The following is a 125,753-nucleotide window of genomic DNA, read 5'->3' as shown; positions in this document are numbered from 1 at the left end:
GCTCTCTCTTTTTTTTTTAACCTAAGATCTTTCATGATATTGTTGGATGAATCAACACCTTAATTAGGTAGAAAACCTTTGATCGGCATTAAACAAGTCAGACAGCACAGACACAGCAGTGTCTCCTGAAACATCCTGAAAGTTTGAAAGGTTGTAGTTAGGATGTCTAAGTCAGAGAGAGAATGAACACCAAAAATATTCATGTCTACCTAAGCTAACTCATGTGTTCCTAATATTTCTAATTGGAGAACCTGCTTTTTGTTTCAAAACAGATTCACAAAATACTAATTCAGTTTCCCATTATTGCCCAGTACCAGACAAAACTGGCAAACGATATCACACACACACACACACACACACACACACACACACACACACACACATCTGTGGTAAAAATGTAATGTTAAGACATTCAATATTTGCTATGTATGTATGATCAGTTCAGAATTTCCCTGAAAAGAGTAACTAGATGTGTATCATTTCTCAGGTGATAACATTGTATTTGAAAGAATGTACTAATAAAGTTCTGTTTTCACTTTGAATTAACTTAGTTCACCAGCATTACTAAAGACCCTAACTGTAATAGGATTACAATAACTTTTGTTTTTAATTTTAGGAATATACACATTTAGTTACATAATATCATAATTTCATTTTAGAGAAATTAAAGTGATCTTTCTCCAGAATGTTTGGCAGTTTTGGTATGTTTCTTTCTTTCTTTCTTTCTTTTTTTTTTTTTTTTTTTTTTTTTTTTTTTTTGAGACAGGGTAGCCCTGGCTGTCCTGGAACTCTTTGTAGACCAGGCTGTCCTTGAACTCAGAGAGATCTGCCTGTCTCTGCCTCCTGAGTGCTGGGATTAAAGGCGTGCACCAGCACTGCCTAGCTAGTTTCAGTATGTTTCTCAATACTCTGTGCATTTTATGTGGTGGCAGATACCTGTAAATTCCATCTACTGGGGTAAACTGAAGACAGGAGTTTAAGGCTACATCAAATACTAGAGTTGGGGGCAGAATTAGATTCTGAAGATAAGAGAGCTCAGAGTAAGACCACCTGCCTAGTTTGCATGAAATCCTGCACTTAGTACCTAGCACCTTAAAACAAACAAACAAACAAACAAACAAATTATTCTTCTTTTAAAGACCAGGTGTAATGTAATTGAGAATCAGTTTTCAACCTGCTATAGTGTCTGACACCTTAGTACTTATGGAGTTGACTGAAAAAAAATCACAAATTTGGGGCTAGCCTGATCTACATAGCAAGGTCCAGGCAAGAAGCAGCTATTTATAAAAAATGTAACTAAAAAAAAAAAAAAAAAAAAGAATCTCACTCTGTAGGCCTGGCTTGGAACTCCCTATGTAGATCAGACAGACCATAAACTCATAAATCCACTTGCCTCTGCCTCCTAAATTCTGAAATAAAAGGTGTGTATCACTGTGCCCAGTTGTAACTAATTCTTAAAATATGAACTGAAATTCACCTACAAATTAATAGTTTGAAAGTGAAAATGGGCAGTCATCTTGAAATTATGACTAGCTTCTCTGGAAGACAACACATTTGAGATTAGGGGAAATCTTGAACTGAATATAAGCAATTCTGAAGCAGTTCCTCATCAAAGTTGACTAGAATCTGAAGCTCTGTATTGTGTATATATATAAAAAATTCTATAGTCATTTCAAACTTACATTACTCATTGAGAATAAGCCTGGTGTGATATATTAGTTTGCTATTGGTGCTGTTAACAATATGCTACAGAAATTTAAGTAAAGGGTTGAGGAGGTGGCTTGCTGCTTACATATAAGGACCAGAAGAGTTCAGATCTCCAGAGATTCACTTAAATGTAGGTTAGATATGGTGGCCTGCATCTAATTCCAACCTCAGGAGGCTGAGGTAGTATCTCCAGAGCAAGCTGGCTAACAAGACTATCTTATCTAATCAGCCAGTTCTGGGTTTGACTGAGACAGCCTGCATCAATGATTAAGACGGAAGAGTGATCAAGAATGATTCCTGCCATTGACCTTGGGCCTCCACAAGTACAAAAATTCACATATACACACCACACACACATGAAAATTGTCAGCTGTGGGGTGGGGGAGCAGCAGTATATCGACTCATCTGGAAGCTAGAAGTGTGAAATCAGTGTTGGTAGTCACTTCCTTTTCAGACTATGAGGAATGACGTGTTCCATGCCACTCACTGACTTGGTCTGGTAGGTGCCCATTACTATACCATACGGTATTTTTCTACACTTCCCAAATATTCCTAACCCTAACCCTTTTCCCTTTGTGTAAGAACCCTGGCTGTCCTGGAACTCACTTTGTAGACCAGTTGTAGATCCAGCTATCTCTACCTCCCATTAAAGGCATGTGCCAACACCACCTGGCCCAAATAGTCCATTTACAAAAACATTAATTATATCATGTGAAAGTTCATCACAATCACAAAATAAACCTAATTACGTAAAGGCCCCCTTTATGAAAGTCACATGACTTACTAGGGATTAGGAGTTCAAAAGTTGGATTCATAATAGATCTATAAAAAAGCAAACAGTTGCTCTTTTGATACATTTCTTTCTTTGTTCCTTACCTGGAGACTTTTAGTGTCTATAATCAAACCCACATAGACTTTAATACAAATAGGGAAAAAATTAATACTTATGAGTATGATTGTTTTTTTCTGCAGATTTTTTTATTTGAATTAGAAGTAAGATTGTTTTACATGACAATCTCAGTTCCCTCTCCCTCCCCTCCTCCCCTGCCACCCTCCCCCCAACTAAAACCCTATCACATATCCTTTCTGCTCCTCCTGGATGGTGAGGCCTTCCATAGGGTGTCATCAGAGTCTATCATATCCTTTGGGACAGGGCCTAGGCCCACCCCCAACCAGTATGATTATTAATGTACTATACCAACTCACCACATAAAACTGGCATACTCTTTTCCAAAGTTGACCTAGAACCTGTATCTTTAAAACTTCAAATACATATAGATATATGTATGCATATATCTATATATGACCTATAGCATCAGTAGCAACAATGGCTTTTCTTGGTTCTATATTCACCTGAATAAAATGTAAAAACATCCAGCATATTCCATTAAAAAATAAAAAACAACGAATTTTGTTACTGTTGTGATACCTGGAACTTTTTGAAAGTGGCTGCCCACCACCTTTACAGCCATAGATCATTTCAGTTCATAAAAGTAAGTTATTATCAGATAAAATAAGCATAGACAAGCCAAGTATAGTGGTGCCCGCCTTTAATCCCAGCACTTGGGAGGCAGAAGGAGGTGGATCTCTGTGTTGGAGACCACCCTGGCCGAGTTGTAGGACAGACAGAGCTACATACTGATACCCTATCTGTGCCTATGCAAATTGACAGAAATACCTTTATTTTCAGCATGTCATGGACTTCCTAATGAAGTAAAAGTATTCCTTTCATGATATGTGACTTCGTGTTTACTAGATTCTAATAGAAGATTTTCCATCTTATCTTTTACAGCTCTCAATGTAATCAAAACACTGAAATGTTTAAGTAGATGACTATACAATTCACAAAATGATGATGTAAACTAACCTCATATGACACAATAAAGGATTAGATATTTTAGGGTTTTTTTTGTTTGTTTGAGACAGGGTTTCTCTGTGTAGCCAGGCTGGCCTCGAACTCACAGAGATCCGCCTGACTCTACCTCCTGATTGCTGGGATTAAAGACATGGGCCAACATCACTTGGCTAAAAGAAAAAACTTTTAGTAAAAAACAAAAATTCTATGAAGAATAAATTCCCGAAGGGCAGTGGTGGCATATTCCTTTAATCTCAGCACTCAGGAAGCAGAGGTAGGCAGATCTCTGTGAGTTTGGGGCCAATGTCTACAAAGCAAATCCCAGGGCATACTCTTAAAAAGCTATACAAAGAAACACTATCTCCCCTCAGAAAGATAAATTAATTCCCACCAGTAGGAGGAAAAAAGAGCCAAATAAGAAAGTCAAGTGTGATGCTAAAATGCAACTTTTCATGCAAGAGATAGAGGTCTCAGTGGTCAAGACCATATATTATGGACCCAAGATTAGATCCCAGCCCAGACACTGAGTTGCTCAGAACTGCCTTTAACAACAGCTCCAGGGAACCCAATATCCTCTTCTGGCCTCTACAGGTACTGTATTCTGTATGCATATCTTTCATGACACAACTAAAAAAATGCCTTGCCATTGGCCAATGAGCTTTTTTATTAGCAATGAGAGGAACACATCTTCAGAGTGTACAGAAGGATTATTCCATAGCAAAGGAGTTTTATATTTCTACTTGACTAAAATCTCTTGGGCCCTTTTTCTGGATAAACACTTTTAAGTATTAAAGTGACTACAAATGAGAAAAAAGCCACTAAAGTACTTACTAACCTCAAGGCTTTGAACCAGTTGGGATAATGTGGCAAGAGGAAAATTTCATTATGTAATGCTATCCCTAAACCCATTATTACTGTGACTATGGCTTCAGTGAGTCTTTCAGAAAAGAGGATGGCTACCCATGAAAATAGAACAGGACTCATACTGCTAGCTAAATTAATGTAGTCTGGTTTGGCTGGACTACTTTCTGGCAGAGCAAAACCCCATCTGACCCCTCCCAAGAAAGCTAGGAAACCAGCTCCATAAGCCATCTGAGTAAAAGCTAGTATGGGGATGTAAGACTTTGTTATGACCATAGTGAGTGGTGGAGCAATAAAGGGGATTAACCCCACCAAGCTTATATATAATGCTGGCTTTGGGCTATCAGGTAGGTAAGTGATGGTGCTTGGTGGCTTGGAGGGAAGGAATGCTTCCTTCTGATGTCTTTTAAAGTTGCACGGTGATGCATGGTAGCATTGTATATTCTTCATACACACTTGAAATGATGTGGGAAGCCAACTCCTTGGAGACAAAGGGGAAAGGTTCTGCTGAACAGATGTCTTGGAAGAAAATACATCTATTCTGTTGGCTCTGGGTCTCACTATAGAAGGGTACTTCAGCATCTATAAAGGAAATAGAACCAGGAAACGAAGTTTAAAAATAACATGTGGTACACAAATATACACACAGGCAAAACCTCTTACACATATAATCTTGGGGTTGGAGAGATGATGGCTCAGTGATTGTTGCTCCAGAGGATCCAGGCTTGATCATTCCCCCACCTCCATGGTGGCTCACAACCAGCTGTAATTCTAGTTCCAAGGAGGTTGGACACCCTTTTCTAGCCTCTACATGCACTGCAGGCAGTGGTACACAGACATATATGTGGGCAAAACATCCAAACGCCAAGTAAGAAAAATAAATAAATAAAATAAAATTATTTCAAAATTAAAAAGGAACAGCTATTTAACAATCTTTGTTTGTTTTTGTTTTTCGAGACAGGGTTTCTCTGTGGCTTTGGAGGCTGTCCTGGAACTAGCTCTTGTAGGCCAGGCTGATCTCCAACTCACAGAGATCCGCCTGCCTCTGCCTCCAGAGTGATGGGATTAAAGGCGTGCGCCACCAACGCCCGGCTATTTAAGAATCTTGATAAGCCCTCAAAAACATGCTAAGAATGATCTCACGTTGACCTTTACTCCTTTTGTCTCCAGTTAGAATGTTTTACTTTCAGCTACCTACATGGCCATTCCTTCATTTCTGACCCTTCTTATGTTATAAAAATCCTGTCTTATTATTTTCTGGTAGGATTTATTCTTAGTCGTGTGTGTGCTAGCCCTCAGGGGAAGCATCAGGTCTTTTAGACCTGGAGTAACACTAGTTGTGAGCCACCCAACATGGATGCTGGGATCAAACTAAGGCCCCAGCAGTATGTGCAAGGCTGAGTTACCTCTTCTGGTCCTGTCTGTTCTGGATATTCCCTGTCCTCCTTCCCTAATATATGATTCTCCAAAGCTGTTACTACTTGACATAGTAAATATTTTACTTATTCATAATTTATTCATTGTTCTCTTTCCTTACTAGAATACATGAGGAACACAAACACACACACACACACACACACACACACACACACACACACACACACACACACACTAACCTTTGAAGAGGCTGCAGAAAATTTCTGGATGAAGTGAAGCATATTGGTCTCTATTCAGAGTCTTGTTCCAGAAGATGAAGTTCTGATTAATATATTTTTCCAACTAATTGGACTAGCTGAATTTGAAGCAAAGGTGCTATACAGAAAACAACATATCACTTAGTTGTCCTCATTTTATACATTAATTTTACAAAAGTAATAGATCACGAGAATTTCTTTGACTGAACACGATTTCTTTGGAAAAAAAAAATTTCCCAAAGAGTAACACATTAAGTAAATAAGATTTTTTTCCTGATTATTTTTTAGTTTTGGCTGTCCAAAGAGAGCACTGTGCAGAAACTGAACATTTGGATTCAGTAAACATCTCTAACACTTCCTTAGATGCTAGTCGTCTCATCTTTAAAATTAATGGTCATACATAACATTTGTTCCCTTTAAGTATCTATCCTCTTTAGTTATTGTCTACTTCGGAGCGTTGCAATTTTTACACTTACAATAATGATAGCAGCCACAAATATAGCTTAGTTGTGAACCAGGCAAGATTAACTACGTTTCCCATATATTAACTGTACACCTTTTGGAACTTCGTAACCACTATAGCACGTGGTTTTGAATTTGGGATTATTTAAAGAAAGTGTTAGGCTTAAGCCCAGAGACGGCAAGTGCTGAGGAGAATAAGGATAGAACGCCCACGCTCAATTCGTCCAATCTACATGAAAACGATCAAATGTTTTCCTGTCCCTAATACAAACAACACGCACACTGACAGCCTCAAGCCGACATTTTATATAGGAGCAGAATTTAGACCAACGGATCCTTGAGACATCTAGGCTAACAAGTCATCTATTTACCTGTCCCTAGTGACACCCCACCACCTCCTGCCCGAAGTGTACCCTTTACAGCCCTTAAACATACTTGCTACCATCGCGCGGAGGCAAACAAACTCAACCAGGAACACAGAAACAGCACTTCCGGCGACTGGAATCACACAGCCCCCACTTCCTGAGGCTTGAAAATTGAGTCCGGGTGGGAACTTACTATACCAAGTTCCGACTCTCCTCCCTCCGTTATTTTATATTATTTTTATTTATGTGTGTGATCGTGCACTTGAGGTGCGGATCCCCTACAACATAGGTACTGGGAGCTGACCCAAGAGCAACCTCTGCAGCCCCAGGGGCTACTCTAAATTTAATTCTAATTGAAGTCGACTTCAAGGTACCTTACTAGCCTCTATTCCAGGATTTGTAACCAACAGAATGTATCTAGCAGTTCCGGAAGGTAGAGTACAATTTCTGAAACACTCCCATGAACTGCAGTGAAAGCACTTAGACTTGGAGTTAGACTGGTGTTATTTGGACGAATTTGTATCTACGGAACTTTAAAAAAAAAAAAAAAGACAAGATATCACTTCAGTGTGTTACTCTGATGGGCTGGAACGCTTAACTTTGCAAAAAACAACGGGGTTGAGTCGACTGGACCCGTCTTCCTTTTTTTGCATTTGGCTCCTGCTACTGGGCAGGCGTGGAGGGGACGATTCTGTTTTTACTTCCATTCTCTTTACTAGTACCTAGAAATTACATTGAGAAACACAGAGGCCTGGGATGAAATAAGCTTGCGGCGTTAAGGTCCTCGAGCTTGGAGGTCATCCAGGAAGTAATTTTTTAAAAAAAAAACTTATCCACTGTGTGATTTAGTGTAAGTGCCTCCCATCTGCTATTAGCCGGCCAAAGGAACAGGCAGCAAGCAATTTGAGCATTCCTGGGTCTTTGAGCTTTTAAAAAGCTGAAAACAAACAGGGGCTCACTTACATAGGGGCCCACTGCGGCCAGTTCCTCACTCCCCTAGGCAGTACAACGAGCAGATGCATTCGCTTCTAGTAATGAGAGACTCGGGCAGCTTCCGAGGGTTTCACCTTTATTCCGGTCTCTGCTCTGGTTGTGCCGCCTCTTCCTTTAGGTGCAATACCCAATGGAATGCTAATAGAGCCAGAAGTCTATTAGCAAAGACCAGGCGGGACCAGAATTCCAACCTGCGCCTGGGCGGCTCCAGTAAGCCTGCAATGCCCAAGAACTACAACTCCCGGCAGGTAGCGCGCCCGACACCGCTGCGCATGCTTCTAGTGCTGAGGTCTATGGCACGCCGAAGGCTGGAGTCTTAACGACGCGTGCACGTGGAGGAGGAGCGAAAGGTGTGCAGGGGTCGGAAAACACGCTCTTCCGTAACTGGTTTGCTAATTCTGGTAGTTGGCGAAACATCTGGCTTACAAGTGAGGTGTGAGGAGGTGAAGAAAGAATGGGCGGGGAAGAACTGGTACAAATATACCCACCCACATTCACACTCTCGAGCTCCCAGGCCGGAGTCCCGGCAGGAGCTTTAAGGGGAAGCTGAATTCGGCCGGCTCCTGCCTCACGAGCGGCGCGAGGAAAGGCCAAAGGCTTTGCGGAAGGGAGAGCCGGCCAGTCTGGTGTCGCGCTAAGGGGCGCCGGCGCCGGGGGCGGGGCGGGAATAACCGCGGTTGGAGCGGCCCAACGTTTACAGAGCGAGCCGCGGGCGCCCGTGCGGTGCCCGCCCCCGAAGCATGGTCGTGCGCATGCGCGGGCGCCTTTGCTAGTGGGCGTGTGGGAGGCGGGCCGGAGCGGCAGGGGGCGGGCCCAGCCGGTCGTCGCTCCTCCTCCGCCCGCTCTGCCCCCTCCTGGGCCTTGTGGGCCGGGCAGCCATTTTGGGAAGAGCTTTGTTATGGTTGTGGGCTCGTCACCTCTGCTGGTCGGAGAAGCCGGGGACGCGTTCTCAGACGCCGCGACTCGTCCTTGACCGTAGCCCCGCCGCTGCCGGGTGAGTGCGGGTGCGGGACACCGAGCAGGAGTACACCTCGAGTGGTCCCGGCACGGGCGCTGCCGGCTGCCTGGCTGGCCGTCTATGAAAACTAGTTGGAAGAAGGTCGCGCACAGGTGGTTGGGTGTGGGTCCGCCTCGGGTGGACGGCAGGAACCGGGAGTTGTCCAGGTGGAACGTCCCCCCCTCCCCCCAGCGGGAGGAGCCTTGCACAGCAGCGTCGCCGCGGCGGTTCCAGAGCGCTCCGACTTCAACTTCGGTTCTGGGTCGGAAACGCTCACCTGCGGCTCCGGCTCCGACTCCGGCTCCGGCTCCGGCTCCGGCTCATTTCCGAGAGTTCCCGCTTGGCGGTGGTGGAGTGACTTGGTTTACTCGGTTCTCTCTCTTTCCTTAAAGTAAGCGCCGAAGGCTTCTGTTTCCCAGTTGAGAGAAACTTTGCGAGGAAAAAGTCGTGTAAGTCAAATGTGGTGTATCTGGGGGAAAGGGAACTTTCAACGCCCGGAGTCCGGGTTCTCCGGGGTAGTGAGACCTTTTCTTACCGGTTACCTACCACAGTCCGTCCCATTGGGAAGGAGGGTTGGTCTTGAAGTGGTTTAACTAGTGCTTTTTTTATTCCGTGCTAAATGTCCCCAAACCATAAAGTTTAAAGTAATAATAATAATGAATCTAAAATGGCTGTAGCCTGGGGAAGTACCCTGTTGAAATGCTTGAATACTGTAACATTTCGGTCGTTTTCCCTATGGGACATTAGTTGGCCCTTTTTGCCGTTGGCCTCTTTGGAGAGGGTAGGTGAAAACAAAGGTGAGTGAGCCTGGGGAAGTTTACTTCAGAAGTTTACATAAGAATGGGCGCGGTTTTTTTGTTTTTGTTTTTTTGGTAGTGTCTAGTAGTACTGAAATTTCTGCTGTGGTACCAGTTTTGTCTGCCGCTTTTGTGCTCTGAGGTTGGCTTGTATAATCTGTTGAATAGTTTTACTTTGATATTTCTTGCTTACTAGGAAAACCTGAGGTTAGTGGCTGTTGATGTTTTGTTTACTAATAATCAGCTTTTCTCTGTAAATCTCATAAAAAACCGTGTTAGAACTCAGGAGAGCATAATTTGTAGTTTCTGGAGATCTCATGTGTTTTAAGATCGTTTTCACTTCAGGTTCCACGAAGTTTAGGTATTTATAAAATAACAATTCTGCAAGTGAAATAAATTAAAAAAGAAAAACCATTTTGCAAGTGAAAATATCTTCAGAAGTGTAATGCCCGGTGGTTGTGCCTTTAGGGGAAAAAAAAAGCAATCTTGCTGTTTGTTGCTCAAAACAAGCAAACAGAAACCCACACAGCCAGAAGTTAACAAAAACAACAGAAAATTTTAGTTTTTGGAAAGATGTGATTGAGTTGAAGTTATTTTCTATTCAAAAATTAAGATAGAATGCTAATTGTGAATGGAGCTTTAAAATCCATTCACAAGATAAACTGATCTTTTAGAGAGTTGGTTTCAATTGCTCTCATACATTCTTTTAAACTGGAAGATTTTTGTCTGTTCTTGTAGGAATTTTATTTTTTATGTGTATGGGTATTGTGCCTGAGTTATAGTGAACATGTACTCCTCTAGAACTGGAGTCAGACATTTGTGAGTTTCCATGTGGGTGCTGGGAGTCAAACCTGAGTACTCTGGAAGAGCAGCTGTCTCTTCCATCCCAGGATTCTTTATTTATTTTATTGATCTTCGAAAAAAAAATGATGTAAAGTTCTTCATGAATTACAAGCTAATTGCTTTCTGTTTTGACATTATTACTTACAGTATTTGGGAGAGACCTTACTATAAATTCACTTTTGCTTTTTTTTCTGAGGGTTCTCAAAATGGCTTGTGTTTGTTCACCCAAACATTCTTTCAGTTTATTATGGACATTATGCTTTCCGGGTTCTTGAAATTGGGAAGGAGAGATGGGAAGCCTTTATTTTGAATTTAACATTTTTTAAAATACTTATTTATTATGTGTAGAGCATGTATGACCAGCATGCCAGAAGAGGGCACCAGATCTCATTATAGATGTTTGTAAGCCACCACGGGTTACAGGGAATTGAACTCAGGACCTCTGGAAGAGCAGCCCTTACCTTTGAGCCATCTCTCGAGGCCTTAATTTAACAATTATTATCTTTGATAGTTTAAAATCCTAGTTGAAGAGGAGGGTGAATTCAACCACTCCAATAATTTGCACAGGGTGAGAAATTAAAAAAAAAAAAAAAGAAACTTTGGATTGGTGTGTGTGTGTGTGTGTGTGTGTGTGTGTGTGTGTGTGTGTGCGCGCGTGCGCGCGCGCGCGCATTCAAACATACATGCCTTTTTTTTTTCAGCCTCACTTTGTAGATTGGTGATTCTCAACCTTCCTAATGCTTCAGTAATTACTAATTGCTAATTAGTACTTCCTAATAAAGTTCCTCATGTCGTGGTGGCCCCAACCATAAAATTATTTTTTTGCTTCTGTTATGAATCACAGTGCAAATATGCTGGAATTAAAGGTATGTACCACCATACCTGACTACTTTTTATTTTCAAATGTGGGGAATTGAATCCAGAGTCTAGTGCTATGCTGAAAGCATACTATCACTGTGGTGTATACCACCAGTCTATAATTTATTTGTTTTTATTAGTTTAGTTTATTATTTAATGTGTATAGTGTTTTGCATGTATGTATGTATGTATGTATGTATGTATGTATGTATATGCATCACATGTATGTCTGGTCCCTTCAGAGGTCTGAGGAGAGGGCCTTGGATTGCCTAGGACTGGAGTTCCAGTTGATTGTGAGCTATCATGTGGATTCTTTGTATTGAACCCAGGTTATCTTTGAGTGCTTTAACCACTGAGCTAAATCTCTAACATTTATTTATTTATTTATTTATTTATTTATTTATTTCAAGGCTGGCTTCTCTATATAGTTCTGGAACTTACTCTTTCAGAACACTGACCTGGAACTCAGAGATCTGCCTGCCTCTGCCTTCCAAGTGCTGGTATTTGGGTCAAGTGCCACTGCCCAGCTCTGTATATTTTTAAGTCCTCATTTAAAGATAAAATACAATTCTCAATCTTCTTTCAGAAGATAACATATCTTAATTTTGTGGTTTAAGACTAATGTGCCAGGGAGAGGCTGTTGCCCAAACTTTTTTTTTTTCCTTGAGGCAAGGTCTCTGGCTGCCCCGAAACTCTGTGTAGACTAGGCTGACCTCACAAAGATATACCTGCCTCTGCCTCCCAAGGTCTGGGATCAAAGGTGTGTACCACCAGGCCCAGCTCAAAGTGCTTTCTATTTATTAACTTAATTACTTTGTGATGGTATTTCGAGGTGGTTTTTTTTTTTTTTTTTTACCTTCCTGTTATTGTAGATTGATTGAATTGAGTGTCTTGTGGATGTTAAGCAAGCACTCTTTTTTGGGGGGTGGGATTCTCTGTGGCTTTGGAGTCTGTCTGGGAACTCACTCTGTAGACCAGGCTGGCTTAAACGTGTGCGCCACCACTGAGCAAGCATTCTTATACTTAATTGTATCCCTAATGTTATTGAGACTAGGTCTCGCTAAGTTACCATTGCAGGCCTTGGACTGTGAACCTCCTGCTCTGCCGCCTCCTCCCAAGTAGCTATATTGTGTACAACATCGCGCCTTGCTGAGCAAATGTTTATTCCTTACTTTGTAGTTGAGAAAAATGAGGCTAAGACCTATTTGGCTAAATAAACAATTGAGGCCACAAAAGCCTAAGTGGACTGTCATTGTGGTTGACTTGCTGCCTTTAACTGTAGTGTGCATGTGTGTTTGTTGTGATCTTGTTGGTTGGTTGTGGGTTTTTGTTGTTGTGTTTTGTTTTGAGACTAGTCTCACTCTGTAGCCCTGGTTGGCCTGCAGTTTGCTGTGCAGGCATAGTTGGCATCAAATTCAACAGAGATCTGCCTGCTTCTGCCTCTCTAGTACATCTGACTTTAGTTTTGTTGTTGTTCTTGTTGTTTGGTTAGTTTTTGCAGTAATGAAAGTTGAACTGCCTGCCTTTAAACATGAAAGTTAAACTGTTGTAGCATTAAGGGGCAAGAGCCATTTTAAAGCATCCTAACCCCCACCCTCAAAAAAAAAAAAATGGTTCACAGAAAAGGGAAGTTTAGGGTGGACAAGATAACTCAGGTAGCTGCTAAGCCTGATAGGACCTGAGCTTGATCCCTGGGATCTTGTGTGATTGTTAGAGAACCAACTCCAGTAAATTGTCCTTTGACCTCCACACACATGCTGTGTAATAAAAAAAAGAAAAAGTTAAGGCAAATTTGAGCTGGGGCAATGGCTCAGGGCATAAAGTACTTGCTTTACATGCATGAGGACTTGCATTTGTAACACCAGAACTCATGTGAAAGCATTTCTAGTCTGTTGTTCAGTGTTCATACAGGGAAATGGAAAACAGGAGAATCCCAGGAATCACTTGGACCTACTAGCCTGCATATGCAGCAAATGAGACTGTCTCACACAGTCAGAAGACATGACTGCCGTTGTGGATTGTCCTTGTAATGTCTAGTGCAGTGGCACCTGCTCACCTGCATTCACACACCACCACCACCACCACCACCACACACACACACACACACACACACACACACACACACACACACACACACAGAGAGAGAGAGAGAGAGAGAGAGAGAGAGAGAGATAGATATTTATTTGTAAAAGGGCACATTTGGGTTTGTGTCTTTTCATACAAATGGGAAGGAGGTTCTTGGTACACAGATAACAATAATTTTATAAGTCATTGTAATTTGGAATTTAGCATGTGGTTGTTTGTGCTGGAGATCTAACACTCCAGGTTAGTTTTAAATCAAACTGCTTGCTATTGAAGTCCGCCTCAAACAAAACTACCCACAGCCAAAGAATTAAAAAAAAAAAAAAAAAAAAAAAAGGTTCTATAAGAGAAGCTGACAAAAAAAAAAAATTGAAAAACCCAGCACTCGGGAGGCAGAGGCTCAAGGCTAGCCTGGTTTACAAGAGCTGGTTCCAGGACCGCCTCCAAAGCCACAGAGAAACCCGGTCTCAAAAAACCAGAGAGAGAGAGAGAGAGAAGCTGAACTTCTTTAACTTTAATTGTAAGGTCCTTTACCTAATATAAACTGAGTTTTATGAGTGATTTCAAATATACCGAAAGCTATAGGAAGGGGATCATTACATTATTTTCCTTTACTAGAGCAGTCAATCAACCCTTTACTGATTTACTTGGCAAACTAATTTTTCAGCAAAACATACATCGGAGTCAGTACTGTAAGTGCTGGATTCAGTGTATTGGTGGCTGGGGGGTATCAGGTAGACCATAAAGCATCATTCCCACAACCAAAGAGCTTCACAATTTGCCAGCTGAAGTATAAAAATACAGGATAACAGCATAGTTACATTTTCCTTTTCTTTCTGTTTTGGGGAAGGTGGGTTGACAGAGCATAGTGGTGGTTCTGGGGATCAGGCCTAGGACTTTGTACATGACATACTATCAGTGTGGTATACACCAGCAGCTCAGTAGTCTTTGTTTGTATGTTTTTTGAGACAGGGTTTCTCTGTGTAGCTCTGTAGACCAGGCTGTCCTTGAACTCACAGAGATCCACCTGCCTCTGCCTCCCAAGTGCTGAGGTTAAAGGCATGTGCCACTCATTGGACTCTTAAATTTTTTTCATATTTATTTGTGTGGGTATATGCCTGCCTTGGCACATACATTGAGGCCAGAGAACAACTTGTTTTGTTTTGTTTTTTTGGGACAGGGTTTCCTCTGTGTAGCTTTGTAGACCAGGCTGGCCTCAACTCACTGAGATCGCCTGCGTCTCCCTCCCTAGTGCTGGGACTAAAGGCTTGCACCACCGCCGCCGCCAAGCTCAGAGAACAATTTTTGAGAGTCAGTTCTTTCCTTCTAGCATGTGGGCCCAAGTGGAGCTCAGATTATTGGGTTTGCCTTTATCCACTGAGCCATCTTCCTGGCTCAGCACCTGACTCTTAAAGCACATAAAACGTTATGATGGGGTGGAGAGTTGGCTCAGCAGTTAAAAGCACTTACTGCTCTTGAAGAGGACCCAGTTTCAGTTCCTAGAACTCTTGTAGTAGCTCACAATCTTCTCCAGTCTAGGAGCCTAGTGTGGGATAGACAAGCACTCTGTGAACTGAGCCACATCTCTTCTTGAGAAGAGATTTTTGTTTGTTTAGTATTTCAAGTCAGGGTATCTCTTGTGTAGTCCGGACTATTCTAATGCCTCTGCCTCCCGAGTGCTGGGAGCACCAGCAAGCCCAGTGAGGTAGGTGTGGGTGTGTGTGGGTGTTTGTACACACTTTATTTTGTATGTGTTACAGTCAGGTCAGAGGACTTTTCAGGAGTTGGTTGCTTGAGAATAGATTTTTTAGAAATAATTCTTAGAAAAATTCACATGAGGTAAAAATGTCTTTTATATAAATATGCCCCTTCAAGGTCAGTGCTGTTTGAAATTATTGATAAGTTATCTCTTTTTGTTTACTTGCTTGTTTGAGTCGAGACACAGGGTCTCATTTTGTAATCTAGGCTGGCCAGGGACTCTTTAATCCTTTTACCTCAACTGCTTTAGTGCTAGAACTACAGGCATGAGTCACCAAGTTTTGAGGGGAGGGGGAGGTGATCTTTACTGAATACCTTGCTTGTTTGTGTTTAGTGACTTTTGGAGCAGACAAAAAAAAAAAAAAAAAAAAACAGCAACAGAAAAAATTTTCTTTTTTCCTGGCTTTAAAATCTTGGAATTTTAGGCTTGGCAGTGGTGAGCCCACCTTTAAATCCCAGCACTCAGGAAGCAGAGGCATGTGTGTCTATGTGAGATCTAGGCCAGCCTGATCCGACAGACAGAGCAAGGGCTACACAGAGAAATCCTGTCTCAAAAAACAAAACAACAAATTGGGGTTGCTGGGCAGTGGTGATAACACACCTTTAGTCCCTGCACTCTGGAGGCAGAGGTGGGTGGATCTCTGTGAGTTTGAGGCCAGCCTGATCTACCGATCGAGTTCCAGAACAGCCTCCAAAACTACAGAGAAATCCTGCCTTGAAAAACAAACAAAAAAAAAAAATTGGGGTTTTAATATTTAAATGTTGAGAATTTACCACAGTATTATATAGTTCCTGGGTTAATTTTCCAGCATGGTAGGTAATTCACACCTATAATCCTATCTCTTGAAATGAGGAGGCAGGAGGATAGAGTTCACATCTTCCTCTGACATATGTTTAGTGAGTTAGTTGGAGGCCAGCCTGGACTAAAAAACAAACAGGGCTGGGATTCAGCTGTGAAGAGCACATGTTGCTTTTGCATAGTGCCCAAGTTTGGTTCCCAGTGGAGAAAGTGGCTTGCAACTGTCTGTAACTCTAGTTCTAAGGATCTAATGCCCACTTCTGACCTCCATGGGTACCACACACCCACGTAGTTCATATATACACAAATACACATAAAATAAAAATAGGATTAAAAAAGCAGTTGCCACCAAGAAAATGTTTCATGATCCTACATGAATATAGCCATATTAATTAGCTGAATCTTAAAATCTTAAAAGCTAGAAGTAATGATCAGTTGCATCTGGTATATAAATATGCTTCTTTATTTTGCATTCTGGGTTCTGCTAGTTCTGGGTTCTGGGTTTTTATCTTGATTTTATTTAAATATATTATTATTTGGAACTGTTTGACTTTTAGTGGATTTAGTTTTTTTAAAGTTTGATAGTTTATTAGGTTTGATTGCATTAAACGTTTGTGTTCTTGGAATAGAACAAAGTATTAGAAAGAAAAGATTAACTACATGAAAAAGGTTACAAATATTACTATTATTTTCTGAAAATTTCAGGAAAGTTTTGGAGCAGAGATGCGAAAGGTTCAATGATAGAGTTTATCACTAATTTATTTTTGTTTTCTATGTGTTGATGTTTTGCCTGTGTGTGTGTGTGGGGGGGGAATCCTAGGAACTGGAGTTACAGACAGTTTTGACCTGCCAAGTGGTTGCTGGGAAATGAACCAGGGTCCTCTGGAGTAGCAGCCACTGCTCTTAACAACTGAGCCACCTCTCCAACCCCCACTAATTGATTTTTAAGATGATCTTTTATTGCATTTTTAAAAATTCTTTATATTGTGTGTGGTGGTCAGAGGACAACTTTCAGCAGTCTATTTTCTTTTTTCACTTTATGTGTTCTGGGCATCACATTCAGGTAATCAGGTTTGGTGTCAGACTCTACCCTTTGGGCCATCTCACTAACACATAGTGTTTGTTTTGTCTCTGCCATTTTAGCCCCTTTTATATTGTTTTTTCATGAATCTTGCTGGGAGAGAACGCTGAAGAGGCTGCGTACATGAATATGCATACCCAGCCTGTATCAGTGAACTACAAAGAAGTAAAGACAATTTAAAATTCATTCCTTTGGCAGTTGGTTGGATTGCTAGCAGGCAGTTTCCTAAGCCAGCTCTTCCTGTGTTGTGACCATGGCATTGGTTTCAACTGCTTACCCTCTGTTGTTGTTTTATGTTTGCCAAATCAAAGTCTCTTAATTCTCTGAACTCCAGTGGTGTTTTTATAAATTCCGTTTTCTGACTAAGTTACCTAAATGTGGTTTTGTTTTCAGCTAAAGAGTTTGATTTGTACAATTTGCTTTCTCTAGTATATTTTATTACTTCTATTTATGGTAGTCTCAATGCAACATGAAGTTGAAAGCTTTTGTGTATGTTTTCTTTGTTTATTGTTTTTTGAAACAGGGTTTCTGTAGCCTTGGCTGTTTTGGAGCTCCCAAAGATCTGTCTCCTGAGTACTAGGATCAGAGGCATGCACCACCACCCCTGAGAGGTTTTTTGTTGTTTGTTTAGAGACAGGGTTTCTCTGTAGAGCCAGGCTGGCTGGAACTCAGATCTGCCTGCTTCTGTCTTCTGGGTGCTGGGATTAAAGGTATGTGCCAGCAATGCCTGGTAGGTTATTTTCTTAAAAACAGGTAAAAGGAGTTTATGATGACATTTTCATATGCTTATCATTGTACGTTGGTTACATTTGACCTTACTAACCTCTCTTTACCCCCTCCTACTAATCTTCCCTTCCCAAATAGTCCTCTTTTGTATTTATGTCCCCATATGAGTGAAAACATGCAATATTTATCTCTCTTCAACTTTCTGGATTAGTTACTTTTTGGTGCTATGATAAAATACCACATTCAAAAGCAACTTACAGGCCAGGTGGTGGTGGTGCACACCTTTGGGGAGCAGAGGCAGGCAAATCTCTGCGAGTTTGAGGCCAGCCTGGTCTACAGAGTTCTAGAACAGCCAGGGCTGTTATACAGAGAAACCCTGTCTCGAGAAAACAACACACACACACACACACACACACACACACACACACACACACACACACACACACACACACACGAAGCAGCTTACAGGGGAAAGAATTGTTTGGGTTTATTTTTCTAGAAGGAAAGAGTCCATAATGACCTGGAAGGACAGGAAGCTGAGAGCCAGTCAGCACTGGAAGCAAGGCCCGTCTATAAGACTTCAAAGATCACACCTCAACACCCTTACCTCACTGTACCCTACCCCAGTACGTGCTTTTTCCAGTAAGGGTCTACCTCCTAAAGCTTCCATAATTTCTAAATAACACCGCTAACTGGGACTAAACGTTCAAATATATGAGCCTCCATTCAAACCCCTTACCCCTCCCATGTAGAATATTTATAGGTGGTCCAATACTGTCACTCCATTGCAAAGGAAGAAAAACAGTAACAACACCCATGAGTTTGAGGTGTTGTTACCACCACTAGGCTACGTGATGAATTCCAGGTCATCCGTGGCTGTATAATGAAATTGTCTCAAGAAACCAAAACCAAAAAATAAGACAAAAAATACTGTATCTTAAAGTAAATGGTCTACAACTTTGACTGAAAGTTTTTGACTAAAGTTTTTTTCATTAAGGGACATAGTGTAAAGAGATTACTCACAGTGGAGAGTATTTGCATCTCTGGACAGACATTTGAGTCAGAATATATTTTAGCTCCATGTCAAATGCTAAGAAGAGTATTTTACAAAGGCTAGAGTCATAAAGCTTAATAACAGAACATTTAGTTGGCATGCGCAAGGTCCTGGATTTATCCCTATTGCCACATTTAAAAAGCAAAGCAAGCCCGGTGGTGGTGGTGGTGGTGGTGGTGGTGGTGGTGGTGGTGCTGCTGCTGCTGCTGCTGCTGCTGCTGCTGCTGCTGCTGCTGCTGCTGCTGCTGCTGCAGCATGCCTTTAATCCCAGCACTCAGGAGGCAGAGGCAGGCTTCTGTTAGAGGCCAGCCTGGTCTACAGAGTGAGTTCCAGGACAGCCTGTTACACAGAGAAACCTTGTCTCTGAAAACTAAAGAAAGAAAACAAAGGGCTGGAAAAATGGCTCAGTGATCCCAAGTTCAATTGCTAGCAACCACGTGACATCTCACAACTATTTATAATAGGATCCTGTGCTCTCTTCTGTTGTGTAGGTGTACATGCAAACATCACTTTAATATATATAAAATATATAAGTAAGTACATGTTGTAAAAAAAAAAAAAAGTAGAGGAGCTTCAGAGACTGGTCACTGAAAAAGAACACATCCTGCTCTTACAATTTGAGCTTGGTTTCCTAGTGTCAGACAGCTCACAGTTGTCCATTGTCCATAACTACAGTTCTAGGGAAGGCTATGGGGGGAAGTCAACACTTTGAAGCTGATAATTTCTATAAACTGGTAATACCTTGTTGGAAAGCAATGTGGCATCTGTAAAGTTGGAAGTTATACTTAGTCTCTTCATTATACAGTTATTCAGCAAATCTTTATTTAGTATCTACAGTGTGCCAGCTAGTATTTGGTTTTTGTTGTGTTTGTTTTGTGCTTGGGATGAATGGAAGACTGGATAAAATTGAGCTGGATGTGGTGGCTCATACTTCTAACCCCAGCACCAGGGAGACAATGGCAAATTGTCTCGGGGGAGGTGGCCCACATGCCCTGGTATGTCTGTGGAGGTGACGAAATAGCTGGAGTTGGTGCTCTCCTTCCTTTACATGGATCCAAAGTATTGAACTTAGTCATGATCAGTCATCAGGCTTACATTTGTATTGTCCAGCATCAAGTACCTTTATAGGCTGAGCCATGCCACCAGTCCTTATATTGATTTTGAGATAAGTTTTCAAGCTGTTACCCAGCATGACCTTACTTGTGATCTTCATGCCGTAATTATAGACATACACCACAATAGCCAGATTATTTGAGGTTTATTTGTTAAATATACAGATTTATATCCATTAACTCCAGTCAGGCTGCCCAGGTGCCTCTTTTTTGTACACACATGTTCTTTGTATGTGTGGAGGTCAGAGGACAATTTGGATATTGTTCCTCAGGCAATGTTCCTCCCCACTTTTTTTTTTTTTTTTTTTTTTTTTTTTTTTTCTTTTAAGACAAGAATCTCTCACTGACCTAGAACTGACCAAATAGACTAATAGACTTCTCTGGTGGGTCACTCCCCCTCGAACTGGGGAGGGGGGGCTTTCTGCTTACCTCTACAAGCCCCCAGTCCTAGGTTTATAAGAATGGATTCCCATGCTAGGTCTTCCTTCCTTCCACCATTTCATGCACTTAAAATATCTGTTAGCTCTCAGAGGCTGACCCTGTAGAGGAAATCAGCCACACCTGAGATCCTATCTAGTACTTTCCCTAAACTAAGTTTCTAGTAGGTGACTGTCCCAAAGTAGGGTGGGACAATAGAATTAACTTCCTAAATTACTCTATTTGTTAACTCTACCTTAAATTACTGTATCTTATTTTTTTCTTCCTGGAACTCACTCTGTATACCAGGCTTGCCTCCAACTCACAGAGATCCACCTGCCTCTGCCTCCCGAGTGCTGGGACCAAAGGCGTGCACCACCAACGCCCAGCTATTTATTTATGTATAGTCTTCTGCCTGCAGGCCAGCAAAGAGCACCATATCTCATTACAGATGGTTGTGAGCCACCATGTGGTTGCTGGGAATTGAATCAGGGTCCTCTGGAAGAACAGTCAAGTGCTCTTGACCACTGAGCCATCTCTTCAGCCCCCACCCCACTAACTCTTATAACTTAAATTAACCCATTTATAGTCATCTATGCTTTGCCTCGTGGCTTTTTAACCTCTCTTACATCTTGTACCTTCTGTTTCCTTTCCATGTCCTCTGGCGTCTCTCCGGCACCTACATTCATATCCTCTTATCTCAGCCTAGAAGTCCTGCCTACCTTCTGACCATTCAGCTCTTGATTAAACCAATCAGAAGGTGCCTTGACAAAGACATCTTCACAGTATACAAAGATTATTCCACAACACAGGCCTTTATGACTTTTAAATTATACTGCTCTGTTAAAAACAAAAAACCTACAGCCTCCAAATAATGGAAATAAATTGAATAAATTGTAAGCCAAAATTGGATGCTTCCCTTTTATGTCTCTCTGGACCACCCTTTATGTACTGTCTGAACCTCCACTTTTCTCTACCTGCCCAGAATTGTAACTCTAGACGTTCTCTTATCCTAATGTGCTTCTTCTACTTCCCTAAGGACCAACACAAACTCACAATTTTCCTGCTTCTCATATTTGGGACAAAGAAGTATCTGTTGGTGCTTCTTGGTTAAGAATAGTTGCTGCTTTTCCTAAGCACCTGAGTTAGAAGAGTTCCCAGCATCTAAATAAGGTGGCTTGTGAAGGGACCAGCTCACCATTTCAGCAGCCATAACAGCCTAGCACGGGCTTGTCTGACCTTGCCTTGATCACTAGGTCGTCAGATGCCTGCCTTGTGGCAAGGAACCAATCAGAAGTTAGCTGGCCGTGGTGTGCTTTACGGACAAGTGCACAGCAATGACGGGCAGAGCATAGCAATTGCCCTGGGAGGGCCTATGGGCCATAACAACCAGTTGACCAATCAACACAGGGCAAATCTGGAGGCACAACAATCCTGAGCCTGTGTGTACCCCTAGACACTCCCCTTACGCTGCCCTCTACGGCATAGAGATCTGATCTTATCTTATATGATCTCTATGCTGTAGCTTTGCTGTGTCTTTCCTAGCCATCTGCCATAGTGGATAGATGAGAGGCCCGAGCTAACATGGGGTTAGCTCGTTAAACAACTACAATAAAGCCTCGTGCTGTTTGCATCATGTTTCTGCCTCCTCCGTGGCAGGCCTGGACCGAGATCCTGGGGGCCTTCGCCTCCAGGGGTCTTACAGCTTGCAACTGCCTGTAACTCCAGTTCTAGGGAATATGCTGCCTCTTCTGGTCACTGTGGCCACCTGCATACATATGATTTATACTCAAACGGACACACACAAACTAAAAATAGAAAAGGGAAAAATAGAGTCATGTTTCAGTTCCAGCTTGGTTTTTCCATGTATTACAACCAAAGTATGTTGTGTTTTCAACAATAGGGTCTTACAGTCTACTTATGCTAGACAATCCAGCAGTGGTAATAGCTTGTGCAGTTTCACTGGTCTCTCTGACCAGTGAATAACTCAGGGAGATATCCCATACCTGACATTGCAATTTTTATTTAATAACCAATCTCTTGTGGGGGAAACATTGCTCACCTGTGTATCTGTTCAAAGTTTTTATTAAATTACTAAGAAACGGGTTCACATAACGCTTAAAAAATCTTAATTTTTCTTAACCTATCATTCTCAACACTGAACTGTCTCCCTTACCCTGATATGTTCCTTTTGCTTATATGTTTGTTTTGTTGTTGTTTTAAGTCATGGTCATTGTTTGGCTCTCTTTCCTCTCCATGTCGTCTGTTGTGTCTCCCACGCCTAGATTCATCTCCTCTAATTCTCTCTCTCTGCCCAGAAATCCTGCCTAACTTTTTCCTGCTTATCTATTAACCATTCGGCTCTTTATTAAACCAATCAGAAGGTGCCTTGGGAGAGACATATCTTCACTGTGTACAAAAAGATTATTCCCCAACAGGACAGGGTGCCATTCCATAGCTCTATCTGGCCTCCCAAATGTTGATATTAAAAATGTACATCACCATGCCCAGCAACATGGTCAGTTTTTATGACTATTCCACATACATTCAAGGAATATAGGTGAAAGGCATTTATCTTTTACTTAAAAGTTTGTATGTACTTGTTTTAATAGTTAAGTATTAAAAGCACATGAAGAGAACAGATTAAATGTTTTTTGCTCAGGACTCAACTTGAAAAACAGTGATCAAATACCTCTGGCACCTCCTTATAGTTCCTTTCTCTTCATTTCCTCACAGATATGTATGTTTGTTGTCTTGAACTTGGTATTTTGTATTCCATAAACTTAGCACAGTAATGCATAGGATTTGTCAGTATACTAGAATCTTCTCAAAGATACAAAAGTTCTCCTGTCAAAAAAGATTGTAGCTGCTGGAAGAATGTTGGGAATTTTCCAAAGAAATATTTTCGTCATGTTAGTACATATCAAGATAGATCAGAAGAGCTTTATTTGTCTCTAAGTTGGTAGTTACCTGAAATAGTAAGATATAAATATGTAAGGCAGATAGGTTGTCTTAAGGATCTACCTTTGAGCCAGGCGTTGGTGGTGCACGCCTTTAATCCCAGCACTGGGGAGGCAGAGGCAGGAGGATCTCTGTGAGTTCGAGACCAGCCTGGTCTACAAGAGCTAGTTCCAGGACAGCCTCCAAAGCCACAGAGAAACCCTGTCTCGAAAAACCAAAAAAAAAGGGGGGGGGGTGGGATCTACCTTTGAATGATACCTGATAATTAGGCAGTGATGTCACTGGTAGTATTTCTACACACTATGTATGCTTTTGACCAATTAGGTAAATTGAAAATCTAGATGAAAAAGACCCAGTAATTGACATTTCTGAATTACCTTTGATGTCTACTTGGAGAAATGGTTGTGTTAAAAAAAGTCTGTGGTCATTGGGGAGAGGCAGGCTGATTTTTGTGAGTTGTGGGCCAGTCTGGTCTACAAGCTACACAGAAAAACCCTGACTCAAAAAAAAAAAAAAAAAAATCTGGTCACTTGACAGATAAAAATCTTTCAAGGGCTTAACAAAGGTTAGGTGTGGTAGGATATACCTGGAGTCTGAGTGCTTGGAATACTGAGGCAGAGACTTGTTCAGGTCAGGAAAAACCTGGACAGAATAGCAATTTCCTTGTCTCAACAACAAAAAGACTTAAAGCCATGTTTTAGGCAGTGACAAATCTAAATTGAACTTAAAGATTTTACTGTCAAGATCATGGTTTGATACATTCATTCAAAGTTAGATGTGACTGGTTTTGCCTATTCTAATTATGTGTTTTGTTTTTTTGTTTTCTCATTTATAGATTGGTAGATTCAAGTGGCCTTTTTAATGATTGAGTAATGATGGAGATGGACCCAAATTAGAAAGTGATTTCTTCAATAAAGCAATAGAAGATTCTTCATATCACTTCTGGAAAGCTCAGTTCAGTTTTTGGGAAGGAGGAGAACAAGTGAAAAACAGAAAATTGATAAGAAGAAACCCTCATTTTGAAATTTCTCCTTGACCCTTATCTTTTCTACTTAGATAATTTTGCTTTGAATTTATAAATAGTAAAGACCAAAGAAATAGGATACATATTTAGAAGCTTTATACCAAGAAATTTGCCTTGAAAGTTGCTATATTCTGTGACAGAAAAGATACATCAAGTTTCTGTCTGATTCATATATATATATATGTATATACACCAACAACAAACCTACCAAAACAAAACTTCTTATATCTTTAGATTTTGAAGTGTAAGACAGATAAAATAATATATCCACACACTGTTTTAAGCAGTTGTGTAAGATAACTGCTTATCTTTGTGTTTTGAAGGCTTCTGTTGTGGATATTTTGCCACTGGAATTGATTGCTCAGATCTCTTATAGTGCTTTACTGTTACATTTTTGACCTTTCACCTTGATGACATTTCTTGCACACACCTGAAACCACCTGTCTAGCTATGACCTTGTTATGAACAGTATTTGTACTCACTGTGCAAATGTACGTGTTTTGCCTATTTAAGAAACATTATAGTGCCATTACTCAAGGAAGTTGAATGAGGTGAACGTAGACATAGCTTTTCCCCCTTTCCCCCCTTTTTTAAATGTAACAAATAACTTTTTATGTTCCCCTTCCCCCTTCCCCTCCCCCCTTCCCCCTTTGGAAACGTGTCAGGAACTAGGTAGTTCAGGATGAGTTATTGAGAGGGTTAAGAGAGTGAGCCACACAGAGCTGGGCTTCTTTGTGCTTCATCACAAGGCGTGCTGCTGGCCAGACTGCTTAAGCACCCTTTTTACAAGAAAACCTCGTGGAAGATACAGCTGGCGACTTTGGAAACAGGACCACAGAGGTGACACTCTGAGGGTAAATATCATCCATGTGTCTTTAGGAGAAAGCATACACAAGTATATGCCATGGAAAAAATGTGTTATGCTGTGAAGTATTTAATTTAGGAAAATATCAGTGATTTGGGTACATCAGTGAATCCCTGAAAAAAACTGATACAAGTTGGTGTGTGAGGAAATGTTTGTAAGGTAAATGGAAAAGCTCATGAGGTTCTATAGCAGTGATTTTCAACATCCTTAATGCTGTGACCCTTCAAGTTACTCACGTTGTGGTGCCCCCAAACATGACTTGTTTTCTTTTTGGCTTCATAACTAATTTTGCTATTGTTAAGAATCACAATGTAAATCAATATCTGGTATGCAGGGCATATCAGACATAGACAACCCCGTGAATGGTCCTCCCCTACAGGAGCTGCAGACCACAGATTGAGAACAAATGTTACATGGGTATATCATGGTTGGAGGTTTTCTGTGGTTTTTTAGGGGGGACGAGGATTGGTTCTTTTCAGGGCCGTGTTTCTCTGTGTAGTACTCCTGGCTGTCCTACAACTTGCTTTGTAGACCAGGTTGGCCTTGAACTCACAAAGATCCACCTGCCTCTGACTTTTGAATGCTGGGATTAAAGGTGGGAATCACCAGGCCCAGCCTCTACTGTAATTCTTTAAAATATGTGTATTTGATAGAATTCTTGAGATTTGGAATCTTGGAAGTAATCTGTAGACAAATTCAGGGGTTAGGCCTTTTTGTAAAGTAGGATTGTATATTAATTACAGACTTCTTTTATGTCATACTGTTAGAACCATGAGTGATTTCTGTTGTCTCTTGTAGATCCTGGCCATGAGGTTGGATGCCTCATCTTGCTGAAAAGACACTGGACCTAAATGGCGCAGCATGACTTTGTTCCTGCTTGGCTAAATTTCTCAACGCCACAGTCAGCTAAGGTACACCTTTTCATTCCTACTATTCAAACATACCAGTCCTTCTCTCTTTTTCTTTTTTTTTGGGGGGGTGGGTTGGGGGTTGAGGCAGTGTTTCTCTGTGTAGCTTTGGCTATCCTGGAACTAGCTCTGTCCACTAGATCCACCTGCCTCTGCCTCCTGAGCATATTCTTAATTTTTCTTTTTTTTAAATTTTTTTAGATTTATTTTACTTGAGTCAGTATCGAGCACAAATATATGTATCTGTGTGTACCACATGTATGCCAGGTGCCCAAAGAGATCGGAAAAGGGAATCAGATCCCCTATGGATGGTTTGAGTCACCCTATGGGTTCTGGGTGTGGAGTCTGGGTCCCTTCAAAATAACCAAATCAAAAGCCTGGCAGTGTAGGCGCAAGCCTTTAATCCCGGCGCACAGGATGCAGAGGCAAGTGGATCTCTGTAAGTTCAATACCAGCCCGGTCTACAAATCTACACAGAGAAACCCTGTCTTGAAACATCCTAAATAAATAAATAAATAAATCAGCCAAAACAAGAGCAGCAGTACTGCCTAAAATCTGAAACAGAAGCCACAAACCAGTCAGCCTGAAAAAAACTGGGATGCTGTGCGGTGGTAGCACTCAGGAGACAGAGGCAGGCAGATCTCTGAATTCCAGGCCAGGGAGGGAGAAAGGAAGGAGAGTGTGAGTAATTACACAATTCACATCAATGTCTATCTTAAAGCCAGTACCTCTCAATCTGTCTTTTAATGTGAATGTAAACATATGTGCAAGTACCCTTAAAGGTCTTTGAAAAATGGCTTGCACAAGTCCGTATTTCACGGCTAAAAAACAATCTCCCCTACTAGTAAGGACAAAAAACCAAAAAGGTCCCTGTTCAAATAAGGTCAAATGCTGGAAAGTAAGTGCTTTGCTTTTCTGCCTTTTCCTCACATTTATGTAGACAGTGCCAGCAAAACTCTGGATCTTTCCAGCTCAGTTTCACTACCCTTTTCTGGAAACCACTCATAATCACATTCAAGATAGTGAAGCTGACAACATATATCAACCATCAGTATCACTTATAGGTAAAGGATATATAAAAAGCTGGGGAGAAGGCTGGATTTATAACGTGTTTGATGTACAAGCATGGGAATCAAAGTTTGGATTTTCAGTACTCAACTTATAAAATCTGGGTAGGTACAGGGACCCACCAGTCATTTTAATGTTAAACCCAATGCTAGGAAAATGGAGACAGGATCCCTCAGGTAAGCTTGACTAGCTGAATAAGTGAACTCCAGGTTCAGTGAGTGTCTCTGCCTTGGGAAATAGAGAGCAAGCAAAGAAGACAAAGTATGTCAATTTTAGGCTTTTATATACCTACATGTGTCCAGACACCCACTTAAACACACACCCAAAAAAGAAACTTAGAATAAAAATCTATGGAATAGGAGTGATATTTCAAAAGCTTCTTTCTTTTATTTATGTAAATTCAAAGACTTGTAATCCCCCTGATTTTTTTTCCTCTTGTATAAACATGTAAAGTGAAGCTGATACTAAAATTATAGTATTGCCACAGATATGAAGTAATGTTTAGAAAGAAGTATTTTAAGACCACGGTAATGCAGGAGTGGTGGATCATGGCTGTAATCCCAGTAGTATGGAAGCTAAGGTAGGAGGATTGCCATAAGTCTGATGCAAACCTTGGCTACATAGTATATTCTAGGCCATTTGTGTTAGAGAATGAGACTTGAATCAAAAAACAGAAATTGTAGCTGGGCATTGGTGGCGCACGCCTTTAATACCAGCAATCAGGAGGCAGAGGCAGGCGGATCTCTGTGAGTTCGAGGCCAGCCTGGTCTCCAGAGAGAGTGCCAGGATAGGCTCCAAAGCTACACAGAGAAACCCGGTCTCAAAAAAAAAAAACAAAAAAAAAACCCAGAAATTGTATAAACTGGATATGATGGTTCATATATGTAATATAGCTTTTGTTTATTTGTTTAGTGTTGAGGGAAGGTCTCCCTGTGTAACTGACCTTGAACTCAATGGCAGTCATGTCTCAGCCTTAGTGCTAATATTGGACTACTACAACAGGCTGTTGTTTTTAATACCTGATTTAGAACCTCAAAGATACTGAAAGAAACTAAGTCTTTGCCTCTCTGCATTTTATAATATTAGTCATCTACAGCCACCTTTGACAAACACGGAGAGCACCTATCCCGTGGAGAAGGTAGATTTGGAGTAAGCCGTCGTCGACATAATTCCTCTGATGGCTTTTTTAACAATGGACCCCTAAGGACTACCGGAGGTGAGTCATTTCCAGATGTTGTGACCATATATTTAAACTACTATTTAGAGCCAGGCATGGTGGTGCACACTGTTAATCCCAGCACTCAAGAGACAGGCAGGTGGATGTCTTGTGAGTTCCACGCCAGCTTGTCTGACTAGTTCCAAGATAGACAAAGTTAAATAGTGAGGTACTGTCTCAAAGACCAGAAGAGCAGTGCTAGTTCATGCCTTTAATCCCAACACTTGGGAGACAGAAGCAGACGAATCTCTTGAGTTTGAAGCCAGCCTGGTCTACAGAGCTAGTTCCAGGACAGCCAAGGCTATACAAATTTAGTAGGGCTAGTGATTTGCTCAGTGGTATGTGCATGTTAACACAGCAGGGCTCTTAGTTGGATCTCTGACCTTGAGGCTGGGAGAATTGCCTCACAAAGAAAAGGTGCATTTAATGGTTTCTTTGTGTGGACTTCTTTTCTTTGTTTGATTTTTCAAGACAGCGTTTCTCCTTGTAGCCTTGGAATTCACTCTGTAGACCAGGCTAGCCTTGAACTCACAGAGATCTGCCTCTTGAGTGCTGGGATAAAGGCATGTGCCACCACTGCCCTGTTTGTGTGGACTTACGGTTTTCTGAAGGCCTTTTTTTTTTTTTTTTTTTTTTTTTTTTTTTTGTTTTTTTTGGTTTTTTTCGAGACAGGGTTTCTCTGTGGCTTTGGAGGCTGCCCTGGAACTAGCTCTTGTAGACCAGGCTGGTCTCGAACTCACAGAAATCTGCCTGCCTCTGCCTCCCGAGTGCTGGGATTAAAGGCGTGCTCCACCACCACCCGGCTCTGAAGGCCTTTTGAAAGTAACTTTGACCAAAGCAGAAAGCATTTGGCCAAGTTATTTCTGGATTTATAAGAAACAGACAAATACTACCATACTTTTCCTTGCTATTTTAGATTCTTGGCACCAACCCTCTTTATTCCGCCATGATTCTGTGGACTCTGGTGTCTCTAAGGGAGCATATGCTGGAACCACAGGAAATCTATCTGGTTGGCATGGCTCTTCCCGAGGTCATGATGGCATGAACCAACGAAGTGGAGGTAACACAGGAAACCATCGACACTGGAATGGCAGCTTCCACTCTCGGAAAGGCTGTACCTTTCAAGAAAAACCACCAACAGAGATTAGGGAAGAAAAAAAAGAGGATAAAGTAGAAAAGTTGCAGTTCGAAGAGGAAGACTTTGTAAGTATGAAGCTTTTAAATGCATAGTTAAAAGCAAACAGAACCTAGCCTGGTGGTGGTGGTAGTGGCACATGCCTTTAGTCCCGGCACTCCAGAGGCAGAGGCAGGCAGATCTCTGTGAGTTCGAGATCAGCCTGGTCTATAAGAGCTAGTGCCAGGACAGCCTCCAAAGCCACAGAGAAACCCTGTCTCACCCACACACACACAAAAAAAAAAGTTTGTTTTTCTGCTCTTTATATTATAAAATAACTATGTTTAGGCTGTTAACTATAGTCAATGAAATTTGATGCTTAGATGATAGTTTTATTTTTATTATGTGTGTATGAATGCACATATGCCATGCATATATATGTTTTTGTTAGAGGACAACTTTCAAGAGTTGGTTCTTTTCACTGTATGGAACCTTGGGATCGAACTAAGTCACTAGGCTTGATGACAGGCACCCTTAGCTCCTGAGCCACTGGCTAGTCATAAGAACATCCTTAGAAGGATATATTGTCACGTGAGCCTGTGAATGCACACATGTTGTATGTGTGTGGGCCTGCATGCAATAGCACACATGGTCTGTGGAAAGCATATTACATGGCTCTGTAGTTAAGCATACTAATACCCGCATAAATTAAAATAACTTTAAAATCTGTTTGTTTGAGATAGATTTCATTGCGTAGCTCTGGCTGACCTGGAACTCACTCACGGGAAGCCTGCCTGTGCTGGAATTAAAACACCACCATGCCCTATATTAAATCTTTGGTTTTTGTTTCTTGGTTTTTGTTTCTTTTTTAAAACAACTTTAAACCAAGAACATACTTCTTGCCCAGGCGTTGGTGGCGCCTTTAATTCCAGCACTCGGGAGGCAGGGGCAGGCAGATCTCTGTGAGTTCGAGACCAGCCTGGTCTACAAGAGCTAGTTCCAGGACAGCCTCCAAAGCCACAGAGAAACCTTGTCTCAAAAAAAAAAAATCTTAAAAAGAATGCTATGTACGTAGCTCAGGGGTAAGGGTATTTGTCTAGCATGTGTAGGGCCTTGAGTTCAGTTCCCTGCACTGTTGGGGAAGGAGAGAGAATAGTTTCTTCTGGACACCATTGTGTTTGATCCCTTCTATCCTCTATACAGTTAGTTAAGTCTATGATAAACTTGGTTTGATGTGTTTATTGAGCTTTCAGTTCTTGGAATCATACCATCATCACCTGTAATTGAACTTCTCATTTCTCTGCCAAGGACTTATCCATCCCTCTGTCGTCCTTCCCCATTGTGAATTTTTATCATAGCTGAACTTTTATAATAGAAGTTACTTACTTTGTTATTAGTTTTATCTTTGTAATGATGAATAATCTTCTTTTTGGTTTTGGTTTTTCGAGACACAGTTTGTCTGTGTAGCTTTGGAGCCTATCCTGGCACTCGCTCTGGAGACCAGGCTGGCCTCCAACTCACAGAGATCTGCCTGCCTCTGCTGCCCGAGTGCTGGGATTAAAGGTGTGCGCCACCAACTCCCGGGTAATGATGAATAATCTTGTGGTGACAAGAACTATTTTAATTGCCTTTGTTTTCCTTTTACAGCTCTGAAATATGGCTTTCTTCTAATGCAGTCTTACAAGTTCAGTGAATAGTATGCATTTCACAGACTATATTACTCTCTTTGAATCTGATTCTTGTTCTATGGCTTTCTATGCCTCCTCTTCCATATCTATACTATAGAAAGATAGAAACTGCATATTTATATTTTATATATATCTATATATGCATAAGAAATTCTGTGACAAAGAAGATAAAACTCAAGCTACAATAAAATATCTCTTGATTTCAGATATCAGTGTAATTTTCATTTTAATATACTATTATTTGGAGCTGATAATGTATAATTTTTTGGTAGCTTCTTTGGTGATGGCTACTTTGTGATGAGCTTTCTGTGTCTACCAACCATTCATACCCCCCTTTTTCCTCCTAGCCTTCTTTGAATCCAGAAGCTGGCAAACAGAATCAGCCATGCAGACCTATTGGGACCCCTTCAGGAGTGTGGGGTAGGTAGATTTTGCTATCTTAAAACATAGCTTGAAATACAATATTTATTTATTTATCATATACAGCATTATGTCTACATGTATGCATGTACACCAGAAGAGGGCACCAGATCTTATTATAGAATGTTGTGAGCAGCCACCATGTAGTTGCTAGGAATTGAACTCAGGACCTCTGGAAGAACAGCCATTGCTCTTAACCTCTGAGCCATCTCTCCAGTCCTGAAATTCTTATTATTGAATAGAGAAATAAAATTCTTCCTCCTTTTTTGTTTTGTTCTTAATTTAGTTCTTGTTTCTCATCTTTTTGCCGAGGGTAACTAACATGTTAGCTCTTCAGTAAGCATCCATAAAGATAGGAGAATACTCTATCCCCATAAAACCATCCAAGCATAATGATTTGGGTGGAGACAGAATACAGACCATTGAAAGAAAGCTTGTTGAATCCTAATTGAGACTTGAGTTTTTGTTTTCTGGTAGTTTTAGTGGTTTTAGCTTGAATTGTTTGGGAGTTTAAAGATTTCTGTTTTTAAGAGAGAGGCGTGTGTCTGTATATGTATTAATGTGGCCTTGGAAGTCCAGATGAGGATGATAGACTCTCCTAGAACTAGAGTTATAGGTGATATGGGCTCTGGAACTGAACTCAAATCTTCTGCTAGAACAGTGTACACTGAGCCATCTCACTGGGCCTCATAATGTTTCTTAGTGGTGGTTTTTTTGAGACAGCGTCTCGCTTTGTTGTCCAAAGAGATCCACCTGCCTCTCCCTTCCTGACTAGCATACATTCTTCCTTGGTTGTCCCTGAGTAATCACGTTATCTATCTTATAAGCTATGCCCCTCTAAGGACTGCAAATTTTCGTGTTTCAAGACTGGTTTATAAACTTAGTGATTCATATGCTGCCTTTTTTTTTTCTGTACAGTTACCAAATGGTATTATTTAAAAAAAATTTTTTTTTTAAGTAATGGCTAGGCCTTTAATCCCAGCACATGGGAAGCAGGGATAGATGGATCTCTTGAGTTCAAAGACAGTCTGGGCCCCATAGAGAATTTCCAGGCTAGCCAAAGCTACATAGTAAGTGAGACCTTTTCTCCAAAAACAAATTGCGGGAATGGAGAGATGGGTCAGTGTTTGAGTATTGCCTGCTCTTCTAGAGGACCAGGATTTGATTCCCAGCACCCACATGGCATCTCACAACCATCTGTAACTCCATAGTATCTGATATCCTCCTCTGACCTGCACAGGTATTAGGCACACATGCATTATGCATACAAGACAGTAATGCACGTTAGTTTGAAAATAAAATGGATTTTGAAAAATGTTTGTTTTTTCCTGAGTGACATGCATGCACGTGCATGCACATACAAAGGCAAGACTTGGTCAGCCTTTCTTCAGGAGCTATCCACCTTGTTTTGAACTGGTCTCATTGATCTAGTGTGATAGGTTGGCAGGCTAGAGAATCCCAGGGGTTCACCTATCTCTGTCCAATGCTGAGGTTACAAGCATGTGTACCTTGTTTCCTTTTGTTTTTTACTTTATTATGTATACAATGTTCTGTCTGCATGTATGCCTGCAGGAAGGAAGATGGCAAAAGTTCTCATTATAGATGGTTGTGAGCCTCCATGTTTTTGTTGGGAATTGAACTCAGGATCTCTGGAAGAGCAGTCAGTGCTCTTAACCTTTGAGCCATCTCTCCAGCCCCTTTTGTTTTTTAAATTTAGGTTTTGGAGATTAGCTCATATACTTAATGCTTGCATGGTAAACACTTCACCAACTGACCTACCTCCCACCCATAGTGTCGTTTTTCTCAGGGTATTTGTTAAATGAACAGAAGGTAATGTTTGTCCTATGTTGAAGGTAAGGCTGCTGTTTAAACTGTTTTGTGTTACTTACCAAATGTGGCATTCTTTTGTGTCCACTTTTACATGTCACAGAAAATCCGCCTAGTGCCAAGCAACCCTCAAAGATGCTAGTCATCAAAAAAGTTTCCAAAGAGGATCCTGTTGCTACCTTCTCTGCTGCATTCACCTCATCAGGATCCCACCATGCAAATGGGAACAAAGTGTCAACCATGGTCCCAAGTGTCTATAAGAACTTGGTTCCTAAGCCTGCACCACCTCCCTCTAAGGTATGAGTTGCAGTCACTATGGGAATTTTGATAAACAGATTTGATAATAAGTCATATACTATTTAATATATTTGTATTTTCTGGCAAAATATTCATTAGTTATTCAGTGCCAATTACATGTGTAGAATTTTACTCTAATCTCCAGACTCTGCCAGTGCCAGCTCGCTAGCTTCATTTTGTAAGCTTCATCTTTGTTATTTTCATTAATAGCATTAATATCTGTCTGATCCATCACGCTGAATACCTTGGCTTCCGCTTCCCTCTTACTCTTGTTTTTTTGAGACTAGGTTTCTCTCTAGCTCTGGCTGTCCTGGAACTTGCTTTGTAGACCAAGCTGGCCTTGGATTCACACAGATCAGCCCGCCTCTGCCTCTTGAATGCTGGGATTAAAGGCGTGCATCACTGTGCTTGAACCATGGGCATAGTCTACTTTATTGCCCTTTTTTCCTCTTAGCTAGGAAGAAATTCCTCTTGAGGTCTTTGACTCCTATGTATCATACACATACAAACATCTGACTAGTCCTTCCATCTCTATTTCCATAGCACCTTGGTCTCTTCAGTTACAGCACTCATCACATCAATTTATTTTCATCCTTTATATGTAACCTTAAGGCTGAAAATATTCTTATTTCTTGCACATTTAACTAAAACACATAATTGCTTGGGTGAATTTCAGTCTGTACTGATTCAAGAAAACTGCATTGTTTACTAAGAGACAACCCTAGTGAGCAGTAGCACACTTTCCATTCTACACATTGAATGTGCTTGGTTTTTAAGAGCAGGAAATCTGTTATGCTTTTTTACTGTAATGGCTGGATATAGTATTACACATTTGAAATTAACAATTTTTTTAAGGCTTTAAGTACATTTCAATTAAATTAAGTACTAAACACAACTCTTAATAGCAAGGTCAGTAGAGACTGTGGTCCTCCATCAATGTTTTACTTAAATATAGGTGGTATGGAGTGTGGTAGCTAACTAGAATTAAGAGCAAGATCAATGTAGACTGTGGTCATCCATCAAGGTTTTACTTGAATATAGATGGTATGGAGTATGTTAGCTAACTAGAATTTGGTGAGTGTCTGACATTGAGGAGGCAATGAACACTAGAAAGTTGGGTGGTGACTGGACCATTTTAATTACCCCCAGTAGCACTGGAAGGTAATATTAAGACTGGGAATTTGTCATTTTAAAAAATGCATATTTGTATGTTATCTATACATATGTATATGTGTGTTTGTATGTAGGAGGCATGTGGTTGACATCAAGCAACTCAACCTTGAGGCTACTGATTGAGTTTTTGTCTAAGTAACCTGCCTCAGAATTCCCTCAGTGTTCCTTCTGGGTACTTGAATTACAGGAGGGCAGTTACCACGTCTGCACTGTATTTTCATACATGTTTTCTTGGGTGCTAGGGATCCAAACTCTGGTGTTGACACTACTTGGGCACCTAACAGCTTATCCACTAGGTACCTAGCCCCATGACAAAGTCATTATTACAGTAAAGTGATTGCTTCCTTTTGCTTCCTTTACAGTAGATCTGACTATCTAGGCAAGAGTATAGAGAGTAAGGAATGGGAAAAGATCTTAGTTTACACAGTTAAATTCTACCAAGAAATTATAAATGATACATAGAAAATGTATCATTTTATCACAGAGTTCTTAGAGCTATGTTTACAGTAGAAATAATGCTTGTCAGTACTTGTCACTTGCTGCTAGGAAGTTGAGGAAAGTGACTTGGATCAGGCCAAATGTTATGTTCCACACCTTTTATCTCAGCACTCTAGAATCATAGGTAGGTAGCTGCTGAGTTTAAGGGCAGGTCTATATAGAGAGTTCCAGGTCAGACAGGTGTACTTTGTTTCCAAACCCAAAAAAAAAGTTTTTTCCTGTATTCAACCAGAAAATTTTGGTGACTTTGAGTTGCGGCCTTAAGAGATAAAAAGTGGCTGGGCATTGGTGGCGCACACCTTTTGTCCCAGCATTCAGGAGGCAGAGGCAGGTGGATCTCAGTGAGTTCACAACCAGCCTGATCTACAAGAGCTAGTTCCAGGACAGCCTCCAAAGTCACAGAGAAACCCTGTCTTGAAAAAAACCGGGGTGGGGGGGGGGAGTAGCGCAATATAATGGCACATACCTATATGTCATGTTGTAAGCTGCTCTAGCCAAGAACATGTCCATGTCGAGCTGCAGGTTCCATTAATAGGCCCTGTCTCAGAGCCTAATAGGAAGAGCACCTGATATCAGCCTCCTTGGGCACAGGTACATGCTTGTGCAGGTGTGCGTGTACGCACACACACCCGCGCACACGTACACATGTACATATGTACTACGTAATGATACTCTGTCTCAAGTAGGTAGGTAAATAGACAGATCGATAGATTTATCTTGGGTAAATTGGGGTAGGCTTAATAGCCTACCTATATTATAGTTTCAGTGCTCAAAAAGTAGAGACATCTAGAGGCTCCTGAGTAAGCTAGCTATATCAGCAAACTTGAGTTTAACTAAGAGAACCTGCTTTACTGAATTCAAGTGAGTGAAAAATAACATGAGTGGAGCTAGAAAGATGGCTGCTCTTCCCAGCAACCACATGGTGGCTCACAACAATCTATAGTGGGATCTGATACCCTCTTCTGGTGTAAACTCATATGTACAGAGAGAGCTCTGCTTTTACTTTAATCCCAGCACTCGGGAGGCAGAGGAAGGCAGATCTATGGGTTTGAGGCCATCCTGGTCTACAGAGTGAGTTCTAGTACAGCCTTGTCTTGAGAGAGAGGAAAAAATAAGCATTTTGGCAACCCCCTGGTATGTAGTAGATAATACTGTACAAGTTGTTGTGTTATTCAAGAATTCAAGAATACATCATGTTCGTTTGTTTTTTTGAGACATGGGTTCTCTGTAGCTTTGAAGCCGGTCCTGGAACTTGCTCTGTAGACCAGGTTGGCCTCAAACTCATGGAGATCCACCTGCCTCTGCCTCTGGAGTGCTAAGATTTAAAAGCATACACCACCACCTCAAGTCAGAAAAGAATTCTTTTCATATTGGTCTCACACACACACACACACACACACACACACACACACACACACACACACACACACACACACACAGATTGAGGGTTGCAAATGAGTAGAAGTTCTTTGTGTGCAATTAAATGCTTTGAGAACTAGTATGATAACAAAAGCTGTTAAACCGACCCACACCAAGGCTCATGGCTTTTCTGTTCCCCATCTGCCTTACTTGTTCATATTGACAAGTAAGCTCTGGGAATTTATGTACCCACATAACTATCACTCTTTTGATTTTGCCATCTAAGTGCCTGTCTGTGTATTATTTTTGACTGATTTGTTCTTTATTCCCATATAGCCCAATGCTTGGAAAGCTAACAGAATGGAACACAAATCAGGATCCCTTTCCTCTAGCCGGGAGTCTGCTTTTACCAGTCCAATTTCTGTTACTAAACCAGTGGTACTAGCTGCTGGTGTAGTTCTAAACTCTCCCAAAGAGGTGAGTGAGGATAATAATTTTCAAATATTGCCCTGTTTCTTTTATTTATTTATTCTGTGTCCATTGTTTTGCCATGGGTGTCAGGTCCTCTGGAACTGGAATTATATACACTTATGAGCTGCCATGTAGATGCTGGGAATTGAACCCAGGTCCTCTGGAAAAGCACTGAGCCATCTCTCTGGACCCTTTAAAAAGATGTATGTAGCCCATGCTGACTCTGAGGGTGATCTTCAACACCTGATCCTCCTGCCTATGCCTCCAACTCACAAGTACTAAGATTATATACATACACCACTATGCCCAATTTTGGGTAGTGCTGGGAATCAAATCCAAGGCTTTGTTAATTCTAGATGGGCACTGAACCCACTGAGTCATATCAATAGCCCAAAAGTTGGAGTTTCTTTTGTATAAAGATTTATTTTTGGCGTATGAGTGTTTTGTATGTATGTATGTATGCATGCATATATAAGATCACATCCTCTGGATCTGCAGTTAAAGACAGCTGTAAGTTGTCATGTAGGTGCTGAGACCCGAACCCAGGTGTTGCATCTTGTTCTGCCTATACTCAGGTCCTGAAAGGGCAGCCAGTGCTCTAAACACCTGACCTATTTCTTAAAAATTGTGAAAGAATAATTTGGATGAGTTGTTCTTTCTGAGCAGTATGTGGTTGTAAATGACTAAGTCACAATGCAACCCGAGATAAGAGCATCATTCTAAGTCTCTGGCCAGCTTGAGCTGTTCTGTGGGGTCTTTGTACACATTAAAAAAAATTAAAAAAATCTTAGACTTTCCCATTCATTTGTAAAAAGGTATGCCATGTGAATTGTGGTTACAACAGATACCATTTCTGTTATGACTACACTTATTTGACACCAGCTTCCAATAGCTGTGTATAAACCAAGATTGGCCTGGTTTCTGTGAAAGGATTAAAATGGGTGTATAATATAAAAGTCCTACAAAACTAAATGTATTTAAATGAACTGTTTTGTGGTGGGTTTTTGTTTTATGTACATGGGTGTTTGCCTGCATGTATGTCTCAAGTCCCTACAGTTACAGAATATTGTGAGCTGCCCCATGGGTTCTGGGAATTGAACCTGGGTCCTTAAGAACAAAATTTTGCCATCTTAACCACTGAGCTTATCTCCAGCCCTGTTTTTTTCTTTTTTTGTTTGTTTGTTTTATTTTGTTTTTCAAGCCAAAAACGGAAATCAATAAGGTATAGAAAGTAACTCAGGGGTTCCTAGTTTTTGCCCATAACTGTTAGGAGCAATGTATTTGTGGTATTTGCCCAGAGTCCCTCCAGTACTACCCCTCCAATTGAGATCAGCTCCTCTCGCCTGACCAAATTGACCCGTCGAACTACGGACAGGAAGAGTGAGTTCCTGAAGACTCTGAAGGATGAACGGAATGGAGACTGCTCAGAAAGCAGAGATTGTGACAAACTAGAGGGGGTAAGAGTATGAAATTGTTCTGGTGTACTATGTATTTTGTTGTATGTGGGGTTTTTGTTAGTTTTCTTGTTTTATGGTTTTTTCAAGAGAGAGTTTCTCTGTGTAGTGATCCCTGCCTGTCCTGGATCTTACTCTGTAGACCAAGCTGGTCTCTATCTAACTCAGTCTACCTGCTGCTGCCTCCTGAGTGCTGGGATCAAAGGTATATACCACCTTACCCAGCCTGGCCTTGATACTTTTATGTGTGGTATTAGAAGGAACATTTGTTTTGTTTTGTTGTTGTTGTTGTTTTGTTTTTCTGGTTTTTCAAGACAGGGTTTCTCTGTGTAGCTTTGGAGCCTATCCTGGAACTCGCTCTGGAGACGAGGCTGGCCGCAAACTCACAGAGATCCGCCTGCCTTTGCCTCCGGAGTGCTGGGATTCTAGAAGCAACATTTGAATATGAAGTGTTTTATATTTGCATGTAGAATTTAAGAATAATTGTACTAGCCAAGCATTGGTGCATACGCCTTTAATCCCAGAACTTGTGGCAGAGACAGGAGCAAGGGCCAGGATAGGCGCCAAAGCTACAGAGAAACTGTCTGGACAAAAAATAATAATAATAATAATTGTACTCTGCTAAGAATTAAAGTAGGGATTGCTAAGTGTAGATTTTATATTTTGAGGTACATGTATTACCATCTCGAGTTTTTTAGTAATGGGGCTGATGAGATAGATGGCTCAGAGGGTGAAGGCATTGTGTCCCAAGTGCTGGAATTACAAATGTGCACCATCACTCCTAGCCTCTCCTTAATTAAATTATTAATTAACTTAATGTCTAATTTTAAGTGTTCTTTGTATATCATAGAGAATGATCCCTTACTAGATAAGGCTTTTGCACATATTTTCTCTCCATCTGTCTTCCTGTCTTTTTGGGAGGGGATGCTGTGTCTTGCTACATAACCCATACTGGCTTTGAATTTTTGATTTTGGTGCCTCTGCTTTCTTGATTACTAGGATTACAGGCATGTGCTGTCATGCTGTATCCTTCTCTAAACAGTGTCTTTAACAGAGCAAAACTTAATGAAGTCTAGTTAAGGATTTTGTGGATTGTTCATGTGTTGCTTTATGTAATAGTCACAGCCATGCTCAAAACCTGTGCTCTCTCCTGCTTGTCTTCAGTTGTTCTGTACACTATAGATTGAAGCGCAATCCACCCCACCCCCAGCATTGCGTGTTCAGGATCTTTTGACTCTACAGTTAGTTTACTGGCACAGCAGGTATTGGTTTTTAAGTGGGAAAAATCTTTATAGGTTGAGGGTGAGATATGGTCTCGGAAACATAATTCTAACTCCCCTGTTTTGCTGGTTGCTTATCTTGCTAGAAACGGTCATTGAACTAAGTCTCTCTATCCTTGTCTTGCAGTTGGAGGGCACCCACACACCCGAACCAAAGGAAAATGGAGAACAAGGTTGTCTTCAGAACGGTCTTTCTCTACCCATTGTGGAAGAAGGGGAGGTCCTGTCCCACTCACTGGAAGCAGAGCACAGGTGAGGATAGTATGTATGGTGTATAAGGCCCTTAAACATACTTAAACCTTAGGAAAGATATGACCATGAAATCTGACTACTTTTGGTACCCCAGTTAGCCTATTGCCCACTGGGCATTCTCTCAGATTTGGTCCCCTATTTCACAATAGCCCCAATGATTTTGTGAAGTTTCATTTCAGACGCGGTTTTAGGGATATGGTAATGGGAGAGACAAGATTTTGCACAGATGAGTTGTTCACCCAACTGAGCAATTACTGTAAAATCTCTGGAAGAGCATTTGGTACTCTTAACCTCTGAGCCATCTCTCCAGCCCCCTAATTTTGCTACTTTTATGAATCATAATGTAAATGTCTGATGTGCAGGATATGATATGTGACTCCTGTGAAAGGGTCTTTTGACCTCCCCCAAAGGGTTGTGCCCCACAGTTTGAGAACCACTGGGCCAAAGGAACCTCAGAGGTTATCAAGGTTGTGGGGGAGATCTGCAAAGCCATGAAACATGAAAGAGCTATGGAGTACAGAGAGATATGCTAATTTGTTCACAAAGAACAAAGAGTAATTTCTTCCTCCTGTTTGGATCTATGTAAAGCTTCCTTGTAGCATGTTTTTGGTTGATTTTTTATTTTGTATTTTTTTGTTTGTTTTTGTGTGTGTGTGCCATCTTATTTTCTGTTTCTACCCTTTTAATGGATCATTTTCCCTTTAACCATGAAGATCCTCCATTTAATTATGAGCACCTGAGAAACTTGTCCTACTAGGGAGAAAACAAAATTCCTTCTGTCCATTGGCCTTGGGCAGGCATTTTCCATGGGTGCTGGTGAGCTGTGTGGTCATTCTTACTAGCATCATGTTTTGTTTACTGTCCTTTTGCTGCCTCCAGGTTATTAAAAGCAATGGGATGGCAGGAATATCCTGAAAATGATGAGAATTGCCTTCCACTCACAGAGGATGAGCTGAAGGAGTTCTACATGAGAACAGAGCAGGTATGCACTCAGCCTTTAGCCCTGTCTGTAGACAGGCTCTCACCATGTGTGGTGGTTATGCACAGCTTTAATCCCAGCCTGGTGTACATCCAGTTCCAGGACAGCCAGGGCTACCTACACAGGGAAATCCTTTCTCCAAAAAAAAGGGGGGAGATAGAGAGGAGATGGGCTCACCAGAGAACTCTGGTTCAATTACCAGAACCCACAGGACAGCTCATAGCTGTCTATAACTCCAGTTCCAGGGCTTCTAACATCCTCACACAGACATAAATGCAGAGAAAACACCAATGAACATAAAAGAAAAATAAATTATTAAAACAAAAAAAGAGCCAGGTGGTGGCGGCACACACCTTTAATCCCAGCATTTGGGAGATAGGGGCAGGTGGATCTCTGAGTTGGAGGCCAGTCTGGTCTACAGAGTGAGTTCCAGGACAGCCATAGCTACGCAGAGAGACATTTCAAAAACCAAAAAAGATAAGAAAAAGCAGGATCTTGTTATATAGTCCTGGTAGATTGGAACATATTTTGTAAACCAGGCTACTTTGAATGTACAGCAGCCCTCTTGCCTGTGCCTCTCACACAATTGTAGTCGAGTGCTACTGTAACTGGCCAGGAGACCCTTAAATTGCTGTAGAAACAGAGTGATGGGTGTCAGACTGCCTGCCTGTACAGTAGGGATCTCAGAAGACACACACTAGGCCAGTGAGCAGATTTGGAAAGTAAGTAACAGGTTCCATGTTCACAGCTCTGACCCCTTAGCAGAACCACAAGCTGTGCTCTGTCTGAGTCCTTAGGAAAATGATCCCTGTCCTTCTGGAACTCTGACCAGAGCTAAGTAGCCAAAGGGCTAATGTAAATTGACTGGGTTAATGCATGGATTCTTACTGAGTAAAACACTATCAGATCAGGTTTACAATACAAAAATGAACAAAAGAAATGAAATTTCTACAGGCCTCTCTCACCCTCTGTAGCCATCCACCTGCAGGACAGAGATGGCCCAGTGGCTAAGAGGGCATCCAGCTCCTGCATAGGATTGGAGTTTCATTCTTGGCTACCATGTTGGCTCACAAGCACATGTAACTCCAGTTCAATAGGGTTTGAGGCTTCCATAGACACCACACACATGATTAAAAATAACAATCTTTGCTGGGCAGTGGTGGCACATGCCTTTAATCCCAGCACTGGGGAGGCAGAAACAGGTTGATCTCTGATTTGAGGCCAGCCTAGTCTACAGAGATGATTCCAGGACAACCAGGGCAGTTACACAAGAAAACCTGTCTTAAAAAACCCAATGATAATAGAGAACATTAAAGCATAAATTGACACCTGGGAAGTCTCACTATAGAGCACTACCGCTTAGAACTGTTCAGAATTAGGGACTCCAAAATAGACATACTTAAGTTTAGATGGCCAAGGGATAATAGCTCGGCCCAGCACTTGAGGCAGAGGCAGGCAGATCTCTGAAATCAAGGCCAACATGGTCTAAATAGGGAGTTCCAGGACTACATAGTTAAGACCCTGTCTCTAAATAAAACAAATGAGAACCTTGTGTCATCTTACTGAAGTTTGAAAAGTACCACTTTAAGAGTTGTTAGGGCTCTTGGCAGTTCAATCCTCGTGGACCAGTATAGTCATTGAAGGGTTTTATTTTCTCTCCATAGCTACGAAGAAATGGGTTTGGAAAGAATGGCTTCCAGCTGAGCCGCAGTTCTGGCCTGTTCTCCGCTTGGAGAAGCACTATCAATGTAGAGTGTGAAGACTCCGACACAGAAACAAGCAGCAGTGAGACGTCAGATGACGACGCCTGGAAGTAGAAATATAAGTGCTCACAGTTGACCTGCCCCACTGAGCTCAGCTTTGTGTTTAGAGAATATAAAAAGTGTTCTTTTCCTTTTCTTACGTTGTTGAATACTTCATGCACAAGGGAAATAATCATATCCCAAAGAGAGAGCAATTGTCTTGCCTAGCTTTTGTTGTTGTTCCCTGTTATCTGCTTAATAGAGAGACATTTGTGTGGTGGAATTTTTAAAGCACATACACAGTACCTGTGGGGCCGTGCACAAGTGGGAGCTGGCAGTGCAGAGATGCAGGAGGAGACACTGCTCTGCTCAACAGCTTCTACTACCAGCCCTTGGGCACTCACCCCTGTGCTCAAGCAATCATTGTCAATGACAAAGTGACTATTGAAGTTATAATTGTATTAAATTAATGCTAATAATTTGGATATTTTATTTTATTTTTGGCTGCTCGGGTAACTTAGCCCTTAACCAAGCAAATGTGGTTGTTTTTTGTTTTATTTTTCTGTTGTTGTTTTTTTCTTTCTGGGTACAGCTGTAAAATATTTGGATATAGGAAATGTTATTCTTGCAGCCTTGATATTCAGGGTGGATTGTAAAATATGAATTTTTGTGAGATTTCAAAGATTAAGATTATTTTGATAACATTATTTACAGATTTAAAAGATGTGGTTATCACAAGTCTGTTGAGGGGGAAAACTACTGCATAAAATAACTAACGTGGAATAAATATTTTGCATCAGTTTGGATTGTCTTGTGTAAGAAATATATTTTCTTTAAAATTAGAGTGGATTCTTTTTTTAGGGGAAATATTTTTAGAAGTCTGGGAGAAAACTGAATTCAGCCCCACCTGAATTCCTTTTCATTTCAGCAAAAACTCTTGATGCAGAAGAACCTGTGCAATAAATTATTCATAATAAACTACATTTTCTTTCCTGAAGGATTTTTTTTTTTTTTTTTTTTAAGTGCCCAGAGTTTACCAATGTGGTTTAACAAGAACTGGATACATGAGGAGTGAATGAACTGGGGCTGGCCAGTGGCCAATGAAGTAATTGTTTTAGAAAAGATGGAACCTCAGACTAAAGTTTTATAGAACTAGCATCCTTTGGCTGTAGCTATGAGATACAAGTTGATAAGACAGGGAGATGAATAATATCTAAATCTGATATTCAAAAAGAAAATGTAGTGTGGGCTCAGCCAGAGGTAAGCATAGCAGGATTTCCACTGCATTATAAAGACCAGAAGGTAGACTGTAGAAGAGTGTATGACGGCCTGTGCTGCTTTTAATACAATGAATTGAGCCATTTGCAAATCTTGAAGGATGACAGTTGAGATGGAGCCGTGAGAATTGTTGACTGGGGCTAGTAAAATGATTAAGGCACTTTTCCACTAAGTTTTACAACTAGCATTCAATCCCTGGGACCATGAGGTGGAGGAACTTATTCCCACCACTTGTTCTCTGAGTTGTGCTGTGGAATAATCCCTTTGTACACTGTAAAGATTTGTGGCTCTGACTGGTTTAGTAAATGAGCTGACTGAACAGAACAAGGTTAGGTGGGAAAGGTACAAAGCCACATAGACAAAGCATAGGTAAGAAATGTTTTAAATGTAAGAATTAGGTAGTAACAAGCCTAAGTTTATAAATCATTTTAATCATTTATAAATAATATTTGTCATCTGTGTTTATTTGGAAGCTGCTTGGGGGACAGGAAAACACCAATAGTGTTGTATATGTGCACATGGCATACACATGAAATGGATAGAGGCTGGAACAGTGGCTTAGTGTTTTAGGAGCACCTACTGTTCTTGCAGAGATCGAGTTTTTGGTTCCACACCCATGTCTATTTTAGAGCCACTAAGATGGCTCTGAGTAAGATTGAGACAAGTTTGATTCCTGGCAGCCACATGATAGAAGTAGCCAGCTGACTCCCTCAAGCAGTCCTTTGACCTTCACATGTCTTGGCATGCATATGCTTACTGACATGTACATATATGCACAAACTAAATGTCTTAAGGAAATTTGCAGGTAGGGATGAAGCTCATTGGCAGAACACTGGAATTACATATCCAAGGCTCTGGATGTAATATCTAGAACCACAATACATCAACCTATGAAGGATAAGTTAGCAGTTTCAGTATAATACTAATTTCTGAGTCCTGATGTAAACATTAAGAAAATACGTGCTGGAATTGGAGGAAAGGCCCAGTAGAGTACTCACTGGCTACTCTTTCGGTGGTCCAGGGTTTGAATGCAAATAGCAGCCATAACTATAGTCCCAGGGTTTCCAGCTTCTAGCCTCAGGAACTGCATACATATTCAGTGCACAAATATACATGTAGGCAAAATATCCATACACACAACAAAAAAAGAAAAAGTACCTTTACATCAATGAATTACAAATGTTGCTGGAAAAAAATCAAACTTGGGGTTGAGAAGTGAATAGTGATTAAGGCTTAACCACTTACTAGTTCGTTTTGTTTTCAAAACATTTCTAAATTTATTTTTTTTTCCTGTTGGAATTAAGCTGCATTGAGTACATACTATTAAGACACGTTGTAACTTGTCCCTCATACTTGGGATGTTTGGGGACAAACACCTTAAACTCCCTATCTTGTTTAGGAAAGGAGTGCTTTGAAAACTTCTTTATAGATTTGTATGGAATTGAAGGTAATTTGACCAATCTTTGATTTCTTTATTGCATAGATTTTACACTCCCCAACCTATCCCGCAGTTTTCATTTCTTCTCTGTCTACAGCTGGAAAAACAGGAGTCCCAGGATGGGAGTTAGAGACAGCTACATTATTTGGTGGGTTAATTTTGTAAAGGGTTTGTAGAGGTTTGTGTAGTGTTCTGTGAGCACTACCTTGTGTGGAAAAGATGGCTTCCTGGCAGAATGTAACTTCAAGAGTTCCCTGCAGTGAAGAATAGTATTAACTTGAATTCTATCCACTTCAGAGAACAGCAGTGATACAAACACTTGCCTGAAAGATGCTGTGAAATGACCAAACTGATAAAAGGCCCAGCTAGACGAAGAGGCTACTTTTTCTATAGGCAAGGAAATCAAAGCTGCTGCCACAGACTTGTCCAAACTCAAGCAGTGGGTGGAACAAGCTGTGTTTCTCAACTGGGGCTCCTCCCAAAGGTGACAAGACCTGCCTAGGCCTGTACTTGCTGTCAAGGGAGCTAGAGCACCTCCCCAAACAAAAACAAATTTGAAGATCTTGAAGATCTAGTAGAGTTCGCCTTTTGGCCTTTTCTCTCTTCTTGTGCTGCTCCTTTGCCACATCCTCTGAAGGACTGATTCCTGCTGGTTTCAGTAACGGATCCCATCCCATGGCCAATTACTCTAGGGAGTCAGGATTTCTGCCCTGTGAGTCCTGTGATATGGTTTTCAGCTCCTGGGCTTTGTTGGCCACCCACACACAGCGATTCTGCATTGGCCGGATGACTCCGGAGGTGACACATGGAACACAGTCTTCAGTAGCTATGGAACAAAGGGGCACCAAGGTAAGAGTCACCTATGGCTTTGGCTAGGTTCCCAAACAAGCAGGATTCTCAGGAGTCTTCATCTCCCTGCCCCCAGATTACTGCACAAGAACAGAGCCATTCGGAGCACGAGGCTAGCAAACCAGCTCTAAAAAGGTTGACAGAGGAGGTACACACCCACCTACACCCAACGTAGCTACAAACTTCGTATCTGTAGATACTTGCGGGAGATCACCCACATCAGAAACAGCGGGTTCCCGTTACCTGCAGGTGCAGTTGCTGAGGCTGTCCCTACAGGAAATGCGTCTCTGGGCGACTGAGGGTCTCACCTCCCAGACTACAGGAAGCCCTAGCGAAAGGCTGCAGGCGCTGCAGGGAACCCGCGCCAAGCGCGTGGCTGAGACAGAAGCGCACAGCCGGGCCCTGGAGCGCCGCAGCCAGGGTGAGAGGGAGGGAGGGACCGACGCTGGGCCTTCCCGCTGTGCTAGGACTCATGCTAACTCGGCCCCTGTCTCCCTCAGATCTAAAACGGCGTCTCCTGGGCGTAGCGGGACTCAGGGGAGGATTATCTGCCCCATTCGGCCTGGAGCGCGAGCTCCGAGAACTCAGGGCCGAGGCCGGCCGCACGCGGGCCGCTCTGCAAACGCTGGCAGCTTGCTTCTTGGCGCTCCAGCCACAGTCAAAGTGAGGCTCCTGTGGAGCCTTGAGGGAGCGCGGGTGGGGCGGGGTCTAGGGCGCGGGTCAGTGACATCATCTCTCCGCGCCAGGATCCAACAGAATTGTTTTCAGGAGTTGTGTTCCCCATCGATATCGGTGAAGCCAGGAACGCTTCCCGCAGAGATCCAGTGAGGTCCGGGCACGTGGGGAGCGAGGGTAGGAGTGGGAGGCTGTTCAGTCTGGGGAGATTGCTTTCTGCTGCTTGCTAGGGCCCTACGTGAGGCCTACGTGCGCGGTGGAGGCCGGGACCCCGGAGTTCTGAACAAAATACGGCAGCTACAAGCGGAGGCTTCAGCCCTGGAGTTGCAGCGTTCGCAGAACCGCAAGGGTGAAGAGAAGGGTTCAGCCTAGACGGCCTTTGCACACTGAGCTCCTAGACTTGGGATGAGAAAAGGGTGTGCGGGAGGAGGGCACCACTAGCAGGGGAGCTGCCTAAGGTCAAGGTAGAAAACCATTATCAGCTGACAAATCCTGACTTGTGCAGAAAACCTTAATGTTGGAGAACTACATAAAGTAAAGAATGATACGCCACTTTAATTCTTCTCAGATAAAGCAAGTGCTGCCTCTGAGGAGCTTCTAGTGGTGGAAGCCGAAAACCGGCTCCTGGAAGCAGAAATCCAGGCCTTGCAGAATAAAGGCCTGAGTCTGGAGCCCTGGGGTCAGTAAAAACCCAACCCATGCCTAGAGAATGAGGCCCATGTCTGTGTCATTGGTTTGTGTCTATGTAATGCCTATCCTTGTGTCTTTGGTATATGGCCCTGTAGTATCCTGATTTCTTGTTTCAGCTTCCTCCAGCTCAAGCCAACTTTTTTTTTTTTCTAGGACCCAGGGAGCACCACCTCCTAGATCTCTGGCCACACCTGAGTAGACCGGGTGATAACTCCCTCCTCCTTCCACCAGTTGCACCTGAAATGCCACCACTTGCCAGTTCCACAAATGTCCAGAACTTCCTTGGCACTTCTGTGAGGAAGCTGGAAGACTGGGTTGATGGTTGGCAATCCTGACATGCAGTTTGGGGTGCATGGGCAACTTGCAGTTCTGTATGGTTTAATTCTTGTCCACAGCAGCTTATTAATGGAACGATGACAAGGAATTTAGGTCTGGATCGCCACATCCAACCACCATCTGGTGTTCTAGGCCCTGCACCCTATGATTCTGGGTGAGGCCTGCTCCCTCCTTCACAGTCTCTTTAACTCAGCCACTACTGACATCTAAGGAGACCCCCAAGAGCTATCCAGGGTTGGAGTAATGGCTGGGGGAAGGCATTTGGTGTTTTGTGTTGTCACATTCATATTCTTCAGGGCTGGCCTTGTCATTTTCTATGACTTCCTGTGTGGCCTTGAGCCTTCTTGGGTTTGGGTACAGCTAAAGACAAGCTTGGCCCGTGATGGACAGGAAACAGGAGGGACCACAGCATTGCCTCCAGCCCTTTGCATACCACCACCTTCACCTCCTGGACCTATGGGCAACTGTGCCATCCTTGCAAGCAGGCAGCCTGTACCCAGGTCAGTAGGTATCATGAAGGCATCATCGCATTGTTTAATTGGTACACAGGGGCCTTTGGACCCGAGGGCTGAGTCCTACAAAATCCCTAGGAAGGTCTTACATCATGCCTCTGGTTGTTCTACAGGTTGCCTCCATCACCACTGGTATCTTTGATCTGTGAACTACAGGCATGGCAGGGAGTTACATGGACACCACAACCAAAGGCTTGGGCTTCACTATCACTATTTGACCAAGATAAGCAGATGCTTAGTGGTCGTTGGCGCCTCCCATTTCGGGGTCTTCCTAAGGCCAACCTCAGACTTGGCCAGCTGAATGAGATTCCCCAGGTGAGTGCAGAGGATAGGAACTGAGTCTACTCCAAGATTCAGCTAGTTACTGCTTACCCTCTCCCAGGCAGGTCAAGCTGAGCTCTTTCTGAGGCTTGTGAATGCAAGAGATGCAGATGTGCAGACACTGCCAAAGATCAGTCCAGCAAGTGCCCACGAATACCAGTACCCACCACTGGTAAGAGTCCACTGCAGCTAGGAAGTATGACTGATGAGCTTCTGTTAGCTAACCAGCTTCTATTAGCTAGTATTTGATCCTTAAATTTTACCCAATTAATAACATGGGGCAGAAACAGAACTTTTGGTTTAAAAAAAAAATCCCTACCTTTTCATCTTCTATAGGTATCCAATTCATCTTCATTGGAAACCAGTTCCTTCACCCACAATTCTGGATTTGCTGATCCTCAACCTCCCACAGAAAAGGATTTTATCAGTGTCAAGAATAAAGATGAGCATTTGAGCCCTTACCAGTTTTGACCCAAACCCGTAAGGTTTTTGAGGTTGAAGGCCCATTTCTAGACCTGCAGCTTTTCTAATGAGGTCTCAAAGTAACCATAAACTCCTACTAAGCAAGCTGGGTATTTTTTCCTGCTCCCATTTCCTTTTGTAAAGCAGATAGAGTAAATGATTTCAAACATGCACAGAAATAGCCTGGCATTCAAGTCTCTGAAAATAGCTAGGCTTTACTAAAGCCAGCTTTATCAGCAAACTTCACTCCACTCACAGCTTCCTGCGGACTTCTACACAGAAATCTATCCACGATCTCAAGCTTCCAGCATACAGGAAACTCCTGAAGATTGAGATTCCAAGGTCCATCTTAGTCCACTTATGTTCCAAGCAAGCAGGGGATCATGTACTGGAATTTTGGACCCAACTACAGATCCAAGCAAGCAGGGGATCATGTACTGGAATTTTGGACCCAACTACAGATCCAATCAGCAAAGATCCTGTACTGGTATTATCAAGTCTGTTCCAACTGGAAAGTCAATGGGGAGAAACACTTTAGGTTAATACAAAGACATCTCAAGAAGACACTTCAAAGTCAGGGTGAGCCAAGCTTTAGTGACTATCCCAGAGAGTTTGAAAAGTAACTGAAAAACTGTCATTGAACACAATACCATCCTCAACACTATACTGGCATTTTAAAGACCCTGTATAAGGCAGCTCAGAAAGGATCTGTTTCTGATTCATACACCCTGATTGTCAGAGCCCAGGAGGATAGCATTAGTATCTGACCACGATCCCTCAACTAGACACCCAGAACTGATAGAACAGCTTGCCACTCTACCTCAAACCCCACAAAGAAGTACCAGGCTACGCAGGAGCCGCCTTATAAGGTCTCTGAAGTGTAATTCCAGAACAAGGTGGGGCTGGTGTTTTCAATTAACGTATTTATTTTTATAAGGCAAAATTGCAGACAATATAACAATTCTAATTATTGACATGCAGAAAAGAACAGACTTTGTCCAGCCAGATTCTTCCCCGTGTCCGTACCTCAACCTGAGCCTTTCCAGTCAGAACTCATGCCTCTGATTTAAAACACCGTTTTCCTCAGGGATTACTTCCCATGTATCCAACAGTTTTTCCCAGGACGGGATTATGGCCTGAAATAGGTACAACACAAGACCTGGTTCATATTCCATCATTTTCAGCACCAAACATTTCTACAAGTCCTTGTTTGGCAGACAAGGAAAGTATGAAAGTATGCAAGACACCTGAATACAGCCAATTATTTGGAAATAGAAACATAGCACCAGAAGATGAAGGAAGAGCTTTTAGCCATACTTTTGATCACCTCTATATTAGACAGGAAGTAGGTTGTTCAACAGCAATACACACACACACAAAAAAAACACATACATACACCATAAACAGAAACCTAATGGCCCAAGGAATAGATTCTGCCAATATTTAAGAAAAAAGCCATCAAAGCCTTAGCTGTTGCCTACAATCTTTATTGAAGTTATACAAAAAGAATCCCCAAAAGTGAAAAAATACATTATGTACAAAACCACTTTCCCTCGGGAGAAAGGTTCTGCTCCCTCTTAACATGCAGTGCCTTCAACTGCAGCTGCAGTGCTTTCTACTGTAGTTGCAGACTCCACTGTCCCCTCTTCCTTTGCCGAGCTTTCAGCCTGATTCTCAGCCTGAAAGACAAAGAGCCTAGGTATAACTAACCCTGACATATAACAGAACAGGCTTCAGTCATAAGTAAAGATATAAAGATAAGGCTGGCATAGCCAGCAGTTGACAGATTTCATGGAACGATCAAGTAGACAGAAATAACCAAATAGTCTTGCTGATCTGGAGCCTTTCTATACATTCATTAGAATAATAAATACAATGCATCTGTCAGACATCCTATTACTTCATCAGTACAATCATTTTCTGTGTGTGTCCCATATGCAGTGAAAGCCTGGCTTCATCTAAGAGCAACAGATGAGGCAAGTGGCCATGTCTTAAAACTACCCACCTCAGCCTTCATGTTTTCTGAAACTTCATTTCTACTGGGGACAGCATCCCCACTGCCTCCATTCAGCTCTGGCTCTTGTTTGGCTTTCTTTGCATCATCTTTCCGGGGGCTCTCTTCCTCTGGTTTCCTCTAAAGATAGAATTGTGAATGAAGGATGGCTTCATATTTTAAGACAATTGCAAAATAATCCCACAGCCCCTGCTGTGGTGCAAATGTACTGAACATCCTGACCCTCAGACTCTATGGATCGATCTACTCTCTAGTTACAAGCAATGCTGAGACCACTACATAGAGGAATAAACAGGTTATGTCCTAATGTATTCTTATCTTAAAATTTCCCTAGTTGGGATACATGGAATTCGTAAGGATTAGGTGTATTAAGCTGAACAGTAAAGGAGTACAAATAGGTTACCTATTTTCAGTCAGTAAAGACAGAAGTGAAGACTTACCACACAGGGAAAGATTATTGATTGGCACTATTGGCAAATAGACTTGCTACTGAAGAAAACCAACCAGATCCTAAAACATACTCCTCTAATCAATCCTCTTTAGCATGTCAAGAAGCCATGAGTTTGCTAGGTAAGGTACTCTAAGTGAATACGGCCTGTGCAAAGCCTTAGCTCTTTTGAAAGTGAGTGTTCTACTGTACCACTAAAGACGGTCATTCAATTACTTGCTAGGGTATTATTTCAAACTTCATACCCTGAAACGCAGGCTGGGGGAAAAGGTTTAAAAGTAATTTAATACATGTAAATTTTACCTTCTTTCTGACAAGATGAGAAATATCAGTCACACAATTTGACGAGGAAGCACCATCTGTTGGTTTTCTACTGGCAATCTGGCAAAAATAAGCCTTTGTTATTAGCAATTTACCAAAAACCTTTGACTCATAGTAGATTTATTGAAAAAAACCAATACAAACCATGGAGACTGAGGCACCAGCTCCACTAGGAGTGAAACCTGAAGAAGAACTCTCCACCTATGACATAGACACAAGTAAGTTGCAGCACAGAACCCTAGCCACCCAGGCTTAAGTCACATAACACAAGCACTTGATAAAAAGCATAGCATCAGCACCACGGCAAGGCCATCCACACTAAGACCAAGAAACTCAAGAGTAGGCATGGAAACTAAACCCTTCATGGTCTATTTCCAACACAGAACAATCCCTAACATGCCAATGACTCAATGACTAAAGCCTTTTCTATATGGTATTGTCAAAAACATTTTTACACACAGACGACATAATATTTACACAAAAGGTAAAGAAATGTCCATGGTCACACTAAGTAGCAGTCAAAGATTTTAAACAAGTCTGTTTACATACACAGCAGCTTTCTAACCACTGTACTATTTGGTACGAGTTGAGATGAGCTCTCATTGTGATCAACCCCCTCATGAGTGATGGTGCAGGCCTTTAATCCCAGCACTCCCAGCACTCAGGAGACAGAGGCAGGCAGAACTCTGTAAGTTGGAGGCTAGCCGGATCTACTTCTAGGGCAGTCACTGAACCATAGAAGTATGTTATTTAGAAAATAAAACTCAACAAACCAGAGTAGCTTTCAAGGCCAGTTCAGCTACATTCCCACTACGCTGAGACTCCTTTGCATCTTCTATCTTTTCTCTAATTTCAGGTAGCAGTTCTTTCAGCTCCTCAATTTCTTTCTCATATTCAGTAAATGATCCTTCAGCCTCTTTCATCTGCTCATTTAGTACAGCTACAAAGAAAGGCTTAAATCATTAATAACAAAAGGACCCATTTTCCACACAGTAAATTGCTACATCATCTAAGCATGAAGTAGCTGCTGTTCACTCACCCATTCTCTTCTCAATGACTTCAATAGATTTGCCAAACTGTGCCACTGCCTCATCATACTGAGAGTTGTAACCATAGGCCAAACCCAACTGGTAGTGAGTCTCTGCTAGGAGACGGTCATGGGCTTCCAAATACTGTTCTTGGAGGCTTAGACAAGCCTGAAACTCCTCCACAGCTTGGATATAATTCTCTAATGAAGACAGAACAATAAGAATTATACAGCATTTAATATAAAGCACTTTCAGAATTTAGTTCAGGAATGGATTCTCATTTTACATTCCTTTCTATCTCTCCCTCCTCCCTTTTTCTCCCTCTTTTCAAACAAGGTCTCAATTTACTTCTGGCTGGTCTAGAACTATGTGACCATGCTGGTCTTGACCTCAGAGATCCACCTGTCTCTGCCTCCTCCATCCTTGGTTTAACAGGGAGGACAAACCACTACAAACCTGTTCACTGCAATAGGTAATATAAGGAACTCAGACCTTCAATTCTTGTGTCTATAGAAACAGGAGAATGGGGACATTTGGGGAAGTTAGGAGACAGCAAAATGGAAAATGCATTACCAGATTCAACACTAACTTCTCCAAGTTTAAGATGGGCTTGTGCAGCATAAAGCTGGGCTTCTTTTGTTTCTTGCCTAAAAAGAAAGATTATTAGTAAAGCCCTAAAAATAATTGTCTGATCCTAAAAAAAAGTGCTTTCTATTTTCACCATAAGTCCACAGCTAAAGGCACCAAGAGTTTTACCTTTTAAAAATGATCTTTGCTAAATCCAGCATATCCCAGGCAAGTTCCAGGTTCCCAATCTCCTCCTCTTCATTTTCTTGAAGAGACTTAAGCAGATAGAAATCATTGGCATTAGACAAAAGCACAAGACAGGCAGAGATCTTGAGAATAAATCTTAATACATAATTTACTATAATTTGAAAAAGCTGGTTGCACTCAAAATGCAGCCCTTCTCCCCAAAACTTACCAAATGGGCCACCTACTTAAAGGTCTCTAATTTATGTCACCTTATGTCAGTGAAATAATCACAGTGTTGTATTTCATCTCATGATGAATAAAGGATCTCTAAGCCCTAGCCAAGAACCAGCCATCTACAGTAACCTTTCTTATACCAGTTATGGATTCATAACCCTATGGTAAGAAAGTTGTTATGGTACTGAAGGAATAACTTACCTTGTTTTCAAGAACCGATTCAGTTGGTGTTTCTTCAGCCTTGTCATTTTCTTTGTCGTCGTCTTCTGAGCCTTCAGTTTCTACAAACAAAAATTCCTCAGTATTGAGATGTAACTAAAGGTATTTTCTGTTTGGTCAGATTCTGATAAATATCTGTCAACTTACATTCTAAGACAGAATAGGAAAGAGGCTACATCCAACTCAGCATGTGATCTGAAGTTAAAATCAGTAGTTACCATCTAATTCAAATTTAGGCCAGTCTATTCATCAAAATGCCAGCAGTTTAAAGACTGAGGATTTTCTTATAAAGTAAAGCCTTCCAACAATCCTGCATCTACTCAGTAGACAGCTTTTAGTCATTTAAGACAATCATATTAAATCACTCCAGTCCATTCAGAACAATAACCAAAAGACTAACTTTCCTATAAACTATGGGGAAGGGACATATGTCTTGCAACAACTCTCCCCAAAGAGCAGGTCACATAGACTCTAACAACCTCAAAAAGATTGGGAATGAACAAGCCAGTATACTAAAGGTTTCATATAAGCCGGGTAGTGGTGACATATGCCTTTAATCCCAACAGAGGGAGACAGAGGCAGGTGGACCTCTGTGAATGAAGACAGCATGGTCTACATAGCGACAGAGGAAAGCCAGGGTACACAGAGAAATTCTGGTTTAAAAAAAAAAGTCAAAATAAACACACAATATATTTCATTTAAATGTGTAGCCATACCTACACCTATTTTGATATATAATCATAAGTCAATTGTCCAAAGAACAAGCTTTTATAATAAATTATTATTGTTAAGCCAACTAAAATCCAAAATGCCAGTCAGGCACTGTTGGCACACACCTTTAATTCCAGTACTTGGGAGGCAGAGACAAGCAGAACTCTGAGTTCAAGGCCAGCCTGATCTACAGAGCAAAATCCAAGACAGTCAAGGCTGTTACAGAGAAACCCGGTCTCAAAAAAAAAAAAAAAAAAAAGCCAGCTTTTTCAGTTGATACAATATGATCAATTCAAATAGATTAAGTATGTACTCATTAAACTAGGTGGGGTTTTCTTTTTTATTTTTCTTTTCTTCTAAGATGCATTCTGCCTGCATGTATGCCTCCACAGCAGAAGAGGGTACCATACATACCTCATTATAAATGCTTGTGAGCTACCATGTGGTTGCTGGGAATTTAATGTCACAAGAGCAGTCAGTATTCTTAACCACTGAGCCATCTCTCCAGCCCTCTTTTGTTTTTTTGTTTTTCTTTTTAAAGAGACAAAGCCCTACTATATAGCCCAAACTAACCCCAGAGACCAAGAATCAGCAATCCTTCTGCATCTCCCTAGTAGCTGGGAGTACAAAACTGCCAGCATGTTCAACCTTTTTAACTCCAGCAAAAAAAATTGCAAATGTCATCACTCATCAACCCATTAAGGGAATGGAAACATGTCAAATAAGCCTTAGCATCTCTTCTGTTGTTTGAGTCCAGGTCTAATTTGGTTATTCTTAAACTTGACATGTATACCAATCTGGCTTCAAACCCAGAGATCTGCCTGCCTCTGCTTCTCAAGTGCTGACTAAACACCTGTGCCACAATGCCTGTGTGAGCCAGGTTAAATGTCAGCAGTTTTATCTGAATCACAATGAAAACAGGCATGGAAAATTTTTATATATTGCCATTTATTAGCACAAACCAATAGTACTTGAACTATTTGTATATAACAACCTAATTAACAACTATAGCAATGAGACATTTAACCAAAAGGTTCATGTTTTTTGTGTGTAAGTTTGAGTCCATGGAGAAGTCAATGTCAGATGTCTTCCTCTACCACTCTCCAACCTTTTTTCCTGCAACAATGTCTCTCACTGAAACTGGAGCGCCACAACTAGCTGGTTATCAATTTCCCAGATATAAAAAGGCTCTCTTATTTTGTTTCTGACTATGCAATTCAGTGGTTCTGAAATAGAGCTGCCAAAGCATTTTTTTAAAAAAGATTTTAATTGTCTTTCTTTGTATGCAAACACCTGTGGAGACCCAGAAAAGCGTGTCAAATGCCCGGGAGATGGAGTTATAAGCAGTTGTGAGGTGACTAATGTGCTGGAAACCAAACAGATCCTTTTTAAGATCAGAATATGCTCTTAACAAGTGAGCCATCTATCCAGCTCCCGAATTATGTTTTTCACTAGTTCCCATAATTTTAGACTAGATGTTCATTTTAGTGAGTCCACCCATCCTCCTACATTAATCCAACAGTGCAGAAGTAGATACATGTACTATCACAATACACTTAAAAATTTGTTTATTCAGAGCTGGAGAGATGGCTCAGTGGTTAAGAGCACTGCCTGCTTTTTCTGTAGGTCCTGAGTTCAATTCCCAGTAACCACATTGTGGCTCACAACCATCTGCAATGAAATCTGGTGTTTTCTTCTGTACATAATAAATACATAATAAATAAATCTTAAAAAAAATTCATTCATTTGTTTATTTTTACACTTTAAAAGCTGTGTGGTGACAACACACCTTTTGATCCCAGCACTCAGAGGAAAGTGGCAGGTAGATCTGAGTTAGAGGCCAGCCTGGTCTACAGAGAGTTCCAGGAAGCCAAAGCTACACACAGGAATCTGTCTGAAAAAAAACAAAACAACTAAAAAATTATTTAACCAAGGCCAGGCATGGTGCCTCACGTAATACCATAACTTGGGAGGCCAAGGCAGAAGGATCACTAATAGTTGGAGGTGAACAATGGCTACACTTTGAGTTATTAGTGAAACTAGGTAATAGTGTGAGATGCTCTCAAAAAAAAAAAAAAATTATAGACATCTAAAGCCATTTTATTACTTTGAATTTTATAGCAAATTTGTACATTAAACTTCTAACAATGACCTGATAATAGTGGGTTTCTCTTAAGAAATCTTAGGGAACAGTAGAGATGAACTAGGTTAATAAGTCAGTAATTTAAAACTGTCCCAAACTTGGTAACCAGTGATCAAGCACTAATGAGAATGTGACAATGTCATCAGCAAACAAATGTAAGTATTTTTTAAGCTTTTTGAAAATGGAGTATTAATAGTGATATGCATATTCCATTTTTCTGTTTTATACCATTTGTCTGATACTGTGATATCTTAAAACATGAAGATATCAAATCCAAAATGAGAAATTAAAAAAATTATACTAAAAATAAGCCATGTGTGATTCTCCCATCTGTAATCCCAGCACAGAGGGCACTGAGGCAGGACTGCTATGTTTGAGGCCTCAAAAACAAACAATAAGGTTGAATTCCCTTAAGTAAATCAAATACCATCCAGATGAATTAGCACAGACATCCTGAGCATAGCCAACTTTTATTACTACAATTTAAATTTTTGTTCCCTTACCAACCACATCTAACATAACAATTAAAACACCAAAAGACAGTGAGAGGGAGAAAGAAAGAAAGAAAGAAAGAAAGAAAGAAAGAAAGAAAGAAAGAAAGAAAGGAGGGAGGAGGGAGGGAGGGAGGGAGGGAGGGAGGGAGGGAGGGAGGAAGGAAGGAAGGAAGGAAGGAAGGAAGGAAGGAAGGAAGGAAGGAGGAAACACAATGATTATGAGGGATACATATATCCCAGAAGTGGCAAAAAGCCAAGTACCATGAAATGAGTTGTTATTTTCTTGTGATGCTAAGATCAAACACAGAACTTTGCACATGCCAGACTCAGTGTCACCCCATGTACCAGTGTTTTTTTTAATTGTGTGTAGGGACCTTTTTATGTAAATGTGGGGAATACATTATGGCATCTATATTATAGATCAGAGTATGACAGCCTTGGGTTTCATCACAGACAAGGCAGGATACCTTGTGTGCCAGGCTTATTCCACAAGCTTATGGGAATTGTGTTTATGGCTCCAATCTCCCCCTAGGTGCAGCAGTATTATAAATAGGAGTACATGCCCACTTTTATGTGGGTTCTGGGGAATCAAACTCAATTTGTTTCTCACATGTAAGATGTGGACTAGTGTAACATCTAACATAAAGAAACCAACAGCAGAAAATGGCTGAGTCCTAAAGCCAGAATTACCTTGGGTGTGATACAGACTTCCTCCCCATTTATAAAATACACAAAAATTTGTCAGCCAAATAACACTTATAGGATTGAGAATTTGGTTCAAGAGTAGAGTGCTTGGATAATACACATGAGGCCCTGGGTTCAATCCTTAACACTAGGGAGAGAGGGGTAAGAATCAAGGCATCAGAATTTTCAAAAACTAATTCTGTGCTTTCTATTAAAGAAGTCCTGAGCCTGGCATTGGTGGTGCACGCCTTTAATCCCAGCACTTGGGAGGCAGAGGCAGGCAGATCTGAGAGTTCGAGGCCAGCCTGGTCTCCAGAGAGAGTGCCAGGATAGGATCCAAAGCTACACAGACAAATCCTGTCTCGAAAAACGAGGAAGAAGTAGTAGTCCCGAATCTCAAGAAGCCCAACAGTGCTAACACTTGACAAGTTCACTACTGGCTATGTTGATGCTGACTGGAGTGCAAGGACCTACATAAAGTCAGATGCTTACCAGAATGGTCAAGTATTAAAGATGAGTCATTGAAAATCCGTAACTTAAAGAGAACTAGTTTAGCAATAACACAAAGAATTATAAATTAAAATACACCTAGACAACTCTTGAAAAAGTCTAGAAATTACATAGTATATTAATTGAAATAAGACCTGTAATTATTAATGCCAATGTTAGATAAAACTTATTTACAGTAGAATCCCCAACTTGAGCACAACTCAAGTCAGACGTGCCAATCAGTAATTAGAGACTTAAAAATCTTGATAAAATTGAATCATAATTAAGCCACTAACAGTATAGTTGGTTAGCAGCCAAAGCAAGCATGAAATGAGAAAGGAAAGCAACAGGAGATAAATGATGAAGTACTTTGCTATCACTTTTCCCTGAAAAGGGGGGCAGGCCCATGTGAATAACCCTCTAAACATTTCTATGAACAAAAGGTGGAAAGGACACCAGAAAGCTAACTGCCATCTTTTATTTAAATGGCATGCCTGCTTAAGTGTACCAATTCAGTGGATTCTACTGCTCTGTTCCTACTTTCTATAACACTTAAGAGAAACCATGTGAACAGCAAATGTAAAAACCCAAAGGCATGCAAGTGAACGTCCATTCAGCATTCTCTGCCAGCCTAGCCTATTTCCCTACCTATCCCATAACCCGTTTCTAATCCACCCTTCACTTCACTTCATTGGCTAGTACAGCACAAGTTACTGAAAGCTAGCCAAGTTTCAAATCAGAAAACCTACTTTGTAGTTAGTAAAATTATTAGTTACCAGCCAGTTATATACTTGCTGCTCGTGATTTAACTTCCTAAACCTATTATCATGTTCTTAAATTAACCCCGTTTTCATTTAGCTCTTTCCTAAACTAATCCTTTCCTAAATCCAAGGCAGACTGAAAATCCTGAATGGAAGGCTGACTTTTACCAATGATTAGTGAGTCAAATCTAGAATGCACTCCACCCACTGCAGCTCTAGCGTATCCCAGTTACCTTCACCCTCTTTCATCTGTCCGTCTCTCTCTTGTGTCTCTTCATTAGCAGCTATCTTACATTTGTCTTCAGGTGCTTTCTCCGTAGCCCTCTGGGCTACCTTGGTCTCAACCCCATCTCCAGCTGCCTCAGACTCTTCTACAAGTAGCATAGCTTCCTCCTGTTCAGGAACCAGCTCTGTCTTGACCTCGTCTACACTTGAGCCATCTTTATTAGTCTCTGTCAGTCTTTCTGCAGAAGTCTGTGGTTCACTAGGAATCTGATCTCCTGCAGCTGATGGTCCATCAGCTGAACCATTGTTGGGAAGAACTGTAATCTCCTGCCCTGGCTTTTCAGATCCAGCCTCCACCTTTGGTGACACTTTGACATCCTGCCCTGACAGTTGCTCAAGAGCAGCCTTTCCTAGTTCACTCTCACAGGTAGCTACCTGATCCTTTGGTTCCTCCCCACCCATGTCCACTGACTTGACTGTGGAGTCTACTGTTTCAGCTTCTACTTTCATTGAAGTACCCTGCTTTTCTGGAGCCCCAATAGGATGATCTTCTGAAGTTTCTTTTGGCTTTTTCTCTATGCTTATTAGTTCCTCTCCTTCCTCCTCCTGATGCACTGCTTCTCTGCATTCTTTATTTTGAACATAAGCTCCAGAAATTGATTTTCCTTCCTCAGTACACAATGATTCCTGTTCTGTCTTCCCAGAAGTGACCTCAGCTTCATTCAGTCCTGGTATTGCTGCTTCTTTTGCCTCTCCAGAGGATTCAGTTAACTGTTTTGAAGTCGATTCAACTTTTTCCTGTAGCTTCTCTGCAGGCTCACTTATATCCATATCTTCTCTTCCACCCTTCTCCACTTCACTTTCCTGTTCTGTATCAGTTTCAGGCTTTGACAGAGACTTGCCTTCTGCTTTTTTGGCTTCTTTTTCTCCCATGGCGTCATAAACCTGTTCTCTCAACTCTTCCCTTGCTTCCTCTACATGGTTAAAGAACATGAAGCATAAACATGTCTCCAAGTTTAATGATAAAAACATAAATGGAAACTAGAAATACATTCCCTTTAAGCCTTCAATTAGCCTAACTAAAAGTTAGATGCCCCCATGAGAAAAGCAAAGGAAGAATCCAAGCTAGCAAAGCAATATACTGCAAAAAAGGAAACCAAATCTCTTCAGACTAGAAACTGTATGGGCTTCACTTCAAGTACTCGGGTAACCAGTCAGGGAAGACATGTCAAATTTTCCTTCCTCTCTTAAACATTATACTTATTTGATTTGCGAAGTTCTAACAGCCAAAGTTCATTTTCTGAGATGCATAAAACACAAAAGTGCTCTAAGGAATTCTATTAAAATAACTGGGCTGTGCAATGTGTCTTTAAATATGCATCAGAAAAGTATTTAATATTTTTAATACTTAATATACCAACTTAAATGATGGATATTAGTTACATTTAGTTACTCTCTTAGAGAGGCTCACTATCAACTTTGATAATAGCCTATACCCACTGCATCAGCCCAAGGACCTTTAAGGAGACCAAACAGCAAAAGGACCCTATTTCTATAACTTATTTAAAGGAATCATAGGTCGTCGCATCTCTTAAATGTAGCATGCAACTCTACATACCATCTACATTATCATTATTTTCTACCAAAGATTCATCTTCTGTTTTTTCTTCTTCCTCTTCTACATGCACTCCTTCCAAGGCATTTCCCAACACTCCATTCTCCATTCTATAAGAGGAAAAAGCATGAAAGTATAACTGGTTCCTAACAAAGTATTTCAAGGTGGAAATCAGAACAGAAAAAGAATCAAGTAAAGAGAACACAAAGCTACATATTCAAACTGAGAGGAGTTCTACAAGTTCCAGGCTAGCCAGGTCCGAAAGTAAGACTAATCTTTAAAAGTAAGGGGGAAGCCAGATTGTGGTGGTGCATGCCTTTAATCCCAGTACTCAGGAAGCAGAGGCAGGTGGATCTCGTGAGTTCAGAGGTCTACTGAGCAAGTTCCAGGGCAGCCTCCAAAGCTACAGAGAAACCTGCTTAAAAATGAATTAATGGGGGCTGGAGAGATGGCTCAGAGGTTAAGAGCACTGACTGCTCTTCCAGAGGACCCAAGTTCAATTCCCAGCAACCACATGGTGGCTTACAACCATCTGTAATGAGATCTGGTGCCCTCTTCCTGTGTGCAAGCATGCATGCAGATAACTATATACATAATAAATGTTACATTTGTTTAAAAAAAATGAATGAATGAATGAATGAATGAATGGTGGGGACACAATGCTGGAAAAATGGCTCAGTGTTCCAGATAACCTGTGTTTGGTTGCTAACATACACATGAGATACCTCACAAAATAACTCCAGCCCAAGGGAATCTGGTCTGGGAGAACACTTGTACTCATGTGCACATACCCACACCTAAAACACCTAATAAGAAACAATCTCTATGTCACATGCCTTTAATCTTAACACTCAGGAGGCAGAATCAGGTAGTTCTCTTTGAGTCCAAGACCAGCTTGTTCTACACAGTAAAACCCTTGTAGTGGTTTAAATGACCCTCCCCCGAAGGCTCATGTTAGAATGCCTGATCCCCAGCTAGTGGAGATATGACTTGCTGGAAAAAGGAACATCATTCCCACCCAGTTTGTTCTCTCCACCTTGTGGTTGCTGCCTCAGATCTTAAGTTCTCAGATACTGCTCGGTGCCATGCCTGCTGGACTGCTGTGATGCTCCCTCCCATGGACTCACCCTCTAAAACTATAAACAAGCCTTCAATAAACTCTTCTATAAGTTGCCTTGGTCAACTAAGACACCCCCAGAGCAAAACAAAAAACAACAAACTACTTGCTCATAAAACAAAACTTTAAGAACAATGAATGCCCAGCCATAAGTGGGACATCTGTTATCATCCCTTCCATGGCACAGGGAACATCAAGACGAGGCACAGCCAGGCTCCTTTAATCCCAGCACTCAGGAGGCAGGTGCAGGCGGATCTCTGTGAGTTCAAGACCAACCAGGACAGCCTCCAAAGTCATAGAAAACAAAACAAAACAAAACAAAAAAAAAAAAAAAAGAGGAGGCACAAAGAATGTATGAACTGGAAAGGAAGGGTGGAGACACTAATTTCCAGGTATGACAAGACAAGAGCACTCTTCTACTCAACAGCAACTTCGATTGCCTATATAAACACTGGGCCTGCCAAAACCATATCATGAAAAAATGGGGGGGGGGGCTCATGAGGCTTCACCCTTCCTTGAGGATTTTTATATGTTTATATACAGACAACAATTGATAGGAAAGCCAAGGACATTTTCTTCAGTGGTGTAACCACTGATTAGCTAGCTAGCCTCATGCCTAATGAAACTCACTGGGTAGCACACAAAGAACAAGAAGCAGGGGAGTAATTGGGAAGGAGTGGGAGGAACATGAGAAGGTAAACACGAATAAATAATAATTGAAATTTAGATGTATTTATAAAAAAAAAATGTCCTAATGAGGAGTACTACTCAGCAGAAAAATACAATGGAATCTTGAAATTTGCAGGAAAATGGATGGAACTTGAAGAAACCATTCTGAGCGAGGTAACCCAATCACAAAAAGACAAACATGTACTCACTCATATGTGGATTTTAGACATAGAGTAAGGGATTACCAGCCTACAATCCACACTGTCAGAGAAACTAGTAAACAAGGATGACCCTAAAAGAGACAAACTTTGTCCCCTGGAGAAGGGGAAAGGGTCACCATCCCCTGAGCAAATTGAGAACATGGGAAGAGGGGATTGGGAGAATGAGAAGGGAAAAGAAGGAAGGATGCAGAGGTCATGAGGGAGCAGAAAGGTTGAGTCAGGTGTAGATTCGAAGAAAGGATATGTAGGGTTTTTAGTTGGGGGGGTGGCAGGGGAGGGAGGGAGAAGGGAACTGGGATTGTCATGTAATTCAATCTTGTTTGTAATTCAAATAAAAAAAATCGTACATCAAAAAAGTCTTAATGAAACCCATTCTTATGTAGAATAAAAATATATTAATGATACTTTTTAAAAAACTTCTAACATAAGCTAAACACTGCATGAGGCTAAAAGAAAACAAATCATTACCTGAAAGTACAAATAATGACTATCAAAGAGAATAAAACATCTATTCATTTCTTTTTATAGCAGGGACATGCTGTTTTCCAAACATCACATCTACTTCTTCCATGTCTCTAAAGGGCCAGTAACATTTTGTCAACACTTTTACACCAAGTCATTAAGTGCATTGAATAATCACAAAATTAGGAACTTAACAGAACTATGTGTGAAGGCTAATCACTCATTATTTTTCATATCCACAAAATATTTTAGTTAAGTTAATAAATTTGTTGATGTTTCCAAGAATGTTAATACTAAGTCTGTAACTGGAGAGAGGGACATATGGGTTTGAGACAAAGACACTCTTTCTAACTTAGGCTGCCCTTGAACTTGATCCTCCTGCTTCAGCCTCCCCAGTTCCCAGGTGTCAGAAACCCACAAATGTAAAACCATACCAAGCAGAAAGTCTTCCTTACTAGACATTTTCATGTGCTACTTATTCAAATTGGGCTCCATACAGACCTTGTTGCATTTTGAGCTAGTTCAGAGTACTTCTGAATGTTCCTATTCCTGTGTTAAACTCTGATCGACTATTGACTATATATCACTGCTTCTACTAATTGAAAACCTCAAAATCAATTTTATTATTTGCATAAACAATTTTAGCCAATACGGAAGCTTCAATTTTTAAACAAACCAAAGGGATATAAAACATTCTATTTACAACATGAGGCTTTGCAAGACATACCTGGCCAACTCCAAAAGTGACTTCCCATAAAAAAAGAAGGCTTCTCCACACTCATTAGCTGTTTCTCCATACTTCTTACCTCTACAAAGAAAAGTAAATACCTAGTCTGAACATTGTTAATTGATAGTTAACACGTGAAGTTAATGTTACATGTTCTTCATACATATATAATAATGTATATTTTAAGTGCCACCAACCAGGTATTTTACAATAGATATTCCTCCTGCCACACTATAAATATCATTGTGGAACATAACTATTACAAGACCTTTGGCTGGGACTTACATGATTTAAAAAGAAAAAACAAAACAAAACAAAACAAAACATGAAAAGGCATGTTGAAATAAAGAGCATTATTTCTCTAGTTTTTTTTTTTCTTTTTAAATTCATTTCTATGCTCAATGGTGTTTTCCCTGCATGTATTTCTATGTGATGGTGTCTATGTTACTAGAGTTACAGACAGGTGTAAGCTGCCATGTGGATCCCTCTGAAGAACAATATTTTTGAAACAATGGTCCCTAAACCAAAACCTACCTTTAACCTAGGTATACAACTTAGACAAATTCTGCTATATCAGTCCCTTAAATTTTCTTTTCTATAAAATTCAAAGGTTATTGACTTGCTCAAAGAGCTATTCAAGAACTGAAAAGGTGGTTGGAAAAAAGATAAAAAGTTGAGTGGTTAGGAGTACTTGTTTCCAAAACTCACATGATTAACAATTTGTAACTCCAGTTCCAGATCCAGCATCCTCTTCTGACCTCTGAAGGCACCAGGCAAGCACATAGTACACATATATATGTTCATACACTTAGGACTAGAGAAATGCCTCTATAGTTGAAAGCATTTATTGCAAACTCCAGGTCTAAGGAATTCAATGACCTCTGCTGGTCTCTACACTCATGGCAAATATTCACATACACAATACACATAAAATAATATGGAAAAAAAAAGAAACAAGAAATAAGCATTCTAGCTTTTGGAGTCCAAAGACGTATGTATGGTAGACATCATACAAAATTAAGCCAACTATTATTTTAAGATGAGACAAGCAGGCTAGAGAGATGGCTCAATGGCTAATAGCACTGGCTACTGTTCCAGGATACAGGATCAATTGCCAGCATCCACAGGGAAGTTCATGAATGTAACTACAGTTCCAGGGTATCTGACAACCTCACAGACATTCACGAAGATAAAACACCAGTGAACATTAAAAAAAAAAATAATTAGTTAAATTATTAAAAGAGTTAAGAAGCTGGGCAGAGTGGTGCACACCTTTAATCCCAGCATTTAGGAGACAAAAGAAGGTGGATCTATGTAAATTAAAGGCCAGATCTACAAAAAAAAAAGTTAAAAGTCAATGAGACAGGGCTGGAGAGATAACTCAGAGCTTAAGAGCACTGGCTGCTCTTCCAGAGATCATGAATTCAATTCCCACAGCTAGAATTATCTGGGAGAAGGAATCTCAGCTGAGAAAAATGCCTCAATCAGATGAAGCAGTTGAAGTTTGTAGGACATTTTCTGGGTTAATGATTGATACGGGAGGGCCAACCCACTGTGGGAAAGTAATCATGGTGATATAAGAAAGGAGAATGAGTATTACATGGAGAACAAGCCAGTAAACACCTTTCCTCCATGGTCTCCTGCTTCAGTTCCTGCCCTGAATTCCCTCAATGGTGGAGTGAGATCAGTACATGTACACCAAATAAACCCCCTCTACCAAGCTGATTTGGGTCATGATGTTTATCACAGCAATACAAAGTGAAGTGAAACACCAGAAGATATTTCATCTTCACTCCTAGCATACTACGAAATACCACAGAAAAGAACAAAGGCAGGGCCCGACAGATTGCTGCAAACACTCAGGCACTCATACAATACACATACACACATACATTTAGGTAAGACATTCACACATATAATAAAAATAAAAAATAAAAATAAAGGGCTAAAGAGATGACTTGGCAATTAAGAGCATTGACAGCTCTTCCAGACGTCCTGAGTTCCATTCTCAGCAACGACATGGTATACACGCGGAAAGAGCACCACATACATAAAATAAACAAATCTTTAAAAAATTAAAGTTCAGGGCTAGAGAGATGGCTCAGAGGTTAAGAGTACTGACTGCTCTTAAAGGACCTGAATTCAATTCCCAGCTACCACATGGTGGCTCACAAACATCTGTAATGAGACCTGGTGCCCTCTTCTGGCCTGCAGGGATACATGCAGACAGAACACTAAGCAAATCTATTTATTAAAAAATAATAAATAAATGAATTTAAAGATCAAACAGTCTCAATAGGCTACAGATATAGTTTAATTATAAAATACTTGCTTTCCATGCACAAGGTCTTAGAAAAATTCCTCCACGGGAAGTAAGAGCCAGACTTGTGGTTCATAGAATTAGACATAGGAGTTCACAAACATTAGCCAAGTACTCTACCATTTAACTATACACCTATTCTTCTTAGTTTTCCTTTTCCCCATAAAAAAAATTTAAAGGTTTGTTAGGAATATACTACTGTTAAAAATAGAACATATACTTACAAAAGACTAGCTGCTTCCTGGAATGCATTAACAGCTGATGGAATGTCTCCCATCACCAGATGTTTCTGTCCTAATCCCAGTAGTTTCTTAGCTTCACTATCCACATCCAGACTGCAAAAAAAAAATGTTTTATTTAGTAACAACTATTGTTTAAAAACCAATACTCACTGGATACATATTACTCTGAAACAGTTTAAATTTTTAACTTTTGACTTCTATGGAAGATCTGCAAATTAACAGGGCATGATGATATATATCCATGATCCCAACACTCTATAAGGAAAAGCAGGATGATTGACAATGAGACATGGTTTCTCTATATACCAGACCTAGTTTATCCTGGAACGCACTCTATAGACCAGGCTGGCCTGGAACTCAGAGATCTGCCTGCCTCTGCCTCCTTCCTGAGTGCTGGAATTAAAAGCCTACACCACCACTTGACCATATACAATGTTTTTTTTTAAAAAAAAAAAAAATGGGGGGGGGGATTGGGGGAACAGAAGCCAGGTGTGGTGGCTCAAGCCTTTAATCACAGCACTGGAGAGGCAGAAGCAGGTGGATCTCTGAGAATTCAAAGCTACCCAGGGCTACATTGAGTCCTATCTCAAAAGAATAAAAAAAATGAGTGGTATCTGACATACCACAGTTGATAGTGTTTGCCTAGCATGCAAATACAAAAGGCCCTGGGTTTGATCTTGAGTATTGTATAAAAGAAGGGATGGTAGCATTTCTGTAATCTCAGCAATTGGGAAATAGAGGCAAGAGAAATTCAAGGTTATCACAGGAAATAATGGGAGACTGAGGCAAACCTATGTCATATGAAACTCTCTAAATAAATAGGAAACTGAGCAGACCTGTGGTGGAACATGCCTTTAATACCAATACTTGAAAGGTCATCCTTAGCTACATAGCAAATTAAAAGACCACCTTAGGTTAGTTACACATGACAGTAAGACAAGGGTAGTGGTAGTGGTGAGGTAGAGGCAGGTGGATCTGTGAGTTCAAGACCAGCCTGATCTACAGTCTAGTCTACAGCCAACACCACACAGAAGAAATCCATCACCACCCCCCTTTTTTTTTGTTTCTCAAACTAGGGTTTCTCTGTGTAACAGTCCTGACTGTCCTGAAACTCACTTTGCAGACCAGGCTGGCCTCAAACTCACTGATATCAACCTGCCTCTGCCTCCTGAATACTGGGAATAAAGGCATGTACAACCAATGCCCTGCTAAGAAACCCTTCTATGGGGAAAAAAAAAAGGGGGGGGGGATCTAAATGAATCCCTGAAAAGGATTTCTAGAGGCATCCAGGAAGCAAACTTGAGGGACCAATGGTACAGTTCCAATGATACATACAGTGTTTGACTATAGTATGAAAGGCCTTGGATTTCGTGCCCAGTCAGCAAATTACCCTCAGTTAAATAAATTACTTCACTTTGATTCCAGATATGACCATAATTGTATCATACCTATCAGCCGGGCGGTGGTGGCACACACCTTTAATCCCAGCACTCGGGAGGCAGAAGCAGGTGGATCACTGTGAGTTCGAGACTAGCCTGGTCTACAAGAGCTAGTTTCAGGACAGCCTCCAAAGCCACAGGGAAACCTTGTCTCGAAAAACCAAAAAAAAAAATCTTACCTATCCACTTTATCTGAAGAGGTAGAAGGGGCAGGAGCATCTTCAATTCTGTAATGAATAAAAATAAAAATGAAAGATTCTTTAAGCTTAGATATGAAATGTCAGAAAAATATAAAAACAAAATATAAAAGAAAGTTTTTATGTTTTAGACAACCAACAAAAAGCCAGGCAGTGGTAGCACACTTCTTTAATCCCAGCATTCGGGAGGCAGAGGCAGGCGGATCTCTGAGTTCAGGTCAGCCTGGTCTCCAGGGTGAGTGCCAGGATAGGCTCCAAAGCTACACAGAGAAACCCTGTCTCAGGGGGAAAAAAAAAATGTATTTTTAAAAATGTATTTTTACTGCCAGGCTTGATGGCATACAACTTTAATCCCAGCACTCAGAAGGCAGAAGCAGAAGCAGGTGATCTTGAGGCCAGCCTGGTCTTTAGAGCTAGTTACAGGCCAGCCAGGACTACAGGGAGAAACCCCCGTCTTGAAAAATCAAAAAGTATGTATGCGTTCCTGGGGCTAGTGTTACAGGCATTATCAAATGCCAGGTATGATGCTGGAAACTGAACTTGGGTCCTCTAGAATCTGCCTTTAACCGCTGAGCAAATTCTCCAGCCCCAAGACCCAGTTGAGGAGGCAAAAGAAAAACAGATCCGAGTTCTTTCCTCCAAGGGAACCAAGCATGTATGGTGTACAGACAAACAAAACTGTAATTTGTTGTTGCTTGGTTCTTGAGATAAGGACGCTCTACATAGCTCTGGCTGTCCTAGAATTCATTACATAGACCATGCTGGCAGATTAAAGGCATGCCATGTACGGTCATGCCCAGCAGTACCTATTTTAATTTAAAAAAAGAAAATACTGAAATAAATTATGACAGAGTAACCAGGCTGTCCTCAAACTCAGCACGTAATGGAAGATAATCCTGATTTTTTATTCTTCCACTTCAAATTCTGACACACTGGGATTACAAATGGGCACTACCAATCCTTGTTTTTTTTACACAATACTAGGGATCCAACCCAAGACTTCACACATGCTGAAAGCACTCTGCTGAGTTTCATCCCCCAAACTGTAAAGCCAAAACTCAAGCCACTTTCTTTAACCTCAACTTAGACACAAGAAGCTTTATTTTGGAGCTGGGGATATGATTTAGTGGTAGAAGGATTGCCTAGCTTGTGAGGGTCCTAGGTTAATCCCACAGTACCACAAATAAAAATTTCTAAATACCGCCTCCAACTTACTTTACTGAAGCATTCTGTCTTTACTTTTCTCAAAAACTCATTATACAATTTCCTGACAGACAAGATTTTTCATGGAAATTGAAGAAATGAAAACTCAAAATAATAATTTGACAATCTCTCCATTCTAAACTTGACTTTTCTGACGTGTAGAAAAATTTAAGACTTCACACTATAGTCATGTGAGTCAATAAGAATTTACTTAATGAGACTGAAGATGGATAGATGAGCAGTTAAGAGCCCTCGTTATATGCCTGTCGGTAGTGGTGCAAGTCTTTAATCCCAGCATGGGGAAGGCAAAGACAGATGAATCTCTGAGACCAGCCTGGTATGTACAACTTTATGCATGCCAGAAAAGGGCATCAAATCCCACTATGGCTGTGAGCCACCATGTGGTTGTTTGGAATTGAACTCAGGTCCTCTGGAAGAGTAGCCAGTGGTCTTAACTGCTAAGCCATCTCTCCAATCCCATAACATTTTTTTAATTGACTCAAAATAATAATAATAATAATAAAAACTATAGACAAAAAACAAAGCCGGTCTGTGGTGGTACAGGCCTTCCTTTAATCCCAGCACTTGGGAGGCAGAGGCTGGCAGATCTCAGAGTTCGAGGCCAAACTGGCAGAGGCAGGTGGATCTCAGTGAGTTTGAGGTCAGCCTGATCTACAAAGAGAATTCCAGGAGAGCTAGGACTGTTACACAGAGAAACCCTGTCTTGAAATAAATAAATTCTACAGATTTTCCTAACTCAAGCTACTCTGGCCCTAAGAAATCAATGAGGAGGCAGGAAATTGGTGATTTGAGAAACACTGCTTTTCAAGAATCCACTAGAAAAGGAACCAAAAGGTGACAGGTAAAGTATGCAAAGATACGTTAATATCTGGTACAACTGTACTAATTGAAAAGTCAACTAGTATGCCTAAACCTACAGCAAAAAAAAAAAAAAAAAAAAAACACTCAAAAACCCCACAGCCAACTTTACTTTTACCAGAGGAAAAACTTCTAAAATGTACAGGGACGGAAAAAAATATTAGCAGGCACAGGAAGATTTGGTGGACTTTGCAGAGCCCCCCGTTGAGGGCCCTACCCTGCCTGGGGAGTGGTGGGTGGATGGAGTGGGGGTAGGCTGGGGGTGGGGGAGGAGGGATGGGGTGAGGGGAGGGAGAGGGAGAGAGAGAAGGGATTTACATGTGAACAAGCTTGTTCCCTAACTAGAACTAATAAATAAATTAAAAAAAAAATATTAGCAGGCACCTAAAAGACAAGGGAAGATTGGAAAGTAGGACCTACTGTACGGAAAACTTGTTTCCTCCAAATGATGGGCCGTTTCTGTGCACTATCCAAAAAAGTAGCTCATGTTTGATTAGCACTGTGAAGCTCTCAAAGCAATTATTCCCTCTTGGGGGGGGGGGGGTCCTTTTATCTTAGCAGACTCATCTAGCAAGTACGGAATTCTCCGTGTAGCGTTTACCGAAGAAGCCATCAGTGTGAAAATGACCCCTGGAGCAACCAAATCTCCGACCCACACACGGAAAGTCTAAGGACACCCTGAGGGTTCTCAGCAAAAGCGGAGAGTCGCAGGGCTTCGGTCGCGTAACGACCCCGCGGGTTACAGTCAACTACACAGTCAACGAGATAAACTTCACTGCGCCCAGCGGCTGCCGCAGGAGCCGCTCCAAACCCCAAACAATGGAGTTTTCCCGCCTCCTCGAGGCCCCGCCCCCGTCTCCAGAGCCGGGACACGGAACGCACGCGTGCAAAGTCCCGCCCTCCTCGAGGCCCCGCCCACTCGGGTCCCTCAGGTCTGAGCCTCAATCCTCGTGTGTAGGTTTTTTTTTTTTTTTTTTTCTTTTGGCGCCAAATCTGTTGGTCGTTTTCTAGATTCCTCTACAGACTCTCCCGCTAGTGCGCCGAGAGTAAGAGCTCAAGAGGGGACCGGCGACGGGGGGGCCCCGCCTCCCCACCGGCGGCAGCCCCGGGCCGGGGGAGGAAGAAAAAGGGCAGGCGATGGAGACAGCCGCCGCTGCCCCCGGCAAGATGGCGGCCGCGGAAAGCCGGGCAGGGGGCGCCAGCCGCCCGCCGTTAGCGCCGGTCGCCAGCGCCGCCTGAGGGGGGGGCTTCTCCACAGCCCCGCTCCCTCCGGACAGCCGCAGTTCTCCAGGGAAAGGCAGCTGTCCCACCCCCCCGCCGGGCCCGCCGCCCGCCCGCCCTCCGGCCCGCGAAGCCAGTCCACAGCTCTCCCCACGGACTGGCCAGCGCCTCCCGCTCGCCACAGTCCGGCTTACTTGTCAGCGGAAGCCAGCTCTCCGGCGACGGCAGTAGTGGCTGTAGACTCTGTGGCCATCGTTCCCCTGACGCGGTGGGCCGGTGGGCAGAGCACTGCCTGTGGAGAGAACAGAGAATTCAGGACAGCAAAGACTTACTCAGGCACAGAAAATGGCAGATTGGAGACCCCGCGCGGTTGGGGCCCTCTTATATATCGGGGCCGCTTGCCCCGCCCATCCACTTCCGGATCCTCCCCCTTGGGTTTAAAGGGCCAGAACTCAACACCTCTCCGTCACAAGGACACCTCCCCGCAGCCCTTCCCGTTTGGGTATCTTCCCGCCCGGGCCCGCTTTTCCTTGGAAAGAAAAGAAAATCGAACAACAAAAGAACTTCCTGCTCCCGGTAGCTGGCCGTGTTAGAAGCACCAGAATCTTGGCACTACAACTTCTGATGGAGCCAGCCAGAGCCTCCACGTTAAGTGGAGCCAGTGAGTCTCTGCGGGCGTGGAAAGAGTAGCCGAGGGTTTCTTTCTGGCGGGGATACCCGAGAAGGTGACAGGTCTTCTGTATGCCCTCTCAGTCTTAACGGATGGAAACGCAAGAGCCGAGCACGAGTACAACAGCAACGGCTAGAACTGACCCGAGAGACTCGTGGCTCTGGGCCTCAGCAACTACTGACGAAAGAAGGTGCTGCTCTACGATTGGCTACAGATGAAACTATCGCGCTAGATTCAAAACTCAGAGGGGCAAAGGAGTAGGGATGTTTCCTCCTCTCTCTAGATCCACGCGCCTTTGGCTGGCCCAATCCAGTGACGCCCTCATCTGACACCCTACCCACATTCCAACACTGAGTTGTTGAGCTGAATCCCTGTACTTAAAACACTTTAAATTTTTTAGCTATCTTACTTCTATCTTTAGTACATATGAAAGGGACTCACACTATGTCCCTGGCTGGCCTCTAACTCACAGAGATTCGCCTCCCAAGTGCTGAAATTACAAGTGAGCTCCACCATACCCATCTTATTTTACAACTGTCAGTAACTCCGCTTCCAGGGTATCCAGTGTCGTCCTCTAACCTCCAGAAGCCCTAGGCACACACATGGTTCACGTATATGCATGCAAGTAAGCACTCACACATATAAAATAAAGTGGAATCTTTTAAAAATAACTTTTTTGGTGGGGCGTGGTGGCCTACGCTTTTAATCCCAGCACTCAGGAGACAGAGGCAGGTGGATCTCCCTGAGTTCAAGGCCAGCCTGATCTACCAAGCTAGACTCCGGACAACCAGAGTACACCGAGAAACCTTTTTTGTTTTTGTTTTTGAGGCAGGGTTTCTCTGTGGCTTTGGAGGCTGTCCTGGAACTAGCTCTTTTAGATCAAGCTGGCCTGTAACTCATAGAGATCTGCCTGCTTCTGCCTACCGAGTGCTGGGACTAAAGGCATGCACCACCACCACCCTGCAAGAAACCATTTCTTGAAAAACAAAACTAAATAATAATAATAAAAATAACTTGTTTAAAAGGTCAGGTGTGGTCACAAACACCTTTAGTCTCAACACTCTAGAGACATTCGGGATCTCTGAGTTCCAGGCAGTCTGATTTATATAGTGAATTCCAGGACAACCAAGAAACATAATGAGATCCTGTCTCAAATATTTTTAATTTTTAAAATTATGTACAGGAAGCCAGGCGTTGATGGCTCACAAAGATCTGCCTACCTATGCCTCCCAAGTGCTGAGATTAAAGATGTGCACCACCACTGACCAGCTTTTTAAATTTTTTTTAATGTTAAACAAGATAAGATATTTAAATCAGGAACCCTTATTGTTGTTTTGTTTCTTGAGACAGGGTTTCTCTGTGTAGACCTAGCTGTCCTAGAACTTGCTCTGTAGACCAGGCTGGCCTCAAATTCAGAGATCTGCCTGCCTCTGCCCCCTGAGCACTGGGATTTTGTTTGTTTTTTAGATAGTATCATATAGCTGATCCTAGCCTCCAGCTTTACATAGCCAAGGATGATCTTGCATTCCTGATCCTCCTGCCTCCACTTCACAAGTGCTACCTGAGTGTCACCACACCCGTTTCTGGGGGTTTTGAGACAGGGTTTGGCCGGGCGTTGGTGGCACACGCCTTTAATCCCAGCACTCGGGAGGCAGAGGCAGGTGGATCTCTGTGAGTTCGAGACCAGCCTGGTCTACAAGAGCGAGTTCCAGGACAGCCTCCAAAGCCACAGAGAAACCCTGTCTCGAAAAAAAAAAAGAGAGAGAGAGACAGGGTCTGACACAGCCAGAATGAGATAGAGTGAGACCCTGTCTCAAAAAGAAAACGAAGTTAAAACAAAGTCATAAGAATGTGTTTTAAACTGGGCGTTGGTGGCTCACGCCTTTAATCCCAGCACTTGGGAGGCAGAGGCAGACGGATCTCATTGAGTTCGAGGCCAGCCTGGTCTCGGGAAAAAAAAAAAAAAAAAAAAGTGTTTTAAATCCTGACTGGTGTGCTGTTAAGAAATTGGGTGTAGGGTTGGGTGTAGGGGCACATCTTTCTTTAATCCCAGTACTGGGGAGGCAGAGGCATGACTATCCCTGGGAGGATGAGGCCAACATGGTCTTCATATCAAGTTCCAGGATGGCCATAGCTATTGTAATGAAACCTTGTCTCAAATAGAAAGGGATGGAGGGAAGAAAAATTGGAAGGGCTAATGAACTGGCTAATTAGGCCTAAGTACGAGTTCAGTCCCTGGATCCCATAGGATGTCAGAGGAGAACTAAACTGCCAAGAGTTGTCCTGACCTCTACACCATCCTACCATTGAGCTACATCTTTGCCCCAGACTTGATTTTCTAAAAATTCCTTAATATACTAGGAAACTGTAGAAGCATTTAGAAACACAGCCAAGGGTGAGAGGAGCAGCTCAGTGGTAAAAGTAAAGTCTGCTTAGAGAGAGAAAGAAAAGAGGGACTGGATCCTTCTTTGGGATAACAGAATTACGTTGTTTTGTTTTTGTTTTGATTTTTGAGACAGGGTTTTTCTGTAGCTTCCAAGCCTGTCCTGGAACTCAATTTGTAGACCAGTCTGGCCTGGAACTCACGGAGATCTGACTGCCTCTGCCTCTGCCTCCTGAGTGCTGGGATTAAAGGCAAGCACCACCTGGCTAAAATGATGTTAAATTTCATTCAGTACTTTAAATTTATTTTTACTTTATGTGTATTGGTGTGTTTCCTGCATGTATGTCTGTGTGAGGATGTCAGATCCCCTAGAATTGGAGATACAGACAGCTGTAAGACAGCATGAGGGTGCTGAGAACTGAACGCAGGTACCCTGGAAGAGCGATCAGTACTCTTTTTTGTTTGTTTGTTTGTTTTTGTTTTTCGAGACAGGGTTTCCCTGTGGCTTTGGAGGCTGTCCTGGAAGTAGCTCTTGTAGACCAGGCTGGTCTCGAACTCACAGAGATCCGCCTGCCTCTGCCTCCCGAGTGCTGGGATTAAGGCGCATGCCACCACTGCCTGGCCTGCAATCAGTACTCTTAATTGCTGATCCATTCAGGCCTCTTTCCTTAGTTTAGTGATTCGAGGCCAGCCTGGTCAACAGAGTGAGTTCCAGGACAGCCAGGGATATACGAAGAAACCCTGTCTCAAAAAACCAAAAGGAAAGCCAGGCAGTGGTGGCACATGCCTTTAGTCCCAGCACTCAGGAGGCAGAGGAAGGCAGATCTCTGTGAGCTCAAGACCAGCCTGGTCTACAAGAGCTACTTCCAGGACAGACACCAAAGCCACAGAGAAACGCTGTCACAAACAAACAAAAAGATAGGGCTTGCCTATAAGCAAACTGGAGGGTGTTTTGTTAATAGTGATTGATACAGGCAGGTGACAGCCCACTGTGTGCAGTGTACCCCTGGGTAGGTGGTTCTGGCCTGTATGAAGAAGCAAGCTGAGCAAGCCATGGGAGAAGCTAGTAAGCCATGTTCCTTCATGGCCTCTGAATCATTCCCTGCTTCTAGGTTTCTACCTTGATTCCTGCCCTGACTTCGCTCAGAAATGGAGTATGACCTGAGAGTTGTAAGCTGAAATAAACCCTTTCCTTCCCAAGTTGGTTTTGGTCATGTTACATTATGATAGCAACAGAATCTAAGACAGTTTCCACAATCTTGTTTGAACACTCAGTTCCTAGATGTTGGTGGTGGTTTGGAAGATTCTGGGATCTTTAGGAAGTGGTGCCTCACTGGAGGAAGTGGAAGGGGAGGACCTTGAGGTTTATAGCCAGCTCCATTTGATGTTTGATTGGCAATTCCATATCTTCCAGATGTGAGCAAGCTGCCTCATTCTCCCATCACCATGCCTGCCACCATATCTTCAATGCTGCAATGGACTGTGTCCCTAAAAAACATGAGCCAAAATACACCCCTCCTTCTATAAGCCACTTAGATCATGTCTTGAGCACAGTGAAAAGGAACAGATGACGTGGTGGTTGGAATAACAATGGCCCCCATAGGCTCATCTATTTGCACGCTTGGTTTCTAGTTGGTGGGAAAGGATTTGAAGGTCTGGCCTTGTTGGAAGTGTTGCTTTGATGTTTCAAAAGCCCAGACCAGGCACAGACTTACTCTGCCTCCAACTTGCTGAAAAGACGTAACCTCTTTTCAGCATAGAGCATAGAGCTACTGCTCTAGCTCTATGTCTGCCTACTGCCATATTCCCACCGTAATGATCTTGGTTGGACTCAGCATTTGAGACTGTAAGCAAGCCCCCCCCCTTTTTTTTAAAACTATATGGGTGCTTTGTTTTCATCCACACCAGAAGAGGGCACAAGCTCTCATTACAGAGGGTTGTGAGCCACCATGTGGTTGCTGGGAATTGAACTCAGGACCTCTGGAAGAGCAGCCAGTCAGTGCTCTTAACCTCTGAGCCATTTCTCCAGCCCCCAACAGATGTTTATCTTATCCCTGTTTCTTCATGTTGCCTTGCTGCTTTCCATCTTGGTCCAAATTTTCACTTAAAAAAAAATAGATAAAATAACTGGGCAGTGATGGTGCATGCCTTTAAATCCAGCACTCAGGAGGCAGAGACTGGTGGATCTCTGTGAGTTCAAGGCCAGCCTGGTCTCCAGAAGTGAGTTCCAGGACAGGCTACAAAGCTACAGAGAAACCCTGTCTCAAAAAAAAAAAAAAAAAAAAAAAAAAAAAAAAAAAAAAAAAAAAAAAGACGGGGCAGGCAATGGTGAAAGAAGGTTCTCTTTCACCTTCACATGGGTTCTAAGGATGAAACTCAGGATGCAGCAGGCACCTTTTTACTCACCAAGCCATCTGTTGGAGATTTTTAATTTTATTTTATTAGTTCAAATTAGGAACAAGCTTGCTTCACATGTCAATCCCTTCTCCCTCCCCCTCCCCTCCCCCCATCTGTCCCCCACCTTATCCACCCTCCACTCCCGAGATTTTTTTTTGTAGTAACTATTTTATTTGTATCTGTGTATGTGTATGTGAATGTAAGTGTAGGTGGCCACAGAGGCCAGAGGCATCAGATCCCCCCAACCTGAAGTTACAGGTAATTGTGAGCTGCCTAATATGGGAGTTGGGAATTGAACTCTGGTCCTCTGTAAGAGCAGTATGTGCTCTTAACTGCTGAAACATCTCTGGCCCTCATTGAGTTGTTTTTTTGTTTTTTTTTTTTTTTTCTGGTTTTTAGAGACAGGGTTTCTCTGTGTAGCTTTGGAGCCTATCCTGGCACTTGCTCTGGAGACCAGGCTGGCCTCGAACTCATAGAGATCTGCCTGCCCCTGCCTCCCGAGTGCTGGGATTAAAGGCGTGTGCCACCATTGAGCATCTTGACAGCCTGATTTTTCTTTTTCTTTTCTTTTTTTTTTTTTTTTTTGAGGTCTTATGGAATCTCAGACTGGCTGCAAGTAACCATGAACTTCTGACCCTCCTGCCTCTACGCCCCTAGTGCCAAAATTACAGTTGTTCAACCACATACTCACTTTATTTGGTACTAAAGATCAAACTCAGGGTTTTGAACTTGCTAGGCAACCATTCTACCATCTGAGCTACGTTTCCAGCTCCTTTAACACAATTTAACCAAGCAAGCCCTTTTGACATCATTCTTTGCCTCCCTTCACACCTCTGTACTCACTGTTAGTTTCTGTCACATCTTTTTCAGGTTTTTCCAATACCTTCCAGTTTCAAAGCTTTTCCCTAAGCTGTTCCCTCTCTTATCTCCTTTAACTAATTAATCTCTATTCATCCTTAAGATCTCAGCTAATTAAATAAGGAGGTTTTTTGATGTACTTCTTCCAACTATAATTAAACTAATTATGCAATTACTTAAAGTCTGACTCAAATAGACTACAGGGACCTGCATATCTTAGTTATACCATATCCCCAGGGACTAGAACTATGTTTAAACCACATGTAATTATAAATATTAGTGAATGAAGAAAAATGCTTTAACTTGGGAGGCACCATATGGATAGAATTTAGAGCCAGTATGAATCACCAAAATCCTTCCTAAAATCTATTAGTAACCTCTGATACAATGACAAGGTAATTATTGTCTTATGTGAAAGCTTTGGACCTGATACCTACTACTTTTGGATAGCCTATGCACACTCACTATGTACCCAAGAGAAAAAAGCCCACCCCCACCTTTCATAATTCTGCAAGCTGAGATCCCTAAACATCTAATAGGCTTTTTTTTGGGGGGGGGGGAATCTTCCTGTTCCTATATTTAGGCACTTACTAGGGCAGGAAAAGGTAAAAATTCAAGTTTGCCTCTTAAATGTCAATAAGTACCAGTATTTCAATTCAAAGATGACAAATTTCTGGCATTTTTGTAGAGTGCTAGGAAAGCATGGAGAGCCTCTACAAACAAATAAATAAATGGATGAGCAAATAGTAAAATGCCACTAGATGGCACTACCTGAATCCAGCTGTATACAGGTCACTCAAAAGCCAATAAAAAGCTGGGCGTTGGTGGCACTGGGAGGCAGAGGCAGTCAAATTTCTGTGAGTTGGAGGCCAGCCTGGTCTACAGAGTGAGTTCCAGGACAGATTCCAAAACAACACAGAAAAACCCTGTCTCCAAAAAACAATAACAAAAGCCAATAAAAATAAGGGCAAATTCCATGCAGCAATCCTGAATTTGTGTGCTGTCCCTGAGGACAACTTCCCAAGCCTAACAGAACAAGTAAGTCAAGCAAACAGAGCATACATTTTAATGGCTTTATTGACTCTTTTTTCTAAGGGTAGCAGGCAACACTATGCAGGCAAGCAAAAGGGAAGCTGAGAAACTATGGCCTCAGTATGGGTCATTAAAGGGATACAGAGGGTGTCCAGCATCTCTGGGGACACTCTTCCCATCCACCTAAAAAGAGAGACAAATAGATGAGTCCATTAGCAAGCACTGACATTCTAAAGACCCATGGCATTACCTCCAAGAATTTTACCTATCTATAGCACTATGACAGCTGACATTAGCAGGACCCAAGCCTCAGTGAATGTTACATCAACAGTAATTCCAGCATCAAACCCACAGCCTGGTTACATGGTTGACTTTGCTCTTAAGACTTCATAGACTCAACTGAAATAATGTGCCTAGAATATTCTTACTTCCTTATAGGTAACAGACATCAACAAGGGTCCACAATGTTTTCTGAGCTCCTCTCTCTCTCTCTTTTTAAAATTATTTATTTTATTTTAATGGTATTTTGCCTGTATGTACATCTGTATGAGAGTGTTAGGTCCTGGCATTACAGACACAGCTGTAAGCTGCCATGTGGGTACTGGGAATTAAACCTAGATCCTCTGGAAGAGCAGTCAGTGTTCTTAACCACTGAGCCATCTCTCCAGCCCCCTGATCTCCTCCCTTATTTAACTAGAGATACTAAATAGGTTACAAATGATCAAGAAGCAGGACTAAGACTCACAGGTTATGAATATTACACCTGAGTCATACTAATTTTCCCCAACTTCAAGAGAAGGAGACCATTGGAGCAGAGCTTGGTGTAGCCCAGAACTTGGTAGGCTGAGGCAAGAGAATGGAGAATGAAGTTTAAAATCTGCCTAAAAGGAAGGAAAGGGAAACAGAAAGGCAAAGGGAAAGAAAATCAGACAGAAGGAATAGCAGTTCAAAACCAGCCTGAGCTATACAGTGAGTTCCATAAAAACATGAACAACAGTGTTAAATCCCTGTCTCAAAAAAAAAAAAAAAAAAGAAGAAAGGGGGCTGGAGTTGGTGGTGAACACCTTTAGTCCCAGCACTCGGGAGGCAGAGGCAGGCGGGTCTCTGTGAGTTTGAGGCCAGGCTGGTCTACAGAGTGAGTTCCAGGACAGCCTCCAAAGCAATAGAGAAATACTATCTCAAAAAAAAAAAAAAAAAAAAAAAAAAAAAAAAAAAAGAAAAGAAAGAAAGGTGGAGTGGGGCAGGCATGATGACACACACCTTTAATCCCAGCATTTAAGAGGCAGAGGCAAGCAGATCTCTGTGAGTTCCAGGCCAGCGAGGGCAACATAATGAGACCCTGTCTCAAAAAAAATTTTAAAAAAGGGAAGGAGACAAGGAAAGAGGAAACAACAAAAGAAACAAGCACTGAATCTTGGGTAGCAATCTCACCAACATTCTATCCCTTCTCTAGCCAGCAAGCCTGAGGCCATCACACCCCAAACCTCCTCTTCCCTGTTCCCTGACTCTGAATGTTTACACATCTTTACCGTAATCATGGGCACAATATACCGCCAATGTTTGTTCAGAGCATCTAATTGCTTCATTTCCTCCGGGCTAAAGGTGAAATCAAAAACCTGAAGGATAGAAAAATCAGCCTTGTGAGTGGTAGCTGGAGTCCCAGAATCAGGGTCAGAATATATATCTCAATAGATGAAAGAAGACAGAATCTAATGACTGAGTACCTGGATGTTCTGAAGGATACGAGAAGGAGTGATGCTTTTGGGGATACAGACTACTTTCCGCTGAACCTGCCATCTAGGTAGGGAATGAAGACAAGGAAAATGAGTTAGCATTCAGAAACATTATTTTAACCGTACTAATTCCAAGACAGTCTCCCTTCCTAATTCCTAGACCACCTGGGCCTCACAGCAGCCTCACTCCAGGCCACATGGCAAAATCTTCAGCCTTACTCCAGCAAATTTAAAAAAAAAATCATTTCAGCTGGGTATGGTGGCTCAGACCTTTATTCCTAGACTCTGGAAGCAGAGGCAAGTGGATCTGTTAAGTTCCTGGTCAGCCTGGTCTAGATAGGGCCAGACTGTCTCAAAGGATTAATTCCCTTAGTCCTTGCCTCCACAGGCCTTTCCCTACCAGAGGTGTGTTCTTTAAAAATGTCCCATACCTGAGCAAGATCTGAGCTGGAGATCGGCCATGCTTCTCAGCTAGTGCCAAGACCACTGGTTCCTCAAGCAAGACTGGCTCATCAGGATGGCGCCACGCACGATCTGAGGAGCCCAAGGGGCTATAAGCAGTCACCTCCAAGCCTCGTGCTTGACAATGAGCAATGAGCTCATTTTGAGCCAGGTATGGATGGCATTCCACCTGAAACAAGTAACAATGCTTAAGCATGGAGTGACTAAACTCTGGATAGAATAGCCTTCCACTGCTGACTTCTAAGCCCACTAAAGATCATGCATGCTCTTCCAGGACTTCAAATCCACTTTTACACAGAGAACACCTTCAGCATCACTTCTGACAACTTGCCTCCTCCACTAAGAAGATTCATCATCTAATTACTCAGCTATATACATACAACCCATCTTCCACTGATCTGCTTGTAGTGCTTACCTGCAAGACAGCTGGGCGCACAGAGGCCACACTGAGGATATCATCAATCTGTCGACTGTTGAAGTTGGACAAGCCCAAGGCTTTCACCAGCCCCTTTGCCACCAGTGCCTCCAGAGCCTTCCAGGTCTCCTTGTAGTGGGTTGAGTCATAGCGGATGGTTCCATCGTCATTCTTGGGAAATGGATTGTCTCCCCTCCTGAGTGAAACAGAACACCCCCCAAGACCCAAGACCAAAGTGTTCGCAAAAATGTCTGCTTATCCAGTTTTTGTTTTTGTTTTTTTAATTTTGGTTTCTTGAGACAGGGTTTCTCTGTGGCTTTGGAGGCTGTCCTGGAACTAGCTCTTGTAGACCAGGCTGTTCAGAAACTCAGAGAGATCCAATTGCCTCTGCCTTCCAAGTGCTGGGATCAAAGGCATGTGCCACCACCACCCAGCTGTTTTCAGAGACAAGGTTTCTCTATATAACTGGCTGTCCTTGAAATCACTCTGTAGACCAGGCTAGCTCAAACTCAGAGATCCAACTGCCTCTGCCTCCTGTGTTCTGGGATTAAAGGCATGTGCCACCACTGCTTGGCTCTTATCATTTTCATAGGCCTAGATTGATGGGGGAGGTCCTTCTGTGTATATGTTTGTCTTATTGGATGATAAATAAAGTACTGTGTGGCCAATGAGGCAGCAAGTTAGGTGGGACTAGGAGTCCAGGAGGACTCTGATTAATGTAGTAAAAAGAAGTCTTGTGATACAGGCAGGAAAGTACATAGCAGGCAGACTCATCTATAAGCAAGGGCAACAAGGAAGTCGTCCTTTTTTCTTTTCTTCCTCCTCTCTGCAGAGTCACCATGTGAGCCAGGGAAGACAGGACACTTCCACTGGCGTCCTATAAGTCTTATAAAATATATAAATTTATGATAATTAAGACTGAGCTAGCAGATGAGAAATCCTAGTCATTGGCCAAGCAGCATTTGTACCTAATATAAGCCTCTGTGTTACTTGGGACCTTAACATGGCGGCAGACAGAACTTGGGCAGCCTGGCAGAAAGCGCCCACCTGGCGGCAGGGCTCGGGTGGCTTTGGAGTAAAGACTTATTGCTACACTAGATTCCTTTTTTTTTTTTTCAAGACAAGGCTTCTCTGTAGCTCTAGCTGACCTAGAACTCAATTTGTAGACTAGGCTGGCCTCGAACTCAGAGATCCACCTGCCTCTGGGATCTTTAATTCCAGGTGTTGGGATTAAAGATGTTTGACACCACACCTGGCTCAGAGGCCCAGACTGTCTCTCTTTTTCTCTAGTACAGCTTCCTTAATGCCATCTTCTTCAGGGGACATTCTGACCATCTGACAAGGGTATACCCTCTGTTGAGAAACATTCACAGCTAAAACCTTGGGGGACCTACTGTAAAAGAAGAGCAGCATGTTTCCTGATTGAACAATAGAGTACTAGAGACCACTCATAAACATAGGGTATATACTGAGTGTTATCTTATTATATACCTAAAAACCTAGCTACAGAAAACGCAAGGATCCCACGGTACATAAGCTCCTCTGCTTGTTGCATAGATAAATGTTCTTATCCTGTCGTGCAGATGTGAATAAAATAAATTACCAACACTACCATACCCAACCTACAACTTCCACAAAAAGTTGCCGAGGCAAGGCTTACTCAAAGGCATAAGGCCAGTGCATCAAGTAGAGGTCCAGATACTCCAGCTGGAGATCAGCCAGTGTCTTCCGGAGGGCAGCTTCTACATCCTCAGGGTGGTGCTTAGTGTTCCACAGCTTGGATGTCACAAACAGCTCCTCTCGAGGCACTGCCTGTGACAGAGGCAGAGCCCACAGTGAGAAAAGCCCTGGGCACACAGCCTTACCTACCCACACCTACGCGAGAGGAACAGAAGTATGCCCCAGAATGTGACCCAATGCAAAATCACTAACTTAAAATGAGGTTTTCTTTTTCTTCCCCTGTATAACAGCCCTGGCTGTCCTGGAACTCACTCTGTCCACCAGGCTGGCCTCAAACTCACAGAGATCCACCTGCCTTTGCCCCTCCCACGTGCTGGGATTAAAGGCTTGTGCTACCACTGACCTGCTGAGGCTTTCTTTTTAGTGCTATCATGTAATTCTCAGGTATAAACTTTATAGATGGCAATGTCAAAAAGGTGGCCATGCTAGGAGCTGATGCCACTTTCCCTCATCCAACAACAAGTCCCAGTTTCAGCTCTAAGTTCTCATATCCCATTTATTTGTGTCCCCAATTCTCACCTTGCCTGGTCCCACATTTTCCTTCAGGGCCTCTCCAATTTCAATCTCGTTGCCATAGACAGCAGCACAATCAATGTGGCGGTAGCCTACACTAAGGGCATATTTAATGGCTGCTTTCACCTGCCAGGGGGGAAAAAAAGAGATTTTAGTTCCACTGGTCTGAGCTGGTAACGGGAAAGATTATATGAAGGTCACCCATGCAAGTCAGAGGGGATAAGATGAAAAAGAATTCTAGGCTAGGGATATAGCTCAGGTGACAGAGAGCTTGTCTAGCATGAATAAAGTCCTAAATTTGACCTCTAGAATAAACAGACTGTGCTGGCTATGCCTATAAATTGGCACTCAGGAGATAAAAGCAGGAGGATCATTAAGTTGAAGCTCGGGTCTAGTGAGATGATGGTTCAGCAGTTAAGAGCACCAGCTGCTCTTCCAGAGGACCTGGGTGCAGTTCCCAGGATCTTTAAGGTAGCACACAATCTTCTGTAACTCTGGTTCCAGGGGATCAGATGTAGTCTTCTGACCTCACAGCACCAGGTACACACCTTGTATACATACACACACAAATGCAAAATACTCATAAATAAATCTTAAAAAAAAAAAAAAAGTTTGACTCAAATGCCTTTAGTCCCAGAACTCAGGAGGCAGAATTAGGCAGATCTCTGTGAGTTCAAGGCCAGGTTGGTCTACAGAACTAGTTCTAGGACAACCAAGGCTACACAGAGAAACCCTGTCATGAAAAACAAAACAAAACAAACAAAAATTCAGTTAAAAGCTTTTCCTAACTCTTGGGCTGGAGAGATGGCTCATAGGTTAAGAGCACTGACTGCTCTTTCAGAAGTTCTGAGTTCAATGTTCAAGCAACCACATGGTGACTCACAATCATCTATAATTGATCTGGTGGCCTCTTCTGGTGTGCAGGCATAACACTGTATACATAATAAATAAATCTTTAAAAAATAAAAAAACTTGCCCTAACTCTTGGGGCCTGGAAAGATGGCTCAGAGGTTAAGAGTACTGACTGCTCTTCCAGAGGTCCTGAGTTCAATTCCCAGCAACCACATGGTGGCTCACACACAATCACCTATAATGAGATCTTGTGCCCTCTTCTGGCAGGCAGATCAGTGTATACATAAATAAATTAAAAAAAAAAAAAAAGAAAAAAAAAAAAAAAGCCAGGCATTGGTGGTGCACGCCTTTAATCCCAGCACTCGGGAGGCAGAGGCAGGCAGATCTCTGTGAGTTCGAGACCAGCCTGGTCTCCAGAGCGAGTGCCAAGATAGGCTCCAAAGCTACACAGAGAAACCCTGTCTAGAAACCCCCAGGCCCAAAATTTAAAAAATTAAAAAATAAAAAACTTTTCCTAACTCTTATCTATACAGTTGACCCAGTAACTTCCCTCATCTCTTTCCACTACCCATATCCTCACCAGAAATATAATAGGGGTTACTGGGGAAAATACAGGGCCCCTCTTGTAAATTCCTCCTACTCCCTGAGACAGACTCAAGAAGTCTCCCTCCTCTTCCCAGTCCCTCACCTGGCCAGGGTTACTCTTCCATGTCCCCAGACCAATCAGAGGCATCTTCTGTCCAGTGTGTAGGAGGACACAGGAAGCCATCGTCCCCTAAAACATGGATAGGAATAGAATGGTGAGGAAGTTGGTGCTGCCTTGAGCCTAGCCATCCACTGCTGCAAACCATGGTTCAGAAAAGGGGTACAGACAGGAGTGGTGCCAGATGGGGGGAGCAAACAGCTCGTTACATATGGGCCTGTGAGCAGAGACAGAGACAGGGTACCTGAAATCAACCAAAGCTCCTGGACAAACACTAGCCACACTGCTAGCCTGGCTGGCCTTCACACAGCAAGGCTAAAAAGGACAGTGTTCAAAAACTCCAGTTTCTGAGAGAGTAGCTCAATGGTACAGTACTTGATAGCACCACACATACAACACAAACCCAGCACAAAGATGCAGTCTATAATCCCAGCACCCAGGAAACTGAGGTGGTAGAAGGATCAAAAGTTCCAAGCCAGCTTATCGTAAGAAATCAAAAACCTTTCTCAGCACTCAGGAGGCAGAAGCTGGTGGCTCTCTGTGAGTTCGAGTCGAGCAAGGTCTATATAGTGACTTCTAGGTCAGTCAGGGCTATTAAATAACAACAACCAAATACTAAACCAAAACAGATGAGAGAAAGAGAGAGAGAGAGAGAGAGAGAGAGAGAGAGAGAGAGAGAGAGAGAGAGAGAGAATATACTGGAGGGCTCAGTGGATAAATGACTTGACCTGAGTTTGATCCCAAGAACCCACATGGTGGCAGAAGAGTGCTGATCCCACAAGTTGTCCTCTGACCTTTACAAGACACTCACACAAATAAATGTAATAACAACAAAAAGGTGCTCGTGTAATCCCAGCATTAAGGAAGCTGAGACAGCAAACAGGATCCCTGTGAATTCAACACCAGACTAAGAGACCTGACAATACTCAAAATAAAAATGAAAAAGGGAAGCTGGAAAGATGACTCAGTTGGTAATGTCCTTGCCACTCAAATATGAGAACCATAATTCAATCCTAGAACCCACATAAAAGCCAGGCATGATGTTATCTCCATATACATCTGTAAGCATATCTCTGAACACAAGCACATACATAAAAATATATATAAAGCTTTTTTTTGGTTTTTCGAGACAGGGTTTCTGTGGCTTTGGAGCCTATCCTGGAACTCTTTTTGAAGACCAGGCTGGCCTCGAACTCACAGAGATCCACCTGCCTCTGCCTCCCTAGTGCTGGGACTAAAGGCGCCGCCGCCACCACCACCACCACCACCACCACCGGGCCCTTTCCCCTTTATCTTATCAGTACCATAAATACGCTCCTGGGACTGATCTACCTGCCATTAACATCTTTATAAATATGAACTTTGTTCCCAAGTTTTGAAAGATGTAACGGAAGGCAGGTAATAATACAAGTTGTGATTAAACGGACACACCAAAATTGTCTTCCTAGTATTTCTGACTGAAAGAATTTTATAGCCTAGCAAAGCTTGAATGTAAAAGCCATTTTTTCTGTTAAAACTACAAGACCAGTCAATCCAGGCAGCAAACCAAACTACCAAGTGCAATGATCTTTGTAACCACAGACTTCCTAGGGATCAAGCAAGCAGCTCTATGGTTGAGTTCCTACAGGGGCTTAATATTAAACAATAACCTGTTTACTTCCCCCAGGTGTCTCCATCGAGCACATGAGAAGGTTCTGAAATTGCAAGGGTGGAGACTGAACAAAGACCTTAATATTGCTTCTTCATTCCTTTTGCAGGTGAAACTAAAAACCAAAGGAGCAGGATAAAAGGCAGGAAGAACAAAGTTCTATAAAGAATAAGAATTTTCGAGAAGGAAATGGAAAGGCCAACTAAAAAACAAAGGAGTGGGATAAAAGGCACAAAGAACAAAGTTCTATAAAGACTAGAACTTCCGAGAAAGTAACGGAAGGTCCACAGCAGAAGCAGATTTCCGTCAGGACAGAAAATCATCCTCCGCTGGCTTTTGATTTTTCTATTAATCTGCTTTAGGCACCAACGGCTTTCCAGCATAGCCCAGTAGAGGTGCTGACAAGACAAAACAAAGTGTCTCCTGACATTGAGGACCTTCCCTCTGCCCCGCCCCCCACCAATGCCACAGGTGCCCCAGAGTGCAGAATAGTCTAGGATTAGAGCTGCACAAACCTGAGTTTGCTGTCAGCTCCATTATGTCAAGAGACACTACATCTAAAGCATTACCAACAGTGCCTGACTCATTCTCTTCTTTCTGTACAAGCTAATTCACCAGAAACCCAAAGCCCAAACCAGACAATATGCTCCAAGTATTTACTGTTCATGGAAGTCTTTAAAGTTATCTAATGGACGCCAGGCGTCCATTAGACTCGGGAGGCAGAGGCGGGTGGATCTCTGTGAGTTCGAGGCCAGCCTGGTCTCCAGAGCAAGTGCCAGGATAGGCTCCAAAGCTACACAGAGAAACCCTGTCTCGAAAAACCAAAAAAAAAAAAAAAAAAAAAAAAAAAAAAAATCTAATGGGCAGTCCTGACAACCTGAGATCAATCCTCAGTATCCATCCATAGTAGAAGGAAAGAATCAATGCCCTGAAGTTACCCTCTGACCTCCACACCCACTTACAGAGTAATAAAATATTTTTAAAAATAAGTCATCTAAGGTGGATTTAATCTTCCACACTTGTAAAATCCCTGCTTGAAAATCATCCTAAATATATGATATTGGCCCAGATTTGTTCTGTTTGCTGCATCCTGTTAAGTCACTGCCCAACAATGGTAGTGTCTGCCTTTAATCTCAGCACTTAGGAGCCAGAGGCAGGTAGATCTCTGTGTGTTCCAGGAGAGTCAGAGATACACAGAGAAATCCTATTTTGAAATGCAAACAAACAAACAAATCCTGTGAGAATCCGGCGGTCGGGAGACAGAGGCAGGCAGAGGCAGGGGGTGGTGTAAGAAATGGACTGACACAAAACAAAATAAATAATAATAAACATACAAGCCCCAAACCTCTCTAAAAATATGTACTTCCTGAGTTAGGTGTGATTATGCACATCTGGGGCTAAGTAAGGCAAGAGGATCCCCACAAGTTCTTGGTAACACTATACTACATACTAAGACCGTGTCTCAAAAACACCAGAAGTAAAAAATATAAAATAAATATATACATTTCCTGAAGCTGGGATATCAACCTTTTATAGTGTGTTTACATCAGCCTCCACTCTCTCTGCCCTAGCTGTGACCTCTACCATCCCTTGCCTAAACCAGGTACTACTTTTAAATTAAGACTTGTTCAAAATCCATTCACCAAATCCAATCATGTGACTCCTTGGCTCATACTGTTCAGCAATTCTCCCCAGATTAAAGTCCAGACTCTTCTAAAACCTGGCTCCCACATTCCTCATTTCCCCACCTTTTCATTTCAGACTCTGTGAACCAAGCACAACTTGACTCCAGGTCTCTGCACATTTTCTTTCTCCAAACTTCACACTTGCCTAGCTAATTGCTACTCCCCACTGAGCTAGTACTTGGAATTTCTGGCTCCTCCCTGAAACTTCTAGCCATTTTGTATGATTGTTTTGTGTGAGAGAGAGACAGAGAGAGAGAGAGAGAGAGAGAGAGAGAGAGAGAGAGAGAGAGAGAAACTAATAAACTGAATATCTCACTGCATCTTTTTGTCCATATAGAGGTCTACCCCACAAACCTGGGTCATTTATCTGAAGCCCTTACCATGCACACACAGAAGTTAATGGAGGAGAGACCTTGAATAGTGGGGCTTTTGTTTTTTCAGATACAGTATCATGCAGCCCAGGAGGAGTCTTAAATTCTCTGTAGCCAAGAATGACCTTGAATTCATGATCTCCCTGCCTTTTCCTTCCCAGCACTGGTTTTACAGGCATGAGATACCTTGTCATGGTAGCTAGACAGCTCAGCTTGCTGAAGAGGCATCTGATGAAATTACTAATATTCCATTATCTTCATTTCTTCTTGGAAAAACTAAAGGTGTGTGTGTGGCACATGCCAATTATACCTTCAATCTATACCCATTGGTCTTTTTTTTTTTTCCCCTTTCTGGTTTTTTGAGGCAGGGTTTCTCTGTGTAGTCCTGGCTGTCCCAGTACTTGCTCTATAGACCAAGCTGGCCTCGAACTCAAGAGATCCGCCAGCCTCTGCCTCCGGAGTGCTGAGAATAAAGGCGTGCACAACCACTCCCCAGCCACCTGTTAGTATTGTTAGTATTTTACTAACTTTGGCAAGTTAATAAAAAAAAAAAAAAAAAAAAAAACAAAAACAAAAACAAAAAAAAAACTGGGCCAGGCAGTGGTGGGCACACCTTTTTTCATAGCATTCCAGAGGCAGAGGCAGGTGGTTGTCTGCGTTCACAAGGCCAGCCTGGTCTACAGAGAAAGTTCCAGAACAGGGCAGGGTCCAAAGCTACACAGAGAAACCCTATCTCAAAAATAAATAAATAAATAAATAAAAGGTTCGGTGATGTGAAGGTTCCGGTATTTTCACTTTTAAAAGCGCTCTGTGGGGACATACATGGTTCCCTGGAGAAGGGGAGAGGGTCAAGATCCCCTGTGCAAATTGAGAGCACAGGAAGAGGGGGGAGAGGGCTATGAGAATGAGAAGGGAAGGTCATGAGGGAGCAGAAAGGTTGAGTCAGGGGAAGAATAGAAGAAAGGGTATGTGATAGGTAGAGTTTTAATTGGGGGTATTAGGAGAGGACGGGAGGGAGAAGGGAACTGGGATTGTAAGGTAAAACAATCCTGTTTCTAATTCAAATTTAAAAAATGATAAAAAAAAATATAAATGAGGAGGAGGAGGAGGGAGGGGTGAGGGGAGGGAGAGGGAGAAGGGACTTACATGTGAAACACGCTTGTTCCCTAACTTGAACTAATAAAATATATATATAAATATACATATATGAATAAATAAAAGCGCTCCGTGGCAACAGGATATACAACATGTCCAATTTTCTCAAACTCAAGGCGACGGCTTGACCAAGCTAATTTCTCGCTCCCACTTCTACCACTTCCTAGCAACACCCCTGCACCTCCATTAGGAAAGGCCTAGAATAGGCCCTGGAAATGTCGGGCGGATGAGAAAACAAAAAGACCGATGTTCCCGCTCGTTCCAATTCTAAAGAAACAGAGACAGAGAAAAACAGACGTTATCTGAGAACACACAGGATAGGAGGAAGAGCTCAAATCCGAAATTAATCTCATTCGTATAAACCTCAACGCTCTCGGCTCAATCCCGGGGCGGGCCGCGGCGCTCAAGGCCTCGGAAGGCCCCGGGCTTCCTCCGCAGGGGGGCAAAAAAAAAAAAAAAGATAAGGGTCAGCAGTAGGAAGAACTCACCCTGGCAGTGAGCGCAGGCCGTGGAGAAGACAATGTGCTCAGAATTGAGCTCTGCACTCCAGTACTGAGGCGCTAGGCCTCGGCTTAAGTCCGTCGGTGAAGAGGAAGCCCCACCCCAAGGAGGAGCGAGGCCCCGGCTTCCAGAATCACGCGCAGGACGGCCTAGGCCCCCGCTGTCCTGCGAAGTCGTTGAGGGGGTAGAAGCCAGAGCAGGGACTTTGCACATCCCTCTTCAGAGAACCTCACCTCACAGCGAGAGTCTTCGATGGGTCGGGGTCCCCAAACTGTGCATGCGCACAGGCGACGTGGACAGTCCTAGGCGCTGGCCACTCCTCCAGCCGTCCCACAGTGCACCGCGCAGGCGCCTCTCTAGGCGTGGGTTCCTGTACTTCCCGGGAGAAGAAAATCCTCTGTGATACCTTGTGGGCCTTTCTAGCCACCCGTCCTTCTTCCTCTAAAGTGAAGGCCAGATTCTCAGAGCGGCCTCAACACGAAGATGGGCCAGAACACTGAAAATCTAGCCGCTGCAGACTCCATTCTAGAAAGTTACTGATCTCTCAATCAGTACCTTGCACTGGCACTGTGCTAAAGACTTCATAAATACGGGCTGGGGATGTGGCTAAATTATTACAGTGCTTGCTTAACATAAAGGTCTGGGCTCAAAATCCCAGGACTGCATAAAACTGGTTGTGATCCCAGCACTCAGGAGGTGAAGGTAGAGTGCTTGCCTATCATGCCGTGGGTTCAAACCTCAGCACTGCATGGTGATAAGTACTAACATCTGAGCCCTCAGGATGTGAGGGCAGAAGATTTTAAGTTCAGTGCCATCCACTCCTACCTGCTTAATGAATTATTTGGGGCTAGCATAGCATACGTAAGATCCCTGGGTGTGGGGGGGGGAATAGAAATGCAAAGAAGTCATCCTCTCCTACACTGGGGAGATGGAGATAAGCAGAATCAGAAGAATCAAAGTTTGTTGCCTCCTACAGAGTGAGTTTGAGGCCAGCACGAGATTCATGATCCTATTTAAACGGAAAAACTCAGAAATGGAGAGATGGTCCGTGAGGAAGGGGTTATAAAGAACACTTGCTGCTTTTTCAGAAAACCCAAGTTCAGTTCCCAGCATTCATATCAGGAGGCTTACAACTACCTGTAACTCCAGCTCCAGGAGGTTTAACACCCTTTTCTGGCCTCCATGAGCACCTGCATACAGATGACACACTTATACATAAACAAAAATAATTCATAATCCGGGTGGTGGTGACACACCCCTCTAATCCCAAACACTTGGGAGGCAGAGGCAGGCGGGGCCAACCTGGTCTACAGAGTGAGTTCCAAGACAGCTGGGTATACACAGAGGAAAAAAAAAAAACCAAAAAATCATAAATAGAATTTTTATTGAATCATCATGATATACAACTCTAGGCATTTTGTTTGCTTTGAGGTTGATTTCTGTTTGTTTTTTCTGGGGAAGGTTGTTGTTTTTGAGGCAGGGTCTCACTGGTCTGGCTATCCTGGAACCCACTATGTAGACCAGGATGGCCTCCAAATCACAGAGATCTGTCTAGGTCTGCTTCCTTGGTGCTGAGATTAAAAAAACCACCACCCCAAGACCTTTTTCTTTTCTGTTTGAAAAGGGTTTTTTTGGGGGGTGGGGTTTGAGACAGGGTTTCTCTGTGTAGCTTTGGAGCCTATCCTGGTGCTGGCTCTGGAGACCAGGCTGACCTGGAACTCACAGAGATCCGCCTGCCTCTGCCTCCCGAGTGCTGGGATTAAAGGCTTGTGCCACCAACGCCCGGCCTGAAAAGGTTATTTTATTGGAGTCAGAGAGATGGCTCAGTGGTTAAGAGCATGACTGCTCTTCCAGAAGACCTGGGTTCAATTTCCAGCACCTACATGGCAGTTCACAACTGTCTGTAACTCAAAGATCTGACACCCTCTATACAGATTTATGCAGGCAAAACACCAATTGACATAAAAATAAACTATTTTTCTTAATTCTGCAAAGCATGGTGGCACTTGGGAGACAGCAGCAGGCAAATCTCTGAGAGTTTGAGGCCAGCCTGGACTAAAAAGCAAGTTCCAGGACAGCCAGAGCTACACAGAGAGACCCTGTTTCAAAAGAAAAAATAATAAATAAAAATAATAAATTATTTTATTGCCAAGTGGTGGTGGTGAAAGCATTTAATGCCAGCACTCAGGAGGCTGAAGTAGGCAGATCTCTGAATTTGAGGTCAGCCTGGTCTACTGAGTGAGTTCCAGGGTGGCCAGGGTTACACAGAGAAACCCTGCCTTGAATAAAAAATTATTTTATGTGTATGTGTGTGTACCTTAATATATGTCTGTGTATTACATGCATGCAGGAACCTGAGGAGGTCAGAAGTGGCCTGGACCAACTGATTGTTCTTCAGGGATGGGTCCTGAGAGAGAGGACCAGGAGATGAGAAGATAAGGAGAAAGATATGTTTGGGATAGGGAAATCTTCTACAAGCTATGACTTATGCCAAGCAAGCCTATTTTAGAAGTACTGCATCTTATATACTATTTCCAGGCGGCAAATGGGACAGAGTCAGCAGAAATTATCATACAATGGACTGAGTCAGAGGGAAGCTAATCAAACAATGTTGCATAAGGGGAATACAGGGTATCTCAAAAAACATTACAGACCAAGCACACCAAAGCCTTCAAACTGATAACCATAGCCCCATACAGTGGGAAGAGTTGGGTTCTCAGGATCTGAAGCTGGAGCTCCCTCAAGGCCCTGACCTCAGGCCATACTCACCTTGCCAATCATGTCCCTGGTTTTCAAAACAGCTATGTTCCTTCTCCATACATCAGGGCCTCAGGAAAAGCCTCAGTCAATCTGGCCCTCAACAAGAAGAGTGTCAGATCCCCTGGTACTGGGTTACTGATGTTTGTGAGCTGTCATCTGGGTGCTGGGAACTGAACCCTGGTCCTCTACAAGAGTAGCAAGTGTCTTAATTGCTAAGCAATCTCTCCAGGTTTCTCACTGCCCTTTTGGAGACAGTTTCATGTAACCTAAACCCCAGATGGGTGTGAAACTCTCCTCACATATCTGAGGCTGGCCTTGAATTCCTGATGCTCCTGCCTTCACCTCCTGAAAGTACTAGGATAGTCCTAGAATTACAGGGGTGAGCCAGTATCCTTGATGTTAGACCCTACACACACACACACACACACACACACACACACACACACACACACACACCTTAATCCAATCACTTAAGAAGTTAAGGCAAGACGGGCATTGGTGGCACATGCCTTTAATTCCAGCACTCGGGAGGCAGAAGCAGGGAGATCTCTGGGTTCGAGGCCAGCCTGGTCTCCAGAGTGAGTGCCAGGATAGGCTCCAAAGCTACACAGAGAAACCCTGTCTCGGAAAAAAAAAAGAAGAAGAAGTTAAGGCAAGAAGTTCAATATCAAGTTTAAGGGCAGCTTGGGCTCAGTAGTGAGTTCCAGACTAGCCTAGCCTACAAAGGGAAATGCTATAACTCTGTCTCAAAAAAAGGTATACTGACATATGCCTGGAAATGCTGGGAAGAAAGTTTCATACATTTAAGGCCAGCCTTTACTACTTTAGACTTGTAGAGAGAGGGGAGCTGGCTCACTATGTTGCCCAGGCTAGTCTGCAATACCCGTATTCAAGCAAGCCTGTTTCAGCCTCCCTGGTTTGAGACTACAAGCTTGTGTCTTTTCCTTGACAGAAGTGGAAAAGATCCAAGGTATAGCTGTTGTCTTTTCCCCCCCGCATGTCTCCTCTACTCCCTTTAGGTCTTTTGGTTTTTGGTTTTTCAAGACAGGGTTTCTCTGTGTAGCTTTGGAGCCTGTCTTGGAACTTGCTCTGTAGACTAGGCTGGCCTCAAACTCACAGAGATCCTCCTGCTTCTGCCTCTGCCTCCTAAGTGCCAGAATTAAAGGCCTGTGCCACCATTGCCTGGCTCTCCTCCCTTGAGGAATCAGTCCATCCCTATTATCCATTACTTCCCATCTACTTTCTAAAATATGTAATATTATCATGAACCAAATTGCCACTCCAAATATGCAATTGATAGGCCAATGACATGCCAGCTGAGAATGAATTCACCAAGGCAGAGAAACACAGGCAAAAAATGTATTATACATGGTGATACATCCCCAGTGAATGAGACTAGAAACTTTGCAACAGAGGCATTCTAAGGGCTAACTTTCATGGAGGCATTTCTTTGAGGACTGTCAAATGGTGTTTCAATGTTAGGGGAGCTCTGTTGTTTAGAACTTACTGGATGGAATACCCCTGTGCACTCATTTGTGAATTATTAGGTGAATATATTATTATTTTGACAAGAAATAAGTTTTACAAAGTAGGTTATCTGTTTTAGGGACTGTACAAGGTAAGCATTAGCCACAATGTGTGTGTGTGTGTGTCTGTGTGTGTGTGTGTGTGTGTGTGTGTGTACACGTGCACACAATGTGAAACTTCTGATAGTCTGAGTCTAATTATTAAAGATAAATATTTTCTACAGTGGTATCAGGATAGGTTGCAGCCAGAACTTGTTAAGGTTAACTCTTCTGGTTCTGTCAGAATCAGCAGGGGCTTTACTCTAAGATCAGCCTACTTTGAAACAAAGCAGCTCTAGCATAGTTCAGCACATCCATCCTTCCCAGAGCAGTGTCTGTAGAGATGTCCAGCATGTCACTCTATCATAGTAATGGCAATCAAAATCCAGGTATGGTTGCTTATGCTTGTAAACCCAACACTCTGGATAAGGGCTGAGGCAGGAGAATTGACCTGAGTTTAAGGCCAATCTGGGCCTTAAAATACCCAGGCCTGCCTGAACTAGATAGAGTGAAACCCTGGCTCAAAAACTAAGTAAATTTGCCAGGCGTTGGTGGCGCTTGCCTTTAATCCTAGCAGAGGCAGGCAAATTCTGTGAGTTGGAGGCCAGCCTGGTCTACAGAGTTCCAGGACAGCCTCCAAAGCCACAGAGAAACCCTGTCTTGAAAAACAAAACTAAACTAAAAACTAAATTCAGATTCCACTTCATTGTATCAGAATTTAGAATCCCTCAAACACACCTTAGCACAGCAGATTTACCATCAAGAGACACATATTGAGGGAATCCCTGCAGGTGTCATACAGGGAAGCAAACTTGGAGAAGAGATAAGAATGAAAACCCTGTGCAGATTGACTTAATAAGCCTGGGTCACTCAGGGAGTCTAATGCCAGGTGGTTCACATTTAAAACACAGAATAATTTGGGGAAAGATTTCCAGGCAACATCAGTCCAATTCCTGGTGCACGATGAAGCTTAAGTGTGACTACACCATGAGGGTGGGTTCTATAGCTAAAAGGCCCAGACTCTAGTGTGGTCTCTGACCGTAGCATAGAGGTCAGCAGGCCATAAAGTACATGTGACATCTCCCTAAAGATGGGTAGCAGCCTAGGGAGGGAAGGGTCTGGGATAATAATTCTGGGGAATTTGGGTGAGGTTTGTCCCTTCAGGTAACAAAAATGTCACCAGGACAAAATCCACTCAGCTTTCTGGATGGAATACAGGTATTTGATTTTACCTCCTCCATTGAAGAGACACCCGTGCATAAATAACATCCCTGTTTCTCTGTGAGTTCAAGGACCTTTGTGCCCCCAACATCCCATCTTTTGTAAGGTCTAATGGACTCTCCATTCTTTTTCCTGCTGAATCTGGCTTCTTTAAAGTCTGAAGTCCAACAATCAGTAGTGACCTTGCCAACTACTGAACTGCTTAGTCATTGATGTAGCCCAGATGCCTCCTTTCCCAACTCCCAGACTACAAAGCATCACATGTAAAGTGTAACCCAGCCCACCAAGAATTTTTCTAGTAGGGTTGGATGTGTATTGTTTTCCAGAACTAATTAATCTGTTTGCTGAGGAGCTTAGTGGATCAGGTCTCTAATCCTAGTACTTGGAAGCTGGAGGAAGCAAGGTTAGTAACTCAAGATCAGCCTTGGCTATATAACAAGTTAGAGGCATATCTGGACTGCATGAGACCCTGTCACAAAATAAATAAATAAAAATTATAATTTTGGGGGCTGGAGAGAAGGCTCAGTGGTTAAGAGCACCGACTGCTCTTTCAGAGGTCCTGAGTTCAATTCCCAGCAACCACATGGTGGCTCACAACCATCCATTATGAGATCTGGTGCCCTATTCTGGTGTGCAGATATACATGGAAGCAGAATGTTGTATACATAATAAATAAAATCTTTAAAAAATTATAATTTTGAATGGTGTAGTTTGTGATTTGGGGCATTATCCTAGTCTGCTTTCTGTTCCTATGATAAAACACTGATCAAAACCAGCCAGCCATGCGGAGGTGGTGCACTCCATTAATCCCAGCACTTGGGAGGCAGAAGCAGGCAGATCTCTGTGAGATTATAGATACAACCCAGGAACACCTGGCCAGTGTGGGTACCATGCACAGTGGGTTGCAGCCTCTCATATCAGTCGTTAATAAAGAAAGCACCCCCCACACACACACAGACATGCCCACAAGCCAATCTGATGGAGGCAATTCCTCAACTATGAGAGTCCCTCTTCCCAGGTGACTCTTATTTGTGTCAAGTTGACAAAAACTAACCTGTTGTGGAATATTTGTTTACATTGTAAAGATGTGTCTCTGCCTAAGGCACCTTCTGATTGGATTAATAAAGAGGTTAATGGCCAATAGCTAGGCAGGAGAGACTAAGCCAACTTCCTGGGAAGAGAGAGAAAAAAACTGGGAAGATGAATCTAGGCATGTGGCAGACTCAGAGCAAGTCACGTGTCCCATACTAAGAAGAGGTAATCCAGCCATGTGGCAGAATATAGATTTGAAAAAACATGGGTTAGGGGCTGGAGAGATGGCTCAGAGGTTAAGAGCACTGACTGCTCTTCCAGAGGTCCTGAGTTCAATTCCCGGCAACCACATGGTGGCTCACAGCCATCCCTTATGAAATCTGGTGCTCTCTTCTGGTGTGCAAATATACATGGAAGCAGAATGTTGTATACATAATAAATAAATAAAATCTTTAAAAAAAACTTTAAAAAAATGGGTTCACCTTTAATCCCAGCACTAGGGAGGCAGAGGCAGGTGGATCTCCGTGAGTTCGAGACCAGCCTGGTCTACAAGAGCTACTTCCAGGACAGCCTCCAAAACTACAGAGAAACCCTGTCTTGAAAAACCAATATATATATATATATATATATAATATATATATATATATATATTTATAGTTATAAGAGCTAATTGGGAAAGAGCCTAAGCCAAAGTCATAATTAATAATAAGTCCCCAGGGTCATTGTTTGCAGAATGGCGGTCTAAACATAGTCTGACAAGAAAGCTTGCTACTCTAATCAGCACAGACGAACATCGTGGGCTTAAAATAGTTGTCATTGCTTTAAAAACCCTCTATTTCTGTCCTCTTAGTGTTACCAGAGATTTTAGGTAAAAGTCTGGGACCTAGCAGCCCCACCCAGCAAGCTTAGCTCAGCTACTTGTCCCCAGTACATCAATTAAATGTACAAGCAGGGCACAGCAAGATGGCTCAGTGAGTAAAAAGCACTGTAAGATGTTGAAATAACATGATTTTCCTTAACCGCCAAGGAGAGAAGAAAGATAGGGTGAGACTTTTATATATCTGGGCAGTAGTATCAGCCTTTAGCATGAGTCTGCCAGTAAAGGAGAGGGGGTGGCTGGGAGTTATTTTTGGTCATTTTAACCAAGCCCCCAGGAGCATTTTATCTTTTGGGGCTTAGCTGACAGCTGTATTGTAGGAAGGCAAAGGCAGGATGGGGCTGGAAAGAGAAAAGGCTGTGGCTGCAGCATTCCTACAGGCCAGAGAAGCAGTTTGGAAGTCTATGGGTTGAATTAAGGTACTCAAGGTAAATCCGGCTTTTAAAAGCCAGTCAAAGCTGGGCTGGACTGGTAGCAGAAGCATCAGTTTTAAATCAAGTATTAGCTGGGCAGTGGTGGTGCACATACCTTTAATCCCAGCACATGGGAGGCAGAGGCAGACGGATCTCTGAGTCCAAGACCAGCCTGGTCCACAGAGTGAGTTCTAGGACAGCCAAGACTATTACACAGAGAAACCCTATCTGGAAAAACCAAAAAAAAAAAAAAAAAAAAAACCAAACCAAACCCTGAGAATAGCCAAGGTCTCCTGGCATGAGTTCTGGGGGTTGGGCGGCCTCAGACAAACCCTGTAGAAGGTAGGAGGGTTGTCCACCCACTGATACAGGTCTCAGCCTACCCAGAGGGAAGTGGAATAGTTGCTTTGGATTTGAAGTATCAAGGCATAGTTACTAAGCTAAGACTGTGGATGAGAAAGGGCAGGGGGATTTGGTAAATCCTGCAGAGAGCTAGTTAGAAGAGGAAAATTAGATTAAAAAGTGTAAAGATCCTGGAGCTGGGAGCAGGATTGGCACATTAAAGAGTAGGATAAGGAGCAGAAAAAGCCTTTCTATATAGGAAACTTCTTGCCGCTTGTCATTTCAAGCTCTTCTATGATGTCTTCAAGATCTTTGAGAATTTGGAAGCCAAACACCTCATTTTTCAGCTACTGAGCCAATTTATCCTAGAACCAGGCTGAGTGATCACTTACCTTGGAGGCACAGTTTAGAAAGGATGGATAAAAAGGTACCTCAAGGAGGAGTTGAAGTTATTTTGAAAAACTAGAAACCCATGCTGTTAAGGAGAGCCCAGGGTATTCTGAGGATTCCAGACCCACTGAGAGGTTTCCCCATAAGGATTTCAGACAGCAGCAGAACCTCTCCGGGAGAGGTCAGAAAAGGCACAGAAGGAATGTCAATAGACCTTGACTACAGTAAACTCCTAGCCTGGAAATGCCTAGGGAACTGACCTCACAGGCTCCTTGGGAGAGAAGCAGAAGACAGGGGGATCACTTATAGGGGTGAATATGAGTCCAGTGTTGGGCGTGAGCACAGGAAGCAAGAAGACCCCAGGTTCTCAGAAGCTAGAGAAAGGAGGTAAGAGGAAGAAACAGAGCGAAATCACCAGATGGATTACCCAGAGGGCAACCAGAGAGGTTAAGACCTGCTAAACACTGCCTGTGATTTGGGGTATCTGTAGAGTCACCCTGGCCTGGACCTGGAAGTCCCAACAAGCAGACAGCAACTCTCATGCAATCAGAGAGTGAGGCTGGAAGGAAGGGGTGGGGAAGGACAGAATGAAAGCCAGGATCTAGGAGTTAAGCCTGAGATGAGCTGCCAGACCCTGATGCTTTCTGGATTGCAAGGAGGTCCTTGCTCCTAGCACCCATCCTCACACATGGCACCAAATGTAAGAAGAAAGGGGAAGTGCTCTGTAGGAGTTGACATGTTTATTTCAGAATTAACCTGAGAAGGGTTCTCATCAGAGGGAAGAGCAGATTTCTTTAACGTGTGACGGTGTTAGTCAGGTCTGAGGTGAGGGGGCCGAGTTCCTTCCTAGTCAGCCACACAGTGTTAATGTTAAACTAGGCCATTCAGGTTTGACATTGTTTTGACTTAGGTGCTAGTCTAGCTAGCCAAGGCTTGCAGGAGGGGTGGGGTCTGGAGTGGAGTTGCCTCTGAGTCTTGCCCTTGTTCTCACAGCCACTCACAGCCAAAACTGAACCCCAGGATGGATGTAACCTGTGGAAGGAAAGAACTTGCTCCCATATGCTCTCTCTCTCTCTTTTTAAATATTTTGTTTATTTATTTATTTATTTATTTATTTATTTATTTATTCTACAACATTCTGCTTCCATGTATATCTGCACACCAGAAGAGGGCACCAGATCTCTTAACAGATGGTTGTGAGCCACCATGTGGTTGCTGGGAACTGAACTCAGGACCTCTGGAAGAGCAGTCAGTGCTCCTAACCTCTGAGCCATCTCTTCAGCCCCCGTATACGCTCTCTTACGACCTCCACATACACACAGTGACACACTTGCTGACACAAACACCCACACAAATAAATAAATGTAATTCTTATACATTTTTAACAAAACCAAATAATTTAAAACTTTTTAATGCTTTTAATCCCAGCACTCAGGAGGTAGAGGCAGGAGGATCTCCGTGAGTTCGAGACCAGCCTGGTCTACAAGAGCTAGTTCCAGGACAGCCTCCAAAGCCACAGAGAAACCCTGTCTCGAAAAACCAAAAAAAACCCAAAAAAACAAAAAACAAAAAACTTTTTAGTGGTGCATGTGTTTATTATACCAGATATGTGAAGCAGTCTGCAGAGTCCAGAGAAGGTACTGGATCTTCTGAAGCTAAGTTGTTTTGAGCCTTCTGACGTGGATGCTGGGGACAGAACTCCTGTCCTCTGGAAGAGTGGCAAGTACTCTCAACTGATGAGTCCTTTCTCAAGCCCCATAGTAAAAACATAAATTAAAAAAAAATAGATTTATTTTGCACGTATGTATGTTTAACCCACAGGTGTGCATGTGCATCACATGTATCCAGTGTCAGAAGAGGGCACTAGAACCCCTGGAACTAGGGTTATGAATGATAGTAAACAACCACATGAGTGCTAAGAACTGAACCTGGGTCCTCTGCAAGAGCAAAAAGTGCTCCTTTTGTTTGATTTTTGTTTTTTCGAGACAGGATTTCTCTGTGTAACAGCTCTGGCTGTCCTGAAACTCACAGAAATCCACCTGCTTCTGCCTCACCAGAGCTGGAATTAAAAGCATGTGCCACCATCGCCTGGCACAACAAGTGCTCTTAACCATTGAGCCATCTCTCCAGCTTATTTTGTGCATTGTATGTTTTGCCTTTATATGTGTGTGTGTAGATGCCTAGTGTTCTCAGAGTCAAAAGAAGACATCGCATCCCATGGAATTGAAGTTTCAGATGACTGTACACTACCCTATGAGTACTAGGAACCAAACCCAGTTCCCTTGCAAAAAAAAAAAAGTGTTTTTAACCACTGAACTACCTCTCCAACTCTATATTCATTTTAAAATTTTATTTATTTATTTATTTATTTATTTATTTATTATCCTGGAACTCACTCTGTAGACCAGGCTGGCCTGGAACTCATAGAGATCCACCTGACTCTGTCCCCCAAGTGCTGGGATTAAAGGCATTCGACACCTGACTGATATACTTTATTTTTATTTATGAATTATGTGTGTGGATATGTTCATGTGTATTTGTGTGCCTGTGAAATCCAGAAAATGGTGTTGGCCTGGAGTTGCAAGTGGTTGTAAGCTGCCTAATGTGGTGCTGGGATCAGGATTCAGTTCTTCTGCAAAAGCAATATGAACTCTTAACCACTGATCTGTCTCTCTAGCCCAGGAAAGCTAAAAAGGCTTTTGTTGTTGTTGAGACAGAATCTCACTTTCTGAACTCACAGATATACCCCCTGCCTCTGCCTTTCTGAGGGTTAGAATTAAGGTTTAAAAAAAGCTACATTTTTGTTTGTTTTGTTTTTCAAGATAGGGTGTATTTCTATAGTTCTGGCTAACCCTGAACTACCTTTGTAGACTAGACTCAAACTCGCAGCCATCCACCTACCTCTGCCTCCCAAGAGCTGGAATTAAAGGCATTCACCATCACTCCTACCTTAGTTTTTCCTCTAGAGACAAGATCTCACTATATATCCCTGGCAGATATATATATATATATATATATATATATATATATATATATATATTTCCCTGTGTAGACTATAATGGAGATTCAAACTGCCTCTGTCTCCTAAAATCACAAGCCTGAGCCACTGAATGGGGTTTCCCTGTTCATTATTTGTTTGTAGTAGTGCTGAGGAAGCTTCTGAACCAGGCCCAGCCCTCAAGGATACAAGGACTGTGGGAAACAGAGTGTGAGCATTCAGTGCCCATTGTAGCTGTCCTTAAACCAGAGTAAATGACCCTCACAGGCATATTGTCCTCTTTTCCCTGACTCCATATGTATTAAAGTTGTTGTTTCTTTTTGTTTGTTTTTTTAAAAGATTTTATTTATTTATTATGTATACAACATTCAGCTTCCATGTATATCTGCACACCAGAAGAAGGCACCAGATCTCATAACGGATGGTTGTGAGCCACCATGTGGTTGCTGGGAACTAAACTCAGGACCTCTGGAAGAGCAGTCGGTGCTCTTAACCTCTGAGCCTTCTCTCCAGCTCTATTTGTTGTTTTTGAGATAGGGTCTCTCACTATGTAGTCTTGGCTGGCTTGGAATTCTCCATGTAGACCAGTCAGGCATCCAACTAAAGCAGGACTTGTCAACCTGTGGGGTTGTGACCCCGAGAGGGGTCACATATCAGATATTCTGCATCTCAGATAATTGCATTATGATTCATAACAGTAGCAAAATTACACTTATGAAGCAGCAATGAAAATAATTTTATGGTTGGGGGGGATCTTCACAACATACAGAACTGTATTAAGGGTCCCAGCATTAGGAGAGTTGAGAACCACTGCTAACATCTATCAATCTGTCTCTTCCTCCTTAGTGCAAGGTTAAAGGGGTAAGGTATCCTGTTTTTAATTTTTAATGCATTGCAATTTTTATTTTGTGTATGTATATGTGTGTGTGTCAGGTATTGGTTCTCTGTTTACTGTCTATTTCCTGAGGGCTGAACTGGGGTTATCTGTCTTGGTTGAAGGGGCCATTTGCTAGTTCTTTTAAAATCAAGATCTCAGCCTTGTATCCCAGCCTGGCCTTGGATTCAACAGCCTCCTACTTTAGCCTCCTGAGTGCTAATATTATGGACATATGCCACTGATTGAAGGGCACTTTTATATTCTGTATTATAAAGATATATTTGTGTTGGGCTGGAGAGATGGCTCAGAGTTTAAGAGCATTGACTGCTCTTCCAGAGGTCCTGAGTTCAGTTCCCAGCAACCACATGGTGGCTTACAACCATCCGTTATGAGATCTGGTGTCCTCTTCTGGTGTGTAGATATACATGGAAGCAGAATGTTGTGTACATAATAAATAAATAAAATCTTAAAAAAAAAAAAGATATACTTGTGCTCCAAACTGCAAAAGGGAATCTGCACGTACATTTTATTAATAGCTCGGTAAGTATACACCATTAGTGGTTTCTTTGTTCTAAGTCAGCCCAGGTGCTCCTGTGGGAGTAAAGGTTGAAATCATCAGACGTTTAAGAACACTCAGCAATTCAAGAAGCCCTGAGGGCAAGATGGGGCCAGCAAGATTAGTCAGTATTCTGGCAGGCAACGCTCCTGGGTGCCACACACAACAAAGGAAAGGACACAAAGGTGAGAGGAAGTCATGTTGGGGTGTCTGGGGAATGAGAGTAAACAAGATCATGGATGCATGTATGATGTTTATTTATTTCTGTAGGGGGCCGTTTCCTACATAATGGTGCCTGAAGACACCAAGATGTAAATTACTTCACAGGCGCTGGGTAATCTCCATTCCTTTGATCTCTGCCTATCCCGTGGCTCATTTGGCCTGAGGAGCTGAAGCCATTCATAGGGTAACACGTCCCAGGCGGCTGGCCAGCCTTTTTAAGGGATGGGTTTCTTAGTTCAGAGTCTCCGCTCTGGTAAGCTTATGCTCTCCCCAACTCTCAAGATGCATTAAAGCTTGTCTGCAGAAGGATCCGAGTGTCCTGTGCGTGTATTTCTTGCCGGCGAGAAAATACAGCACGCGCAAGACATATGGTGCCGAAACCCGGGAACATGTGAACATCGCTGGCACCGCGGAGACCCCTCTAACGGGGCGGATTCAGAACTGCAGGGTGGTAAATTTGGAGAGGTATGTTTTTTCTGGACTTTGGCTTGGGAATGTTGCTATTGTGGGAGGTAAATATAGAGGCTTCTATGCTTTTACTAGGAGCTATTTTGACTTTTCTCACTGTTGTAGCAATCTTAAAGAAGTCCAGAATTACATATCAGAAACCGAATGTGGTGAGAGATGGGGCGCGCCTAACAATAAAATATAAGGAAAAAGGACCTCCCGGGATGTCTAGTGACAAGGGAGTGAATAATTTGTTAAGAAAAACAACAACAAATAAGAAAAAAGGACCTCCTGGGATGTCTACTGACAAGGGAGTAAATAATTTGTTAGATGATTCTGTAAATAAGTTTAAAGCTTTAAATCTTGATAGCTCTGATGACTCTGAAAGCTCAAGAGATAAAGTTTAAAAAAAAACAGCTCAGCTAGGTGAAAAAGAAACAAAAAAAGAGGGAGAAAAAATAGGAGATAACCGGTCACACCCCGGTAAATTTAAGAGAAATAAAGACTCAAAACCTAGCCTCTGCCCTACAACGAAACTAGAGGCCTTGGAGCTGAGCAGCTCAGACTCTGAGATTTTAGACTCTAGCAAGGAAGCAGAGCTAGAGGAGGAGGCAGCACGATACCACCCCGATAGATATCGGCTGCCAAAAGTGAAAGCAAATATGAGGCCATCGCCTATTAATCCAGCGGGTGTGCTTCCATCAGCACCCCCACTATTTGGTACCGACTCCTTTTTACCATCAGAGGAGCGGAGAAAATTACAGATGGCTTTCCCAGTCTTTGATAGGGGAAAAGGCCATGCCTGCTATTCAACACTTCTTAAAGGCCTGGAATGCCTGGGGCTTTAAAGCCTCATAAACATTGACGCTCGGGCCAAGCGTCTCACCTCAAAACCTAAAAGGCCAAAAGGAAATGGTAAAATGGAAAGATATCTTAACTGATCTTTGGAGAGGCCCGGATCCTATTCTCATAAGATCCAGGGGAGCGATATTGTGTTTTTCCACAGGATGAAGAGAATCCCCTGTGGATCCCAGAAAGACTCAACCCGAAGAGCCCCTTCGGACCTTCAAAAGTTGGAACTCCACCCTCTCCCCGGGAGTTGAGAGCCGCTATTGTTATCCAGATTAACTCCTGTCCTTGGCGGAGAGATTGTATCGCTAAAGGGGTGGGGGTGGAATTGTTTGATGCAGCCGTTTGCAGATTGGTGTTACTTTTGGCTGGCATGTAAGCTCGAGGGCTCAAAACTAAAGAGAGATCGCCCAAGCGCTTATATTTTGGCTAACTATGCTTAAGCAATAGGTCGCCGGCCAGACAGCTCTTGCACACCCGGAGCCTAGGCTCATTGCACAGGGTAGAGTGTCTGGTTTGGGCAGCCCAATGAGGGATGCTGAGCAAAGGCATCGCACAGAGTTGCCTAATATGCAGGCTTCTCTGAGAGGTACGTTGACCTGCATAAGGGTTACCTGCCCCGAGCCTCCCTTTCCCAGAAAAACGGCAGAGGACAGGTCGAGAGTACTTCGGGTCAAGCTAACAGCCTGATGGCGACTCTCGTACACAGTCTTAATGTTTGATTTTGGGAAGATTCAACCTCTGCCTCTATCCCTCAACATATGGGTGACCTATTTGCTTGTAAAAATGTAAAGCCATATCATTAATTAATAAAAAAAGGGGGATATGTAGGGGGCCGTTTCCTACATAATGGTGCCTGAAGACACCAAGATGTAAATTACTTCACAGGCGCTGGGTAATCTCCATTCCTTTGATCTCTGCCTATCCCATGGCTCATTTGGCCTGAGGAGCTGAAGCCATTCATAGGGTAACACGTCCCAGGCGGCTGGCCAGCCTTTTTAAGGGATGGGTTTCTTAGTTCAGTGTCTCCGCTCTGGTAAGCTTATGCTCTCCCCTCACAAGATGCATTAAAAGCTTGTCTGCAGAAGGATCCGAGTGTCCTGCGTGTATTTCTTGCCGGCCGAGAAAATACAGCGCGCGGGACATATTTCTGTTTTTTGAGACAGGGTTTCTCTGTATAATAGCTCTGGCTGTCCTGGAACACACTCTGTAGACCAGGCTGGCCTCCAATTCACAGAGATCCACTTGCCTCTGCCTCCCAAGTGCTGGGATTAAAGGCGTGGGGCACCACTGCCTGGCACAATGTTGTTTGTTTTAAGTGCCTGAGATGCTAGTGAGATGGCTCAGAGTGGGTAACAGTGCTTTCTGTGTAAGCCTGAAGACCTGAGCTTGAGTTCCTAGAACTTATGTAAAGGCGGAAGGAGAGATCCGACTCTACAAGGGTGTCCTCTGACCTTCACACACATATTGTGGCAAAATTGCACCTCCCATACACTTACACCTCCACCATGATAATAAATAAAAAAGTTTTAAAAGATGTGCTTCATTCCCAAATGTGCACAAAAGGCATGATAACAAGAGAAGCACAAACATCACAAGTCAGGCTGCTGACCATCTGACCAGACAAGTGTGGTTCATTAGCATTCTCTTCACACAGTGAACAAAGACCCCACAACAGAGAAGCAAGGCTGAGCTCTGCAATGGATGACTGCTTTTTCTCCCCCACCTCTTGCTCTCTATATCCTCTACTGGCTGGAGTGGAAATGGAAGGCAGTTTCTTGTTTGTGTGGTGTGTAGATATATGTGTTCCGTTGTCAATACATGCATGTGTGTGGTGGCCAGAAGTCAACGTTTCCACCTTATGGTTTCTGAGAGTCTCTCACTGGATTTTGAACTCACTGATTAACTAGACTGGCTGTCCACCAAATGTCACAGATCCCCTTTTCTCTACTTTATCATGTATAGACCAAGATGGCCTTGAACTAAAAGAGATTGGCCTGCTACTATCTCCCATGTTATAGGATTAAAGGCATGTGCCACCAAGCCTTGTCCCTGTTGTTTTATTGAGACAAGATCTCATGTAGCTGAGGCTGGCCTGGAACTCCTGATCTTGCTTCTGCCTCCCAAGTTCTAGAATTATAGGCATACATCAAGAAGATAGAAATGAGTATAGAGTTGAGAGACGGGCATCTTACAGATTGCACAAGCCGTGTTCTTATTTACACAGCCTGGAAAACTTGTTATAAAACCATTGCCTGGCCTTCATGACAAAGCCACAGTTTAGACAAACAACAACAAGTCTTTTTTTTTTATTAACTGCTTTTATTTTTGTTTGTTTCTTTGAGACAGGGTTTCTCTGTGGCTTTTTAGATATGGAACAAACTTTTTGTTTCGTCCTTCTGCTTAAGTTTATGTAACTTTAAATAAGCTACAGTGATGTGATATGTAATTTAAAGAAATACTTTTTTTTTTTTTTTGGTTTTTCGAGACAGGGTTTCTCTGTGTAGCTTTGAAGCCTATCCTGGCACTCGTTCTGGAGACCAGGCTGGCCTCGAACTCACAGAGATCCGCCTGCCTCTGCCTCCCGAGTGCTGGGATTAAAGGCGTGCGCCACCAACGCCCAGCAAGGAATACTGTTTTATAAATATTTATTTATTATGTTGTGTTCTGCCTGTATATCTGCCTGCACTGCCAGCTAGAAGAAGGCAACAGATTTCATTACAGATGGTTGTGAGCCACCATGTGGTTGCTGGGAATTGAACTCAGGACCTCTGGAAAAGCAGCCAGTGCTCTTAACCTCTGAGCCATCTCTTCAGCCCTGTAACAACAATATGTCTTAATCAGACAAACTGTAGTAACAGAGAACTAGTTGTGAGATGAATCAGGAGACCTAGAGTGGTCTCAAAATCGTTAGATATCAAGCCACTAAGCGAGATGCAGCTGTGCCTCGGTAGCTGGGTCTCCTGACCATGAGGGTGCTCCTTTATGGTAATGGTCCAGCTCCAGCACAAACTAAGGCACCAGGGCATCCCTGTAGGTTCACTAAAGGAGCTGCAAAAGACCCCTTGGCTTCACAACATTGTGGCCTTGCTTGAAACCCTCCCTTTGTGAGAATCATCAGGTAAAATACCCTAAAAGAGAGATCTAGCTGGGCAGTGGTGCACACCTTTAACCCCAGCACTTGGGAGGCAGAAGCTGATGGATCTCTGTGAGTTCCAGACTGACCTAGTCCACTATGTTTTTGGAGGGAAAATGTTATCTTAGGCCATAAATATGCCACCTACCTCATAAATATTCCCTTTAAAAAAATCCACAATGCAGAACCCATTCTGCTACCATCCCTGGTTGGAGACAGCTCAGTTTCATCTCTCTTTGGAATGCTTGCTTGAATTTGCTAAATAAATTTCTGTTTAAGCTGTCTGCTGTCTCAACTGAATTATTTCCAGAAGATAAGAACTGAGAGAACCCCTCTGACACCACCATGTTTGGCATCACCAAGACAGACAGAAGTCCTTTTTTGTTTTCTTTTCTGTTTTTTGAGACAGTGTTTCTTAGTGTAACAGCCTGGCTGTCCTGCAATTTGTTTTGTGGACCAGACTGGCCTCTAACTCACAGAGATCCACCTGCCTCTACCTCCCGAGTTCTATCAGTTCCTTGATGACAGGCGTGGGCCACCACTGCCCTTTTTGTTTGTTCTTTTGACACAAGGTTTCTCTGTGTGGCCCTGGCTATCATGGAAGTTGCTCTTTAGACCATGCTGGCCTCAAACTCACAGAGATCTGCCTGTGTCTGCTGCCCAAGTGCTGGACTAAAGGTGTGTGCAACTTCCACCTGACTAAAAACTGTTGTCTGTATGTATGTGTGTCTGCGTGTGGGTTCCTGTGAATGAGTACAAGTACCCATGGAGGCCAGAAGAGGGTGTCAGATCTACTGGAGCTGAAGTAACCGGTGGGAAGATTGTTTAGAGCTACAAGTCAGGGAGGATTGAAATAGAGCAGTGTCTTCTGGAAGGGACCACTGAATCCATGAACGCACATCAGCTGTGGTTGTCTGCATGAGATCAAGCCATTCAATATTCTAGCATGCAGGAAAAGGAGACTCATAAGCACCCACCCACCTCTAACTGAGGAAACTATTGATGGTTGGCGGTGTTTGGCGGGGGGGGGGGGGGATGGGGGGGTGTCAGTCTTTTTTTTCTCCATTTTTAAAAATTTAAATTAGAAGTGAGATTGTTTTACATGTCAATCCCAGTTCCCTCTCTCTCCCCTCCTCTTCTGTCCCCCACTAACTCCCTATCCCATACCCTTTCTGCTCCCCAGGGAGGGTGAGGCCTTCCATAGGGATCTTCAGAGTCTGTCATATCCTTTGGAGGAGGGTCCAGGCCCTCCCCGTGTGTCTAGGCTGAGAGTGTATCCCTCTATGTGGAATGGGTTCCCAAAGTCCATTCGTTTGCTAGGGATAAATACTGATCTACTACAAGAGGTCCCATAGATTTTCCGAGGCCTCATCACTTGGTCTTTCTTTCATCATCTTCTTTTTTTTTTTAAAGATTTTATTTGTTTATTTATCATGTATACAACATTCTGCTTTCATGTATATCTGCACACCAGAAGAGGGCACCAGATCTCATAATGGATAGCTGTGAGCCACCATGTGGTTGCTGGGAATTGAACTCAGGACCTCTGGAAGAGCAGTCGGTGCTCTTAACCTCTGAGCCATCTCTCCAGCCCCATCACTCAGTCTTTCTTAAGGGTGCGGTTCCACACATTTAACACATCCCAGTAGATGGTCCCATGCCCATAAGTATATGGGCAGCATAAATTGAGTGTGGTGGGTTATTAAAACAAACAAACAAACAAAAACAGGCTGGAGACATGGATCAGTGGTTAAAAGCACTGGCTGCTCTTGCAGAGGACCCGATTTTGGTTCCCTGCACCCATATTGCAGTTGACAGTCATTTGTAACTGCAGTTTCAGAGGATCTAATGCTCTCTTCTGAGGGTACTACACACGTGTAGAACACAGGCAAACATTCAGGCGAAACACCCATACATATAAAATAAATAAACTTAGAAAAATATTAATGAGGCAGAAGCAGAAAGATCAATGCAAGTTCAAGACCGGACAAGGCTATGTATTGAGAGTGTGTCTCCAAAACCCCAAATAAACAAAGTAATAAAAAGAAATTAAAAAAAGTTTGTTGAGATATTTAGGTCTCAAATGAAACAATCCAGAGCACTAGTAGGAATTGAATGATATTAGTTGTTATTTGTTATTATTTATTAGACTGCTGCAAAGTAGCTTGGGATAGAACTGTCACCTCCTCTCTCCTACGCTACCCCTTTAAAGTGCAACATGGTCCAACAGAGTCAGGATGCTTCAGGACTGCAGGACTCCATAACGAGGCTGTACATTTTCCATCCTTTTACATGAATGCAACCACATTCACACATGTAAACTCACACATGTAAACTCTACATAAAGGTTTATGTAGCGCTGCAGCTGCCAGCATAGAAGATATAGTTATATCAGGGCAGGAATCAGTGTTGAAGTGAGGTAGTGGGAAGAAGACTGCAGCCAGCTAAAACCACTGGGCTGTGGCTGGAAGGTGGGAGGAAAGGAGAGGGAGTGGTATGGGCAGAACTGGTGAGGCAAGGGGGAAAAACCGCAGAAGGAAGCAGACAGCCTAAGTCATGGGACAGTACTGATTTCCTCTGTTAACTTCATTTCCTTATTTTACAGACTTCTATTGCGTTTGTCACCCACAAACAATGCTTTGTTATAAGTGGGTAGAAGTGATTGGGTTAGTCAAGCATTATAGTCCCTGCCCATAATTCCAAGAGCATACTAAATTCACGGCCAGCCTGGGATACATAGCAAGATTCTATCTTTTTTATTTTAATTTTATTTATTTATTATGTATACAACACTCTGCTTTCATGTATATTTGCACACCAGAAGACGGCACCAGATCTCATAACGGATGGTTGTGAGCCACCATGTGGTTGCTGGGAATTGAACTCAGGATCTCTGGAAGAGCAGCCAGTGCTCTTAACCTCTGAGCTATCTCTCCAGCACCAGCAAGATCCTATCTTTTTATCTTTTTTTTTTTAAGATTTATTTATTATTTGTTCAGTCTTCTGTCTGCAGATACACCTGTAGGTCAGAAGAGGGCACCAGATCTCATTACAGATGGTTATGAGCCATCATGTGGTTGCTGGGAATTGAACTCAAGACCTCTGGAAGAGCAGCGAGTGCTCTTAACCTCTGAGCCATCTCTCCAACCTCTTTTTATCTTTTAAAAGAAACGTTTTGGGGGGGTTGTTTGTTTGTTATTTATTTATTGGTTTTTAGAGACAGGATCTCTCTGTGTATAGCTCTGGTTGTCCTGGAACTAGTTCTGTAAATCGGGCTGGCCTCGAACTCACAGAGATCCTCCTGCCTCTGCCTCCCAAGTGCTGGGATTAAAGGCTGTGCCACCACAACCTGGCCAAAGTAGCACTTTTTGTAATTTAGTGGTAGAGTGCTTGCCTGGCATGTACAAGACCCTGAGTTTGCTGGGCATGGTGGTACATGCCTTTAGTCCCAACACTCAGAAGGCAGAGACAGGCAGATCTCTATGAGTTAGAGTCCAGTCTGGTCTACAAAGTGAGTTCCAGGATATCCAGGGCTACAATGAGAAATGCTGTCTCAGGAAACAAAAAAAAAAAAAAAAAAAAAAAAAAAAACCCTGAGTTCAAACATGATAATATGCCAACTTGTGAAGGAATAAAGCAGGATCCTACATTTCAGGAACTATACCTTGTTGAATATGGCAGGAATTAGGCTGGGGATGTAGCTTGTTTGGTAGATTGCTTGCCTAGCATGCATGAAGCTCTGGGCTCAAACTTGGAGAGTGAATAAACCTGCATGTATTCTGTGCCACATGCAGATAAAGACCAATGTTATTCCTTCTACTTCCAGCCTAACCTGGAATATATGAGATCTTGTCAAAAAACAAACAAACAGTCAGTGGTGGCACATGCCTGTCATCCCAGCACTCACGAGGCAGAGGCAGGCAAATCTCTGTGAGTTTGAGGCCAGCCTGGTCTACCAAGCAAGTTCCAGGACAGGCTCCAAAGTAATACAGAGAAACCCTGTCTCGAAAAATCAAAAAACAAAACAAAACAAAACAAACAAACAAACAAAAAAACCCCAAAAGAACCAAAAACCAGTCTGTGGTGATGCATGCCTGTCATCTCAGCACTCAGGAGGCAGAGACAGGTGGATTTCTGTGAGTTCAATGCTAGCCTTGTCTACGGAGCAAATTCGAGAACAGGCTCCAAAGCTACAGAGAAACCCTGTCTTGGAAAAAAAAAAAAAAAAAAAAAGAAAGAAGGGCTGGAGAGATGGCTCAGCAATTAAGAGCACTGACTGCTCTTCAAAGGGACCCAGGTTCAATTCCCAGCACCTGCATGACTGCTCACAACTGTCCATAACTCAAAAATCTGACACTCTGACACAGTCATACATACAGGCAAAACACCAATAAAATAATGTTTTTTAAAAAAGAAAGAAAGCAAACAAAAAAAGAAAGAAAGAAAGAAGAGAGAAAGAACTGGAGAGACGGTTTAGTGATAAGAGCACTTGTTGCTCTTCCAGAGGATCCAATTTCAATTCTCAGTATCCACATGAGGGCTAAAAGCCTCTGTGACTCCATTCTAGAGTATTAGATGCCCTCTTCTGGCCTTCAGGGGCAATGCATTTATGTACATGGTGTACAGACAAAAAAAGGCAAAACAAACACCCATATTAATAAAAATAATAGTCTTTTTAAAAAGGGAACATAATAAAAAGCTAGAGTCAGACATAGAGGGAAATCCTCTGTTAGCACTTCATAGTGGTGACCATGGCACAAGTCTTTATCTATGTTGAGGGATAACAAGTTACCCACCACATGTTTACATTAGCACCAATGGTATGAACAATGAAGAAGAAGATTTTTTTTTTTTTTTTGGTTTTTCGAGACAGGGTTTCTCTGTGGCTTTGGAGGCTGTCCTGGAACTAGCTCTTGTTAGACTAGGCTGGTCTCGAACTCACTGAGATCCACCTGCCTCTGCCTCCCAAGTGCTGGGATTAAAGGCGTGTGCCACCACCACCCGGCAAGATTTTCTTATAAAAATAATCTAAATGGGCAGCCTAGTCTACAGCCAACACCACACAGAAGAAACCAAACCACCACCCCCGTTTTATTGTTTCTCAAAATAGGGTTTCTCTGTGTAACAGTCCTGACTGTCCTGAAACTCACTTTGCAGACCAGGCTGGCCTCAAACTCACTGAGATCAACCTGCCTCTGCCTCCTGAATACTGGGAATAAAGGCATGTACCACCAATGCCCTGCTAAGAAACCCTTCTGTGGGAAAAAAAGGGGGGGAGGAATCTAAATGAATCCCTGAAAAGGATTTCTAGAGGCATCCAGGAAGCAAACTTGAGGGACCAATGGTACAGTTCCAATGATACATACAGTGTTTGACTATAGTATGAAAGGCCTTGGATTTCGTGCCCAGTCAGCAAATTACCCTCAGTTATATAAATTACTTCACTTCTATTCCAGATATGACTGTAATTGTACCATATAATCTTACCTATCCATTTTATCTGAAGCAGTAGAAGGAGCAGGAGCATCTTCAATTCTGTAATGAATAAAAATAAAAATGAAAGATTCTTTAAGCTTAGATATAAAATATCAGAAAAATATAAAAACAAAATATAAAAGAAAGTTTTTATGTTTTAGACAACCAACAAAAAGCCAGGCAGTGGTAGCACACCCCTTTATTCCCAGCATTCGGGAAGCAGAGGCAGGCGGATCTCTGTGAGTTCAAGACCAGCATAGTCTACAAGAGCTAGTTCCAGGACAGCCTCCAAAGCCACAGAGAAACCCTGTCTCTAAAAAACAAAACAAACAAACAACAACAAAATAACAAAAAGTATTATGACTCATACAAATTATTAAATTCAATTCTTAGCTGGGTGTTGGTGGCGCACGCCTTTAATCCCAGCACTCGGGAGGCAGAGGCAGACGTATCTCTGTGAGTCTGAGGCCAGCCTGGTCTCCAGGTCGAGTGCTTGGACAGGCTCCAAAGTTACACAGAGATACCCTGTCTCGAAAAACATAAATAAATAAATAAATAAATAAATAAATAAATAAATATTAAAAAATAAAAAGGGAACATAGGTGACTAGCATAGCTTACACATGATTCTCACTAATAAGGAGCTTAAGGCACAAGGACCTCAGGAAAATTAAGTAACTCCAATAGAAAATAAAGGAAAGATCGGGAAGCTGGTTCAGTGGCCAAGACTGCTTACTCTGCAAGTCTGTGAACCTGAGTTCAAATTCCCAGTGCTTACATAAACCCGGGCATGGGCATGGGTTCATGCCTACAGGTCCAGCATCGGGGGTGGAGTGAATTATGAGCATTTCCTGGCCAGCTAGCCTAGAAGAAAAGCCAAGTGTCTTGTTCATTAAGAGACCCTGTTTCAAGGCAGGAAGATACAGCTCAATAAAGGAAGATTCCCAGCATCCCATTCTGCCCTCCATAGGAACATATATGGTGTATACATTTGCCTGCACTCTCTGAACACACACACGTTGTGGGATATTTGTACACTGTGTGGAAATGTGTTGCTGTAATTGGTGTGATAAAAAGCTGAACAGCCAATAGCTAAGTAGGAGGTATAGGCAGGATTTCCAGGGAGAGAAAGGAAGAGGAAGTGCAGAAGAGATGCCAATGAGACATGGAGGGAGACATACAGAATGTAAGAAAGGTAAAAAACCACAGGGTAAAATGTACATTAATAAAAACAGATTATTTAAATTGTAATAGCTATTGGGACAAGCCTAAGCTAAGGCCAAGCTTTCATAATTAATAATAATTCTCCATGTCCTTGTTTGTGAGTCAGTGCCCCCCCCCAAAATCCTACACACACACACACACACACACACACACACACACACACACACCATATAGAGCTGGAGAGTTAGCTTAGTGCCTAAGAACACTGAAAGCTTTTCCAGAGGATCCAAGCTTGCTTCCCAACACCCACATGGTGGTACACAGCCATCTGTACCCAAAGCCTTCTTCTGCTGTTTGGGTGTGCCAGGCATGCATGTGGTGCACATACATGCAAGCAGGCAAAGTTAGGCTCTGTTTCAAAATAAGGGGAAGAGGGGAAGTAAAAATGGAGAGTTTATTGCGAGCCATTATAGCTCAATAGGGCTCTTCTTTTAAAAAATATTTAATTTGTTCTTTGGCTTTTTTATTTCTTTTGAGACTGGGTTTCTCTGTATAGCCTTGGAGCCTGTCCGGGAACTTTCTCGGCTGGCCTCAAGCTCACAGAGATCCTCCTTCCTCTGTCTCCTGAGTGCTGGGATTAAAGGGGTGTGCCTCTTCCACCAGGCTTCTTTGGCTTTTTTGAGACAGGATCTCACTACGTAACTTTGACTGACCTGGAATTTACTGTGTAGACCAAGCCAACTTCCAATTCATAGAGACATACCCTGCCTCTGCCTTCTGAGTGCTAGTTAAAGGCATGTGCCACCACACTCAGCTATTTTGTTTTGTTTTTTTTTTTTTTGAGGTAGGGTTTCTCTGTGTAGTCCTGGCTGTCCTGGAACTCATTTTATAGACCAGGCTGGCCTCTATCCAGAGATCTGACTGCCTCTGCCTCCTGAGTGCTGGAATTAAAGGTGCCATCATGACCACCTGGCTAAAAGATGATGTTTAACTAAAAAAAAAAAGATGTGTTCGAGTGTTTTGCCTGCATGTATGTATGTGTACCATTTGTGTGTAAGTGCCCAAGGAGGCCAGAAGAGGGTGTCAGATCCCCTGGAACAGCAGTTATGGATGGTTGTGAGCTATCATGTGAATGATGAGACCCAAACTTGAGAACTCTGAAAATGCTACAAGTGTTCTTAACTGCTGAGCCATCTCTCCAGCCCTTATTCTTATTTTTGAATTATGTATATGCATGTGAGTAGGTGCATGTGTGTGAAAGGTCCTATGAAATTTGATGTTTTGGAGTGAAAGAGTTATGAATGGCTGTGAACCACCTAATGTGAGATCCAAACTTTAGACATCGGAAAGAGCAGTATGTGTTCTTACCCACTGAGTCATCTTGACATCCTCAATCAAGCTGTTGAAAGAGCCCTATGGTTTAGTGGGTAAGGATGCTTGTACACAGGCCAGATGACCTAGCTGGATCCCTGGATCCCACAAGGTGGCAGAAGAGAACTGATTTGTGAGAGTTGTCCTCTGACTTCTGCATTTACACACATACACACAAATTAAATATTAAATATTTTTAAAAGAAAAATAAACACAAAAAACTAGGAGCTGGGCGTGGTGGTTCACACATTTAATTCCAGCACTTGGGAGACAGAGGCAAGCAGATCTCTAAGTTCAAGGACAGCCAGGGATACACAGAGAAACTCTGTTTCAAAAAGAGGAAGAAGAAGAAGAAGAAGAAGAAGAAGAAGAAGAAGAAGAAGAAGAAGAAGAAGAAGAAGAAGAAGAAGAGAAAATAGTTCCATTCCATTTCTCTTTCTTTCAGGTAATTTAGTAATAGTTATTAATATGCTAAATATGTATACCTTGGCATCCAGCAATTGTTAAGAATTTACTCTACAGGAACAATAGAAAAGTGAAAGGACTTACTATGTTTGCTTGTAGCTCTGGGGGTTGAACCAAGGGCCTTAGGGGCTTTGTTAAGCAAGCACTAATATGCCATTTACTTATTTATTTATTGTTTTTTTTTTTGAGACAGGGTTTCTTTGTTTAACAGCCCTGGCTATCCTGGAACTGTGTAGACCAGGCTGGCCTCAAACTCAAAGAAGTCTGCCTGCTTCTGCCTCCCGAGTGCTGGGATTAAAGGCATGCACCACCACACTGGGTTTACTAACACATTATTTATTTCCTTTTTTATTTTTTTAATTTCTATCTTAAGACAGACTCCATAAGTTGCTTCAGCTGGCTTTGACCTTGCAATGTTCCTGCCTCAGTTTCCCTAGTAGTAGGATCAGAGGCCTTTACCAGGCCCAGCTGTTGCACTGTTTAGAAGAGAGGAAAAATATCTAAATGTTTCTAAGAAGGAAAATGGCAAATAAATTACTATGCATCTATATTGTAAAAGCCATACAGTTACAAAAAATAGATATGCAAATGTTGTTACAGTAAATGTACTGTCCATGATATGTTAAATGAAGAGGGGGAAAAAGAAAACACTCAGTTATGATTACCAAAGGTGGATTTGGTATTAGTTATATTCAGTTTATTGAGCTGCAAGGATCAAAGTCCAAGAGTTTCAGAAGGCCATCACGGTAGTTCCTGCTCCTGGATAGAAGTTGTGCAAGCTGAGGGAGGAGGCTGGCCCTCGCCTGGGTGGGTGTGGGGATTTCTTCTTCAGCTCTGTCTCAATCAGGGCCCAGCCCAGCAGCCTGCATTTCCTTATCTAGACAGATTGTGGGTGAAAGTTAAAGCCCCAGTTATATTAATAACGTTTTCTTCCTACCTCATTAGGGTGAGAAGGTGACTTCTCTGAGCAATGCTGGAGCTGGGTTTTGAAGCTCTTGAACCAACCTTCCTTCCTTCCTTCCTTAATTCCTTCCTTCAGGAAGTCTAGCAGATAAACTGTAGTTACAAAGGTAGTCTTTAAGTTAAAAGCCAATGATAACCAAGTTGCTTAGCTTTGCTGTGTTATTGTCCAATTGTAGAAGAGAGATTTGAGTTCATTTCATGAAAGTTCAGGTTCCCAAGAACTAAGACAGAGGGCATTTGATCAACATTAATTAAATTTCACATAAGCCTGGGTTTACAGTGAGATCTTAGGAACCCAAATAGCTTTTTTATTAGTCTTAATCTTTTGGGACCTGAGTATTGGGCAGGTATTATTTCTTGAATAGCCAATTAGTAGCTAATTAGAACTCTGGAACTCCCTGGTCAGGTGCTGCCTGGAAACCCTCTTGAGAATGAAACAGTAAATCCAAGTGGTGGGAATGGCTTGTGGTGGCACAACCAGAAATTCAGCCCTAGGCAGGCTCAGGTAGAACAAATTTGAGTTTGATTGCAGCCTAGGCTATGTAGTAAGCCTTCATCTAAAGGAAGGAAACAAGGGAAGAAAGGAAAATCTAGTTGTACCTCCTATTTATCAAAAATATGCTTCATTGAAAATCCCCACACTGGGACCTGGGAATGTACTTCAGTAGTAACAGTGTATGCTCCTCTAAAAAATACAGATCAACGGGGTGAGGACGGGATGGCGTCAGTCTTGAAAATTAGATCACTAAATATGTAGTTAGCTATCTGTTGTGTTTGGATATGGTTTGTCTCCAGGAACTTAAAGTCCTATGTTAATGAGTCAATCTGACCTTTTTTGTTTAGAGGTGAAATGTTTAGAAATGATTAGGTTTACATACATTCATTAAGGTAGGGTACTGGCTATTGAATCTTGGTGGTGTTATAAGAGGAACAGTGGCAATGACAGCATGCCAACTCATTTTCTATACCACCACAGTACTTCCAGGAAAAAGGACACCCCCCATTCTTTGAGACAGGGTTTCTCTGTAGTTTTGGAGTCTGTCCTAGCACTCACTCTGTAGACCAGGCTGGCCTCAAACTCACAGAGATCCACCTGTCTCTGCCTTCCGAGTACTGGCTGAAAAAGGCCATCTTTAGTGAAGTGATACAACGAAGAAAGACTCTCACAGGTGTGTTTGCCAGAACTGTAAGCTAAATGTACCTTTTTTTTTTTTTTTTGGTTTTTCGAGACAGGGTTTCTCTGTGGCTTTGGAGGCTGTCTTGGAACTAGTTCTTGTAGTCCAGGTTGGTCTCAAACTCACAGAGATCCACCTGCCTCTGCCTCCCAAGTGCTGGGGAACTAAAGGCGTGCACCACCACCGTCTAGCCTAAATGTACCTTTTTTTTAATGAATTTTTTTGGGGGGTGGGGTTTCAAGACAGGGTTTCTCTGTGGCTTTGGAGGCTGTCCTGGAACTAGCTCTTGTAGACCAGGCTGGTCAGGAACTCACAGAGATCCACCTGCCTCTGCCTCCCAAGTGCTGGGATTAAAGGCTTGAGCCACCAATGCTAGGCTTCAATGAATTTTAACCTGCTTCTTAGTATTTCATTATAGCAATAGAAAGCTGTCAAGTATATTCTCTGAGAGCAATTTCATTTTTTTTACATTTATTTGCATTGGTGTTTTGCCTACATGTATGTCTGTGTGAGGATGTCAGATCTTGGAGTTAGCCGCCACATGGGTGCTGGGAATTGAACCCTGGTCCTCTAGAAGAGCAGCCAGTGTTCCTAACCACTGAGCCATCTCTCTAGCTCCCCCCCCCTTTTTTTGAGATAGGATGTCATTGTGTAACTCTGGCTAACCTAGAACTTACCATGTAGACTAGGCCAGCCTCAAACTCATTGAGATTTGCCTGCTTCTGCTTTCTGAGTGCCTTTATTAAAGGTGTTTGCTACCATGCTGAGCTACAGTCTTCTTCCAACTGAAGAGTTTGTGTATTCCACATTCACTAAGTCAATTGCTTACATGCTGGATGTTGAGATGCAGAGGTAAAATTGTTGCCCTAACTTTTTAAAAATAATTTATTTGTATTTTATGTACATTGGCATTTTGCCCACATGTATATCTGTGTGAGGGTGTCAGATCCCCTGGAACAGGAGTTATAGACAGTTGTGAGCTGCCATATGGGTGCTGGCAATTAAATCTGGGGGCCTCTGGAAGAGCAGCCAGTGCTCTTAACCATTTCTCCATCCCCCTGTTGCCTTATCCTAAGTAATGAACAGTTTGGCACAACAAATGGATCCCAATGAGTTTTCTTTTTTTTGTTTAATTTTTTTATTATTACATTTACTTTTTTGTGTGTTTGTGGGGGCATGGTGTACATATGGAGGCCTGTGGACAACTTTTGGGAGTCATTTCTCTTTTCTACCATGTAGGTTCCAGGGATTGAACTCAGGTTGTCAGGCTTGGCTGCAAGGGTCTTTCCTTGGTAAGCCACCTCTCCAGCCTTCAACCAGTTTCTTTTCAATGACATGAGGTATTTACAACCCTGGTGACCTTGGCTTACTCAGATAATAGTTTATTGGAAAAGGGGAAGAGGAAATAACTAACAGTTATAGAAAGATGTGATAAGTGCTCTATCGCTGATAGAAATATACACAGGAACAATAAGCACAGACGAGGCACCCCCCCCCCCAAAAAAAATGACTGAGGACAGGATGTAGGGCAGCACAGTAGCCTGCAGCGTCATCACACACTCAGAGAATAGAAAGCACACCTTGTAGCTAGAGCGCCAGGTCTAAATGAGGAAAGAGAGCAAGGGCTCAGAAGGTAAAGGGCCTTGGGCATCAAGCGAGGGAAAGAGGGTGAACTTGATGCCAAGGCAAATGCCAGAGGCAGCAATAGGGATCTGAAAATCATGTCATGTGTGTGTAGATAGGGCAATGCTATGTTTAATATATGTCCAGTTTCAATGACATGCAGTGTTTGTGTTGTTGTTACTTCACAACTAGTAAGGGCCAGCATCTCCCGGCTCATGAACCATGTATGATGAGCAGCCTTGACTGGCCTAGAACTTGCTATTTCAGCCAGGCTAGCCAGGAACTCACAGAGCTTGGCTAGTCTCTGCCTCCTGAGTACAAGGATTAAATATGTGAGCTACAATGACTGACTGATGCTCAGATTTAGGGGCAGATTGTTGTTATTAAAAAAAAAAAAGCAGCATGAGAGAGAAAGATTATATGGACAGAGTTCAGGAGGAGGTTTTTTTGGGGGGGGGAAGGGATCATGAAAAGGGGAAAGGGACAGGAGCAGCGGGAGAGAGGAAAGAGAGGCAGAGAGAGGAAGAGAAAGAAAGACAGGAAGATGGGGGTAGGCAGGGCCTAGAACTTGCTATTTCAGTCAGGCTGGCTTTGAACTCTCAGAGATCTGCCTGCCTCTGCCTCCCAAGTGCTAGGATTAAAGGGGTGCACCAACACCACCTGGCACCATTCTGGTTTTACAGGTCTCAATTGGTGTCCACTTGTCAGCCTTGTCAATCCTTAGGGGAAAGTGGAAGGAGAGGGCTGGAAAGATGGCTCAGAGGTTAAGAGCACTGGCTGCTTTCCCAGAGGTCCTGAGTTCAATTCTCAGAAACCACATGGTGGCTCACAACCATCTGTAATGAGATATGGTGTGTGCAAGCATGCATGCAGGCAGAACAGTGTTGTATACATAATAAATAAATAAATCTTAAAAAAAAAAAGAAGCCTCTAGAACTACCGCTAGTAGTCTGCCAAAGGAACATGACTAAGTGCATTAATTGAGGTGAGATCACCGATTGCGGTTAGAGGTGTGGTGGGGCTAAGAGCGAAGATTCTTGTTCAGAGCTAAAGAGCTCCTTTCCCAACCAGAGACTTTCTCAGCCTTTTGTGACTTTTTCCACCCTCCAGGCACATCTGTCAAATGACAAAGCAGCTATGCCTCTTTGTTTTGTTTGTTTGTTTGAAACAAGGTTTCACTGTGTATTCCTGGCTGTTCTGGAACTCAATCTGTAGACCAGACTGGCCTTGAACTCTTAGGTCTGCCTCACTTTTGCCTCCTAAATTCTGGGATTACAGGCATATGCCACCATACCTGGCCATGGCTTTCTTTTACAAATAAGTCAAAGAGACATGTCTAGTCGTGACATTACCACTTTTAATTGCAATGTTTTGGCAAGAAAGACCTCCTTTCCCAGGAAGTTTTGTCCAGGAAGAAGGGCTAGAAATACAGGTGCAGAAAAGGACATTTACCCCCACCTTTTTTTTTTTTTTTTTTTGGAGACAGGGTTTCTCTGTGGCTTTGGAGGCTGTCCTGGAACTAGCTCTTGTAGACCAGTCTGGTTTTGAACTCACAGAGATTCACCTGCCTCTGCCTCCCGAGTGCTGGAACTAAAGGTGTGTGCCACCACTGCCTGGCTCTTTTATTTTTTATTTATTTTTATTTTTCCCTCAACTTCTTGGTGACAAAACTAACCCTGCCAATGAGGTCAAATGTGCTGGAGATATTACAGGCTGGAAGCCACCAGCCTCTTATTTCACTTTCTTTAGTTGAGTGTTTCTCAGTCTAGGATGATTCTGTCACCTTGAGGACAGCTGTCAATGTGTTTGGGGATGTGTGCAAGGGGAGAGCAGGCATGCCACTAGAATTTAGAGGACACAGGCCAAGGTGTTACTAAATATCTTATTATGCCCAGACAGTCCCCAACCCCATAATAAGTAATTATTTAGACACTTTAAGTGTCTACAGTGTCCAAGATTAAGAAATAACAGAACAATTGTTTTTACTTATAAAGACGTGTTTTGAAACCTGAGAATTAACTAGTTCTGGTATATGGATGAACTTCAACATCAACTTTTTTAAAAATTAGATCCTGGGTCAGAGATTTAGCTCAGTGGTAGAGCACTTGCCTAGCAACAAGGTCCGGGGTTCAGTCCTCAGTTACAAAAAGGAGATTTCATAGTAGTCTTGGATAATCTGGAGCTCACTATGTAAACCAAATTGGTCTCAAACTCTTAAGTAATCATCCTGCTCTGTTTTTGCCTCTGCCTCTGAGTGCTGGGATTACAGGAATGTGCTGCCATGCCCAGCTTTAACTTAAATGTATTCTGAATCTCCATGATGACTGCATAACTGAGCCATCTTGTGGTCTGGTTTCCATGATTTTCTTTTGTATTTGTTGTTACAATTAAATAAGGCATTTAGCTTTAATAGTCTATAAGCTTAATTTTAATATTTTATGTGTTTGGGGTAGGTTGTCATTAGGTTAGCAAGGGGTAATATAAAAATGATTGTTGACTTGACTTCTGCTTTATACTGATTTGTTGAACATTAATGGAGCTGCCTCACCTGTTATACTTAGTGATGAAGAAGGAACAATGGTTTTTCATGAGTCAGATAATTGTCTCTCATAACAAATTAGGCCCAAGGCAACTACTGACAAAGAATACTATGATCAAAGATTCTATGCTTCTTTATAGAGACAAAAAAAATAGAAATGGTAGAATTGAGTCACCATCGAAGGTGTAGGCAAGATAGGCACACAGTATTCCACAGGTCAGGACCATCTCCACACACTGCTTCCTGGAAGCTTAACTTGTATGTTTCCACTTGCATTTTAACCCTGATTTTGGTGGTTTTGTTTTGTTTTGAGACAGGGTTTCTCTATGTAACAGCTTTGGCTGTCTGGAACTCGATTTATAGACTAGGCTGGCCTCAACTCGCAGAGATCCACCTGCCTCTGCCTACCAAGTGCTTGGATTAAAGGTGTGCGCCACCAACGCCGGCTTTAGCTTTTTAAAAAATATTTGTTTTGAGACAAGGTCTCACTTGTGTGTGCCTGGAAGCCACCTGCCTGCTATAGCATGCAAGTGGAGATCAGAGGACAATTTAAGGGAGTGAGTTCTCTTGATCCACCTTGTAGGTTCTGGGAATTAAAATGAGGTTATAGGATTGGCAACAAGTGCATTTACACAGTGAGCTTTCTTGCTGACCAGATGGTAATTTTCTTTCTCTCTTTTTAAAAAAATATTTTTTTAAAAAATGTATTTTATGTGTATATGTTTTCCTTGCATACACACACACACACACACACACACACACACACACACACACACACACACACACCTGGTGCTCTTAGAGGCCAGAGGCTGTCAAGTCACCTGGAACTGGAGTATGGGCTGTGGATGTAGCTTATTCTATAGCTTCTGCCTAGCTCATGGAAGATCTGAGGTCCAGTCTGTAGCACCAAAATATAAAACTTGATTAAGTGTGAAACCTATCAGTACTTCGGAGGCTGAGTCAGGGGAACTACCCCGAGTTCAAGTTAGTCTAGGCTATATAGTGAGACTTGGTTTCAAAAATAATGCTAGGCAAAATGGCTCAGCAGGTAAAGGAACCCGAGGCCAAGCCTGATGACCTGAGTTCTATCTCTAGGAACTACAAGGTGGACAGAAAAAAATGACACCTAAAAGCTGTTCCCTGGCTCACCTTGCTCTCATAAGAAAGAAATGAGTAATGACAACTGTTCATCTTCTGGGTCAGAAGGAAAAAGCAAAGTAACAAGGGTCAGGAGAGATGTTTCAATGGGTGAAAAGGCTTGCTGTATGAACATGAAGACTTGAGTTTGGATTCCAGCACCATGGGGTGGGGGGGTGTGGCTTTTGCAGTTGCATAGATCTATCTATAAACTCCTAGTGCTGTGTGGACAGAGACCAGAGCATCTCTACCACCTTTGCTTAAGGTTCTATGTTTTTTTTTTTTTTTAAACAAAGACATAACACCCAACCTCTTTCCCCTGTCTCTGTTCAAGTGTACCAGTACATGTACCTGCAAACACACGAACACATGGACACACATACATTCCAAAAAGCAATTCAGAAAAAAACAAAAAAAACAAAAAAAAAACAAAAAAACTACTGTTGTCAAGAGAATTGAAAAATGTCAAAAAAAATATTAAAAAGTCAGATGCTCAGGCAGCATGACATAGTACTTCCCTGTTTCTGTCCTGGGACCAGGGCCATGGGAATTAATGGGGGTTAACTCCTCCACTAACTGGAAATGAATAATACAAAATAAATGGTCAACTGTCATGCTGAGATGGAAAAAGATTGTAAGAGATGA

At 42.4% G+C, this 125,753-nt stretch overlaps 5 protein-coding genes across 13 annotated transcripts; 2 read left to right on the top strand and 3 right to left on the bottom strand.

The window, feature by feature from the left end:
* Positions 1-4,198: 4,198 nt before the first annotated feature.
* Tmem69 (transmembrane protein 69) lies at positions 4,199-8,006 on the bottom strand. Of its 2 annotated transcripts, none has more exons than XM_027402563.2 (3): positions 7,848-8,006; positions 6,040-6,175; positions 4,199-5,005 (listed from the first exon to the last, which is right to left on the bottom strand). In XM_027402563.2, exons 2-3 carry the CDS (start codon positions 6,079-6,081, stop codon positions 4,307-4,309), a joined length of 741 nt encoding a protein of 246 aa, XP_027258364.1. In that variant the 5' UTR covers positions 6,082-6,175; positions 7,848-8,006; the 3' UTR covers positions 4,199-4,306. The 2 variants fall into 2 exon arrangements, with proteins under 2 accessions (XP_027258364.1, XP_027258366.1); XM_027402565.2 differs by lacking the exon at positions 7,848-8,006 and adding an exon at positions 6,955-7,112.
* Positions 8,007-8,083: 77 nt separating this feature from the next.
* Gpbp1l1 (GC-rich promoter binding protein 1 like 1) lies at positions 8,084-43,803 on the top strand. Of its 6 annotated transcripts, none has more exons than XM_035439693.1 (13): positions 8,084-8,227; positions 24,198-24,316; positions 25,136-25,240; positions 26,050-26,162; positions 28,314-28,443; positions 29,360-29,646; positions 31,593-31,665; positions 33,596-33,789; positions 37,156-37,296; positions 38,589-38,747; positions 40,152-40,276; positions 41,156-41,258; positions 42,920-43,803. In XM_035439693.1, the coding sequence occupies exons 4-13, from the start codon at positions 26,103-26,105 to the stop codon at positions 43,070-43,072; spliced, it is 1,425 nt and encodes a 474-aa protein (XP_035295584.1). In that variant the 5' UTR covers positions 8,084-8,227; positions 24,198-24,316; positions 25,136-25,240; positions 26,050-26,102; the 3' UTR covers positions 43,073-43,803. The 6 variants fall into 6 exon arrangements, with proteins under 6 accessions (XP_035295584.1, XP_027258361.1, XP_027258363.1 ...); XM_035439691.1 differs by lacking the exon at positions 8,084-8,227 and adding an exon at positions 8,713-8,871; XM_035439692.1 differs by lacking the exon at positions 8,084-8,227 and adding an exon at positions 8,969-9,323.
* Positions 43,804-43,987: 184 nt separating this feature from the next.
* Positions 43,988-51,449, top strand: Ccdc17 (coiled-coil domain containing 17). The gene is made up of 13 exons (XM_035439694.1): positions 43,988-46,568; positions 46,615-46,710; positions 46,812-46,983; positions 47,063-47,225; positions 47,309-47,386; positions 47,468-47,586; positions 47,806-47,916; positions 48,081-48,220; positions 48,323-48,417; positions 48,560-48,763; positions 48,889-49,090; positions 49,158-49,268; positions 49,433-51,449. The coding sequence occupies exons 1-13, from the start codon at positions 46,389-46,391 to the stop codon at positions 49,565-49,567; spliced, it is 1,806 nt and encodes a 601-aa protein (XP_035295585.1). The 5' UTR covers positions 43,988-46,388; the 3' UTR covers positions 49,568-51,449.
* Nasp (nuclear autoantigenic sperm protein) lies at positions 51,025-73,235 on the bottom strand. Of its 3 annotated transcripts, XM_027402552.2 has the most exons (16): positions 73,112-73,234; positions 72,589-72,686; positions 69,074-69,121; positions 67,438-67,548; positions 64,894-64,974; positions 61,701-61,807; positions 60,091-61,056; positions 54,558-54,637; positions 54,126-54,211; positions 53,943-54,016; positions 53,381-53,569; positions 53,115-53,281; positions 52,486-52,542; positions 52,324-52,401; positions 51,564-51,692; positions 51,025-51,237 (listed from the first exon to the last, which is right to left on the bottom strand). In XM_027402552.2, exons 2-16 carry the CDS (start codon positions 72,645-72,647, stop codon positions 51,136-51,138), a joined length of 2,334 nt encoding a protein of 777 aa, XP_027258353.1. In that variant the 5' UTR covers positions 72,648-72,686; positions 73,112-73,234; the 3' UTR covers positions 51,025-51,135. The 3 variants fall into 3 exon arrangements, with proteins under 3 accessions (XP_027258353.1, XP_035295580.1, XP_027258354.1); XM_035439689.1 differs by lacking the exon at positions 69,074-69,121 and having other exon boundaries at positions 73,112-73,235; XM_027402553.2 differs by lacking the exons at positions 60,091-61,056; positions 73,112-73,234 and having other exon boundaries at positions 72,589-72,760.
* A 6,526-nt stretch (positions 73,236-79,761) lies between these two features.
* On the bottom strand, positions 79,762-91,807 carry Akr1a1 (aldo-keto reductase family 1 member A1). Its single transcript, XM_027402570.2, has 9 exons — positions 91,500-91,807; positions 86,138-86,224; positions 84,604-84,723; positions 84,005-84,156; positions 82,345-82,540; positions 81,899-82,098; positions 81,459-81,531; positions 81,264-81,350; positions 79,762-79,917 (listed from the first exon to the last, which is right to left on the bottom strand). Exons 2-9 carry the CDS (start codon positions 86,216-86,218, stop codon positions 79,852-79,854), a joined length of 975 nt encoding a protein of 324 aa, XP_027258371.1. The 5' UTR covers positions 86,219-86,224; positions 91,500-91,807; the 3' UTR covers positions 79,762-79,851.
* Between the last annotated feature and the right edge of the window lie 33,946 nt (positions 91,808-125,753).

This window comes from Cricetulus griseus, chromosome 2, assembly GCF_003668045.3.
Source record: "Cricetulus griseus strain 17A/GY chromosome 2, alternate assembly CriGri-PICRH-1.0, whole genome shotgun sequence".
Classification (NCBI taxonomy): Eukaryota; Metazoa; Chordata; class Mammalia; order Rodentia; family Cricetidae; genus Cricetulus; species Cricetulus griseus.
The sequence above is the reverse complement of the archived record's forward strand: the minus strand, read 5'-3'. Positions and strand labels throughout refer to the sequence as shown.

Bases quoted from the DNA above. Each gene is read 5' to 3' on its own strand.
- Tmem69 (XM_027402563.2), bottom strand. From the start codon at position 6,081: ATGCTTCACTTCATCCAGAAATTTTCTGCAGCCTCTTCAAAG. The intron at 5,006-6,039 runs GTTAGTGTGTGT...TTTCCTTTATAG, and splicing joins TTTCTGCAGCCTCTTCAAAG to ATGCTGAAGTACCCTTCTAT.
- Gpbp1l1 (XM_035439693.1), top strand. From the start codon at position 26,103: ATGGCGCAGCATGACTTTGTTCCTGCTTGGCTAAATTTCTCAACGCCA. The intron at 31,666-33,595 runs GTAGGTAGATTT...TACATGTCACAG, and splicing joins GACCCCTTCAGGAGTGTGGG to AAAATCCGCCTAGTGCCAAG. The intron at 40,277-41,155 runs GTGAGGATAGTA...TGCTGCCTCCAG, and splicing joins TCACTGGAAGCAGAGCACAG to GTTATTAAAAGCAATGGGAT.
- Ccdc17 (XM_035439694.1), top strand. From the start codon at position 46,389: ATGGCCAATTACTCTAGGGAGTCAGGATTTCTGCCCTGTGAGTCCTGT. The intron at 48,418-48,559 runs GTGAGGCCTGCT...CATATTCTTCAG, and splicing joins CCTGCACCCTATGATTCTGG to GGCTGGCCTTGTCATTTTCT. The intron at 49,091-49,157 runs GTGAGTGCAGAG...ACCCTCTCCCAG, and splicing joins AGCTGAATGAGATTCCCCAG to GCAGGTCAAGCTGAGCTCTT.
- Nasp (XM_027402552.2), bottom strand. From the start codon at position 72,647: ATGGCCACAGAGTCTACAGCCACTACTGCCGTCGCCGGAGAGCTGGCT. The intron at 54,638-60,090 runs GTAACTGGGATA...TTTTGTTTGTAG, and splicing joins ACAGATGAAAGAGGGTGAAG to AAACTGAAGGCTCAGAAGAC. The intron at 53,282-53,380 runs GTGAGTGAACAG...CTTTCTTTGTAG, and splicing joins AGTCATTGAGAAGAGAATGG to CTGTACTAAATGAGCAGATG.
- Akr1a1 (XM_027402570.2), bottom strand. From the start codon at position 86,218: ATGGCTTCCTGTGTCCTCCTACACACTGGACAGAAGATGCCTCTGATT. The intron at 84,724-86,137 runs GTGAGGGACTGG...CCCCCCTGGCAG, and splicing joins GGAAGAGTAACCCTGGCCAG to GTGAAAGCAGCCATTAAATA. The intron at 82,541-84,004 runs GTAAGCCTTGCC...TGTTTCACTCAG, and splicing joins CACTGGCCTTATGCCTTTGA to GAGGGGAGACAATCCATTTC.